The following is a 144,179-nucleotide window of genomic DNA, read 5'->3' as shown; positions in this document are numbered from 1 at the left end:
TACTCCTCCTTGCAGTTGAAAAGGAGCATTTTTCTTTTCCTCTAGAAACAAACAAACAAACAAACAAACAATTTCTGTGGTTTAACAGAAATGGAATGAGTTTAACCCAATTGCCCACACTTTGGGTGATAGGGAGGTGCTATTGTCTGCGGACAATGATTCTCATGCAAATGAAACAACAGCTAAACAAGAATCCTCCCTATCTCTGTTTGGGCCAATTTTCTTAACGTTTCAGCAGAGCTTAATCTGTTGGCAGAAGTGTTTAGGCCCATTAACAGCTAAAGTCACAGAGTCCACAACTCACCCTGCTGACAGTAAACACGGAATTTGAGGAATGGCCTTTAAACAATGGCTAAGCCACAAACCATTTTGTCATCAAATGCTGTGAAAGGCATATAGGCTGATGATTTTCTTCCTTGGGTTACAGCGATTTGAAAGCCTGGCTTCCCTCCCCCGAGTGCCCAGCACCCTCCAGGCTTGAGTTACAGCTGTTTTATTTGCCTTTCCAGCCCTGTGTTGCAGGTGTGCTGCCCACGAATTACTCATTCCAGGGCTTCATTTTATTTATTTGTGTTGACTTGGAGGCCAGGGCCACCCTGTGCTCACTGCCAAAACGCAGGACAACACCACGCTCTGTCCTGCAGGCAGATTCCTGGATTTAATTGTTTTTGGGGAATCCTGTGCCCAGACCCTTGCCTAAAAAATCCTCCATTGCTGAAGAGCTTTAAGATCCCTTCCAATTCAAACCATTCTGTGACTCCATTGCAGTGGAAAAGATAAAATTTATCAAGGGGGAGAGAAATATATGGTAATTTTCAGATAATGAATTGCTAAATAAGACCCACAAGGCTTGAATCCTGGCAGCTGGGATGAGGATGAGGATGAGGATGAGGATGAGGATGGGGATGGGGATGAGGATGAGGATGCATGTTTCCCAGTGAGAAGCCCTGCTGGACAGTGCTGAAGGAAGTCACTTTGAGCCCCAGTGCCTGCATGGCACCTGGGTTTATCCCCTTTCCCTGGGGAAAGAAGCACCAAGGGATGGCAGATGGCTGCAACCCAAAAGACATTCCCCAAACTTCCCTGGAGCTGTTTGGAGAGTTCACCTCTGGAAACTCAGGATGACAACCCCATCTCCCTCCCAGGCATTTTTTTGGTTTCTTCCCAGGACAAACCAAAGAACAGAGAAGGGAAGAGGAATGAGGAGCAGGTTAGGTATGGAATTCTCCAGCTGCACACCCAGTTATCCTATGCTTTGATTTGTTCAGGCTGCATTCAAACTCTGTTGCATCCACCACTGCCGTGAAGAATCCCCATCAGTGTTACCAGGGAATGAGAGAGAAGAAAGGGGGAAAAATGATGGAGTTGGGGAGAGTTGGCTGTGTCTGGAAAATGCAGTGTTAGGCACCAGCATGGAGATCTCCTCATTATTCCACAGCTCTGGAATATTCACGTTTTCCTCCTCCACCTCTGACATTCATTGCCATTTAGGGCAGGTGAAAACATGAGGTTATTTTGGTACGGTGACTTCTGAGCAACACTTTGTCAATTCCTTGCCCCAACCTTGGTATAGATTGGTCCAAAGCAACAAAACCACATTTTTTTTTCCCCAGTTAATTAGTTCTGCAGCAGACAAGATTCTGGGGCTTGTTGGAATAGAAATGAAATGAAATGAAATGAAATGAAATGAAATGAAATGAAATGAAATGAAATGAAATGAAATGAAATGAAAAAATTAGTAATATAAAATCCACATATTTAAAGAAAAAAGTAAAAATAAAAAAAGCTTGTGGCCAAATTTTTCTGTTCTTTCAATCTTTTTAAATAATTACTACAGTGCTTCATGGAAATTTTTTAAAATGAAAAGGTATCAGTCAGTCGATTAAGCTATGTTATTCGTTAATGCCAGAGTTGTTTCATTTATATCTTTAGATCACCACAGTTACAGTGACATTGTTGCCAACTGCTAATTAAGTGTGGGAGGAAAGGTTTGTGAGGCTTTTTTTTTTACAGATGGCAATTGGGAACTACTCTGGTGCTGCCAGTACCAAGCTATAGGGGTGAGACCAGAAATTGATATTTCCGTGGATCCTTTTGAGCGAGGTGGTTCCAAACACCCTCACCTGTGTGAGGAGGAGGCTGCTGGGTGTGGTGTTGGCTGGTGGCACAAAAACTCATCCCAGCTCCTGCTGTGGTGGCCCCATCCCACCTCTGAGCCCCTCATCTGAGCATTTCGCTCCAGCTCCAGCTATCCCCTGACTCCACGCTCAAGCTGATGTGAACAGATGGAGAGGCTGGGAATGAATTATATGAATGAGAGTTGGAAGCACAAGGAGAGAATGAAAACTAAGAGTTTAGCACGGAGCAGACACCTTTATCAGCAGCACCAGGACCACAGGGATGTGTTTTCCCAGAGGAGTGTGACAGCAGCACTCCACAAAGTTCACTTTTTACTGGGCTGAAAGCTCTTTTCCCTGTTTTTAACGTACTACAGAGCCCCTATAATTCCCAAAATACCAACCAGAAATATTCCTTGGTAACAAAGTGGAGTTTATGCAGCAGGCAAGCCTTTCGATGTACAAGGCAGCATCAAAGAGGGGATCTAATGAAATTTTAAAAAGGAACAAGCCATAAAACTCAGATCAAAGACTCTGAATCGTTTTGCTTATTTCTGACAGACCTGAACATTTCTTGGGAGAGTTTCTTCTAAAAGAAATAAATAAACCACCCTCTTAAAGCCACAGCAGGACATTCCCCCATACATTTACATGAATACATACACACACTTACTTATGTATATAGCTAAAATGCCCACAGTAAATCAGTTTGCAGGATTGGATTCTGCAAGACTTTGCTCAGGATATCTGGATTTGGATGTGGGAGCCCAGAGTGCCAGGCTGAGCTGGCCAGAATGAGGAGGCACAGCTGTCTCATTTGGATTGGCAAGACATTTATAAGGTACTGATCTCAGGTACAGCAGCAATGTTGAATGAATCATGAAATTTGATTTATTAGACTTATCAGAGAGACAGACAAGGAAAATTTGACTTGTATTGAGCGTGCAAGGACATACCATCTAATTTGGAAGTTTTCACTCCCCTTTTAGGAAATTCAAAAGATGTCACAGATTTCCTTTTTTAGGGGAAGGTATAGATTGAAGCTGGATATTTTCTGGGAAAGTATTTCTTCTAGGTTTTATCAGAAGTGACAATGATCTCAGCTTAGTCCCTGCTAATCAGAATGTGCAATCAGACAGCACATCGTGTTTCTGCCTGCAGGTGAGGCCAGAATTAATACACCTGAGTGATCCAGGGGCCTTTGGTGGGCACCAGCACCCTCTGCCCTTGGCCAAGGTTCTCTGCTGCAAAGTGAGACAGAGATGGGCTCAAAACTCACCTTTTCATGCACAGGGTGGCATCCCAAAAATGGGGTTTCAGTTCTGGGGGGTGCTAGGATCTCCTTTTGAGTTACCTAAACCCAGACACTCAAACTTTGCAAACCCAAACTTTGCAAACCCAAACGTGAGCATGGCATGAATCGAGCACTGGAAGTTAATCAGCATCATTAAATCTGTCAGAGCAGCAGGTTATTAAAATTACCACCATTCACTCTTGGAAATGGGAACTAAAAATTATGCCCTGGCTTTCTGAGCCTGTTTGTCTTATTTTCCCACACTGCTCATGAATTACTCCAGTATATTACAATGTCCTCTATCCATCTTCATTAGCATTGTGAGCAAATTGTATTGGGCTGTAATGCAGCATTTTTTGGTTTTGGTTTTTTTTTTCTTTTTTTTTTTTTTTTGGTATTGTACAAACATACACGGTGTACAGAAAATGGGCAATTTAATATGAAAAGAATATTGTGCCTCAGAATTTTTATTTTCTAAACAGTCATTTCAGTTGGGAATTATTGCACGATTTGTGCATAATTTCTCATGGATAGTTATTTAAATATAAATAGGGAAAATATGTAAGTCCATATGGTGGCTATCTACCCTTTCTTGATGCCTCTCCATATTTTTAATAGTGCAATAAACAAAAGATAAAAACATCTCTAAGCCACACAGTAGTCAAAAGAAGATAATTGTGCCTCTATGTGTTTATTGTAATTTGAATGTGCTTCAATTAACTTTCCTCAATATTTCCCAGTTCTTTTAAAAGAAACTTAAATTGGTTTTTATTTTGTGAAATTTGTTTTCTGTGCAATAAGGAAAAAAAAAGAATACCACAATGCCTTTGTTTACCTCATTATGGATACATCCTATGCAGGAGTGGAGCTCAAACTCTTTATTCCCAACAACCTTTATTTTAGTTTTCCATTCTCACATGCTTCTTATCATACTTTAAGTAAAAATACCAAATTTCTAGTGCTCCCGAGGAAGAGGCAACTAATCATCACCCAATATATCACATATCAAAGTGTGGTAAAACATGAAAATGGCAGAAAAGCAAACTCTTGCACTTTTGCACTGCAGTCACTTTTAAAAGATGAGAATTTATTACCCTTTTCCTCCTCTAAATCATCAGGGCCACCAGAACAGAGAGAATATATCTGCAGTGCTTGTTGTAATTAACCTTGAGGCTTTTATTTAAACAAGGTCAAACATTTTAACAGCTTTATAAATCAAGGTTGGGTCCGCGTGGCTCTACAGCATCAGCCTAATGACAAAATGCACACTGAATACTTATTAAAGAGCATTTATTTACAGAAAAAAATGCCCTGTGGGCTTCAGGGGGACACACCCACAGGCAGAGCCGGCGCTGAGGATGGATATCCAAACCAAAGGCCCCAAGGTGATCTCTGGAATGCTGGAATGTGCTTTTTTTAGCTGCTTCCAAGGAGCCCAGCCCCAGGTATGGGCAAATTAGGTCATCTGCAAATGAAGTGCATTTTAAATGTGATTGCTAAATTACAGGAGGTAGATTGCAAACATCCCAATGTCTGCTGTTCCCATCCTTAATGTTGTCTGATTTTTATTTACTCTTTCTCCTGTGTCAGCCAGGTTTTACTGGAAGGAGGAGGGAGGAGGACATGTGAGTTGGGTAAGATGAACTACTGTCTCATAGTGAACATTAATCAGTCTCTAAAATTAACACCTTTGGATTCCTCCAGCCATTCTGGGTTATCTCCTCCTTATTAATAAAAAGCTGACATTATGAGTAATTTTTTTCAGCATGGGGAACATCAATATTTCTGTTTCACACTGTAAATAAACAGCAGCTTTCAAGTCACCCCCATTCATAATTTCACATTCTGTTCAGTGTCCATATGAAGAATAACACAAGTCACAGTGCCTGACATAGTTCCTTTACCTGGTGCTCCTCTCCACTGGCATACCTTACCAAAAATCCTCTCTGAAATCAAGGAGGTCCACAAGGACAACAGATGGCCACCTGTATGTGTGTGACCCTCCTGGTGCCTTGTGAAGGCTGGCCTAGAACAGAGGCTGGAGAGAGTTAAAGAATAAAGTAGGGATTTATTAAAAGGGCTCAATGGATCCACCTTGGGCAGCACAAGAATCCAGCCAGGGCTGCACCCAAGATGAACCAAAATGGTCCCAAAATGCACGAGCGCTCAGAGGGTCTCTCACTTTGATCAGTTCTGCTCCATTTGCATACTGGAGTTCATTGTCCCATTCCAGCTCCAGCCCATCAGTCCCATCCTGCTTGTTTTTCTCTCTCCAGCCCACGGTGTTTGTGCTCCTGGGCTGAGATTTGGATCATTTGTCCTTGGTGCCCAGCTGGAGAAGGAATTGTTTTGTCTCCCTGCTCTGTGCAGAGAGCTCACCATCCCCTGATATAAAGCCCAGACCCACACACTGAAGCAGCACAGAATCTGAAAATAGAAAAGCTCAAACCTGAGGCATCACTCCCAGCTGTAAAATATCCAGCATCATTTCCTTAAATGGCTCAGGTAATTTCTCTTCAAATATTTCTTGGCTGTGAAATGTTCTTTCTTAGCCTCATGCTGTATGAATTACCCTGACCACACTCCATGCTCGCTCTCCTGAATTTCACATCTGGTTGGCCACAACCACCTTCCACTATGAGCTCTGAGTACCTGAAAACATTGGTGCTGCTGCAGCTGGGACCTCCTCCTGAACATAAACCTAAACCTCATCCCTGTCACCTGGCCACAGACTATTCTGTCACACAAGCACAGGATGGTTTGGGTTGGAAGGGACCTTAAAGATCTCATTCCAATCCCCAGCCAAAATCACATCCCACTAATCATATCACGGGATATGATTATCTGCAGGTGCTTTTATTGACAGCTCTGGGAGTCGGGGTACAAACCTAAATCTGGCTCTGACATGGCTTTCAAGCTGAACATATTTTATATTCTATCGTTATATAACTCACATATTAATTATTAAACTTACATTGTTCTATTGTATACATTGACATGAGTTTCTCATGCTCTTTCTTAGGTCACTGACCAGAGTTTCTCATGATTGTTCTTATGATTAAACAGTAATTATATTTAATTACTAAACAATCATCACATCTAACAATTATATCATTTATCATGTACTAGCTACATAGTGTAGTTCTAGCAAGTACTAGTTCTCCATGTGCTTAAGGTATTTATTTTTCCAGGGCCTACTAAGCTTATTTTCCTGTTAACCCTAAATCCCCATGATTTTAAAACCCTTTTACTATCACCACCAGCAGTGGGGACTGCACTAGGTGAAGAGAGTAACACTTCAGCATTTGCATTCACCATTTTAATTGACTTCTCCTTTCATTTGCTCCCCTCCTTTGCCCTCCAATACTGAGCAGGAAAATTATTTTCCCCCAGGAAAATAAAACAAAACCAAAACCCAACAAACAACAGTTGTGCTAAATAAGATTTTGATGCGTGGGTGTTGAAGTATCCGCGTGAAGCAAATTTCTACCCTCTTCTCATCAAAAAGGGAATGGGACCATGTGAGTGATGTGACCAATTATTGCCGAGCACCCCAGAGCAGCTTCTGAATATTCAGTCCAATTGCTCGTTTGGTGGAACAATTGGTTTGAACAGTCTGAAAAGGCAATGATGTCAAATGTGCGGCGTGATTAAACGCGGCGAAATTACCAGCCGTTCAGCTGAAAAAGAAGCTCTGTTTCCTTCCCAGGGCAATTCTTCTCTCGAGTTTTGCTCTGATGGAAGCAGGGAACACCCGGATCTGTCAGGAGCAAAGGTACAGCTGAGTTTTGGGGACAGCGTGTGGGTTCTTTGCTTGTTTTTTCTACCTCTGTCGAGGTCAGGATTGAAGGTGCTTGAGATGGCGTTTCATGTTCAGACTCAGGTGTTTATTATTTTTTATCTGTGAAACACCCTCACAGCCATGAGTTCTGCAGTCTTTCATTAGCAAGGCACAAAATGGCCAACTACCTCTTGTTACAAGGTCTTTTAAAACTAAACTGTCCAATGAAGAAATTACACAAATTCTTTTCCATTTTAACCTAAAAAACTGATCTCTCAAAGCCCACAGTGCAGACTTTTCTGTCCAATTACAAAACATCACCCAAATCCATGGAGAAGAAGGAAGAAGAAGATGAACAACTTGCCTTCACCCACAGAATCACAGAATCACAGAATAATGAGGTTGGAAAAGACCTCTAAGATCATCAAATCCAACCTATGCCCTAACACCACAACGAGACTGTAGCACCAAGTGCCAAGCCCAGTCTTTTTTTAAACATATCCAGAGATGGTGATTCCAGCACTTCCCTGGGAAGACAATTCCAGTATTTTATTATTCTTTCAGTGAAAAATTTTTTCCTAATATCCAACCTAAACCTTCCCTGACATAGCTTGAGATTGTGTCCTCTTGTTCTGCCAGTTGCTGCCTAGTGGAAGACTTCTATCTTGCTTCATATTTATTTCTATACTCTAAAACCCCAAACTCTAAGGTTTTCACCATGTGATATTACACACTTCTGACCAACTACACACCCGTAATCCCAGTGCTATTAATCAATTTTTGAAGTCTTCTTCACAGCCTCAGGTCAAATGCAGCGCTCTCTTGTGAGTTTGTGCCTTTCAGCACAGAAAGTTTAAAATTCTCAGCATCCAGGATTCCAACACAGCATGGCCCAGGATGCTCATGGGAGCTTTGCTAAGGGTGCACCAAACCAAAAACCTCCTCTTCACCCTCATCTTCCTGCAGAACCACACCTCAACCCCAGCTGGAGCAAGGCAGAGATGGATTTTACAAGCACACCCCAATGCAAATGTGATTCCAATCAAAGATTTTTAGGGCCACGTCTCTGTGAGTTGAATTGTCCGGAGAGCCAGCAAAGGCTACGCATGTTCCATCAATACCACCCACATCTGGGAGTTTCCTGTACAGGCAGAGAACACCCCAAATCCTCAGTCCTGCTGTTTGCTTCATGCCCGTTTCTGTCATCACTGAAAATGGCTTATAATTATTTATAAATAGATCATTAATCGTGCCATACTATTTTAAAAATGCTTATACAACATATCATACTTCACTTCTGTGGCTGACTCATACACATCCAAGCATTTTTTGTGGCAGCACACAGCAGTGTGCTGGCAGAAGGGAGCTGGGAGCATCCGTGCGGAGGAAAAAGGTAATGCATCCTGCAGGATCACATCTTCTGCTGAGCCTTGTCAGGGCCACAGGAGCACTGCCCAGCTCCAGCTGCCCACGTCTGGACCCACCTCTGGCATCAATTTCTCTCTTCCGGGTGATTCACATAATTGTAAAAAAAAAAAAAAAAAAAAAAAAAAAAAAAAAAAAAAAAATTCATCTGAACAAGCTTCTGCCACACATTTTGTGAATGTGCAAAAGGCTTCTTGATGCAAAAGGCCAAAATGATTACACGGCCTTTATAAAATCCTCCCTGAAACTAGAGAACTTTTTATTTTCCATCCTTTCTTCTTGTTTCCTACCCAGAGATCTGAGCTAATTTTCCTTATCCATAGGCTCCCCCATGCCCTCAAAAAAAAAAAAAAAGGAGGTGGGGGGGAGAGACTGTATTCACTAATTATACATCCTGAAAAGAATTTGGTTCAGTGTAAGATGATCCTAGTGATATGCTAATCCTTTTTTCTGCTTGGTGCAGCCTGAAGCCTGTGTCTAACATTTTTTTCAACTGTATGACAATAAAAGTTGTGGCAACAAAAGGAATAAATGGGCAGCTAAAGAAGGTATAGCTGAAACACATGGCAGACCAGTTCTCTCCTCTCCTTCTGGCTGCTCTTTTGTAGGCTCTGGTTTGGTATCCTCAAGTCAATAGCCGAAAGCCAGCCACCTTAGCAACTTAGTATGACACCCAAGCCCTCTCTCTTTACATTCATGAATAGTCAGCAAGCAGCAGACAAAATAGAACTAATCTTTTTTGACAGAATTGTTCAATTTTAGAGGAAAGGCTTTTGAGGCACCTTCCATACATTTGCAGAATATGAGGCAACAATGGCCACCACCACATTTTTGACAAAAGGACGACCAGGGGTGTGAGCGCGCACACGCACCACGGCCGTCAACACAGAATATTGCAGCCAAGTTCACGCCACTGCAGGATGTGCCCATTGTTAGGGGGAAGGCTGGCAGGCAAGGAAATAAATAAATGATATATTTTTAAAATACCCTCCATTGTTTTGTTGCTGATTATTAAACGTACACATCCCGATAATGCGTGATTAGGGTTATTTGTCTTGATTAGCCCAAGTTAAGAGAGCTGATTAATATCCACTCTATAATTTCCTGTCATAGGCTGATAACTTCATCCTTTTTTTTTTTTTCCTCTTTGGACCAATGAATCTTATAGCAAAACGCATTCAATCCTGCAGGATCTCGCCTGCATTTAAAAGCTGGTTTTGCCATATCGAAATCCTGTAGCACAGCAGCCACTCACAAGTCCAGTGTGTGTGGGGAAGGGCATTCCTGCTTTTCCCTTCTCTTCCTTCCATTTAATACAAGCATATTTCTATCTCCAAAGACAGAAAGAAGGGAAGAGATTATGATGATGATGATGATAATAATAATAATAATAATAACAATAATAATAATAATAATAACAATAGTAGTAGTAGTAGTAGTAGTAAATGCACCCAGTCGTCTATGGGCAAAACCAGAAGTTAGCAATGTGGTCCATGCAGCTGCAACACTGCATTTAAAATTCAGTTTACTCCTAGGAAGAGGGCTAATCCTGCCCCTGTAATTCCCTACAGCCAAAATGTACCCCCCTCCCTGAGTGACAGTGCAATGCAAAGACACTCGCACGCTTATCTTCCCCAACCAGATGGCCGACTTGGATCAATGCACACACGCCACGATCAATGGGAGCGATAAAGAATTAGGAAAACAGTGGTACATGCTCCCAGAAAGCTTGTACACTGCATAATTATTTTATGATTCTACACATGGCTACATGTGATACTGGAGTCAAGAAGGAAAAGGATAATTAGGGAGCCAGAAAGCGCCCGTACTGCACTACACACTTTGTCAGTCAGCACTTCCCACTCGGCTCAACTCACCGCCCTTATCTCCTCTCCTGCCCCCTTGCAAACGAATTTAGGGAATATGTAAAATATTAGGGGGAGGCGGCTTCTGGGTTACCGGGACGGGATACGGGAGATTATCGTGTCCTGTGATACGGCAGCAAAAAGTTTTTTGTGCGAGGGGTGGGGCGAGCATCACCCGGGGGTGGCATCCTGGGGCAGCCCGAACCCTTCCAGGGCTTTGTTGGGAGAGGGACACATCCACACCCGGTCAGTAAAATACAGCTGCACGGTTACCCTGTGGGTTTGGGGGTTTTTTCCCCCCTCCTTCCCTCCCAGGAGCGATTTCGTGATTGGTTCCTTGTATCCAGCCCGTTTTGGCACCGCGCTGAAGGGAAGAGAAGGGGAGGGGGCAGGAACGAGCTGATGGAACGACACGGAATAAATATCAAAGCTGGATGGTCACGGACCACGAATCTGGATGGCAAAGAGCACATGGCCGAGATGGGGGAGCAGAACAATGCCAGGCGGAGCGCTGCCCTGGGCGGCGAGGCAGCGCTCTGGGCGCTTCCCAAAAAACACATCGTCACCGCCCGACGCCACCGAGCCACCGCCACCTCCTCGTCCTGCCGGCCCCGCTGCGACACCACCCTCTGATCGCTGCTGGGGGACGTGTGGCATCTTCTCCCTGCGAGTGCCACACGGGCAGGACCCTCCTGCTGCTGGCACCTGCGCTCCTGGCATGGGGGGACAGGGGTAGGAAATTCCCCAAATGGATTGTGGAGGGCTCACCAACCAACCAGCCAAGGAGCAGGGGTGTGACAGAGAGCTGGTGTCGGAATCTAAGGTAATGATGATTCTGAGATTGTAAAAGTCTCTGTCTCTCAGCCCCCTGCCAAAGCAGAAGCCATAATTGGTCTGTGCTGGTTTCCAGGTTGTTTATTCTGTTTATCTCTCACATGTTCTGCTGCCCTGCCCAGCTCTGTCCTGCAGGGCAGCGTGTGGGGCTCTGCCCTCAGTGGGATGTGACAAACATTCAATACCAGAAACTCCCTGGGCTGGATTTACAAGAACGTGCCAATATCTGTCACCTACGTTGGACAGTGTGTCCCCAGCCTGAACCAACAGAAAAATGCCAACACCACAGTGAGACATGGAGGGCATGAAGAAGGAGAAAAAGGACAAGGCACACCAAATTTCCTCCATCTTGTCCCCTTTGGACCCCTAATCTAGAATCCTAAAATTTTACTTTTGCACCCCTGCCACACTTAACTATTACTTATATCAAACACTCAGAGCTGGTAATTCATACTGTAAGATTGCAAACTCTTTTCCATGGACAGAGATCACAGCCAGTGTCTCTGGGGGCTCTGTCCAGGGGGGTTCCTGACCCCTGCCAGGGTCCCAGACCTTCCAGGGCAGCCAGAGGGAAGCCCTGGATTCCCAGAAGCTGGAGTTCTGGATGGAATGGGGGAGTCACCAGTGTCCCTTCTGCAGCTGCCTTTCCTGCAGAGTGTCACCTTTGGAGACCATGGTCCTGAGATACCTGCCCGGGTATCTCAGGGATGTGGCAGAGAGGCTCACCCTGCATCTCCTTACCCAGTCCAGCACAAACCAGGGCCAAACATCACTTCTGACTAAATAAATGGGCACTGTGGTGGTGGCATGTTTGGAAATGTTCATTTTAAACACAAGGCTTTAAAATTGGGGTCTCTCCTGTTGACATTTGGCGTAAGTCAAGACCAAAGCCCAGAGGTCCTAACATGGAGTAAAACATCTCTGATGTGCACTCCAAAAGCATGTCCAAGTCACCCCAAAAAGCATCTGCACTTTACTCATCCCCTTACCCAAAATGCAGCAGGTTCATGAGTAGAAGCCACCACTGTGGATCTGTCTGTGAAGCTGGACAGGTGATCAGGGACACCCCATGTGCAACAGGTCACTCACAGAGCTGGTGACTGCAGCTCCAGCCACAAACACTTCTGCTGGTGGCATCTGTGAGGAGAGGGATGAAGCTGACACTTAGATATTCCTAATCAAGGTGCACTCACTCAAGGGACTACTTTGGTTGGGATTTAAAAATCCTGGAGGATTTATAGTCCTGGGCAACTGTGCATGGGATTCCACCTGTTATAACCAGCCTGCTTTGATGGGTATTGACCTTCACTGGTGTCACTGTCACAGCAGCATTGTTCCACCTGAGCAAGTGTGCATTGACCAAAATCTTGGACACAAAATCTCTGGAAGAGGTGGACAGTATGTAAGTCAAGTGCCTGTTTCAACCTCTTAATCAAAATGTGTCTATGAAAAAAATCCAATATTTTGGACAGGAAATTTTTGTTGATACTTCTGTTTCCTTTGATACTTCACAGCTATGTATGGAAAACACCTATAATATTTCCTCCTTTTAAAATAGCCATTTTTGGGTAAAAGTTCCATTAAAGACTTATCTCAAATTGAATATTTATCTTTGAAATTTTTTTTTAAATCTCATTTTCAGTTCTCAAAGTTCTTCCCCTTTTTTTTATGGCCAAATAATGATAGGCGCTTCAGGTAGAGAAGGGAATTGTTTCCAAAATTCCTCATGAGAAATAATTGCCTCCACTAATCATTGTTCCCACAAAGAAAAGGTTCTTTAGTGACACAGGTTCTGCCTTTGGAGTTGGCATCATACTGGGAAACAGCATAATTAGAAACGGAGAGATGTAATAACTCTCCAGGCTGGAACTGATCTGTGTGAGATCAGTTTTGCCTCGCTTGGAGATGGACTATCCATTTCTGGAGTGCAGTTTAATTACTTCTGTGGTAGCAGGTGGTAAATTCTGCATCTCCCCTCAATGGCAAAGCTCCTCTTCTCCTCAGCCCAGTTCCTGCACCTTTGCTAGGCCCATCCTCTGTTTGGTATTTTCCTGCTGTAGCAGCTTTGATGGACAAATCCCAACCTTTCTTGGGGCAAGAGAAGACCTGGAGCCACAGCTGCAGCCAAAAAAGCACATTGCCACTTAGAACACTCAGAAAGGATTTTTTCCAATCTTTTGTGTTTTAGTCAGTCCTTCTAACACAGAATTAAATAACCTGACTGATGCCTTAAATTTTGGCAGCTGCTTTGGTTCCCTTAGGACAGGCAGGGATGGCTAGAAGATATGGGACACCTTGGCCATGTCTGCTGTTTCTTGGTCAAGCTGCTGCCAGAAGTTTTAAATATCACACAAATATCAAGGTTTTGTCTCTAGAATGGCTGGATTATCATTCTTTTTAACACCCTTGTGTTTTTGTCCTCTGATGGGGCTGGTTCATGCCACTCATGGAGTAACTTGAAGTTCCCATGCCATGGTCCCTGCTCTGGATCACGACTGGAAGTGCAAATGACCGTCCTGAGAGAGGGTGTGAAAACCACCTGGGACCAGCCCAAAAGCAATCCCACCACAGAGCAGCTCAGGAACCCACCCCTGCTGTGGATCCCCCTGTGATGGGAGCACAGCCAGCTCCACGTCAAAAGTCCCCTGGCAAAGGAGCACTTCAGGGTGGCTGCTACAAAGAGTTTCATGCAAACCTGTTCCACAAAGTCTTGGAATCATAGAATCCCAGAATGGTTTGGCTTAGAAGGAAGCTTCAACACCACCTATTTTCAGTCCCCTGCCATGGCAGGGACACCTTCTACTATCCCAGGTTGCTCCAAACCCTGTCTAACTTGGCATGGAACAATTCCAGGGATGGAGCAGCCACAGCTTCTCTGGGTAACCTGTGCCAGGGCCTCAGCATCCTCACAGGGAAGAATTTCTTCTTAACATCACATGGAAATCTCCCCTCTGGCAGTTTAAAGTCCACCAAATAAAAGACAAATCACTTGAAAGAGAATAACTCTACAGACCAGTGCCCAGAACCCTGTTACAAAACGGGAGCTGAGGCACCTTTTGGTGCCTCTCACAGCAAGTGCAGGGTGAGACATCACATTTCTGTGGGTGATAACACACAACATTGATGCTGTTCCTAACAAGTTACAGGAATTGCTGAAATAAAAGAAAAGTATCATTTACTTCTTAACTTTTGAGAGGAAATCAGACTTAAATTGTCCCAGAAGCAAGTAGGCTGGCAGAGAAGCAAGCAACATTTTTTTGTGTCTTTTCTATATGTTGGGGTTGGTTTTGTTTTGGTTTGGTTTTTTGTCTCTCTGAAAGCTATGTATCAAATTTTCTCTCTCTCTTCCCTTATTTCCTGCTTAATTTTAGGTTTTGGTCTTGAACAGGATAGCTGTTACCAGAGAGCAGTGCCTTAGACTCATGGAGGCTCTCAGAAAATATTGGTGCCATCTTCCATAAAACATTTTAAACACATGCTATTTGTTTTTAGTCTCCCTTCTGGTTTTACACCCTACAAAGAGGACATTTAATATGTACAATAGAATTAATAGGCATGCAATGTAAGCAGGACTTACATTCAAAATACACTTCCACAAAACAAAGGAGCAGCTGTGAAAATGTAGAGTCTGCTGAAAATTTTCTACTTGGGTATCACATTTGCTAAAAGATTTACTCTGCAAAGTTTTATCTAATTTCCCATTCATTCAATTAAGGAGAGAGATAAATTCCCAGATCCCAAGAGATTAGAGGAAACTATGTTTAGCTCCCCCTTAGCCTTGCGATCAAGCCCACGTTCCGTTTCATGATTATCACTCCAAAGCTTGAGTTTACAGGCTCTGTGCTGCTGATAGAGGAACACCTCCATCTTCCACCAAATCCAGAGGGATTTGAATGTACTCAGGATGGCACATATCTCTCCAGATCAGGAGGATTCCAACCACATGGGACAAAATACCCCATTCAGGCTAGGGCAACTTAGTGAGGATTGAGTTTTGGGCAACCTGGTCTAGGGAAAGGCGTCCCTGCCCATGGCAGGGGGTTGGATCTTTGGAGCTAGATGGTCTTTAAAGTCCCTTCAAACCCAATCCATTTTAGGGTTTTACAGTTCTGAGTGTTATTTCAGCTTTTGTGGAAGGAATGGTCAAAGCTCATGGGTTGCCAGAGTCAAAGATTTCAGTACAAGAAGCAAACACCCACCAAAACGTCTCAGAAATGAATCACCTGCCAAAGCAGAGGAAAACAGATGAAGTTAAAAGTAATCACTGTTCTTCTGGTATCTGAGTCTCATATCCTTTATCAACTTGCCTAAGCAAAGACAGCAATATTTTTTTAAACAAAACTAGAAGCACTTACCAATATTTTGTTGAAAATCAGTCGAGAATTCTGCTTTTAATCTTTGGGGTAGTTATTTCCTGGAGTCAGCTACCTGTTTAAAGGGAAATATGGATCCTGTGGCTCTCAAATGGGTGGAAAAATATTACATGGAGACACTCATCCTGAAAACACTGAGCTCTGAGATTCCTGGTCATCTTATGCTTCAGGAGAAGGCACAGCTGAAGTGTTCCTATATCCCACCACTCAGTCAGTGGTTGGGAATTGTTTGCAGCACAAACAGAGAGCTGCTCTTGCCTTATTGAATTTATGACCAAATTATAACAATGATTCTGGTTGCAAGAGTCTTTCGTGCTATTTACACCTCCGATGCTTCTATGGGAAATGGGGGTGGGCAATTCCAGCATCCCACAGACCAAAGGGAACTTGAATTTCCTGCAGTCCTGGTAGGCAAGGTGTCCTCAGGTCCTTTTGTTCCAAACACTAATGAACAGCAGAAATGTAGAGCAGGAGCTCCTTTATGCATTCAAGGCAAAGCATTTGGCAGCAGGTTTGATGAGACCGTTACCTCTCACCTTGATCTGCATTGTCTCAGGAAGTTCTTCTTTTCATCCATTCGGTGTCCCTAAACTTCTGCTTGGATTGAAAATCCTTTGAGGATAAAAAAATCTTGTTGGTGAGGGATTTTTTTCCCTTTAAAAGCACAATAGATCCACAGACAGGCTGTAGCAACTGTGATATTTGTCTTCCTGCTGCTGCAACTACCACTGTAATTGGAATTGAACCTCTCTTGATACCTTGATGAAGAATTAATTGGTAAAAGTATCCTGAGGTATGGAGAAGTTTGCAGATTTGAGCCTCAGATAACAAAAATGCTTATTTGACAAGCACTACTGTAAAATGTTATCTCCTTCATCTTTCAAAGCAGGAATACTTCAGGACACTAAATAGTCTTTCTTGGATTTTGATGTCTGTTTGTAAAAAATGAAAAAAAAACAAGGCAAATGCTGGAAAAGACCAAAGATATTATTCTCAATGTTACCAGAAATTTCTGATTAAACATTTGCAAATACACTGCCTGGTTTTAATAAGCTTAAAAACATCAGCAGCAATTAATGGGTGAACCAGAATGATGCTGCATAGTCAAGCAAGGGTAATTGTGCTCATTATATTGCCAGAGATGCAGCGATAAAAAAGGAAAAACACTGTGTTTCCTGAAGTTCCTTCACAGTCTTTAGGTGGAATCAGCACTGAGCTCACAGGGAATAATCAGGCAAAGGGCTTCACACAGGAGCTGCTCACCAAACTGTGGTGCCTCACCAACACTACTGGATGTGAGTTTCTCTTTTTCCAAGGCTATTCCTGCTTTTTTTAGCCATTTTGCCTGAAATATCCCTCAAGAAGCAACACCAGCCTCTGGTCATTCTGCATTGTGGAGGGCAAATGTTGGGGGGCAGCAGGGGGTATGGATATGTCTGCAAATTGCTTTTTGGAGGCAAAAGATCCCTGAGTTTACTAGGAAAGATGGATCTGGTGGAACCCCATTACTACAAAAAGTGAAAAAGCTAGTTTTTTTTTTCTATGGTGACATAATTATAGTCACCCAAGAATGTGAGAGAGGCAATGTCTGCAGGCAGAGGGTAAAAGCTCAGCTGACATAACTGGAAATAGGACAGACAAACCACTTTCACAACAAAAATAGTCATTGTTTTTCTAATCCAAAGCTGGGATTCTGAAGTTTGGCTTTCCCACTAGTGACTCTTCCCAAGATGGGACAAACTGGACCACCCTGAAAAATCGCAACTCCCTCTAGAACCAAAGGTCACCTGCACCCAGCCAGTGGTGGCTCTATAAAGGAATTGCTGGCTTTGTTTGGGCCTTGCTCTGCATATGAACAAGCACTTCACCCATTCCCCTCAGCCTGGCCTCTCATTTCCATAATTACCTGCATTTATTGCTTACTGTGAATATGATGCATTTAATTCCTCCATTTATCCAAAGGGGGCATGCAGCTGTAGGTGCTGTGCTGCACCTAGAGGCTTCTGTAATGGATTGGAGCTTTCTTAGCCAGTGTAACCAGGCACCAGCTCCCTCCAGGGATACACAACAGCCTCTTCCCCAAGCCAGCAAACTGTTGGTTATGGCAATATTGCTTAGTGATGTCTATTTTTAAAGAAATGCTGACATGTATGATGCCTGCACCCATATTTTCAACAAAGAAGCTTGAATTACAGCTCATATTTTACCAACTCCCAGTGCCGTGCCTTTTAAAGCTCTGTTTCTCAAAAACATTTTCTTTGCCTCAGAAAAAAAGAAAGTTGCTCCTTGTGTAAAACTGATTGTTTAAATTTATGGTGAGCCCTTTAGGTTTTTAAGCTTTGTGGGGAAATATTTTGCATGAGAGCCACACGTGCAAACATTTTTTTAATATTTCACGGAGGTCCAGAGAGGAGACAAAAAAGGGATTGCGACGAGGTTCAGCACCAAGCTCAATTCTGCATCTCAGCAATAATTCACCAGCATAATTCCCTCAAGGAATCACACCAGCTCAGTCTGGAGAAAAGACAGCTTGAGGAAAAGGCTGTGAGGCTTTAAGCACAGATTCCTGCTCTCAGAAGCCAGGAGGCAGCAGCTAAACTCAGCTCCACCGGGGTGATGCTTGCCCAGCTCGGGGACCACACACGCGCCTGGCGACTCTCGGGGGGTGAAACGTGTCCAGCTCCGGCCGGGTCAGTCAGAGCTCTCTGACTCTTTGAGGTTTTGGCTCAAAGGTGCAGCCCTGTGAAAGCCTCGGGGAGACAATCCTGCCCCACGTTGGCTGTCCTGATGAAGTTGCCCCTTTGGGAGGACATCGACCCAATTTGCACAGACCCTCGTCATTAGCATAGACCCCGTTTCAAGAGAGGTCTTTGAACACCAGTTGCCTCCAAATTCCATTACCTCTCTCCCTGCTGGGTTTTGTGCTTTAAGTATCAGGCAGGGGCTGGGAGAAGAAAAGAAAAAGAAAAAAAAACAGTAAGTGAAATCCTAAGCCCAAATAATTAGACATGTTGTGGTTAGTTCTCTAAACTCTTACTTATTGCTTTTTCTCCGTTTGACAGAATATAATCTGCTTTTTTTTATTTTTAAACTTGACACACAGGTCAGTTAATCCAGAGGTTCCTAAGTATGAATGAGGCAGATAGAGAGAGGCAAACACCAACTTTTTATGTGTTTGTCACAGCACTTCATCTTTGTTTGCAGCCTCATATGAGGTACAAGCAAATTTCAGAGCCATCCTTGCTTGCAGGTACTCTGAGAAAACTTCAGCTGGAGAGGGAAAAACAAGCAGGATGTCTTTGCTGTCTGGCAGATAAGCTTAAGGGTAACAATAATATCTCATCCTTTGAGAGGCAGGCTTGGGGTTGCAGGATAATTTTAAGAGGAAAACTGCTCGTAGAAAAATGCTGTGTGGACAGAGGAGCGTTTTAGCTCTACACTGAAAAGGTAGCAGACATTTTTTTTTCATCTGGAGGTGGAGATCCAGCCCTGGCCTGGCATGGGGGGCACTCATTGCTTTTGAAAATTAGATTGTGAGTGCAGGACAGCTGAGGGAATCCAGCTGAGGGAATTTGTTTCTTTCTGTTCAGAACCAAGTATTTAAACTTGTTGTCTAGAAAATAGAAGGGGAAAAGGTTATTTCTGCTAAATATCCAACACCTTGGTGCACTCCACCATCATTACTCTCCACAAGTGAGGGTACCAGCATTCAATGCCTGTAAAAACCTATTTGAAAAAAGGACATAGCAGCCAAAGCCAAGAAGGGCTCCTCACATGGATTAAAGTTCTGCTGCTATGGGATCTTTGGTTTAAATTCACTTTGATCAGGCCACAGCATGACCTACAACATGTGAACTCACTCTGGGGCTGCAAAAGCAGAGCTGTTGGCAATCCATTCCTTTTATTTCAGTGCAGTTGGCTGCATTGGTTGGGTTTTCTTCAGAAAGAGAATTCTTACTTGGAGTGATTTGGGTACAAAAGAAAGTGAGATTGAAACATAAACATGGAGTAGAAAGGAGTGAGGTGTGTGGTGCTTTTTTCTTCTTTCAGAGAAGTTTTATCCTCTGCAGGGCCAGGAGTTGGACTCGATCCTGGTGTCCATCCCAGCTCAGGACATTCTGTGATTTCTCACTCCAATTACACAGGGCTCCATGATTCAGAGGAGCAAAATCCTCAAGGATAGACCTTAGAGGTCCTTGAATGTTATTTTTTTCATGTTTTACAGGCTTTTTAGATTTTGTCAACAAAGAATAGACTACAAATTGGATTTTAAATTCTCTGAAAAGCCACTTGAAGGACAGCTGGGACAATGCAAGGTGACATTACCTGATGGCATTTCTTACTAGCTGCAGTTTTCCAAAAGCTGATGGCTTTCCACTCAGTTCCCTCACAGTGCTGCAGTTTTCCTGCAAAATGAAAAAATACTGCAGGGACAAGGTGAGGTCACCACTGGAGGAGACAGGACAGAGTCTGTGAGCTGGAAGGAAGCAGCAGAGGATATTACTGGCACATGCTGCTGTGGATTACTGTCAGGGCAGACTGAGCTGAATTGACACCTCCAACAAAACAAGAGACATTGCTACAGCTACAGAGTCTTTGAAATCCCTTCCTGTGAGCAGCAGCATCACCTCTGCCTCGCTCAGATTCGGCTCCAATGAGCTCTTCTCCCTCGGTGAGGCTGCCCTGATGTGAGGGATGCAGCTCTGCGTGGTGGCAAATGGGCAGGGCTGCGTGTTACCTGAGCTGCTGGCACTCCGAGTGATGCTGCCTAATCAGGTTATCTCTGGGTTTCACAGAGATGCTGAAAGAGGCCGGAGAGGAGCGGATCCGTGGGAGTCTCCACCACCGAAGGATTTGGAAGCGCGGCTTTCTTTAGTCCGCTTTAGGATTTTGTCCCGCAGCCCTGACTCCTGTTTGCCACAAGCAGGCAAGCCCACATGGTCTCCAGGATCAAAAGCAGGTGATGGGGCTGTCAGCTGGTGTTTGGCTCAATCCAGAACCTGCTCAGGAGCAGGAGCTCAGCCCATGGGAGGCACTAAGCTGGGACTGAGCTCCTACCAGGTGAGAGGTTCCCTTCATGTCCGTGGGATGGAAATGGCACAGGCTGGATTAAGATAACTTTGGGGAACAGGGAGGAAAGAGGGATTTTTTTACATCATCCAGAACTTCTCAGGTGCATCTGCACTGCTCCCTGGGAACAAAGACCACCTGTGGGCTAGTGAATAAAAGTTATTTTGTTCCCAAAAACCACAGATATGAAAAGCAGCTCTGCTAATTCAGTGCAACTTGAATTAAAGCTACTGCAACAATGCTGTGTGGAGCCTGCTCTCTTTAGTGTTTTGACAGCCATTTTGCACACACCTTATGGCCATGGTTCCTCAGGGTGAAAAATCACCCCCCAGGCTTTCTTTTGGTGAGACCTGCGAGCCCGGGTGGGGATCAGAATATAATTCTGCAGATTATTTAGAAATGTCATCCTTCTCAGGGTGCTCAGGTGCATCTTTTCATGTCATTATCAGTATCCACAAAATGCTATCTGCTTTGAAAAGCATTGCCTACCTTAAAATAATAGAGTTTCACCCAGGAATATGTAGATTTCAATAGTTCTCATCAACAAACTGTGAGCTTGCTAATAAGCACAAGAAACATGATGGATGAGAAACACGAGAAAACTCCAGCAACTAAAAGTTGTGAGGATTCATCTTTTCGAATAGGGATTGATGTTTGCAATTCCCATGAGTATTACCAGGATATAAATCCCAGCACATCAAGAAGGGAATATAACCCCTGGTGGTTTGGAATTAAAGGCATTCAGAGAGGTGCAGAGTCTCATCTTAAGACACAGAGTCACAGTGTGCATCTAAATCCCTGTACACTGGGATGTGGATGTGTTGGGATCACAGTAATAGCAGTGATGATGCAGCTTGTTTGGGGCTTTTGAAACAGGCTGGCACAGAAAACGTCTTCCTAAATTAGAGATTTAAAATTGCAGGTGGCTGCTGCTTTCAGTTTTCATCCACCCTGTAACCCTGGAGATGGTTTCACTAATACAGCACTTCCCAAATGTTTAGACCCCAGGTGTGCAACAGTGTTCTTATTGATGAGATTTAAATTCTATTTTTTTTTTCCAGTACTCCTAATGATGGGAACAAAGATAACTACATCGGGTCATATCTTCCATTATCACACAATCTTTCTTTCTTCCTTGCATTATTGGTGATGGGTTTAATTTGTTTTACAACGAATTTGCTGAGGTTGTACATATATTTGTGCACAGGGTATGTCCTTACCTTGAACCAGGATAGCAGCTTGTCTATCCACTCATGTGTGAACACTGTCTCCATGTGCACACTTGCACCTGCAGTCATTATGTTATCAGTGAGTATTAAACTGTATTGTTAATTTGTTTTTTGGGGGGTTTTTTTGTTTCTTTGTTTTTTTTGTTTTTGTTTTTGTTTTTTTTTTTTTTGTGTGTATCTACATAGAATCATGGAGTTATAAAATTACTCAGGTTGGAAAAGCCCTCTAAGATCACCAAGTCCAAAACTTCCCCCAAGGCCACCACTAAATCATATCTCCAAGTCCAACATCTACAATTATTTTAAATACTTCGTAAGTGAATGCTTTTTTTTTAATTTTGAAGAATTATGAAGATTCAGTGAGCTGTGCAAATTTTCCTTTAAGTTTTGCTCAGGTCTACAATCTCTTAAAGGTTTTGAGGTGAGAATCTCAGGATGGAGTGCTGTGTCCTGTGCTATCCAAAAGTCATCTGAGACTCACACAACATTTGCCTCTACTTTAAAACATCTGAAGTCTACAGACAAATAAATACAGTGTGAATTAAATGTAGATTTATTGTCCACAGTGTGCTATGCAACAAGCAGCAAAACAGAGAGTTCCCTCCTAAAAGGACTGCAGGATGGCAGACCAAAGCACAGCCCCCTGAAAATGGAATAAATCCATCCCTAATCACTACCAGAGCCCTGAGTTTGCAGGAGATATTTCCCTTATCAAGACCTGTAGCTGGAGTCACTGATATGGGTAATTTCCCAGCTGTTTGCTTGCCAGGGAAAGGGGTCACCTCGGGGGGAAACCATCTCCTGGAGGATGGAGAGCTGTGACCCAACAACAAAATAAATGTAGGGAAAGGTCTGCCTATACAGCAAAATGTTACAGCTATTAAAATTCCAGAAAATGCCAGGGAGCTGGATTCACAGGACTCATCCAGCTGCACATCCCTGTGTCTTACATGACATCCCTCCACCTGGACCAGCTGCAGCCTGTGCCTTTATAAAAACAGCCCCAAAGTGTGTTCAGGAGGAGAATGAGACTAGAAAAAGGCACTATCACTATTCAGGTTTGCTGAAATCAACACATGCCATATTCTAGACAATAAAATGTAAGCTTTGATTTATATATTGATGATATATACTTTGATTTTTCTTCCTGTTTCTGAATGAGTTGCTCTCCGAGTTATTCCTCTGTCATTTTTACTGACAAGGAAAAGCCTGAATTTGCATTGTCCTTAAATAAGAACCTGCTGGGCAAAAATTTCCTGTGCAACCCTTGAAACACTGCAGAGTAAATTCACATTTTGGTATTTTGCTTTTTTTTCCCCCAAGTACTGACAGGAAACTTGGCCTTGGGAGTCTCACTCAGCCACTGCTTTCAGAGAAGCACTGCTGGGTGACATCTGTCATCAGCCACTGCTGAGCTCAAATATTCACTTCCTAGCAGCAAGACATACTTTAAACAGACAAACAAAACAAAGAAAAAGCCTCCAAAGTATTCTCCAATAGCAGTTTGAAGCAGAGGTGAATTTGGAATAATTTGATTTATTTTTTTTCAGCCACTCCTTCATCAAAAAAATTCCCATCAAGAGCCACGTGAGCTGAGCTCTGCACAGATTAGTTGGAATTGCAATGTGAAAAATGTCAGGCAGCAATTCTGGTCTAATTGTGGTTTGCAGCACTTGTCCAGACAGAGGATTTTAGATGGTACTTTAATCTAAAGAAAACACTTGATAGAAACATGGATTTTGACACCTAAAGAGAGATGTATAAAGAAACAACACCTTCAAAACTCAGCCACAGAAATTCTAGAAATAAGGTAAATATTTTTTATGGTGAAAGTGATTAACTCCAGTGACAGAAATTAAGCAAACTGGGGAACTGTCTAGCTCCAAATCTCCAAATCAGGAATGGATATTTTAACATCACAGAATGGTGAACTTCATACTGATTTTAGAATTTTAGATTAACAGGAAGATCCAGTTTGGGATGAAGAGTTTGTCAACCTAAGGACCACCCAGACTTCAAATGATGAATGAAACCAAAGGGGTGCACAGGGCCATTGCCTCATGAGATGGAGCAGTTTGTTCCACAGCTCTAAAGCTGGGGTCAAAGATTGTTTAAGGACTAGGACTTGTTTTAGGCTGAGCCTGAAGCTCTTGGGAAGCTCACTATGCTGGAAGGACAGATAATATGTTAGGTAATAAAGGCTTCAGCATTTTCTGTTGAACCTGGTAGCCCCATAAATACATCTGTTTAAACATTAAAAACTGGTCCTCAAAACACTTCTAAATAAATAAAGCCATGCAAGCATTTCCATCACAGCTTCCTCTTGCATGTGTTCTAAATGCAACAAAAAAAACCCCAAAACCACACAAAAAGCAAGCAAACAAAAGAGGGGGGGGAAGGGAAAAAGGGAAGACTACCTTCCCCTGTTTGGATCCTATTGCATCCCCAAAAGTGAAGTAAAAAACCTGATTAGAAGGCAACAAAATATTTCCCACAGAGGACAAAGACCCATGTGTATTTTAGAAATGGTACAAACCTGCTGCAAGTGTTGACATGAGTGTGTTAGGTTGAGGTTTAGAACATCATTATTTGCTCTTATTTACCAAATGTCTTACCCACCATATTATCTGCGTTTTCAGATGTGTACTGCTTTTGATTTTTAATTGGTCTTATTTACCAAATGTCTTACTCATTAGACTATCTTCTTTTTCAGATGTGGCCCTGCTTTGAATTCACTGCGAGGAGAACCAACACATCAAACCAGTGACACACGAGGCTTTCTCAGCATCCTGGTGCCTCTGAGAGTGTCCAGCACCTCGTTTTGTCACTCTGCTGGCTTCACAACTGGAGTTTTGTCCCTTTCCTGCTCTGTGATTCCCTGCTCTGCTCCCAGATCATTTATCTGGCAGATAAATGAGGCATTGACCATGATGGGGCTGAGCCAGAGACTCTGTTTCCTCCACACTCTGCTGTCGTGTCTTTCTGAATGATCACCCTTTTAAAACAATAACTTTATCACCCAAAACTGTTTGTGACACTGCTCTGCTTTTCTTTTCTCACCTGTGGCAAACTGGTGTCATTCACCAGATTTCTGAGGCATGGAGCCCACAGCAGAGCAGCAGAAGCCCCTGGGGATGTTTAAGTCACTCAGTGCTAAATAAATGTTGGAATCTGAGGTATTGATGATTCTGAGATCGTAGAAAGTCTCTGTCTTTCTGCCCCGCTGCCAAAGCAGAAGCCATAATTGGTCTGTGCTGGTTTCCAGGTTGTTTATTCTGTTTATCTCTCACATGTTCTGCTGCCCTGCCCAGCTCTGTCCTGCAGGGCAGCGTGTGGGGCTCTGCCCTCAGTGGGATGTGACAAACATTAAATACCATAAACTCCCTGGGCTGCATTTACAATAACGTGCCAATACCTGTCACCTACGTTGGACAGTGTGTCCCCAGCCTGAACCAACAGAAAAATGCCAACACCACAGTGAGACATGGAGGGCATGAAGAAGGAGAAAAAGGACAAGACACACCCAATTTCCTCCATCTTGTCCCCTTTGGACCCCTAATCTAGAATCCTAAAATTTTACTTTTGCACCCCTGCCACACTTAATTATTACTGATATCAAACACTCAGAGCTGGTAACTCATCCTGTAAGATTGAAAACTCTTTTCCATGGACAGGGATCACAGCCAGTGTCTCTGGGGACTCTGTCCAGGGGGGTTCCTGACCCCTGCCAGGGTCCCAGACCTGCCAGGGCAGCCAGAGGGAAGCTCTGGATTCCCAGAAAAAAATCCCCAATCTCCTGCTGGAGGAGATGCTCACTTCTCTGGGGCTTTTTGTGGTGATGATAAAATACGGTCCAAACAACCCAGAGAAGATGAGGGAGCCCATCAGTGGCTGGAGTGTCAGGGGCTGTCTCTGGAGCTGGAAACCCTCAGCATCTCCTCAGGAATCCCTGGTGGTGTTCCCAAGCAATTCCCATCCCGTTGGGTAGAGCCTCTCCCAGGCACTCACCAGGCTGGAACTCCACAGTGTGGGCAGCAGTGAGGGGCAAAATCTCACTGCTTGTGGGATAATTCTCATTTAATCTCAGCTTTCTGAGTGTTCTTCACCTTTCATGATTTGAATTTGCAATTAAAGGCAATAGGTGGGCACAAAAATGGCAGTTAACCATGAAGTAAGTTGGAGGTTGAATTTTTTGTTTCCTTGGAAAATAAAATTAATTTTTCACTGACTAAAACCCAGCTGTTTGCACTGACTGCTTAAGATCCCTCTAACATTTAACCTAAAAACCATCTCCAAGTGATAGGTTGCGCTAGACGTTCTGGTAGCTGAAATTCCAGTCCACAAAGAATGAAGTTTTATGGAAAGAATGTGATTTCCTAAAAGAATCCCAGTGCAGTCTTAAGGAAATTAAAAAAAAAACCAAAAACTATAGCAATTTAAAAATTCATGGAAATTATCAATAATTAAAATTCTATAACTATTATATTGTTCAGAGTTTTTTTCATTATATTTGTTTAGATCTCAATGCTCTACAAGCCTCTCCATAGTTCTATATCTCTGAAACTAGCAAACTGGTATTAGCAAAATATTTATTATTAATTTTAACATTACATATTATATATTATTAAACAATAATATTAAATAAATATAATATTTTATTTAATACCAAATGATTAATATTACTAAGATACTAATTTTAAAGTATTATTGAAAACATTATTTTTAATATCCACAAGTAAATCTAGTAATGTTTAATAAACATTAGTAATTCTTTAGCAAAAATGAGTAAATTTTAATATTATTAAATAAAGCGTAATAATTTTTAATATTATTTTAAAAAACACTCTGCTGCCCTATGCAAACCAATATTACCAACAGCACAGAAGAAAATCAGTGGCGGCAAATATTAATATTTTATGTTTTACAATAATTCAAATTATCCGCTTTTACCAAAAAACTTGCTTAATTTACAGCCTGAAACAAGCTGAATTTTACCACATTTTGCCCTCATGTTGTTTCATCTCATAAAAACATCCTTAGCTCATGAGGAGCACCATCATGGAAACTGATGGCTTGAGATGCAAACTTTGTCCCACAGCTCTGGCCCACGACTGCACCAGCCAGGGAAAATCCCGAGGGAAAAACTTCCTGACAATGAGCAAGAAAGGAGCAGCATCCCAGGGAGGGACTCACACTCGAGGCTGACAACTTGGCCTGAGATTAAAAAGCAGAGAGGGAATTTTTAATGAGCTGGAATGCTCTGGAAGATGCGCCTGGTGCAAGCACCAAGATATTGCAATAAGGAATGCAAAGTTGGTGGAGTCCAAATACTCTTGAAGTTCTAATGAAGGGGAAAAATTGAGTGATGTTGTCGTGTTCCTTCATTCCATTTCTTAATTTTGATTATGTCTTGGGCAAACTTAAGAAGAAAAGCTTTGGTTGAGCTTCTGTGTGCCTCCTGAACTTTTTTCCTGGAAGAATGGTTTCTGCTCATTTATCCTCTCCAACCCCTCTTGCCTTGACACCATAGGATCCCAGAATGGTTTGGGCTGGGAGGGATCTTAGAGCCCACCCCATTCCACCCCCTGCCATGGGCAGGGACACATTCCACTATCCCAGGGTGCTCCAAGCCCATGAGCCTGGCCTCCAGCACCACCAGAGCTGTATCAATTCCCCTCAAAATTTAAAACCTTAATGCCCTCTATCAGTTTGGAACCCTCTGTTTCTCCATCACCTGGAAAGTTTGGGCTGAATTCATAGAATCATGGAGTCATAGAATATCCTGCATCTCCAGTGCAGGGCCTGACCTCAGATCCCATCCCCATAATTCCACAAAATGTGACTTAAGCAGGTGCCTGGTACAAAAAGGAGAAGAACAAGGACTGTGTTTCCCTCAGCAGATTCAGAAATTGCACCTTAAAGGGTCACAGCTCTGCTGGACTTTTTTCCCATTAATTTGCCTTTCCTTACCAGGAACTTGCAACAGGATATCCTGCACCTATAGAACCACTTGCTGTAGTCCTTCACCCAAAGGCAGGAAGATGACAACTTTTTAAAGTCAGAAAATCAGAAGGAGCCTGCAGCAGAACCAATGAAAAATTCCCTGCCTTGGCATCCAGAGTCCTCATCCATCCCTGCCAAATCAGACCCCACACATCCATCTCATTTAAAGGGCATGCCTCAAATCACATTTTAATCTTACTTTTCTAAAAATCCAGCTCAGAGCAGAAGCTGAAGGTGTTTTGTAGAGTTGAAGACTGAGGGTGTTATAACAAAAGCACCAGGACCTGACACCTCAGAGAGGACAGCACTGACCTGCCCAAGAGCTCTACGTAGATTATAAAGGTTTCGTGTGGACATTTGACCATGAAGATGCTTGACTTTTTTTCCCACTACCAGCTCCTTCCCTAAGCCTTAGCATTTATTGAACTCTCTTTTCTTACAAGGAAAGAAAAAGAAAAAGAGGGAAAATTGTACAAAAAAATAAATCCTGCTTTTGTTCTGGATAAAACTAGGTCAGCGTTTTCCATCCCCACTGTCAGTTTTCTGCAGTGTGTTTCAAACAAAGCATCATCATTTCAGCAAAAGGTATTTATAAAGTGAGCTTTGACAAAACAATTGTATTTTTTTTTCCAGAAGGGCTTTGGCATCTGTCACTGCCAGGAAAGATTTAAGATCTAGGTAGAATTTTCATCTCTCGGAATAACTTGGCCTATATTGGCTAGAACTAATAGATCTGATGTTTTAAAACCTCTTCTGCAGCAAAGCACTGTAAATTGCAGCTGTTCAGAAATTTCCTTCCTTCATGGAAAATTTACAGCAGGAAAAGTATAAATGTTTCCAGGGTTTATTTTCACCTGGCACCCCCACAACCCCCCTAGTTCTTTTGACTCAGAGACAAGAATATAGTACCACAAGGAAGCTGGAAGATGCCAAAAATAGTTCCCCATGGGACAAGGAGGATGCCAAGAACACAGACTACTGTGGACAGGGGGCATGACAGAGGTTTTGCTCAAATAAATGAGAGACAATTTTCAGCAGAAACAGGGAAAAAGACAAATTTTTTCAGTTCTTCCTGATTTTCAACCAACTGGTAAATCCAGACCCTCTTCCACCCACATTTCAGTACAATTAGTCACAGGGAAAAAAGAAAAGAAGAAAAAGTGACACTTGGAATTTATAAATAAAGAGAAAAATATCTGTAATTTTCTTGCCATCTTTTTCAACCTGCATATAACCAGGGCCAGTTAAGGCTTATCATGCACACACAGAGTATTCACTCCAGGGCATTTATTCCATTGTGAGGTAACCCATGCAAAGGCAATGTCTTCACTTACCCCACTCTTCCTTCTTCATTAGGAATTTGCTGTGACTCCAGGAGTCTCAGAGCTCCTCACCTGTTCAACAAAAGAGGATTTGGAAGTATAAGGTGCAGCCGGGGCATGTGCTTGGCATCAGTTCTCCAGTCAGATCATCCCTTAAAAACAAATATATGAGAGAACCATCCCCTTTTGATACATAGCACAAGGACAGAAGATCTTCATCAGGGACAGAGAGAACAAAAAATGGACTGAGAGGCCCAGAGCTCACTTAGAGCCTGATGTCTCATCAATAAAACTGGGATCCAGGACTCAACAGCAAGGTGGGAAGCACTGGGAAGCAAGGATGTGCACAAGGGACAAGCACAGGAAAAACAGGAGAGGGATAGAAGATCTCGGGGCTGAAGTCAAGGGGTTTATCTGAGGAACCATCAGTGAGGGCATCACCATCAGGCCTCGTTTGCGCTGAGGTTCTTGGACTGAGTCAGAGGAGATGGAGAGAGAGAGGACACACAGAGGGAATTTCAGGACATCCCCCAGTTCTGGAGACCAGGCTGGAGCCAAGTCAGAACCATAAAGTAGTTAATCCCAAAAACTTCCAGTGATCTGTCCTAAGCCAAGGCTGCCATTCCTGCAGCCCTCTAACAGCTCAGCACTGCTCACAGGAGCCATGGCACATCCAGCAGAAGAGAGAGGTAGCCAGAAAATCAATATTATGTCAAATCCCAAAGTCCACCTGAGTCTGATTCACCTGAAAAACACAGTTCCCATGTCTTCAAACACAGCCAAATTCTTTACAGGAAAAAAAGTCTTTGCTTCCCTGGGTGTTGTGAACAAGTAAATAAGTCTAACAAAATCCAAACACAATTTGGCAGGATGTAACACTTGTTGGAGATAATCCTACCTGCTGAAATTTCCTTTCAACCTCAGTGAAGACTCTGGTAGATGCTAAGTACAATCAGGACAGATACCAATTCTCTCCCACTGCAAAGCAGAGTGAACAGACTTCAAAATATTTTTCTTTCATGTTACATCAGCAAAGGAGAAGTTCTAGAAATAGTTACCTTGGGCTTTTTCTCCTGAAAAGTTACCTGGATGATTTTGGCTGTGGTAGGTTCCCCAGAGTAATAACATCACTGTTAGTAATCTAACATATACATAACCCTAAGAGCATTAAATTCAATATTCTAGGTTACATTGTGTGGTCCTTGGGGTGTCCTCTGCAGGGCCAGGAGTTGGACTCAATGATCTTTGTGTGTCCCTTCCAGCTCAGGATATTCTATGAATGATTCTATAAATTCAGCCCAAACTTTTCAAATGGTGGAGAAACAGAGGGTTCCAAAGCAGGGGGATTGCAGATCCCCACAGCAGGAGCTGGTCTGATTTCTTCTGAATCCATGGTGGGTTAGGAAGTACCACAGGCAAAGCTGTTGTTGATATTTCTTGCCAGTTAAAATCCCCTTGCTACAACTTCTGCCTTAACACCCAGCTTGAAAATGGCTCTCAGGTGTTACAGGATGGGGATGAGAGTTGTGGTCATCTGAAGATGCAAACAGAGAGTCCCAAGACCCCACAAAACATTTTCTGGAAATGCCCATTGTGTTATATGAAGTGTTTATTCAACTTCAATTAAAGGTCTGATCGTGCACTAATTGCAAATTTTGTTGCAAGCCAGCGTGAGTTCCCTGATGATTAAAGGACTGATAGTTCTGTTATTAATTATCATTTCTAGCATGGAAGGCTACAGTGTGATTCCCTCTGCAGAGGTAGGTGCCATCCATACGCTCCTGAAGAAGCATCCCTGGCCTTGGAAAACTTAGAAATCTAAACAGACAGTGCAGACAAAAGAACTACCATTATCTTCCTTTTCCAGATGGGGAACTGAGGCACAGAGAGATTAAGTGACTTGCCAACATCTGTGGAAGAATGGAGGATTAAACCTTGATCTCCTGAGCCCAAGTCTGGTGTTCAGTCACCGGACCAGCCTTCCTGCTCCTGCTAATGTGTTATTGCTCTCATCTGCTCAGGGGTTTTTTCCACCCACTCCTACCTAATCCCTTTTCAAGGTAGCCCTTGAGGGACTGTTAACTATGTGGGTCAGGGCTGGATGCAGCCATGCCAGAGAGGGACACGCTCTTTTTGTCCTGTGGGCACCACTGGCCCAGCTGGCAGGTGCCATTGCTGGGTGGCATCAGAGGAGCAAAGACTTACAAAGTCATTTCTACTTCCAGGCAGGAAAACCTGCCATGAAATCGCCGGGCAGCTGGGAAAGAGGAAGCTGATTGCCATGCATCTGCAGTTCCCATCCTAACGAAGCCAAAAGCATGTTCATGTAGGAGGAAGGGTTGTGAGACAAGAAGAAAAACGTCTTGAAAGATGAATATTTGGATCTCTGGGCTCTATCAGCATTTATTTCTTGGGCTGCAATACCACCTGCAGGCCCCAGACCAGGGCTGGACGCTGCAGAGAAATGAGAGTTTTACAACTAAAAGGGGGCAGGTCCCAGCCCTCAGGCTCCATGGGAGCCTTCCTGATGGATGGGGAGGGCTGGGATGATGCCCTGCACACCCCACTGGACACACACCCCCCAAGCTGCATTGTCCAAACCGATCCCCTCAAAAAATCCCCTGCACGGAGGAGGCCTGCGAGGAAAATCAGCCTGAAAACAATCTTTTGAGGCAAAAGGCTGCAGGTGCTCCTGAATAACCAGGTAACAAGGCTGTTTGCCTGTTTGCCACAGGTCAAGGCTTTGGGAGAGGGGCTGCCCCACTCCCCCAGCCCGTGTCACCGCCAGGACCTGTCCTCAATGCCTGTCACCCCGATTGCGGTGGGCCAGAGATCACAGGCGGGATCTGCTCAGACGGCGTCGGAGCAAGGGTAATCCAGTTATTTTTAGAGAAGTTTTTCCACTCGGAGATCATACACACTGCAGATCACAGAAACACATGCAAGCATGAAATTTTCATTTTTAAGAATTCTTTTCCCGCGGCTTCCCCTGTAAAGTGGCAGTGAATGGGAAAAGCTACAATCATGACAAGACAATTACAGAGGGTTTTTTTGCTAAGCATGAAACTTAGGGGTAAAAAAAAAAAATGTTTAGGGAAAGGGAGAAGGATGAAAAAGCAACTCACAAGAAAAGTCGTTTTTGTCCACTTGTCTCGTTTCACTGAAGCAGAACTAGACAACATGTCATGCAAGTGATTTTAAAATAAAAATTGTCTTTAAAGCACCTGAGGAAAATAAGCAAATGTTTGAGTTTGAACTGCTTTTCCTGGATTGGCTCTTTTAGTGACACAGTGTGTATGCAAATGGAGAAACAGCCAGCACCATCCTATATGCTGCAAAACACACACACTCTTGTGCTTTTAGCATGAAAGGACTGGGAGACATACATTAGGATTTGTGGGATTATAGTGAGAAAGCAGGAGTGATAACTTTGATGTTCTTCCTTTTTTTTTAAAAAAAAAAGGGTGAAAAGACAGAAAACTGCGATTTTTTTTTCTCTTCTTGGCAAAGCCCCCCAGGAAAGAGCTAGCATGGAAAATGGATCCCCTCTCATCTTCCGGAGAGGCAATTCCTCCCCTTCCAGCCTGGGTTCACCGCCATGGCTGTGCAGGGGAGCTCAGACGCTGCGTGTCTGAGCCCTGCTTAGCCTGTGGATAAACACAGAGGTTTGGCTTCTACAATGGACAGCCACGGAAAACTTCTTAAGGAGCAAATATTCCCTGCAAAACAAATAACAATCCTGCATCCAGAAACGCTAAGAGAGAACCAATTTTGTGCTGGTGAGAAATGTGCGAACGCCGCCACAGCGATGGTCACAGAGCTGGGAATTTTACTCTGGGGGAGGTTCCTAACTTAAAGGTTCTCATTAAACCAAGCCCCTTCTTGGTTGTAGGCATCTTCTGATGCAGCCACAGCTGCTGAAAGGTTTCCACAGCTGCCCTATTCATCACTGCAGTGTCCCAGTGGCTTTAAGTAAGGAACAGAGATCCTGGTGAAAAAACAACTCTTTGACTCACAGCAGAAGGAATCAAGACGTTTAGAAATCGGTCCAAAACTTTTCAGCTGTCCTTACTCAAGAGGCAGGTGGTTAAGCACAGATCACCTAGGAGGAAAATGTCATAAAGCTGAAAGTCTAAGAGGGTTTACCTTGACTGTAGGGTTGCAGCATCTCTGGGTGTCTCATCGCTCCATCAGGCAACGCTCAGCTCCACTCAAAGGTGGGAGTGACACGCTCATCTCCTCCAGGTCTAGAGACAACACAACAAAATAATTTGTCAAATTGTCAAAACTCAACAGACAGGGTAGAGGAGCAGACTGGGGAAATTTGGATAGACTGTGCCTTCACCCAGTCCTAATCTCACCACTGGAGGCTGTAAACATGATGGGTAAAGTGACAGTCTGGCTACAAATCTGTCTGGCAGCTTCATTAGACATCTTTCGCCTGACTGATTAAACTGCATTTAAGACCCACTTTCATTTTTTCTAGTCTTTTGTTTAAATTAAAAGGTCATGTTTTCGAGCGAGTGATCCGCTGCCCTCTCCAGTCTCCTGCCACAATACAGTTACATTACTACGAGTGTTGCACAAAGCACTCTGAATAAGATCCACAGACACCAACAAATGTCGCAGCCAGCAGAGGCTACAGAAAGGGGTTTTTGTCTGTTCGTTATGTGCCACAGCAGGGAAACGAGCCTGAAAAGTCCCCCAGCCTCCAACTTGGACTATTTCTGCTGTGCACTGGAGGGCTTGCAAAAAGCACTTGCTACTTTTGCAGATTTATTCAAGCAGCAAACCAGGTTCGCCCGGTGCGTCTCGCTCCACCTCGGTTTTGCTGCTGCTTTGCCACTCGTGAACTGAAAGAGATTTTTTTTTTTTGATGGTTAGACAAAAAAAAAAAAAAAAAAAGAAAAAAAAAAAAGACCCAGGACCTGGGATTTGGGGTCTAATGCTGCCAAGTGCTGAGTGCCATCTGTTCCCACTGGCTCCAGAGCTCCCAGGATGGGGCCCCGGCACGGCGGAGCCTGACGGAGCAGGGCAGCACTCCAGAAGATGTAACTCGGCATCTTGGGAGCGCTCCCAGTTTACACCTCGGAGTGTCTGGCCCGCAGACAGACCACACTTAACCTGCCACCCCGCAGCCAAGTGCTTGCCTCAGCTCCCAGAAAGCAGCACTCCAAACTGGGAGAGATGTCCTGGCTGTGCTTGAGATTTTGGTGTGCTTTGTTTCTCACTAAGTAACTCCCTTATTAGCAGTGTTGGTCTCTTCTCGCAAGTAACAAGTGATAAGATGAGAGGAAACAGCCTCAAGTTGTGCCAGGGGAGGCTTAGATCAGATATTAGGAAAAAATTCTTCATCTAAAATGTTGTCAAGCACTGGCACAGGAGCAAGGGATTTAAAAGCCATGAGGATGTGACACTTGGGGACACAGGTTAGTGGTGGCTTTGGCCACTTTTGGCTTCGGTTGGACTCGATGATGTCAAATTCCTTTTCCAAACTGAAGGATTCTCTGATTATCTGTGCTGGGAGGTGATGGTGCACTGAGCGCTGCACTTCCTGATGGCACGCTGATGTCAGTCCCCCAACCTCACTTGCATCTTCCCAAAGGTTTTTGCTGGATAGAGAGAGCACAGAGATGGATTGGAGGTCAAGGCTTGGAGCAGTCAGTCCTGAGAAGAGCAAGGGCTGAGTTGTCTGCTCCTCTCAGGTGAAAAGCAGAAATCAAGGGAGTTGAACAAAAGGACTAAAAACAAGACACTGTGTCACTGTCCCCAAGGAGTCCTTGCTTCCTGCTGAGAAGTTTAACTACAGCATGAAGGGGTCAGCTCGGTGCCTTGCACAAGGGCCCACTTTTCACCAAGGGGATGTAAAAGCTGACTAATTTTTACTACATAAAAAGAGCCTTTGACAAGTGCTCTGCTACAGAAGCCTGTACGCTGACCTCCTGTGACCTCCTGTATTCCCTAAACTGCAGTTCTCTTAATTGAGAACATTATAAATGTGACTTAATAAACTGAACTGGAGCTAGGATTACAATATCCAACATGTCTCATCCTGTGTCTGTTTTTATAAAGCACATTGCATCAGAACTGGGGTTGTACACAAAAATGTATTTAGTAGAGGGTTACTTCCCTTCTTTTTCAGGTCCAGTTAAATCCTCAATAACTACTGAGGTTTCTAGAAGTGGTGGTGACATCAGAATCTCCCAGAAACAGCTTTTCCATTGAATTGCAATGAGATTCAGTCTCTAACAAGCACAAGTACGTAGTGATACTGCAAAAACAACCCTGCTGTCTACTTATTGCCAGGATCAATAGCTGGTTAGGAAAAACATCTACATTATTACCCTAAAATCAGACTGCCTTTTCTGACCCACTGGCACAGAAGTTGTTGAGATCCTGCAGTGTAAGATTTGCTGTAGGACTACATTTCTCTAATTGATGTTCCCAAGATCCACATGCAGGTATTGACAGGAGAATAGACCCGTTAGCATCCAAGAGTAAATCCTTGACATTTCTGTCTCAAGCAGAAAGTCCAATTATTCTCCTTTTGCTCTGTTCCCCAGTCAGAAATTTGAAAGGCAGGAAAAAAATCCAGAATACAGAGTAAAATTTTCCAATTTGTGCAGATTGCTGTAAGAGTAGCAGTAAGAATATTTTGGATACCAACAGGGCAAAAGCAGCATTTAACATGGTTTCTGTAAGGCCTGAGGACATTTTGCTGTTGAGTGTTCATTTATAAAAAGTGAAATTAGGTAATTTTTCTTTCCCAAAACCTAAGAGAAATGGTTCTGAATGTCCCCTTTTCTTTCCTTCACACAAGCTGAGTTTTTTTTCACAACTAGCTGACTATGAATAGGCACAACAATTCCAGTAAGCCATCCATTTCCACTGCCAACAATTATATCAGTTATCCAGGCCCTTATGTGTCATTTAATACCTACTTTCATAAAGGAAGAGATGAAAAGAACAACTACAATACGATGCAGTTAATTATGGATATGTTTAGAAACAGTCTAATGAATAATAAACAACGTTTTATTTCCCCCGTCTATGACACAGTGGCAAATAATTAAGAATCAAAAGAATTCAAAGTATTAGGTAACAATCAGAAAACTTGTGCAAGATTTTTTTCTGCTCGAGTTTAATTGGTTCATTGTTCCCATGAACTATAAACCACGGGGTTGATAGCGGTGCTAAAGTTTGCCTCTATAAAGGAAGATTAACATATTCGGGAACTTTACCCTAATCCTTGTTTTGCGTTAACTCAAGCAGATTGGATTAGTAATTCTTACCTACCACCCACTAGAAGAAAACGGGTTTCTTTTCTCAGACAACTGCCTGCATTGTACCTCCGTGTGCATTATCTGCACTGAAAGCGTTCTGCAGAAAGAAATGATGTGAAGTGAAAGGGAAAAGGGTTTTACACTGCGATGGCAAGGAACAATCGCTGACGTGGCAGAGCCTGAACTCTGCTGAAAGGTTAGACCTGTTCCTGCCCAGCTCATGTGCTGCTATTTCAGGCAAAATGAGAATAAGCCTTCCCTGAACTTCTAATTCAGGAAAATAATGAAAACTAAGCAGAGTTGATTTACAGGATCTGATTTGGAAGATGTTGGGGTGAGCTTAGAGCAGCCCAGAGAGGGAGCAGAGCTGGTTTAGTGGTCAGGCTCTGCTGAGAGTGTCTGCTAAGGGTGGCATTGCAAACCCACTGAATTCCCAAATGCCCAGCTCAGCCAGGAGTGGGGGGCAGCTGCTGTGGGAATCATCCCATCCTGGTGGTCTTCTTGGACTTGTTCAATTTGGACCAACCACAAATACTACGATAGCCCTGGGCCCACAGAAATATCCCTCTGCAGAGTTAGATCTAGCAGGTCTTTCCCATCCTGCTGATATCCCATTTTCGCTGCTTAGAATCAAAGAATCACAGAGCAGTTTGGGTTGGAAGGAACCTTGAATTTCATTCAATTCTAACCCCTGCCACAGGCAGTGACACCTTCCACCATCCCAGGTTGCTCCAAGCCCTGTCCAGCCTGTCCTGGAATACTTCCAGGGATCCAGGGGCAGCCACAGCTTCTCTGGGCAACCTGTGCCAGGACGTCATCACCATCACAGGGAAGAATTTCTTCCCAGTAACCCACCTAATCCTGCCCTCTGCCAGTTTAATTGCATGAACAAAGTCCTGCTTGTTCTGAACTCAGTGCCACATTTTCACCTCAGGAAAAAAATTGCCATTACTTGTTCTATCTGCAGTTACTTTGCTCCCATTTCTTTCCTCTTTCAGAGGCTGCAGCCCAGACCCTCCTACTCCCTCTCCATATGCAAGAACTATTCCTTTGCTCCAACAGGAGCACAACAAGATCCCAGTGAGGGAGAAACTCTGACACGATGGCCAGCAGAAGGACTTGAAACCATACAGGTTTTTGTGAACCTTTTAAGTCCCAGGCATCTCCCAGATGCTTCACTGGGGAAAATAATCTTCTTAAAAATATGAACCCACTTAGCCATACTCTTTCCATTACTCATCAACAACTTATGCCATGAAATTTGAGCACTCATGGAATAAGCAGAATCAAACTCTTCACACAGTATTTATGAACAATATGATGCCCCAGGTGAACTCAGGAGCTGCATGGATCACATTCACACAATAAATGGACCAAAACATGAAGGACCATAGAAGAGCCCAATAAAAATGATGGTTCCTGTCTAAGCTTCATCCAAGCACTGAACTTTGAAACTCCCACAAAATGTGGCAGCAGCACTTTGAAGGAAATGCCAGGATATAGAGAGGCAGCTCTTTGCTTTCTTGTTGGTGCTGGTGGCTTCTGCACCTCACCAGAGCCAATGATCTTTCCATAACCATGGCCAAAAAATCAATTAATATTTGGGTTGTTTCTTTCTTTTTTTATATTAAGCTGTGATTGTAACTTGGAAGGGCTTAAAAGCGTTCAGTTGTCAAGGCAATAGGAAGTAAAGGGTTAACAAATATATGTGCTCTAAACATTGGAAAATATTTAGCACAAGCTCAGCTACGGAGATTAGCTTTGTGTTAAACTACAGGGAACAACAACAGGAATTTTTGGGGCAAAAAACAATTCTACCTGTTAGCTGTATGCCAAGGAGACAACCTGGATAAAACACAGCCCATTTTAACTTGGATTTCTGATTGGACTTCAGTAGTTATCAAAAAACCTCATTGACTTGGTAGTTGTCAATAAAACCCATTTACTCCTGCTCATTACCAGACAGGGATATTAATTAACTCTGCAGCTAGGAATGAGAGAGAGCTCCTTGAAGAAATTCCAGGTATTTCCCCATCCTTCCAGCCCAGTGTTTGGGGACAGCAAGAAAACCCCAGGGTGCCCCAAGGGTCCCACAGAATTTGAGACACTCCAGTGCATTTCCCAGGGGAAGTTTGGGGGTTTTCATATCCATGAACCACCTTTGAGCTTTGCACTGCTACCTCTTGAAAGTTTTTTCTTCCTGAGAAAAAGGAATATTGCTTCTGCCGCATCAATGAATGAAAAATGAGGAGTGGATCAATAAATTACTCAGATGCTTTGTAGTGTCTGCTTGTGAGAGCTGCTGGTAGGAATTTTTCACCCTCTTCCTTTCTCATGGTTTTCCACCAAGCTGTGCCAAACACACTGCATATTGCTTACTGTTTGGGATTTTATGAAGGGAAAAAAAAAAATAAATAGAGCTTCCAAGTACTAATTTCAAACTGTTGTAGTGAACTCTCCCTTTTTTTATTACATAATAGAGCCTTTTGTCCTCAGTTTTCCATCTGTTTGGTAAGCATTTTTCACTTGAAGACTCAATTAGGACAAAAAACCCCACACAATCATTCAATTCAAAAATTAATTTGGAGATCAAGGGACTGACTTAGGCCTATACCAGTGACTAAAAGCGATTCAGGCTTTGTCACATGATCCAAGAGAACTGAGCAACAACAGTTTAGCTGCTTTAATCCTGCTTAATTTGAGTGCAAAGAAATTCACATGTGCTACTAAGAACATTTTGGGAGTACACTGTGTCCATTTTTCTGGGTCCCCACGTCCAAAGACTTTGTTTCATTGAGAGCTCATGACATCCTTGATTAGCAACCCCTGTGCAGACAAATGAAAAGCACACGAATTTGCAGAGATGGAGAGAAAACTACTCAGAAAATATCCTGCTGAGGAAGAGGTGGTTTCAAACAACACATTTTACAAGCAGGAGTAACAGCAAAACCAGCACCTTTTAGGGGTTTTGGAAAGGGATGCAGGTCCCAGGGGCTGTTCAAAAAACATATACCATCAGTAATCCAAAGAGTATATTAAAAGAAATAATAAAAATATTTCAGGACTTTGAAATACGTATCTTACTAGTTTTATAACTTTGTGTGTTCTGCACGGGTTATTAGCAGAGAAATGCTGCTCTTTCACCACCTGGCACGAGTGTGTGACCCCCAGGGCCAAGCCACGGGGTGTCAGCCCACCAGAAGCTTGGCTACAGCCTATTCTAGCAGGGACAGCCAAGGAAACTTTCATTAGAGGGAGGAAAACTTCCAAAAATCCCATCCGGCAAACACGCGCGTGCACACGTCCCGCTCCCTCTTTAATGCCTCGTGTGCGTCTGCTGGGTTTGGAAGAACTTAATTAAAGCTAGTTGTGAAATTTCCAAGGGAAAAAAAAGAAAAAAAAAACAACCCTAATCCCTTACAGTAAATGTGCTGTGATTGTTCTGTTCACCATTCCTCTCCCCCCTGGCCTGATCTCACGATGAGACAACAAAATCTGAGAGATCAAAATGCTGAAATGAGCTGTGCTTGCTTCTCATCCTCCCTTCAATAAGTGGAAGGGCTTGAACTGCTTCATCCAAGTCTTCCCTGAGAGAAACCTTCTTCCAGTGCCTTAAGATGCTCCAAGAGAGCTGGAGAGAGGCTTTGGACCAAGGGCATGGAGTGATGGGACAGTGGGGAATGACTTCCCACTGCTGGAGGCTGGGGTAGGAAGTGATTTTGGGAAAAAATATGAGGGTGGGGAGGGGCTGGCACAGGTTGCCCAAAGAAGCTGTGGCTGCCCCATCCCTGGAAGTGTTCTAGGCCAGGTTGGATGGGGCTTGGAGTAACTTGGGATAGTGGAAGGCGTCTCTACCCATGGCAGGGGGGTTGGAACTGGGTGGTCTTTCAGGTGTCTTCCAACACAGGCCATTAAATGATTCTACAAAAACCTCCCTAAGAATCATAAAATCATTTAGGTTGGAAAGGGCCTCTGAGATCACTGAGTCCAACCATTAACTATGTCCAAGCAGCTATTCTTCCCAGGAACAGGATGGCAGAGGACAACTTCTGGTAATGGACTTGCTTTACTGTCTTGACTGAAAGAGAAATGCAACACAAAGGTATAAAATCTTTTCTTCATCCCTTTTAATCCCTACATGTCTGGTGAGTTCCTTGAAGTTGTGTGGAGTGTGTTGTAGCCTCCTGTTTAACACAAAGAGGACAAAACTGTTTTGTCTTCAGTTGAAAAAATAAGTGTTGTGGAGAAAGAGGATGAAAGTGGGGCGAGAAACCCAGAGAAAATTTCTGAGCAGGAGCCTGCAAGGCAGGACACAATCTTGGAGCTCTGAGCTCCAAGGCAAAATCACTCCTTTCCTGTGCCCTGCCGGTACCTGGACTCTCCAAACCTGTCTTTTCAGGTCTGTGATTTGTCTGGCTGTGAAGATCCTGATTTTCCATCAAATCTGCAGGTTCAGATGGAATCTCACTTCCAGCTGTCACAGAGCAAGCACCATAGAATCATAGAATGCTTTGGGTTGGAAAGGACCTTAAAAATCATAGAGTTCTAACTGCTTTCCATGGGCAGGGATAGCTGAGATAGAGTGTGGAGAAGCCTGAAGGGCCTCTTTGCCTTGGTTCACAGCTACATCAGCACCTGTGGCATTTTGGGACCAAGTGCCCTGTCACAGCCTGGACAGAAATCAGCTCGTTTGAACCACAGCCTTCCAAAACGCTGGAAGGTCAATTAAAAACACAACCAGAGAGGGGCCACGAGGACAACGATCCCACGGCTCTGGTCTGGGTAGGAAACCCAAATGGTTCAGCATCAAAGGGAGAGGGAATAACAAGCAAGGCTTGCCCTCCTCCCCTTCCCTGTGCGTGTGTTTTATCCAGTCGGAGCGGCGGTGCTGGCGCGGCGCCAGGGATCTCTCCGCTAGATCCGAGCCGAGCTGATTAAGAAATGCAACCAAAGTAATTAATGATGGGGGAGGACTCAACCGATGGCAGAGCTGGGATCTGACTCGTTCTCTGCCATGGTTAACCCCAGAAAGAGTCAATTAGAGCAGGACTTCCCAACCTTTTGCCACAGATGCTCTCACTTTCAATTAAAATGGCTCGCCAGGAGCCCCGAGCTGCACGTTGGAGCCAGCAGGCTGCCCTGAGCATCAACCTCCCCAGGCCTTTGTAGTTTCTGACCATATTCCTCTGCCATGCCGGTTTTCAATTTGTAAAAATATTTGTCTGTATTTCACCCAGGCTTTCAGACAGGTTTCAGCCCTCTCTGCACTCTGTTCAACATCCTGGACAAAGTTCCGGCCTCTCCAGTACCAGCAATGCCACTCGCTCTGAATTTCAGCACAGGACATGGCTCTGCCTGTGGAGAGGTCATGCTGTTGGTAAAGTCCACATATGTTAATGCTGGGTCAATATTCTGGGCCACTGTAGGGCTGTGGAATTCAGTTCTGGCTGGATGGCTGCAGGTTTGCCCAGGTTTGGAGGTGTTGAAGCTGATTTCAGCCTCCTGGATTCATTATCAGTTTGGTTCAGCTGTTGTGGCTAAATTCAGTAACAGCTCTAGCCATTTTCCCTCAATATAGAGCAAAGGAATGAGCTAGGAAATCTAGGCTGAAAACCCAATTTATCTGCTCTGTCTTGCATCCTTTGTGTCAAAACAATCACATGAGAGAATTGGCGAGGAATCTTTAAAATTTTTTCAATATAATATGCTTTTCTCTTTGTTTTTGTCTTGAAAGAACTCTGTGTAACAGAACAAAACTCAGTTCACCCCAGCAACTCCAAAAAACTCAGAAGCTTCAGACTTCTCTGACTGGCTTTAAAGAAGACTCTATTCTTTAACAAGAAGGAATTGTTTTTATTTAGCTTTAGTTTATGATCACATAGAAAGACCACACTATACTGAGCACCAGCATCATAGTGGAGAGGTAATATCTTAAAATTTATCCTCCTTTTTGGTCCAAATATATACACCCTAAACCCCCAAAGTGATGAATATTTGCCCTGTCAGTGGAGACACACACAGATTTAGTATCTTTCCTCACACCTTTTAACATAAAATCAAGGTTCATTTCCATGACAGTCTTTTATGATCTGCATCTCAACTGGAGAAGACATTTTCCAGCCCAGAGGGCAGAGGCTTTGCTTTATATTGTCAAAAGTAGCAAGTTCAAATCCTGTGGTGAGGGTCACATTTTTTATAATAAACCCTTCGTACCCTGTATTATCTCCTTGTTAAATGGCTCACTACATTAATTATCATTATCATCCAATATATTTTGCACTGAATGAAAATATGTCACCAATGGTTTTGGTTGAATAAGCAAAACATAATATACCATTTTATGGGTAATTTTCACGAAATTTTGCATGCATCCAGATCTTGTGAGGTAGGGAACACACTTTGTTTGAACTTTATAGCCTTCTCATTCAGTTTTCATTAATAGTTTTCCCTTTAGTTCTCAATAGGTTTCTCTAGCATTGAGGGAACAATATCAGAGGCCTCCTGTAGCTAATTTAATATCTGTAAATTCCCATGGCTGATAAGCAGCAACTGCGCAGACGAATAGAAAAATAAAATGGTGAATGTTGGAGCAAAAAAAAAACCCACCAATGAAAGTGGAGACTGCAAGATGCTATGAAGTGATAATCATTGCAAAAAGTTCAGCTTTGTCAGGTAAAATCAGTAGCAGAACAGTGATTAGTATTTGTCCTCTAAAAGTAAATTTGTATGTTCCTTTCAAAAATCATTCTCTTAGTATGTAGAAATGCTCTCTCATGGAGTTTTTCCACCAGACCCTCTTCTGAGCTGTGCTCAAACACATTCCCAACTCTCTAAGGGAAGAGATAGATGGACCAAGAGATCATTTTCTACCACACCTTTCCCTCTCCCAAAGCAAGGCTCTGGCCCACACTCATAACTCTACTCCTCTCCTCAACACAACCAAAAAAAACCCAAAGCCACTTCGCCCCTTTCAGTCCTCCTGCCTTGCATTCCACGACCTAGTTCTTGCAGAACCTTTGCATCCCTCTCAGAATTTTGTATGATACAGCAGCTCCCCCACTTCCCCTCCCCTGCCACAGCCTGAAATCCAGCCCTGTGAAGATGCTCCTGCCCCTGTGCTGCTTCTCCTCCCCCTTCTGCATTTCTAACAGCACAGTCTGGGGTTGTGCTGGGGTAAAGTGATGCCCAACCCAGCTGCTGGGGATGAGCAGCAACCAGAGCAGCCCCATTGTGGGAAATGCATTTGTAGAAATTTATAAAAGTTTAATAGAAGGTTTACATCGTGTGTATTTGCATACAAACTGTATAATTTTTATAAAAAAGATTAGACACTTTAGAGAACTAGAACTATGAAAGATGTATTGTAGTAAGACTTATGAGGGGAAATTTTAGATGATCAGTTTTAAAACGTTTACAACATAAAGCTGATAAGCCATGAAACACTTATAGTGTATTACAATTTAAAAATAGTTAGCTTCTAATTGTGGTAGTGTGAATTATAACATCTGCATTGTCTCACCCTTCACATGAGACTAAAAATAAAATGAAAGTTTTTAAAACACCTCTCAGCTACCCCATCTCTGAGTCAGAAAAGGACAGAGTCCAACACCCCCTACCACAGCTCATCTCCCACTGTGTCCTCCCTCATGGCTGCAGGCAGTGCACAGCCCTGCCCTGCACTCTCACATGAATCCCACAGGTTTGGTGCCCACTTCACAAGCTGAACACACCATCCTGGATGTGGATTTTTGGAACTGTCCCATGCAGAACCAGGAGCTGAACTCAGAGATCCTTACAGGTCCCATCTGTGATTCTAAGACACTCAACAAAACCCAGAGAAACCAAATAACTTTGCAGTGCCTGATGCCACTGCCTTTCCACAGAAACTCTAGCAATAACTTTATCAGATGTATTAATTGCAGTTCCACAGCAAACAAATCTTCCAGCAGCAGGCCAGGCAAAGGACACTCACAGGTCTATCAACTGAAGATGTGTTTTTAAACCCTTGCCTGCACAACACAACTTGTTCTCATGAACAGTTTGCAGCCATCAAGCACGAGAAAAACTGCACTGAGATTGAGGACTGTGGGATTCAGATTCAGTCAAAGAGAGAAACGGAGAGTTTCTAGCCAGGCAGAAGCCTGGGAAAGAGTTGGAAAAGAATGTAAATAATTCTTTATCTCTCTTGTTTTTCACATTGTTTATAGTTAAGTTCTATCACTGTGCATCAAGCACTTTGCAGCAATGGTGGTGGGTTGTTTGCACTTCAGGTCCAATGGAGTTGGTGCTCATGAAGCTCTGTATAAAAGAGCAGGGTATTTTGAATAAAGCAGAATTTTACTTTCAACAGCCTTCTGATCTGGTCAAGTCTCTTCATTCCCATCCTGCCTCGACAGTGACAGAGGATGGCCTAATGTGGTTCAAGCCTGGGGAAGAACCACCAACCTTGCAGGAATTAAATCTTGCCTCGACAGCGAACTGTAGCTGGTCTGTAGAGAAATGCAGGCTGAAGTGAGCAGTGAGGGTGTGACTTTCCTCTCCCTGGACCAGTCTTGGTTCTACAAGCCAAACCATCTCGTCCAGACAGGGCTGGTGCCTCACACCAGGCCACCGGAAAGACAGGACCTGCAGGAGGAAATAAATTCCTCCGAAAGCACAGGACCAACCATGGTGCTGGCCACCAGGACATAACAACAAGCAAATTCTTTTCCAATCCTGCAAATACCCAAAGCCCTGGCACCCGCAGACCTCACATCTCTAATTAAAAATGGCCATGAGCACTTCAATAAACAACGCAATCCATCATGTTCAGGACATAATAAAGGGACACGGAGTGGAAAAGAAGCTTTGCCCTGTCCTGTGTGCTGTACTGTATGTGTTTCACCACAGGGAAGCATGTGCTAATTTCTTACCTCTCTGCTGACTGCACTGTCCTTTTGCATAGTTGCTGCTAAACTGCATGAAAGGTATTTCTAATCTCGTGACGGTGACTGAAAAGGGTTGAAGGACACAAATTAAGTCTCATAGCAATAGAGCAGCTCAAGAATGGAAGGTCAGCCAGTTGACTCTTCCCAGAATCCCCTGAACAATGCAATTATTCATGAAGGAAATTTCAAATTATTTTCATTAGACTTCTGTTTTACCAATCTAACCAAAGTGATTAATTAGGGATTAAAATATTTACTCTGCACATGCTGCCTTGGCACGGCACTAGAATATTTAAGCATTGTGCTAAAAGGGTCAGCTGTCTCCAGCACTGTTTGGAATTCATTCTCTACTTTCTGTGTAAAAGGGCATTGACTCTCATGTCTATACCACACTTAGGATCCCATCAGGGACATGGAGAGAGAAGGGAGACCCTGTTCCTGCCCTTGGAGCTGCCCCAAGCTCCCCAGCTTCTTTGCTGGGCTACTTCAGCACAGAAGCAGAGAAGAGCAACAGCAGTGACTACAGCAAGCCCTGCAGAGCATTCAAGGGTCCACTCCTATTCCACAGGACCAGAAAAGAGGGAGATGCTTGTGAGAACCTGGAAGAACCAGCTGGAAAAGAGAACATTGTGATAGAAGACACAAGAATAGAAGAACTGGACTCAGATTTTGGTCCAGTTGTGGAAATCCTGTATGAGCCTGGCTGGTTTCTCATTCCCCTAAAAAAAGGGAACGTGGAGTTACCCCAAGTGGCAAATGCTTTCACTGCATATGAAGTTTAGAACATTTGGCATCCCCCTGTGAAACAGTGAGCTGGGAATGCCACTCTATTCACTTCCCAGTGCCAAACCAGCAATCCCAGATCAGAGCCTGAGTCAAATCCAGTTCCTGCTGACCTCCAGAGGCTCCTGGAATCCATTTGCAATTCATCCCTCAGCCCTGTTTCTCCTACTGAATCCAAAACAATGGGATGAGTAACAAGGAAAGATTCAGGAAAGGGTGAACAAGGGAGATGGGAATAATGATGCTCCAGGCTCCACCAGACCCACCAGATCCACAGGGATGGTTGGATTTGGTCAGCACCGAGGGCTCGAGGGGCTCTGCTGGTGGATAACCTACAAACCCCACCCAAGAGCTTCTGCAGGGTGGTTGAAATGCACAGAGCTGGAGACTGCTGCCACTGCAACCTCACCAAGATGAAAAAGATGTATAACAGGATTTGCATTCCTTTCCAGACTGACTGCTGCAAGCAAACATTTCAGCACTTATTTGTTACCAATATTATTAGGAGTCTCAACCCATTTCCTGGCTGGGGCATGTTTCCTCGAGGGGACTGAAGTCACCTGTCACTTTCTTTCTCATGTTACTTAATCGTTTTAGTCCAAGCAGCAAGCTGCCAATCATATTTAATATTTAGTCACCTTGAATGCATTGCTACTGATTAAATAGACTGCTATTTCAGTAAACAACTCGTGAGAGAATACTTACAGCTTCATTATAATTATTCCACCAGATATTAGAACATTATTCATATGTAAGTCCAAAGAATATTTAGGTCTTCTCCTATTTAGTTCACAAACAACATTTTAATTGCTGCCATATTAGCAGAGCTATCAGTGCTAATTGGATAATACCCCTTCAAAGATTTTTCTTTTAGCAACCTCTTTTGCTTGCATGCTTTTAAAATGCCTCTGTTTTTTGGCTCACTGATGATTACCCACAAAGAAATTTACCCTTATGAGTCTATCAGACAGACACCTATATATATTTTTTTTTCTTTTGGGTTGGGGAGGAATCTGTTGCTTGCATACATTGAAAACAAGGGGCTCCTGCATGAGGGATGACAGGACGAAGCCTGTACTGCAAAGCATGATGAAAAATCCAAATCTTCTGAGATCATCCATAGACCTATCCATAGTGAATCCCGTATTCCCCTAGGGCTTGGAGGATCATTTTAGAACATCCCTGAAAAGTTCATTAAGAGGATCCTAGAATCATGAAATTCTTTGGATTGGAAGGAACCTCAAAGCCCACCCAATTCCACCCCCTGCCATGGGCAGGGACACCTTCCACCATCCCAGGTTGCTCCAAGCCCTGTCCAGCCTGGCCTTGGACACTGCCAGGGATCCAGGGGCAGCCACAGCTGCTCTGGGCACCCTGTGCCTCCCCACCCTCACACCCAAGAATTTATTCCTAATTAAAGACATACAAGTAAACTTACTTTAAAGGCATACAAGTAAACTTACTGTTAAGAAGTAAATTTACAGTTAATAGCCTTAAAAGGAGGGGTCTTGATCCCAGCAGAAAGCATCTTACGGGGTCCACACTTGGAGAAGTGTTGGAAATTATGCAAACTGAGGCTGGGCAGCAGGTTTTGACAAATTCTATGGTTAATGAAAGTCTTTGCACACTGATGGCAGATTTTATGAGTGAGCCTTGCTGGGAAAGGAAAGGTAAAGGAGAATGTCCAGGAAAATAAACATGTTCTGTGTCACTACCATCTAGGCAGGACCTTCAGGCCTTGCTTCTAGAAGGAAAGTTTTGTTCAGGAAGCCGGATAGGGCCGTTTATCAAAGGAGCAGATAATGCACGTGTTTGTTTCGCTTCAGTGAGAGAAAATGAGAAATTGTTACTTAAGGTTGACCCAAACACATCTCCTTGATTCTTCCCACTCCATTCACCTCCTCTCCTTCCTCCCTCACAGTTTTTTCAGTTTGACCACTGAACTGAAAAATTAATTATTCTTACAGCTCTATTAAAGGATAACTTATGCCAGGCTGCTTGCAGCCTAAATGATGTACATTAAATATCTCTATTTCTTACTTGTTTTTCCCTTTCTTTTAACATTTATCTCTTGTTTTGAAAGTTTCAGAATTCCCAAGTACTCATGGGGTGTGGTGGATTGCTCATTAGGCAAATATATGTTAAAATAAAATAAAATATCGACCCTATAAAAATATGATGATGATGATAATGATGATGATGATGATGATGATGATGATGATGATGATAATAATAATAATAATAATAATAATAATAATAATAATAATGAGTTTGAAGCAGAAAGATAAAATTAAAGAATCAATTCCTAATCAGAATGTTGTGTTACACACAAAATCATTAGGCACACACAGCCTTAAGTGTGCACAGTAATGGTTGTCTGTGTAGGACAGAGTTAAATGGGATATTGTTGGGATACTGGGAAGAAATTCTTTCCTGTGAGGGCAGTGAGGGCCTGGCACAGAGTTCCCAGAGCAGCTGTGGCTGCCCCTGGATCCCTGGAAGTGTCCAAGGCCAGGCTGGACAGGGCTTGGAGCAACCTGGGATGGTGGAAGGTGTCCCTGCCCATGGCAGGGGTGGAACTGGGTGGTCTTTAAGGTCCTTTCCAACCCAAACCATTCTTTGATTTTATGATTCTCTTTACAGCTCTGTCAGATCTTCCTGGTTTCTCAGGAAAACTCAACAACCTCAGGACCTTCTGGTGCAAATTGTTCTTCTGGAAGGGCAGGGAGCACATGGCTTGAGAAACAAAGCGAGGTGATCAACAGAAGCATGCAACTAGAAAAAAACACAGCTCTTTCATTTTTTTGTCTCTCTCCATCCTCTGGAGGACATCTGGCCTGTGGTCACTTTCTGCTTTAGTCAGATACTTCAGTTTTCCAGCAGAAGAACTTAAAGAGAGAGAAATATGGAATTTTAGCCTGGAAGAGGAATCCCAAATGCTTCTCATGGCCACAAAGCCATGAATGGATCTGTCCACTCCTAAACTAGAGACTAAACATCCAGCTGTGAACCAGCAAATTGGAAGGGTTCACTGCAGATGCTAAACCTAGGCTGAAACAGCTGGAAGTGGACATGGATCCATTTTTGGATTCACCTGGGAAGGAACTTCCAGAAGAAATTAGAAATTATGTATCTGCTGGATGCAGCTGTGGTTATTCCCATTGCAAGGCATGGAATGCACTTGGAAGGGTCCACAGTGAGCAGCCCCAGCAACATCCTGCAAGCCTCAGAGAGACAGAGTGGTTCAAGAATCCTCTCAGCCACTCATTGCTTCTCTCAGCCAGGCAAACACTGGCCAGAGGTTCAAAACACACAAAATCAAAATATCAGCTGAGTAAGGCTATTTCAGAGCGTAGGACACACTCAGTGATCTTAAACTTTCTCAGAAGTTCTCACTTTTTTCATGTCCTTTCATTTCAGCCTACAGAAACATTAACTTTGCAGTGCAGCTAAGAAAGCTGGCAGGAACAAACATTAAAATATCCAGAAACTCTTAAACTGCAGAGTTAGAGTTTTTTATTGTTGTTTTATAACTTTGCTTTAATCAACTTTTTATCCACTGACTCTCTTGCAAGTGCCAACCAATATAATTAGCACTATCTAAATTAGTTATCACTCAAAATTGCTTCCTTCTTGGAAAAAAATAAAACAGTTTTATTTTTAAATCATAGGTGTTGCCATAGGCTGTACCAGAGCTATATGCATGGACACATTTTAAGTAGATAATATTTTTAATCCTAATTAAAAAAAAATATTCATCCCCTCCATAAAATGTTGAGATTTGTGAATGACTTTATTTTAATTTTTGATAGAAACACGGTAAAAATCATCTGATTTTCATTCATACACGTAGTGTGCACCTTCCACTGAAGAATTATATTATTATTACATAAACTCAACACAAATTTTCGTTGTGGGTTTTTTTCCCCATTTCATTGCACACTCGACAGAGAGCAGAGCCAACATTTCCTAAAGGTGCCTGTCCCAGGAGCTGTTATTGACCCACTGCCATCAGCAGCAGGACTTTGCCTTCTGCAGCCTCCAAACCCCATCAATACCTATTGATTTCAAGGTGAATTGCAAGTACATCAGTGCATCTGATAAAGCACCGGGCTGCTCTCAGCAGCACCAGCCGAGAGTGGAGATGCTAAGATACCAAATCTCCCAAATGTGGCTCTGGATCCAGGACCTGCCCAGGGAGCTGAGTGGTGCTGGGCACCCCAGATGAGCCACTTCAAAGGGACCAAAGTGATTAGTTCAAAGAAACACACAAGATCATTATCTAGCTTTGGAAGTGTCGTTCTTGATGGAAATTTTTAGTCACCCAAGTTTGGACACACTCCCTGGAGATTTCATACAACTCAGGGACATGGGTTGGAGGTGGGCTTGGCAGTGCTGGGTTGAAGGCTGGACTTGCTGATCTTAAAAGTATTTTCCAACAAAATCATTTCATGATTGTGTGGTTCTGCATCCTCCCACCACTCAGACCACTGGGAGGCCCACAGTCCCAACACGGCTGCCAGCTCTGCTCTGAGTGGATTGCAGGAAAAGACTTTTCCTTTTGATCCCAAATAGTCTAAACTCACCCTTCTTCAGCAGCAGGGAGCAGTTCAGGGAAGAGTTTAGAGCTTCCATTTCTCTGAGGAAGGATCTCCTGGTGCCTGGGGGATGTTTGTCTTGGCATTCACAGAATCACAGAATCACAGAATCATGAGGTTGGAAGAGACCTCTAAGATCATCAAGTCCAACCTATGCCCTAACACCACAACGAGACTGTAGCACCAAGTGCCAAGTCCAGTCTTTTTTTAAACACATCCAGAGATGGTGATTCCACCACCTCCCTAGGAAGACAATTCCAGTATTTTATTATTCTTTCAGTGGAAATTTTTTTCCTAATATCCAATCTAAACCTTCCCTGACGTAGCTTGAGACTTCCTAGTTGTCATTCTCTTAGGGAAGAATTTCCATACACCCACCCACCTGCACTGCCCCTGATATTTATCCCTTGCTTTGGGAAATGAGGACGGAATGGGGATGCTGGAGAACAGCCTGAACTCTGAGAAGGGACTCCTTCCAACAGAGAAGAGGAGCAGGATGAGGCACAGGATGAGGAGCAGTGGGGGACACCTGAGCAAGAGGGCTGTGGGCACATGGCTGGAAGTGCTGAGCTGCAGTGCCTCACCTGGTGAAGCTCTAGGCTTACAAAAAAACCACTTAAATTTTGTTTATTGGGCATTCCAATTATCTCTCACTGCAGTAACAGCATCCATCACAAACTGCCCTTTCCACATATTCATCCTCCAGCCCCTCTCCCTCCCTCTCTCTCCCTCCCTCAGTTTCATGCCGCAGGAGTGGGGGGGTGGGAGGTGCAACAGGAATCAAAGCCACCTTATCATTTCAATGTATCACTTGAAATTGGGTAAAGAGAAAGCTGAATCATTTCCCCACAACCTGAGGGCAGTGCTATCTTTCATCTTGACTTGTTCTGCTATTTACAAAAAAACTGCATAATTACCAGAGCAAATGCCACGTCACAGTCTGCACCTGCTATGGGCAAGATAGAGAACATTTTTCTGAAAGTAATAATTAAATAAACCCATCCATCAGTCAGCTACATCTAGTTTTGTGGCTTCTGTGTGCTTTAAAAGGAGCAAACAATGCATTTGTGCAATGAGCCTTCTCTTCACATTTTAATGGCAATTATTTCATGTAAACTAGCTTTTGTAAGAAGTAGGAAACAGATGGACATGGTCAGAAAAAAACCCAGGCAAATACACCCACTGGAAAATCAAAAAGATAAAAATGCAAAGTCACTGCGTGTGTAGTTGTGTGTGTGCTGTGAAATGGTTCTTTTTAGCCTCAGCATCTGAATATTCCCAATGGAAATGTCATTATAAAAGACAACAGGTTGTTTCAGCAGAACTGATCAAAGACTGTGATTGCTGTTCCAGGCACGGCCCCACAATGGGACTGACAATCCTGAGCTAAGGAATTATCATTTCCCAGAAGATGGAAATGCCATCCAGGAATGTGAGAATCCAGAGCTTCCCTCTGGCTGCCCTGGCAGGTCTGGGACCCTGGCAGGGGTCAGGAACCCCCTGGACAGAGCCCCCAGAGACACTGGCTGTGATCTCTGTCCATGGAAAAGAGTTTTCAATCTTACAGTATGAATTACCAGCTCTGAGGGTTTGATATAAGTAATAATTAAGTGTGACACGGGTGCAAAAGTAAAATTTTAGGATTCTAGATGAGGGGTTCAAAGGGGACAAGATGGAGGAAATTGGGTGTGCCTTGTCCTTTTTCTCCTTCTTCATGCCCTCCATGTCTCACTGTGGTGTTGGCATTTTTCTGTTGGTTCAGGCTGGGGACACACTGTCCAACGTAGGTGACAGATATTGGCACGTTCTTGTAAATCCAGCCCAGGGAGTTTCTGGTATTTAATGTTTGTAACATCCCACTGAGGGCAGAGCCCCACACGCTGCCCTGCAGGACAGAGCTGGGCAGGGCAGCAGAACATGTTAGAGATAAACAGAATAAACAACCTGGAAACCAGCACAGACCAATTATGGCTTCTGCTTTGGCAGGGGGCAGAAAAGATCTTGGGATTATCAATACCAGAGATTCTGACACAGGAAGAGATGGAGATGTTTGAAATCCTGGGAAGCAGAGAGAGGGTTATGAGGAGAGCACTGACAACATGGAAACATCTTCTCATCAACCCTTCATTTCCCCTCTGAGCTGTGCCACTGATGCTGCTGCCAGGTGTGCCAAGCATGGCACACCTCCAGCCTGCTTTAAACAGCAATTCGAGGCTTCCTCTGGGGCTGCAGCACTTTCCAGATGCAAAAATTCATCCTAGCCCAAGCCAAGGGGTGATTTGGGTGCTGGACCTTCACAATGACAAGACAGATGTTTAATGCTTGGGCTCAGACATCTAAACATACCCACATCTGTCCACATGCTTCTTTCTCCATCTCCTCATGATGTATTTTCCTCTCTTCCTGTGGTGCACATTCCCTTTACACAGCAGTTTGACTGAGAAGGGGAATGAGCTCCTGGATTTGTCCTGTGTGACCACTGGAGAGAGCTGTACCTCACTGCTTCGTCTCTGCCAAGGGACAATTTTAACAATATTAAGCCATTCCACATCAATTTTTTGGGAAGTTCCATGCAAGGTAGGATTATGAGGATTAAAGGGGTGGAGGGCTCTGCTCTCCGTTAAGGATTTGCTGACAAAGAATCTGTTGGCAATTAATAGATTAACAAATCTTTTTGTAAATGTCTCACAAATTCCTGAGGAGTCGAGCAAGGCAGTGATCCCAGTTCACAAGCCCACAGAGCACTCTGTGATATTTAAGGCTCTGATTTGCAACTCTTCTTTTTTTCACAACTTTCAGTGCTCAGAATTCTACTGCAGTGGCCCAGCCCCTGCCCAGTGTGTTTAAACCACTTGCCAATGTTGTCCTTCACTACCTCCAGAGACCTTGCAGAAGCAGTTCTTGGACAACTTTGGAAAGCTTTGCTTTGGACCAAGCAAAACAAGCAAACCCTGACTTCAAAATGTTGATTTTTATTGCCAATTAAGCCTTCAGAAAGTACTGAAGATTCAATTCTTGAAGCACACTGTAGCTAAGGAGCATGTTTGGAAAGACACCACAACCGAAATGGGAAGGCAACAGAAATGGATCAAGAAAATTCCAACAGATTGCTCCTATAGGGAAACAGGAGGAAAAACAGCTCCCAGGAAAAACCCTTCATAATCACCTCTTCAGACAGCAAGGAGGTAACTTCTAGGAAGAATTTATTTCCCTCCCTTTTCAGTATCCCAGATATTCAGGAACTCTTCCTGAGATCTGCAGTTGCTACTTAAAGAGGAATTTATTGATGTCCCTAAGAGAGAACGCTTTAATTCACAAAATATTATTCATCAAAACGTTACAAAAATGGCAGTTTTATTCTGATCCTAATCTATAAAGCTTTTTGTCTATCTTTAAAGCTATGGTTATCTTGAAGTGCTTAGTCTCATATTCATTGCTTTTATAATTGGACAACATAGAACAATGGGAGATTTACTAGTTTATTAAGAACCAAAATGAATGTAATCCAATATCACCCTTTGTTGAAAGCCACCTACAAAAGAATTGCATGAGGATGTGAAATGAATAATCTTTCTTGGTTTTCTCCTCTTGAAATCACTATAGTGCCTTTCCAGAGCATAATAAATGGCAGGATGCTATGGAAAATTACTACAAGTCTTACCAGGTAAACAAGTCCAGGAGATTTTGGGGAACTGGTGCAGCTCATTTCTAACAAAGATTTTTCACAGAGGAATAATTTTTTATTTGAAATCATCCTAATTGTCCAGAATTAGAAAAGAAAGCCTTAGGATCAATAATCTGGTATTTGTGCTGCACACAACAATGCAGCCATTCAACCCAAACTTTTTTATTTTGCCTTTTCCTTACCCATAAAGATGGGCTTATGCATGGAGCAATGTTTCTAAGGTGGGAAAATAAAAATTGTTCCAGAAAAGGTAGGGCAATAAATAGCATTCAATATATAATAATAAACTAGCACCAGGAAATAAACCTGAAATAATTAGCTCACAAGATATAAGTCCCCCTCTGCATTATTAGTCTCTTAAAGAGGAGCTGAAGGATCAGTGCTGGGCAGGAGTAAAATCTTCAAGGATGAGAGCAATGAAAAAATGGGAGCAGTTCCTCTCCATGATGTGTCACAGTTTGAACCAAGTAGTCAAAGAGACAAAGTGATTTTGATGCCTCCTTGCAACAGACAGAACTAATTTTTCATGTTCTAAATTCTTTCTAGGTCGGATTGAAGCTGAAATACATTGAAAACAAAATCACAAATCCCATTTTGGATGAAAATTGGCTTTGACTGTGCAGTGAGCTCAGAAAGTGTCTGCTACCATCTTGGTCTCCTGAAGTCTGCTTTAAATCAGAAGACCAATTTTTTATTTCAGCTCAGCTGAGTTCGCCTCTATCACTGCTCAGCTACACCATTATTACACAAAATGCTTTTGTAAAGGAAGAAAATGGCACTATGCCTAATTGACCCTCAGAGAAACTGAGGCACGCAGACAAAACTTTACTTTCTCCTTGCAGGCTGGAGCTGGAGACCAGCTCAGTGCAGAGCAGCAGGAATCTTTGCTGCCTGATGCCAGGAGGGGTCTGTGCCCTGCACCAAGAGGTCACCAGGGGCTCAGGCCCATCCTGGGGCTGGGTTTCTATCACACCCATGGTGTGTCCATGGTGTGGATACTCAGGTTCCTCAGGAATCAGTCCTGAAGCAGCACTTGACTCCACTGAGTCTCTTTGGATTCCTCAATAACTCAGTTTATTATGAGAAACTTTCATCTTCAGTAATCTGCCTTTTCCTGATCACCATCCTGCCAGCTCTACCAACCCCAACCTTCCTCTGTAATTTCTGGGCTTTGTTGTAATAAAAGCAAAAAATGCACTCAGCTCCTTGGAGCAGACCTTCAGAGAGATGTCCAAACCTTCAGGAAGGGAACCACAAGGCAGAGGTGCAATAAGTTAATTCTTAAATTTTCCTTTATTTAAAGTGGTGTTTGTGGTAGGTGTTATTTCTACCTCTCTTTCCTGCTTGTGGTTTTCCCATCTCCTGGGTGAACAAACAGGTCCATGAGAAAAATGGGAGAATTCTCTTCTGCTTGACAGGATCCAACTCCCCACCTCCAGGAGGGCTCTGGGCTGATGCATCTCCAGGGAGCTGGGAAAAATAGATGGGAAAATCTCTCTCACACAGATCACACTAAGATCCTTTCTCAAGTTCAACTTTACCCATTGGCTTCAAGAATAAATACATGTTATTGTTGATTCCTCTGCTTTCCTGCAGCTCATGGCAGGGCAGGATGTCAATTGTCTCTTTGCTCAGGACTTGTGTGCTCCTCTGATTTTCCCCATAGATGCTTCCTTATAAAGAGAAAAAAAAAAAAAAAGGTAATGAATAAATTGAAAAAAAAAAAAAAAAAAGCTTGTAGACTCAAAAGAAAGAATCCACCTATTATAAAATAAAATCTCTTTTAGTAGCTATTAGAATGCATTAAAAATACTCACAGGACTCTCCCCTCCAGTTATGTTGCAAAAGCCATGCAAATAATAATTGTGGCTAAGTGCAGTACAGTGACAGTCAATATTGTACTTCCCAAGCTAGCACTCATTATTCTTTATGGAAATCATGCATTTTGTGAAAGATCAAAAGATTTACATATCATATGGAGTGCTTCAGGGAGTGACTTGCTGTGCACTTTAAATGCACAATGTTCCACAGCCATTTAAATACAGATTCCATTTCCCTCTTCTGTGTGATATTAAATTTGAAAAAGGAGGAAGACAGAGACAGAATTGACTTGGGTACCTTTGTTCACATCATGAAATACAATTTTAATTTGGTTCCAATATAGAAGTTTAATATTTTTATGGGATGATATTAAATAATCTGCTAGGCTCAGCATTGGCCTTTTTTCAGGAAAGAGATGAAAGAATTTTTTTTTTTTTTTTTTTTTGAGAGCACTGTAGGAAAAATCATCTGCTCTTCCATGCCCTGGAGAAGGGGACAGACTTTGACTGCTTGACCTCCCTCCACCACCAACTCCCCTGCAACCTTGCACTGTTGGTCTGGTCTGCACTGGAAGGGGCTGCCCAGGCTGGAGTCACAACCCCTGGAGGTGTTCAAGGACGTGTCACCCAAGGCCATGGTTTATTTGGCAAGGTGGTGATCAGCCAAAGGCTGGACTTGATGATCTTGGAGGTCTTTTCCGACCTAAATGAGTCTGTGACTCTTCCCTGGGTGTTTCCCCTCTGAAGGTGAGATGGGACTGACACAGCTGCATTGCTGGGAGTCCACCAAGGCTGGGACCAATCCTAAAAGCAGATGGTTCAGAATGGTCAGCAGGGCTGAGCGTCATTTTTGGGTGGCATCTAAGAGGACAACAGCCTGGGTCATTGTCCTGGCTTGTAAGATAAGCATGTATTCTATTTGCCATGGGCTGGAGGTGTGGCAGGTATCTTCTGCTAAGTTGGGCAGTTTTCTTATCTCTTCCAAGAGCAATGTCTCCCTCTGGGGAGAATCTTCTGTTAATGGCCATGGAGTGACTCACTGCATGACTGGTAAAGTTCCATCATCCCATGGTGAGATGCTCCACCCAGAGGGAGGAGCCAAGCAGCCCTACCTGCATAAAATCAGCATTTTTTGGGACATCAGAACATCCTCTTTGCTAAATTCCCAGAGGAGCAGCTTCTTCTCTGCTGGATCCCCAGAGGAAGACCAGGCCCATCTGCTCCATCACCAGACCTTCAGAGAAAACTCCACCCTTCTCCAGATCCCTGCTCCAACAGCATTTCATCTGCCGCTCCAGGAGGAGCAGCCACCATTTAACAGGACTATTCTCAGCACCCTGACTCCCCAGGGTGTCAGGTTTCTGACCCCAGCACTAGTTTTGTTTGTACTAATTATATATTTTTTTATTTAGTTTTTTCCTAGTAAAGAACTGTTATTCCCATTCCCATATCTTTGCCTGAGAGCCTTTTAATTTTGAAATGATGGCAATTTGGAGGGAGGGGGTTTACCTTTTCCATTTCATGGGAGGCTCTTGCCTTCCTTCACAGACTCCTGTCTTTTCACACCAAAACAGTCATTCTGGGTCTAAGCAGCAGCATTGGGAGGAGTTGGGCACCACCCAAAAAGAGATCTACACTGGTGAGAGTGAGGAAAATTGTCCCTCTGCCTCCTCTGAAGGAAGAAAATAAATGTTTCCGCACAAGCAATTAGTCCTTTATTTCTGAGCAAGAAGGAAAGTATTGCATGAATAGTAAGTCTACCCCCTTTGTTTGCTTCTGCTACATCCTGCTTTATTTTCTGAACGGAGCAAATGGAAAACCTCTTTAATGAAGCATAAAACTATGTGGTGATTAAGGTTTATTCTGTCTAAATATTGACTCAGATAACATTTTTTCAGGACGAACAGACCATAACCCATGACTCTGGCAACAAAGTCAGGAAGATTAACAAGAAAGATGCATTTTCTGAATGAGAAAATTGTCATTCTCATTGACAATTTTTGTCCAAAGAGAAGTTTGACATGGCCAAGACAACAGGCAAAGTCTTCTATGATTATTTGTGAGATCCAGCCACAGGGGTTTAAAGAGGCTGTAGCTTTCAGCTTCCACTGGATATTTGAAAGTTCAGGGGAAAATATCTCTGTCCTTCCCTAAATGGTTAGCACAGAGACAAGAGCAGAATGGCAGGAATTTCTGGAAAATTCTAGAAGTGAGATCTTCTCCCATTATCTTGGAGGAAAGATTGCCCAAGTTGTCTTGCAAGCCCTGTTGAAGTACAACCACTGGCTCTTGGACCTTCACCTGCAGGTAAAATTAGAGTAAGTCAAGCATACATATAAAAATCCTGGCCTAAACAATTCAGGAGAAAAACAGGGGGGTTGGGTCTGGAAAGCAAATTCTGTAATTAGAGCAGAGAGTGTTTGGAAAATTAGCTCAAAAGGGAAAGATAAATTGTCCTGGGCATAGCCAGTCTTGTGCCAATTTGAATGGTGTGATATTTTCTCTTTCTTTCAAAAAGCACAGATTTGTGTTTCTGTAATAAATTAGTTTTGTTCTCAAGAAAGGTCCTGTTCTGAGGGAGAAGGTATGAAGGGTTTTTTAGTTTAGACATTGTTATATGCATTACAGTCAGTTCAGAGAACCGAGTTCAAACAGGATCCCATTTTGTAGGGTAAAAAATCAAACCAAACCAAACCAAACCAAAAAAAAAAAACAAAAAAAACCCAACAAAACCAAGGGAAAAAAACCCACAAAAAAACCCTCACCACAAAAAACCAACCAACCAAAAAAACCCACAAGAGTGAATCTCTGCCCCAGAAGGGTAGGCACACAAGAGGGTTAGGATTCTATAATTCTGTTTGTTGGGATTTCAGACCTTTCCATCTCTGTCTGCAACTGGCAAAGCAATGATACCTCCCAGAGAAATACCACCTCCAGGGCTAATCAACTTCTATGTCTTGGAAATATTCATAAATAAACAGAAGAAGATGAATTGTTTCCCACAAATACTTAACAGATAAACCTTCCTGGGAAGGAAAAAAGCTCCCTGAGAAAGGTATTATCTCCTTGGTCCAGGGGAGTTTTTGATCATTCTTAGGATTTGGGAATTAAAAGAAATCATGACAATAGATGATGGTGTCAAATAGAAAAGCAAGTAAACAGTTGCAGCTGAACAGGCACAGCAGTGTTCTGTAATTCCAGAGTCTGGGATATCACCAGGGCAAGGTGAGGAGTTGGGAGAGTTAACAGGAATTATTTGAGCAAGAATTTAATTCTTTGAGATTTAGCTTTCAAAACTCTTTAAAAGGTAAAATTAACTTTGGGCATATCCCTAGGTTTCACTGTGGACAAGGGGAAGGATTTGCACTGGGGTGTTTCTTCAGGGTTTTGGCAGTACAGATGGTCTTAAAAGAAAATAAGGAGGAACTGGGAGGTCCTGGACTCTCTGGGCACTTCAGGAGGAAGATTACCTAAGACAGATTCTCATTAGTCTATAACTCCACCTTCTCTCCATTCCTTTTTCCTTCAGATAGTGCTTTTTCATGTTATCATGGAATCATATAGACTGGGAAAAACCAAGATCATTGAGTCCAGCCATTCCCCCAGCACTGCCAAGCCCATGATTAACCCATGTCCCCAAGTGCCACATCTATAGCTACAACATATTTGGAATATTTCCCTGTAGAATTCTGCCATTGCATTTCCACCTTTGCCACCTGTCCAGCTCACCTAAACTTTCAAATTTCCCCTCTGTTCCCATTGTAAACTTCCCCAAGCTGAGCTCTGCAGCTCCAAGGATATTTAGATGGACAGGCAGAAGTGTCCAGGTTAGCTAAGTGTTTGTAAAAGATAAAATTATTATTTTCTGGGAAAAACCCACAACTACAACAACAGGGGAGACACAAAATAATAACCCAGCAGGTCTCACAAGCCAATTGCCAAAACCCTTTACAGCAGTGCTTTGTCTTCCCACCAGCTGCAGATCCCAGCCCTTATTTTGGGCCCTGCACTGCAAAACTGGGCTTTCCTTTACATGAGAAGGAACCAGGAATAAAAGAAGCATGGAAATGCAAAGGCTGAAATTAAAGTGGGAGAGCAGGGGGAGCGTGGCAGTGGCGGTGTTAATGCTGAAGTATTCCCTGGGAGCGTGAGCTGGCAAATGTAGTGGACACCCAGATATTTGAAAGGCAGCCAAATAATTTGGCACATCTCTAACTGGCACAAAGCAGTCTTAGCAGAGCTTCCTACTGCTGCTGGCACTTTTACAGCTGTCTTTCTTCATCTTGCTCTTCCCACTGCAACAGCTACTCAACAGGTGTTTCCACAGGCACAGTGTGTTTGGCAGCTGTAGCCCTTCAATATTATCGCTGGAATACATTTTTCTCCCTCTCAACAGCATCTCCTGGGTCTGTTGCCCAGAGGCCGGCATGGCAACGGGGACAGCTGACCAACTGGATTTGGGAAAAAGGGGTCTGTGTGCTTTGGGCAGCCAGATGTAGGAGTCAGCAGAGCAGTTGGAGAACATCAAGGCTTGGCATGGCTCTGGAAAGCTGGAGCGATGCTTGGCTGAGGTTTATCTGGAACCCAGATTCTGCTCACCTGGGTCTTCACTGCTTTTTTTCTCTTGTTGCCCAGGATATCCTGGTCCCACAGCCATTAACAGAACATATTCTTAGTTATTTTCTGTTGATTCAACAGGCATGGAAAACGTGATTTCTTTGTTCGCTGTTGCTTGCTTGGAATGCAAGGCGCTTTCATATTCTGTGATTTTCTTCATTGCAAACAAATTTCTCTAACCTTTGGGTTTCCTGTCTTTAATTTTTCATAAGGATTGAGTGTTTGCTCAAATTATGATGGATTTTCTTGTCTGACCCTATTCACTCTACAATCCAAAGTGCTTAGAGCAGAAGACAGGAGAACACAAATCCTAGAGGAAACCTGGGAGCTGTGAGACTTTCAGACACAGAAAGTACCCAGAGCAATTAAAAAGTGAGACATTTTGTAGTAGAGTTCATGAGGGCACTAAAATTTAAAAATTACCTTTTTTCTTCCTTTTTTTAGCTTGCCTGTGGAGCTTTTTGGCCTTTTGTCACCTTTTTGGTTTTCATTTCATACACACCAAGGCAGATTTGGTTCCTTCAGCAATGCAATCCACAGTTTGCTGGATGCTGTCTTCTTCCCACTGCACATTTTCCCTGTCCACAAAAACTTGCAGCTGAGAAACTTCCAGAGCAAGAGAAACATGATGTTTAACAGCCCCCAAACAAGTTTCTCTCCATGGATTTATCTGCTTTTTGAACTTGAGTGAATTTTGAGCATCCACCAAGTACTTCAGCCAGGATTTCAGCCCCTTCACATTTCTGGATGCAAATAACCAGTTCTTCTTTATTTTGCATCCATGACCAAACAGTTTTGCTTGCTGTCCCTAAGTCTTTTATTGGAAAACAGGTGTGAAAATTAGTTTCTGTCCTTCCCTGCTTCTCCAGCATCTGTGGTTTCTCAGGTCTGACTTTATGGGTAAGTCCTCCACCCATCCTCCCTTTTCCATGAAGTGCTTGACGTGGACATTTAAAATATATGTATGGAAATGTGCCAGTGGATCTTAACTATCTTTGCTCCCCACAACATCTCACCTTGGATTCAGTCCAGAGGAGGTCATGAAGGTGATTAAAGGGATGGAATCCACTCCTGTAAGGAAAGGCTGAGGGAGTTGGTGCTGTCCAGCTTGGAGAAGGCTCTGAGGAGACCACAGAGCTCCTTCCAGTGCTTGAAGGGGCTCCAGGAGAGCTGAACAGGGACTTTGAACAAGGGAATGCAGTGACAGGACAAGGAGGAATGGCTGCACACTCAGAGAGACCACATTTATGTTAGATATTAGAAAAAATTCTTGGCTGTGAGGGTGGTGAGACCCTGGCACAGGGTGCCCAGAGAAGCTGTGGCTGCCCCTGGATCCCTGGAAGTGTTCCAAACCAGGTTGGATGAGGCTTGGAACAACCTGGGACAGTGGAAGGTGTCTCTGCTCTGCAGGGGCTTGGAATGAGATGGTCTCTAAGTTCCTTTCCAACCCAAACCATTCTGGGGTTCCATGACCTCTCTGCAGAGCCAGAGTTATATTTCCAGCCCTATTTTGTCTACGTTTATGTTGGATGTATAGACACAAACTTGCTAGCTACAGGTAGGGTCCTTGAAGAGCCCAGGTCTCAAGGTATCTGTGAACAGAATAAAAGTTGTTAAATCTCTGTCCAGAGCACCACGAGTTCTCACTTCCCCATCAGGGCCGGGAGGCCGCCAGGCTGTTAAAGCCCTGCTCCTACTCTCCCCAATGTTGCCATTAATATGTAAAAGCTTAAGCTTGCTAAAGGGATTATTTCCCATCCTATCTGATTGTAAACTGGCATTTCAATGATTACATGTATCTTTTTGTCATTTCCTCGTAAAACATCTTATTCTTGAACAGCATAATTGGCCTCTTGCTAATGTTTAATGAATGATTAAATCAGCATAAATGCAACATACAGCTCGACATGGAAAGCATGTTTACAACCTCCAGAGCCACAAAAATGTATTTTTTGCAATATAGGTTTTAAACCCTTGTAGTTTCCTAATTATGAACTTTCTGATATATTTCACCTTAAATACCTGGGAAAGAAAATGTGAATTTGTGAGCTTAGAAGCAATTCAGTCACTTATCATTTTGTTTGAAATTCATAACCTGTGTATTACCAACACCTCTGTGGTTTTCATTTAAGTATATTATATAATCTTCCCAAATTAAAAGCCAATTAAAGTCACGTAATTGCAGAGCTCAGGCAGGTAAGTCCTTGTGGAGATGGCTAAGCAAGGACAGCTCCTTGCACTGGCACATCCCAGAGAGACTCCAGGTTTTGCACAGGTAAAGGAGCAAAAAATGTTTATCTGAGTTTAAAGAGAAATGGAAAGCTATTTCTTCAAAGGAGGGAAAAATATGGGAGGATACAAATCCAGCTTGCTGAAATATGAGGTTGAGAGGCATTTAAGACAAATGGGAATCCTGTGGAAACTCGATTATGATCTCAGGGTCACAGATGTGAGATTAATTTAAGAAAGTCCACTTTAATAAAGGTCCCTTAGCTGACAAAAAACAGACCCATAAAACTGGGATCTGTTTTACCAGGGTGACTACAGCACTCCAGTATCCTGTAGGAGTGGAAAAGCCAAGTGAAATCCTAAGGTTTATCCATCCAGATGTAGCCAGTGGAGCTGGGGGAGTATCACTGATCCTCTCCAGGGTCACTGGCTGAGCAGGGTGCCTCACTCAGGAAAGATCCTTCCATTTCAACAAGTACAGAGAAGCCAGGGAGATGGGAATTCCAATCTTCCAGGAGAAGATGCAAAAACTCTCGGCTTTCCCTGTAGAAATATGGCAGGGAAGTGAGCACAACAAAGGAAAGAAGCCTGCTTAGACAGAAAACTGGCATTAGCACAAGAATATATCAGAACAAGCCAAATAGTTTGAGGGTGGAAGTTACAGCTCCCAAGCACTGAGGTGCTGAAGCAGCTCTTTGACAGATGCTGCAGGGCCAAGGAAATGCATGGGTTTAGAGTGATGCTGGGGGTCTGTTTTGCCTTCAAAGCTGCTATCTACATTGTTCAGCAAAAAAGTTTGTCTGCAAGAGCAGGAAGCAAAAAGACACGGTGAGGCAGCATCCTTGAGGTGTGCAGGGCACGTGCCAGGCTGCTGGCTGGCCAGCTCTCCTGGGATTCAGCTGAAAAATGGAATTGTTAAGGTGAGAAAAGACCTCCAAGGTCACCAAGTCCAACCATTCCCTCAGTTCTGCCAAGACCACTCCTAAACCATGTCCCCAGGTGCTGCTGTCTGGAGATTTCCTGGGCTCCCTCTGCACCTCTACTGAAGAAGTATCCTTTTTGATTCTGGAGAGGAGAAGAAATAGGGGTTTTATCCAACCAGACCAGTGTGATCCCCACACAAAAGGCTTTTCTTTCAGCTCTCCAGCAGCTGTAGCCATTCCTCATGTGCTTTTATGGCAAAACTCCATAAAAGTCAGGACTTTCTGCCCACTGCACAACGTGTGGCCATGTCCATAAAGCCCAGCTGAGAGGAATTCTCCCTGCAGCCTCCTTTACCATGGAACCCTCCCATATCTTGCTGCCTCCATCCACTTCTGGACTGCAGCATACAAGGTAGTTAAAAAAAAAAAAGATAATTGGGTGGTCTATTGTGGTAACAAATGCAAACAAAGTGGAAAAAAAAATTTAAAACTAATTAAAATGGCAAGCCAATGTCTTATAAGAGAATTTCAGCATTAAAAACAACAACAAAAAAAAAGATGGAGAATCAACATTCCATTTTCTGAGGTGTTCCTGTAACACTTCACAAGTGTCACAGCAGCCTTACCAACAGCATGATCCAACTGGTATCTCAACACTTCAGCCAGCTACAACTGCACCACAGACTAAATCTACTAAATCTGAGTTTGGCAAACATTTTCCTGGTCTCATCATTTGGTTTATAAAGCCACTGAGGGATTTTAAAGGCACCACAGGCAGGTGCACTTTTAGCTGGCATCCCAGTTTGGATTAATGGAAGGCCCTACCCACCAGCATGAGCAAGTGTTACAGCTTCCAGCAAAACCAGCCCAGATTTATTCATTAACACATGAGGAAGAAAAGGCAGGAACTGAAACCAGCACAGATTCACCCATTAAAAAGAATAAAAAGCCCAATCAGGTAATGCAAGAGCACAATACTTTAACCAAAATGCAAGGAAAAATTAATCATCAAAACCTTTGGAAATTTCTGGCCAAGCTGTCTGATGTTGTCATGACAAGACCACAGCCTGAAAGTGACCTCGGGCAGTTTTTTTAAATGGTGAACAAAAACACAGTGTCAGAGAATGACTTCAAAAAGCCTTTTTCCCTGCATTGCCATCCCTGACTCTGCAGCACTGGCTGCTGTGGCTGCTTTGCTTTGCAAATCTTCTGAGATACTGAAATGTCCAAGAAAGATGTTCCTGTGAGAATACCAGGTGGAGAATTCAAGCTGAATGTCAGAATAACCAACTTTCCAAGCTAAACTGATGCAACATATCTTATTTGCTTTTTATGTCAACACAAGCTATTCTTGTATTATAGGAAAATAATGGAAATAAAACCAAAACATAATGCAGTGTCAAGCTCCTTCAAGCATCCCCTGATCTGTCACTAAGGGAATCCTCACCAGCCATGTTTGAGGGCTTCACATGAACCATAACAGTGTCTAAAGCTGCTCTGTTTGCTCTCTCTGACACAGCCCAGTGGTTTCAGTCAACACAGATACCTGGAGACCGCCGACTTCAAACATTGTTTATTGAGCAAACAACCACCCTACAGCTCAGAAGGCAAAAGGAGGGGGGAGAAAAAGATGGGGAGCTCTCCCTGTGAATGTGAGTCAGGAGGGACACGAGCCAGCCAAGGATATTGAAGAATACAGCAAATATTCTATTGCCAAAACCATCTGTCTGACAAAATAGACAAGGATAAAATACCAAAACCTAGAGCCATGTGTGGACTGGGATGTCTGAGTTAAAATTCCTGCCAAGAAGGTGCTTAATTCTCAAGATGGTAAAATTCTCTGGATGCTCCAGTTTCCACCTGAAAAGTCTTTACAGCACCTGAGTTTCAGCTGCTGGGCACTCACATGGCCACCCAGGTCCTGCAGAGCACCGGTGGGATTCTGCATGGAATCTTCTAGAGAGGAAAAAGGAAGCATCTACTCAATCAAAAATAAAAGGGAAAGGACACACTAGTGGCTAAAATACAGACTTCTCACATGTCCTGTACCAAACCTGATCTTCCCTGTGTAAAATTATTCAGGGCCAGAGGGAAAACAGGAGACTTCTGAGTGCTGCCAACTTCTTGGTCTTAAACCACTGTGGTTTAGTTTCAAAACAATTCACATTCAATCACATCACTCCTGGGGCAGGACACTGTGTTGTAAAGCCAAACAAATGAAACAGAGATAGGCTAACAGATCACTCAAACTTATTTTGTCCATTTTGGAATGTTTTCCAAGGGTTTCCATGTCCATGGGCTTTTGACACGACTTACCTGGAGAGGTGCATGGTATGGAAATACCCTCCTTCTCCGGAAATGTCAGCCAATCTTCTTCTGTTCCCAAGAAACCAGCAGAGCCTGGCAAAGGGACTGGAAATGGAGTGAAAATCATACTTGTGGGACATTACTGTGAAAGAGGAGATGTGCAGGGAAGCAGGGATGGCACAGGGCAGAATGGGAGCATGGAACATACAAAACCCATGAAGAAAAGCACTGAAACCTTTCTGGGTTTCCCCAGATGATGGTGGCTAAAGGCTGTGCAACTGGGGCACCTTCTGCAGTGCACATTAGAAGGGGAAAAAATGCAGAGAAAAACCCAAGTAGGCAATGGGTTGTGAGAGGGAACATATATTCTCCATCCATTTGTAGGGAGAAGTCTCCCTCATCCCAGCTCATCCCAGCTCATCCCAGCATCCCAGATTCCTTCCTTAAAAGAAGCCTGGGCACTGCTTCTTCTCAGTCTCAGTGTTGTCACAGTTGTCACCACTGCCAAGCAAGCTCTGGTTGCTCTGTGCCACCCTGTGCCCCTCTTTCCAGGGAAGATATTCTCTGCTTCCTTCTCGGGGCAGGAGAACTGGCATCTCAGAGCCCTCGCAGATGGGTGACCAAACCCACAGCTGGCACTGCAGCTTGCATTTAGACAATTAAACACCCTGCCAGCAGCCACGCTTCTTGGAAGGGATTGTGCTGTAAATATTTCACTGCCTGCTGCCCACGGCCACTAAACACTGACAAATGCTCCTGTAACAAAGGCTTGAGTTCTGGACCTCCAACCTCTTGAGTCCCAAACTTCAGCCTTGCTCCTGTAACTCATCCTCACCCTGGAAAAGTTGTTTTAGTGGGATTAGGTCAACACAGCTGCACCTGCTTCCTGCAGTTCTTTTTATTCTGTCTGCTTTCTTTTTTAATTCTCGGCGTTTTATTGTTTTTGGAGAGTTTAATTTAAGAAAAACGCTTGATTTCTGGTTTTCTGGGGTTTGGTTTGGTTTCTTTTTCAAGTCAACAAAACCCCCCACAATCCTTTACCTCCAGTGAAAGGAAAACTTTCCCTGCCAGAATTAAGTGGAGGTGGCAGAAATGAGGATATTTGAACAAAGAAAGCAGGAGTGATCACTACCCCATCGCTGGAGCACACAGGGAAAGGAAAGAGAGAAATGGAACAGCAGCAGTGAAAAATATGCACGTGTATTCAGCCCCTTTGTCAGAAAACCTTGTGCTGCAGCATTTCAATTAACAAAGTAGGATGGTTTACCTGATAAAATGCTCCCTGTGTGAGTGTAATTACATATTTATGCCCCACAGAGATTTTTTAATTTCTCTTCAGTTTGTTTGCCTTGAAAGTATTTGTCACTGGAAATGTTCTTGATGTGTAATTTTAAGGCAGAGTTGGCCAAATGTGTAGTTTGTTTTCATTTTAGATTTACTTCACTGAAGAAGGATTGGAAGATAATGTATATTTTCAGTGCAAAGGGAAAAAAAATCAATAAGGAAGGTGATACATGAATCAGCTGCAGAAAAAAATGCACTCGAGAGCTGCTTCAGAAATTTAAGTCTTTTTTCCTTTCTCTTTCTCTTGCTTTAAATATATTCTCAGGTGCTTGAAACAGCTTATTGTTCTTGTTCTGCTCCTTTCATTTTGTCCTTGCTCCCCAAATACATCTCTTATGTTTCCAGAGAGGCTGCAATGAACAGGCAGCTTTTTAGTCATTGTTTTCCTATTATTTGAGCCCTTCCTGAGTAATCCCTGCCCTGGAGTCTCAGTGCTGGGCACCTACCTACCTCCAGCAAGACCTTACAGATGTGCTGGAGCCCAGAGGTGCACTCAGTAGGTTTTGAGTTGTCCTTGTCCTTACTTGTGCAAGTGCTGGGTCAGGGCTTGGCAGAGCACAACTCCTGTCAACGCATTGTCACACCTCAGTTCAGCCACAGAAATCACAGGAAAGACTTTGGAGAGCTGCTTGGATGCTCAGGGAAGAGCAGAACTCCAGCTCCCATCAAAACCCACCCTGCTGTTACTGGGTTTGTTGGGTTTTTTTTCCTTATTCCCTCCAAAGTTCCTCAGGAAGGACAGGAAAGAATCTGAAGGTCAAAGCCACACCAGTTTTGGCTGGGGGACAGCACAACAGCAGGTCACTGCTGGCTGGGGAGGTCAGTGTGTCTCAGAGAGATTATTGCAGAGGTTTCCTCAAGCCACACAGAGCTTCAGCCAAGGCTTGAGAAGCCACCACAGCATAAACCACATTATGAGGATTATTCCCAGTGTAATCTTGCAGGAAAGGAAGAATTTTGAGCAGTGTCAGGAGACAAATCCACGACCTTTCCCAAAGACCAGGTATGCTGATGGCACAGGGAGGATTCTGATGGGGCAAGCTGAGCTTCTGTCTCTGTGAGTGACAAAAACCCAGATCCATCTCTGAGACCTGACAGCAATTCCTGACACTGCCATGGCTGAATCCATCTCACAGGCCTGGCAGAGAGAAATGAGCCCTGGAGCTGGCTCTGCTCCTTCCTCTCCAACAGATCCCAAGGGTCAGGAGCAGCATCTGTTCTGTCTCTTCCAGGATGCAGAAGGGGAGCTCGTGTCTTCCTGCTCCCAGGTTGTGTGAGAGCTCCAGGAAAGGGGCTCAGAGATGGGATTTGACCCCAGTGCCTGCCAGACAGTGACACTTCCCTGCCACAGCCAGGATTGTCTTCTCTCCCCCCAGCTGTCCCAGTGCCCCAAAGAAAAGCTCTGAGATGAAAGACAAAAGGAGCTGGCAAAGGCCCAGTGTGTGCTCGTGGAAAATTATGTTGGGGATGAGGAAAATGTGCAAAGGAAATACCCAAAACTCTTAACCCTCCAACGTGTCATCAGCAAGACAACAGTGCTGTGCTATATCTCCTCTGAACTGAGATTTTCTTTTCCCCCTCCCCACACTTTGGTTACCCAAGAAATGCAAACTTCCCTTCAGGTGAAAATCTGGAGCTGCCACCACTGTGCTCTCACCGTGTTTGGTGCCTGAACCACTTGAGGGTGATTGCCAAAAGCCAAAAAACCTGATATGGGTTAATGTGGAGCAGGAAGAGCATTCTGCTGCTGCACAGGGTTCCTGCACACCTTTAAATCTGGTGCTACCTTGCAGAGCATCATGCCAGTTTCTTCTTCAGGGACAGGACAAGAGGTATCATAGATGCAGGTGAACCCAATGGGAAGAAATGACAATATCTGACTCAGTTCAGAAGGCTGAATGATTTCTTTATTATAACTGTGCTCTAACACAACTCATGACCCTCTCACTAGAGCCCAGCCCCAGGCGGGTTGGATTGGCCTTCAGGCTCAAACAATCCTCACCAGAATCCAACCAACACTCACTCCAGGTCAACAATTCTCCAAACACATTCCACGTGGGAAAAACAAGGAGCAGAAATAGAAATTGTTTTCTCTTTAATTTCTCTCTGTGCATCTCTATGAAAAATCCTGAGAGGGAGAGAAATGTGCTTGCCACAAAGAGGAAACAGCTTCATATTGCACCAGGGGAGGTTTAGGTTGGCATAACTAAAAAATATCTTCACGGAAAAAGGTTTTCAAGCACTGGAAAAGGCTGCACAAGGCAGTGGTGGGGTCACCACCCCTGCAGGGATTTAAATGATGTGTGGATGTGGCACTTGGGGATGTGGGTTAGTGCTGGTGTGGCAGTGATGGAAGAAAGTTTGGACTCAATGATCTTTTCTGACCAAAATTATTCTGTGATTCCCATCGCAGACAGCAGCCCTCTATCCAAGTAGAGTGTGAAAATGAGACAAGCAGCTCTCAGGTGCACAAAGCCATGCCTGACCACCCAGCCAAAGAAAGAAGGGAGCTGCACATTGGCTTGAGCTTTCCCCATCTTTTAAATGGGAAATCTCACAATCTTCATAGAGCTCCAGGGTTTTGCAAAAGTCTTCCTAAACAAGAAATGCTGCCATATGGTCACCAACATCCTCAGTTAACCACTGCAAGTCCAGCTGTTAAGCAGTAGACAGAGTTTTGAAAAGGGCATGGAGTCACAGGACAATGGGGAATGGCTTCAAACTGACAGAAGGCAGGGTTAGATTAGAAATTAGGAAGAAATTCCTTACTCTGAGGATGGTGAGATAGCAGAACAAGTTACACAGAGAAGCAGTGGCTGCCCCATCCCTGGCAGTGTTCAAAACCAGGTTGGATGAGGCTTGGAGCACCCTGGTCTCGTGGAAGGTGTTCCTGCCCTTGGCAGAGGGGATGGAATTGGATGGTCTGGAAGGTCCCTTCCAACCCAAAGCATTCTGTGATTCTTTGATTCCATGTTCCAGCTTCCACAGGCAGCGTTTGGCTCTGGCCCAGCTGGAGTGCAGCTCCCCTGGCAGGCAGCATCCCAGGGCTGCCAGCCAGACCAGTGCCACTTGGCAGTCCTACTCTGCAGTTTCTGGAGAAAAGTTATCAAGCACTGCTGGCCAGGCTGCCAAAACAGCCCTGCAGCCCAAACCTGGCCCAGCCCCATCCTGCAGCACTGCTCTGTGGGGAAGCATTGCTATCCCCCACTCTGGGGACCCCTGCTCCTCAAACTTCCAAAGGCATCAGGTGCACACACCTGGTGGGATTGTTTATGTGAGATAAACTATAGTTTGTGTGACAGTGGGGTTGTTTATGTGAGAAGGCTTTGACAATCAGCCTGTAGGGACAGAAGAGATGTCAGTCCACTGATTGATCATCTCCTGAGGTCCCTTCTGGCCCTGTGTCTCTCTGATTGCTCAGCACTCCTGCTGTCAGGATGAGTTTCTGGTGCTCTTCTCCAGCAGCTAGACTGAGGTCAGGCACCAGTTGGTTGTTGATACCAATTAATTCTGGTTTGAATGGCCCAAATGACCTGCTCCCGTAGTGGGCTAAGATTACCAGTACCAACAACAACAAATAACAACTGAAACAAATAAATAAATCAAGCCTCATTGCCTCTTAAAATGTGTTATCTGTCTCAGTACCCCTGTAAGACTCACTACCCTCTCTAATCTCATATTCCAGTGATATCTCACTTATATTACCCTGGCATAGACACCCCACCACATGTCCCTCTCAGAAGTCAAGGGCTGCTCATATTCCAGCTCCAATTCTGGCATATTTTATTTCTTCACCTCATTTTCTCTCTGGCTTCCTGTCCTTATTTAGGATAAATTTGGGAGGACATTTCCTTATCCCCTCTTTTACCCCTTAGCCAAAAATGCTCTATGAGGGGCCACATCCTGCCTGGGAGTGTTTGAATGCATGAAAAACTCCTGAAGGAAATTGGTTTCTCTGAGAGGTTTGCACAGAATCCCACATATCATCTCAGGAATATCTGCTTTTTTAAGCTATATGGTAATGCACGCTGTGCATCTGAGATTAGAATAAGGCCCTGAGGAATAAAGCACTCCTCTCCCTTTACAGCTGACAATGCAGAGCTGATTTTTATGAACTAATTTCCAAGGGATTCAGCTCCATTGTTTAACACAGCCGTGGTTTCAAGGGAAATTTCCAAAGATGGTTTGACTTAGAGCATTGCCACTTTCCTCTCTGGGGTGCAAGATTTCACTGGATGATATTGATCTGTGGCCTGGGTGCCCAGAGTGGTGCTGGGCATTCCAAGACAAGCTGGGGGAATCTCCAGATTTCCAACAAACAGCCCCAAAAATCTTGAGGAAGATGCACAATGACAAGAGGATGCTCTTGGGAGCCCCAAGAAGATTGTTCAGTTCCTGTGGCCTCTTGGGGCTTTGTAACAGATCATATTCACCACCTCCCACCTTCTTCCTTTTCATTATTAAACACTTCAATGCAATTCTTGTCTTCACTCATAGCAGGGAGATTTAAAAATGAACACATAATGGAACAACACCCTGAGAGACTGAAAAAATAAAATAATGGAATTTTTTGGGGTAAACTTACAGGGCCTGAAGAATTGGCCATTCCTGTAGGAACAGTTTTCACCTCTCCTCAAAGTAAAATTTATATATATCTATATATCTCTATCTAGATACAGACATCTTGTTTCCAGCCCAATCCTTCTAAATAAGCATTGCTTTAAACCACAGCACTGACATCCTTACCCAAAACACCTTTTTAAGAGCAGAGCAAATGGGGCAAAAATAAGGCAAAGGAACGAACCTGTTCCAAATGGACACATCAGCAGCACAGAGGGAAGCTGGACTGGAATCCCCAGCCAGGTGGGCTTGGGCTGTACACATGTCCAGTGTGTTTGCACAGGGTCTGCCTCTCCTGGCTGCTCCTGCCCAGCCTCTGCTCTGCCACAATCACAGCAGCAGCAATGAATTAAGTTCTGCCTGCAGTGGATGTGGCTATTTCATTTTGGCAGCACGAATGTTGCTAAGTGAAAGCACGTCTTGCTGAACTGCCTTGCTCATGGGAACCATTTAATCATTATAGAGCAATTATAGAGGTCTTTATTCAGTTGTTCCTTAAGTCCTCATTCAGGCAAACCTATTTCAATGGGAACTGTGCCTGAAAGGGACTCATCAAAACCTGACCAGGAAATGGCCAGTAAGAGTGACCGATTTCCAAGAGAGAAAAACTCATGCATTACATCCATAATGGGTAACTTCTTATGAATACACCTATTGAAGTGTGTTATATTCATTAAACTCCATTTGGAGAGGAAGGGTAACCTTCCAGTTAACACAGTTTCTAAGGGCTGGTGAGAGCTGGGTTCTGTCCCTGCCTTTGACACCGGTGCCCCTAGGAGCATGGTCACACCACTCTGTAATTTTACCTTAAATTCAGCAAAATAGGTACTGAGCTGGGACAGCAGTAACCATCAGTTTAACTGTATTCTTGGACTGCAGCCCCTGGATTCTCTTTTGCAAAACAGAAAAAGGAGCAGAAAATTTCTCCTATTTTTTTTTTTTTTCTGTTCACAGTTTGAGGCAGGGTAGGGCTTTAATTCTGTGTACACCCAGTGCCTCGCACAGAACGTCTTTGAAGGGGGCTGTGCTGATCACAGAGCAATAATACTAATTGTTATCAATACAAGCTAAGAATGCTGTGCTTTTGTGGCAAATGTCCACTAGGAACTTGACTGAGACCATCAACATTCCATTTGGGAGTTAAGCCCCATTTGAACTTGTCTCCCAAAGCGAGAGTTTACAAACACAATTTAGTCCCTATTTGAGCAAGCTCTTTGAAGATGTTAAGTACTAAATTGTGTATCTCTATGTACGAGAGACAGAGACAGAATGTGTAATTTCTTTCTGCATTCAGGGAACACAAGATTTCCTTTTTTCCCCTCTTTTTGGAAGGAAGTTTACTGCTGAGACCATTAGAGAAAATGCAAATGTGCAGCCGGTTTGTTAAGGCTCCAGGAGAGAAAGCACAGGCAGTTGCTACCACGAGTATTTCTAGGAAAATGGGAAATCTTTGTCTTTAAGTCTATTTATTCAGCCAAGGAAAGTTTGCACAGCCTGTGGAGCATGGTTCTGGAGGAAATTAAATTTCAGCTGCACCTTCATATCACTCCTACACCTGCCAGTTCTTCAGACCAGCTCGCCACGTCCTGCACCGACGTCACAGATGAGCTGTTGTGCAACCACCAGGATTTTTCTCTTATCCAAGAAAGAGGCAACAACCCCACTCCTGCACACCACAGATTGCCTGTTGCAGCAAAACCACAGGCAGGAGACATGAGGAATTTTTGAGGCTGATTCAAGAAAAATAAAATTACCTTGTACGTCTTTATGGGTTAGTGTAGAAGGATCCAAGCTGGATGCAGCCTAAGCCAGGTTTGGTGCATTTCTCATTAGAGCTTATTAACTTGGACACAGCCAAAAGAGGACTTGAGACTGGAAAATGGGAATAAGAGACAGAAAAGGGAGAAACATTTGCAGACATTGACCTTGGAAATAGAAGAAATGAACAGAGCCAGAGGCTGTTTGTGCACAACACACCTTTCACGAAAGACAAACTGTGGTCAAACATCAATTTAAGGCAATGCAAAATGTTTTGATAATTCTTTGCAAACTAAATGTTTCAGTGCTTCAGTTTGAAACTAATGCTTCAATTCAAAAACATGCTTGAAGTTTAATAAAAGAAAATTAACTATATGAGTTTAAAAAAGAGAGATATATTTCATCTGCCCTGTGAGCATGGGTACATCTAAGCTGATCATTCAGGGTTCTCTCTCAAGCCACTGAAGATCCAGCCAGGAAACTCAGTGGAGCACAGGATGCAATTCACTTTTTATTACAGTAACTATTGAAATCTGTTGAATCAATCAAGTGGTGCCCTAAAATCCCCTTTGCTCCCCACCATGGCACAGGTGGCTGGCCCAGGTGTAAATGTCTGCACAGACACTGTGCTCACTCACTGCCTGTGAGCAGCTGGGGTTAATCTGCCCCAGACCTCTCTGACATGGAGAACCACAGAGCCATTAAGGCTGGAAAAACCCTCTAAGATCGAGTCCAACCATTTGTCCAGCTCTGCCAAACCACCACTAAACCATGGCCACTAAGCCACATCCACTCATCTTTTGAACACTGTGAGGGATGGCGACTCCAACACTACCCTGGGCAGCTGGTGACAGAGCTGGGCATTCATCTCAGAGAAGAAATTTTTCCCTGATATCCACTTTAAACCTGTCCTGGTGCAACTTGAGGCCATTCCCTCTCCTCCTCTCCCTGTTCCCTGGAGCAGAGCCCGATCTCCCCGGCTGTCCCCTCCTGTCAGGAGCTGTGCAGAGCCACAAGGTCCCCCCCTGAGCCTCCTTTTCTCCAGGCTGAGCCCCTTCCCAGTTCCCCCAGCCTCTCCTGGTGCTCCAGCCCCTTCCCCATCTCCATTCCCTTCCCTGGACACACTCCAGCCCCTCTGCCTTTTTTGTGGTGAGAAGAACCTCATTCTTCCACTCTGCAATTTCCCACTTCAAATCAAAGATCTCTCCCTGTCCAATGACCTTCCAAGTGAGAAAAGGGGATGTATGTGGAAATCCCTGGCACAAATCTGTAGGATCCTAAAGAACTGTGTTGTGTTTATTCTCAAGGTAAGAAATCTACATTTTGCTTTGGTTGGATTTTTACAGCTCATGTGCACACACACACTCAGCACTGTGGGGGAAAAAAACATAAAGAAAAGGAAAGCTATCTTCAGTAGAGTGATAACTTATCTTTCCAGTGATATTTTTCCCCCCTATCTGCATTTAAAATGAGTCAGATTTGGATGGAGGAACAACTCTTGCTACTTCATTTGCTTCAGAAGCACTGCATGTGCTTCTGCACAGGTTCTGTGGATGTGCACTGTGGATGCATTAAGGACTTTGTTGTTGTTTCTGAGGTTTGAATGGATAAAAAGGATAAATGTAGTAGGCTCATACAAAAAAGTGCATTGGGATTAGAACAAAAAAAACAAAAACATGGCTAAGAACTTCCTTAATTAACTCATCTCAAGAAGAGCCATTCCTTCAAACACCACACAGAATTAAGACATAGTCAGGTTTCTCAGAGAGCAAAGTTGCAGACAGATGCCAGGGGGAACCAACAAATATTTCTAGCACGTTACCAACCTCACCTAATCTGTTTAATTGTGTTTGTAAATTCATGAGGCACCCAACTGTTTACCCAAATACCTCACTTCTGTGGAGCAGGTCCTAAATTACAACGTGTGGGGTACATTACCTCAAGTGCCAGACTTTGTTAAAGATCAGTCCCTTTCCTTATTAACATCCACTCCTGCAGAGATGGAACCTTCTGTTCAGAGGCATCTCATCCTCACAGATCCCAGTGGTAAACTCTGTGTTTGGTAAAATCATCCTTTGTAGCAATTATATTTATTAAGCAAAGGAAACCAAACCTTGTTTTTTCATTATCCTGCAGCAAACAGCCTCATTCTGTTAGATATAACCAAAGGAAGAAATGGATATCTAGAATTACACAGAAATGTTGGTTTGAAGAAGGGAGAGAGGCAAGAAAAATTATATTTATACTTGGGAATCCTCTTCCATTTCTTCTCTGCTGAGGACCTACTAACACACACTTCCTAGGTGTGTCTTTGTAGGATGGAAATGAGTTTGTTTGAAATTTCAGACAAGGATGATTTATTTGATTAATCATATCCATCACAGGCTTCCTCACAGATAAGGCTCAGAGAGGAATAAAATTCCTTGAACTCCATCTTGCTTCCAAGCTCTCCTGATCTCACAAGACACAAACTCCAAAAGAAGAGTCCCAAAGCAAACAAACCTGAGTGTTAATATTTCACCACAAAATACACTCTCACTTTGGAAAATAACATCCTCCTATAGAGAAGGGCTAAGATACATTGAATTGATATGGAAACCATTGGTTTTCCCATGTTTTTTTTTTTTTTCCACTGAGAAAAACCACAACATGGCTGTTACTTACACAGGGATGTTCTGGTTTGTTTTTTTTTTTTCTGCAATAAAATTTCATCTATGCCACCTCCAGCAAGTTATCTCTGGCAGCTGGAAAATGCTAATGAAATCTTCTCAGTAGTACTTTACAGCTAATTAATCACTCTCCTAAGACATGTCTAATGGAGGAACACAACTCGGAGTGTGATATATCACATCATCAACATCACCCCAACAAAATTGCATAATTTAATTAATTTTTTGGGTTATAAACACAAGTATTTGGTCACTGTCAAAGCACCACACAGGAAAGGCAATCCCAATTGTGTATTTACAGTCCAGCATAATAAACCAGAAATATTTTCTGAGCACTTTGGTCACTCTGGAGGGACTTGAGAGAGATTATACACTTTACTGCTTGAGCCCCACAGGACGTTCTTGATAGGATGCAGGCTTTAGAAGGGGGCTGATGTCTTGGTGTGCAAGACTGGATATCTGTTTTTTCCATCTGATTAATGTAAGGAATCCACACCCACCCCATCCATCTATGGAGTCTCTCCCTCCAGTTCAGTGATAACCACAGAAATGCTAAACAGAACAAACAAGGATTTACCCTAAAGTAATCTGCAGGTGCCACATCAGCCAATCTTCCCTTCAGATACACACACAGGAAAGATAACACACAACATTTAGCAATCCATTTTTCTGTTCTGTTTCATTACCACCTCAATGGAATATAAATATATGTGTATATATATGTATATATATATATGTGTATATATATATACATATATATATGCATATAAATATATGTGTATATATATATACACATACACACACACACACACACACACACACACATATATATATATAAAATAAATATATATATATATATATATATAGTGTGTGTGTGTGCATGGAATGGAGTAGGAGAGGGAAGAGTGAAGACACAGGAAAATATAACATTTAAATCCATATAGCCAAGCTTATTTCTGCATAATCAAAGAGGCAAGTAAAGCCAAGAATTTGCAGAAATTCCAAGCTCAAGTCGAACCTGGAGCTTGTTTTCCTTTCCCAAAACATCTTTTGACTTCGGGGCATTGTAGTCCCCCACCTTCTATGTGTCCTCAAAAAAATAAAATTGAACTGTGTAATGGGAACAGGTGCCAGCAATAAAGCCTGGAAACTCTATTTGTCCTCCCAAGAAATTGTCTTCTCACTACATAAGTACAGCCTGGTGCTGTCGATAAATGCAAACAGCATTTTGATAAAGATAAATTATAAAGCAGCCCTTTGGTCTTCTAAAGAGATGGGGTGGTGTGGACAGCTGTTTGGCTGCTGGAGCTACATTTAATGAGATTTGTGCACAAAATTGTTTGCATGTTGGAGGGATGCATTTCACAATGGCACCGAAAACAATTGGGTGTTGTGGGATAAGTACCTTTTACAGTATATCAAGGTCAAACCTTTTACTTGATGTACTTAACTAACCATGTAAAATATTACATCAGCAAGCCTATGAGGCACTTAGAGATATATTCATATTTGCATAATGTCCTCTGTAAGTTAGTCTGCGGTCCTTAAGGGTGTTTAGAATAACTGCATGCAAGAATATACTTAATCCAATCTCATTTTAGCTTTTGCTCTTTTAAGATTTCAAAATTAATAAATCCTCCTGATACTCCAAATTACCATGAGCTTTTATAAGCATAACTTTGTAACTTTAACCCATTTATGAACATACCCTACAGGCATATGTACTAATGAATAAGAAATAACATTAGAAGTTTAAAGATGGTCTCTTTATGAAGTAATGTAAGAAAATCCTGTTAGCTGGATCAAGTACAAAAGTGTGATTTCTTAAAAATAGAAAATCCTTCACAAAATTACTTGTAATTACAATAACCAAAGGATAAAAAGTAAGAATAGTTTAAGCATTGTGCATTATTTAACTTGGTACATGAAATATGTTTTATGTATATGTATGAAGCATGCAAATAGAAATCTGATCTAAAGTGTGCTTCCATGGCTACAGGATTTCTATTTATTTATTTATTTTCTATTGTGCTTGATTGCTGTCAAGAACACTGACAGATAAAGGATTTCAAATTACCTTGAACACTTGGTGCTTGCTCCAGTGAATCAAGCTCTTCTTCTGTTTGCCCAGACATCTGGAGGAGGTGGGGAAAACCTTCCTGGCCAAAGGTTCTTCCAGGATCCCCAAAGTCCTCCAGAACCCACAAGCTCAACACCTACTTTGAAGAATTAAAATGATGTTGATGATGAAAACTCATCACAATTAATGGGTCAATAATTGAAATTTCTCCTTATTCTTGCTGTGGGATTGAAGCAGCCTTTGCTGCCTGCCCACATCAGGAGTCACTACAACCCATGGGGTGAAATGTCCTGGTGATCAAACCCTGCAAGTAGGGCAAGAGAAAGGACTGAATCCCAGGCACTGCTGCTGATGGCTCATGGGAACAAAAAAGGCCATGTGGGAACCACGTGGAATTAGGAAAATTTCATTTTGCCTACCACATATTTAATACAGGCAGAAAAAGTTACAAATCATCTCTTGCTTGCCCCCACCCCTTCCTATTTGGAGTTAAACATCAAGTGGCCAAATTATAGAGTCCTCTCCTCTTTTATGTTATGATTTATTATAGTAATCCATTTTGTTCTGTTCCCAGATCAGCCAAAGGGGTTTTTCTTGTATAAAGAGTGTGGATCATCAGAGCTGCTTTCAGTCAGTGGAGATGATACTTAGGACTGAACAGCTGGCCCTGAGAGCCCAGTATTCCCATCAGATCAACTCCTGATTTCCTGAGAGTGGCATTTCAGGATATCAGGAGTGTGTTGCTTTCAGAGGGAGGACAGGTAAAGTCCCAGGTGTCACAGGAGTCACCCTGTGGTTGTCAGGAAGCTGAAGAGTATTGACAGGTCTCACAACAACAAAGCCCATTTCGGTCATCACACACTGACCTTGGCAAGTTTTTTCCCTGCTCAGTGGAGCAAGGAGAAGATGGATTTAAAGCAATGACAAGCAAGATGCTGCCAGGTGGGTGCTCTGGAGATGCTCCACTGCTCTTCCACTGGATGTCACTCTGACATTGAGGCCAGCTCTGGACTCTGCACAGACCAAAGTGGCTTTGTTCAGGGAATAATGCACGAGCTGGTGGAGAGCAAAGCTAAGTGACTCCTTATTAAAGCAGCCTCAGATAGCCAACAGCTCTTTGAGAAGTGGGATGGTGCTTTGTCCCAGGGATTGATGGGGCAGGGCGGCACATAAACAATAATTCCCCAGCCTGAACAAAACAAGGCTGGGAGGGGATAGATCTGCTGTGAGTAAATCTGGAGCTTTAATGCCTACAGGGAGAAATTACTGATGCCAAAGGACAGTAATGCACATGAGCATAAGAGAACCTTGATCTTATTTAGACTGGGAATTAGAGGGAGGTTTCAATGTGTAAGATCACAGAGGGCATGGAGCTGCCTGGATAAGTGGACTAGCAGGACAGCGCTCCCTCTTCCCAAGAAAACAAACCTCAGCCAGGATTAAAATGAACCTTGATCTGTTTAAGAATGGCATTTCACCACTGTGTGGGTCACAAGGTGACCTGAAGCTCTCACCCAGGAGCTCTCATCAATTCTTCAGTAATCAGCAGCACCTTTGAGGCTGCCCAGCTCTGCCACACACTAAGGAAAGGGATTTTGTCAGGAGTACAGGCCCCAGCTGAGAATGAGTGGAGATATTTCTGCCTCCTGGTGCTCTCCTGCTTCCCTCACACCTGCTGTGTCACAGTCACAACATGAGGGGACAGTTAAACAGGACTGAGAGCTGTCCTGGGCTGGGCAGGGTTCACAGCACCATACAAATCAATAATTAGGTTTAGTCACCTAGACCATCTCTCTGCTCTCCTAGTCTGAATTATAGCCTAAATTATCATCACCAAATGTCTTCTCCTGCACTTCACAACCAGCCTACACCAGAACAGGATGCCAAAAGAAATGGCATGAGACAGGCCAGAGTTTGGCTAAGACAGTGTAGCTCACCTAAACCAGAGGTAACAATTCAGGTAGCTCAGATCCCCATGACAATGACACTTGTACAAGGGAACAAATCAAAAAGAATACTCTTAAGTCTCCCAACAACCAATAAATCAATGAATTCTCTTCCTCCTATATGTGACCATGGGTTCTGGTGGATCATTAAATCAAGATCAGGCATCTTCAGACTGCCACCACTAACCAAAGTGGAACACAGGAACAGCCAAATAAAGTGAGCATAATAAATCCAGAATGCAAATGCTGAGTGGGACTGAAGAAAGGCCAGTTAGGCATTTCTGGGGTGGCCACTCCACAGGCATTTGTCCTCGTGAACAACCAGAAGATAAACTAATAAAATCAAACATGAAAATTTAGAGTTCCATGAGAACTGAGAACTACCAGCATGGCCTTGACAAAGAGAAAAAAGGGCAAGTTCTAACAGCAAACAAAAATTTCTAGTGGTTGCAGGAATGTCCAGGAATAAAACTACTTTGCAATAGAATTATTATTATTATTATTATTATTATTATTATTATTATTATTATTGGCTGTTAAGCACTGGAATGGACTGGCCAAGGGGGTGGTGGAGTCACCACCCCAGAGGTGTCCAAGGAATGACTGGATGTGGCACTCAGTGCTCTGGGCTGGTTTCCAAGGTGGAGACTGGGGCCAAAGTTTGGGCTGGATGATCTTGGAGGTCTTTCCCAACTCGAATGTTTCTGTCATTCTGTGATTATCCTCTAAATCCAACAATATGAAGTGCTGTCCACAGGATATAAGTATTTGTGAGTGCAAAATAATAATTTTATGTATACAGTCCAATGTACAGAGAAAACATGTCATTGAAACTCAGCCATGTCACAAGTCTGAAGTTTCTTTACCACTGCATTATTGAAATTACCAAGGAACGAAGAGTCTGACATTCCTAAATTTCTTAAAGGATGAATAATTTAATTTAATTCCCACGCTGAATAACAGATTTACTTGTAAATGCTCAGACTTTCATTCTGCACTCAGAGTAAGCACCCTGGCTTTAGGGAAGAAAAAACGTATTTCCTTTTATATGCAAAAGTAAGTTTGATACAAACCTTCAGCTGTAAATCTCAATTCCCCTCATTTACTGGGCCATCACTGATGTTTCCACAACAGCAGAAGTCAGAGATTTGAGAGTTTTGAAAGGGTTTAGAGACACAAGTCCCATTAGATTCATGGGAGACATTCCTGTAAATCTTCCAGGCAGCTCTAAAAAATTTTAGTCCAAATTCCTTCCCCATCCTTTTGCATATTTTAAAGAAACAAGACACAGCCCTAGAGAGCAGCAGCTAGTAAAGAGGAAACTCCATTTTCATCATGGTTAGCGAGGTAAAACAAGAGAATTGTCTTTGCATGGTGAAAAAGTATAATGAAATTTTAATAAAAGTTTAATAAAAGGCACTGGAAAGTGCCAAAATGTTTGTCCTGAAGCTGTAGAACTCACACAAAGCATCGAGTGAGGCTGCAATGCCAAATAGGACAAGGCCAGAGAGGAAAAAGCTTCTGAAAGGTTGCAAGTTCCTTGTGAACATAACAAGATTTAAGAAACTGAAGAAAGGAAGGAAATTTTATCCCATTTCAATTAACAGGGAAGGCTGGATGGAAACGTTTACTCACAGAGAGCACTATTCTCCTTTAGGGGACAGAAAGTTTGATAAAAATGCAGTACCCTGGTGCTGGTGGTGATGGACATCCACAGAAGGTGCATTTTGGGGGTGATGAGGAGCTCTGTGACCCTGCAGAGCCCCGGGGCTCCGAGGCAGAGCCGCCCCTTCTGCAGGGACAGCAGAGACAGAAACCAGCTCAGCTCTGACACAAAACATCTTTTAACTCAATTGCTGTTTACAAACACAGCCCCGCTCCTGTCTGGGCAAGCAGAGCCCAGTTACTGTCAAAGTGGGTCATGAAATGGAAAAGGGTGGAAAAGGAAGAAGGAAAAAAAAAACCCAAAAACGCACCAGAAAGATTTGCCCACCATTCCTCCTTTTCCAAGCTCTGCTCATCCAGTCCCACCCAGAGACACAGCAGGGATTGGCCTCCCAGGAGGAGCAGGCAACATAAAATTTGGAATGTGCTCTCTCCTACACCCATCACGGCCAGACATTTGAATATTGGATTTAGTGTTGTGCTTCCACAGATACAAAATTAGGCCGACAGAAGTCTGGATTCCAGCCCTTGCTCCATCCTGGTGACTCGTGGAGAGCTGGTAGCCAAAAGCATTTGGAACGGTTGTCTCTCTCCAGATGCTGCCATTCATTTCTGTGGGAACAAGACCACTTACATTTAATTACAGTTTCTGCTCAAATTAACAGGACAGAAATGACAGCAAAAAAAAAAAAAAAAAAAAAAGAAAACACAAAAAAAAACCCACCAAAAAACAAACCCAAAACAAACAAACTCGCCCCAAAAAATTCTCTGGCCTAACTGGGAAACTTGCTGTCATGGCTTGGGAAACAGTTGATCCTTTCAACCAATGGCTTTTAAGTTATTTTAAGTTCATGTGTTCTGACTAGTCAGTTTGTCTCATTGCTAAAGCATCAGCAAAAGGGAGAGAAAAGGGAGTTTTATCACAGAGATCCCCTGCTCATGAAAGATTTCTTAAATGGCCATGGAGTCAACTGTGGAATTGGGACCATTGTGGCATAAAACACTGTTTTCATTACTAAACCAATTGCCAATTGCACGTTACAGTATTTGCTGTGGAATAGAAGTTATACAAAGTCACATTTTCCTTGGAGCTGCACAAGGTTTGGAATCTATGTGTGGATTTTTATACATGAACACCTCTGTCTTTCCCTTCCTCGTGGAAATCAGGACTAATTTCACCCGAGGGTAATAAAGTCTGCAGTTTCCAGATGACAGTCAGGCCACCCATGTCCCACCCCTTTCTTTGCATTCCATTTATCATCAGGATCATATCAGTTGGCCACTGGATGCAGAATATTTCTGCCCTTCAAAGCCCACAGCAGCTGGATTATGTCATCAACACAGAATCAGAAAGTACCCTGGGCTGGAAGGGACCTACAAGGATCATCAAGTCCAACTCCACAGGACACAGGACACTCCAAGAACCCCTCCAAAATGTGCTGACTCCCATCACAGGGGTTGAGTAACTTGCTCTGACTGGCCCAGTCACAAAAATGTTGGAAATAGAGGGGAAAGCTGTGAGATTCCTTCCCTTAGTGGCTTCAGTCCCATGGATCTCTGTGTCCTTCTGGTGAATCAACAGCCAATTCAGGTTCCCTCACTGCCAAACAGCTCATGAAAATCATTCTGTGCTATTCATCATTATTGATTTATTTTCCTGGTCCAACCTTGGGTAGTTGCTCTCTCTCAGGTCTCCATCAATAAATAAGTGGTAGATGAAACAACTCACACCATTCCAAAAGAAGGGGTTAAATCAACAGAGTTACAGCTCACAAAATCAATGGAAAGTTCTGCTTCTTTTTAAAAATCTTCCTCTTTTGTAGCTGACTTTCAACAGACCAGCTCCTAAATTTTCCAAATTATTTCTGCCACCAGTTTCACAGCTGGACACAATTTTAAAGTTTTGATAGACAGGCCCAGCTCCTGACTTGTCCCAAGGGGCAAAGTAAAATCACAGAAACTATCAGACATTTGTTTTGCATGTGCCAGCTGACTATAGAGCAAGAATTTACAGACTGCAGTGCACAAAAATTTGACTTTTCCTTCTATTTCAGCACTTAAGACATACCAGACAAAGTAAAAATCCTTATCTAGAAATATGGACTTCACCTCCCACTGGACAGACCTTAAAATATATTTCAAGTCTGAAGTGAATAAAAGAACAGTAGGAAAGGTTATACAATGTGGATCTAGACCAATTTCATAGGAAAAATAGGAATTACCTTTAACTGCAGCTTTTCTCACCTGTCCAGCCTTTCCTCAAGAGAAAATAAAAGCTCTCCATTTTCTCCCAGTTTCATTTTATGTGCTTTTTAAACAAATAAGCATGGTTCTTGTTCCTTAGAATTAAACTCACACTGGTATTTCTAAGAAACCAATACCTATGAACCAAACTTAAGAAAAAAAGTATTTTTTTATCTTCAAGCTTCTAAAGATTCAAAGTTATTTTGTAAGGGACTAATTAAATGTTGACCTTTTGCTGGTATTAAAATCACAGAAGATCTGTAACATGTATTCGTATAGCACAGGAACAGGCAACAATCAATTTGAAATCAGATTGCGCCATCTTAGTCTTTTCCAGAAAATATTGTTTTTCTAGCCAAATATTAGGGATAATGTCAGTTGGTTCCAAGGAGAGATTCCTGGAATAACAGCCACTAAGTTCATGGATTCAAAGCTTTATCTAGTAGAAACATGAGAGAGAACACACAGCAGAGCAGATTTTTCACTCGAGACTCATTCCAAGAGTTGCAAAGCTACAACAATTTCCAAAATGTAGGACAGAATTCCTTAGGTTATTGCCTTACACACATGTCCACACAGCCAACAATTAAAAATTCACAAGAACATCTTGTCAGATGCCTCAGCATTGGGTTTGCTTCCCAGTCTGAGCCTAATCTTACCCTGAGCATTCCTTTTCTCAGGAGGGAGCAAGACTCGCAGTTAAGATGGGACTGCAAAGTCACAAGAGTTCAAATCCTGATTCTGTTTCTGAGTTTTGGAGAATTTGTTTAATCCCTCCAAGTTGTAGCTTTCCCTGTGCAGAATGGGGATAATATAATTTGCTTTTAGTTGTCTGCTCAGTCTATGCAAATCCCAAGTTATTTAGGAAACATCTTCTCATCATATATTTAACTTTTTGCTTTGTGGAGCAGGACTTCCAATGCCATTGGAGCCCTTACGCAGTAATAGTGAAAGCTGGTGAATTCGTGCCAAAGGAGATCATGGTGTGTCCATCTTTTCAAGCCAGGTTAGTCAAAAAACCCTCCAGAATGTTTCAAAGAAAAATGCTCCTGTCTTGCAGTACACAGTTCAGCTATGTTATTTCTTCCCAGCAGGATTCATCAGTTAAGAGCTGCTGCTTCTCTCACCCTGGCACAAAGCTCCTGGGTCTGAAGGGATTTAATCTCTGATATAAAGCTTGAGCACCAGAAAGGCATCCCTGAGGAGGGGGAGACAGTTTTGTGGCTCCTACCGTGACGAAAGCTGAACTGTATTGCAACCAAACATTGATGGGCCTGATGAAGAGACTTCAGGATGGCACTCTCTGGCAAAAATCAGCCAGGGTGTCAGGAGAGGTGATCACAGTAGATCCTGTTGTCTGACAAAAATTTGGCCAATCACTGTGGAAAGTTCTTAGCTCAGACTCATGAGCAAGCAGTGATTTCTTATTGCACCAACACACAGAATCCCAGAATGGTTTTGTGTGGAAGGGACCTTAAAGACCACCCAGTTCCATCCCTGCCATGGGCAGGGACACCTTCCACTATCCCAGGTTGCTCCAAGCTCTGTCCCACCTGGCCTGGAGCACTTCCAGGGATCCAGGGGCAGCCACAGCTTCTCTGAGCAGCCTGTGCCACCTCCCCACCCTCACAGGTCATGCCAGGAGCAGCCTTTAGGAAGCCTCTGCAAAATTCTGAGGAGCAAATACCACCCCAAACATTGCAGGCCATTTGGGGAAATTTTTTTGCATGGGATAAAAAGGGATGTGGTGTTCAGAAGAATACAGCCTGCAAATTGTTCACCCTGCTCCTCTAAGCCTCCTAAATGATCTGGAGGTGTCCCAGTTAAGCAGAACTGCAATCCCTAATAAGTGGCACTCATTGCCACTAAGCAGCATTGGACTTACATGATTTCCCTTGTAGATGTCTGGATTAAGTGGTTTTGCCAGCTAAGCACCTCCTTTTTCTGATTCAGCAGCGCCTACTGAATCATACGCGTTTTACCACTTTATGTATCTCAAATGGCATGAAAACTGGCTGGTTTTGTGAAAATGAAAATACAGTTTATCGTTGTACAAGTTTTCAATGCACGTGTGTTGCCCTAATTTTTAAAAGTGTTAAGTTTTCTTTTATGGTTCTTCTGAAAGTTTTAAAGTTGTCATAAAATTATTTAGCCTTCTGATAATGTTTACATGTTTGAGAGTCAGAGTTCCCACACAATTTCATGTATAAATAGAAGAGTTTACACATTTCTCTGTGGGTGGAGAAAAATGATTGATTAATCTTTAGGCCAGTATGGTTGGAGAGGTGGTAATTCCATAGTCACCTTTGGAATACCAAATGTTTGAATAAAACTGGGTCTTTTTTCTCTTTTGAACTTACCAAGCTTCTGTGTATACTCATTTTGTGTCTAATAACAACACACGTGAGCTCCTGGGGCACATGGAATACATTTCACCCCATCCATCCACCCATCCATCCATCCATCCATCCATCCATCCATCCATCCATCCATCGTGAATATAGAGCAGCCTCACCGTGCACTTAACCTGGTCTGATAACATTCCTCTGAGGAATTGCGTGCTGAGTCTCGGTGTAATGTCAGGGCACAAAAGGAAAGGAGAAAGAAATAAACAAGTCAACCCCAAATCCAGGCACCTTGAAGCAGAGCTCTGAGAAAACCGTCTGTCTCAATGGAAAATCCGAAGGCTGGTACATTTTGGCGGCCTTCAGAGCGAGCAATGCCCCTTTCATTGGGCACTCAAAGCTCTAGAGTCACATCTGTTTGTGCTGGCGTGAGATTGGCACGCTGCTCCCGAGGATGAAAGCCGGAGCGGTGGTGCCAACCTGCTGGGAAAAGCACGGCTTTCAGGATTTTTCCCTTTCTTTCCTTTTGCTGCAAGGATTCTCATGCGGTGCCAAGGCGGCGCGAGAGGCGAGCGCCACAAGTTTTCTTTGCAGGATGAGGGGAATGGTTGGAAAGGAGGAGGAGGAGGAGGAGGAGAAGGAGGGGGTGAGGAATGTGGTGGGGGAGAAAGGCATCGTGTGATGCCTCAGGTTTTAGCTTTTTTATTTTTCACATTCTGTGCTGCTTTAGTGTGTGGGTCTGGGCTTCATATCAGGGGATGGTGAGGTCTCTGCACAGAGCAGGGAAGACAAAATAATTCCTGCTCCAAATTATTCAAATCTCAGGCCCAAGAGCAGAAACAACATGGGTTGAAGAGAGAAAAACAAGCAGGATGGGACTGCATGGGCTAAAGCTGGAATTAGACAATTAACCCCAATATGCAAATGGAGCAGAACTTATAAAAGTGAAAGACCCTGTTGACTGGTCATGAATTTTTTTGGGACCATTTTGGGTTGTGCTGCCCAAGGTGGATCCATTGAGGCCTCTTAATAAATCACTACTTTATTCTTTAACTTAGTCTAGTCTCTGTTCTAATCAGGATTCATAAGGCATCAGTGTCAGAAAGCTGAACCTGTCACAGAGTTCTTTCCTTTTGGATGATGACAAAATGGTTGGCAAATATCTGGACCATGGAAGGCCACAGAAGTTTTGCCATTAACTTCTGCAGAGGCAGCTCCCATGCCTGCATGCCACGTGCCCCCCAGCTTTGGGTGGGAATAGGCCTGATTTAATCTTTAAAAATTTCTCCCTTTTCAGGTAAGGCAGATGAAGATTCTCCTCTCCAGATTGCCTGGGGAAGAGAAGGCTCAGGGGTGACCTTACTGCAGCCTTGCCCTTCTTGAAGGGGGAGAGGGACTTTGGACAAGGGCATGGAGTGACAGAAGAAGGGGAAAGGCTTCAAACTGCCAGAGGGCAGGGATGGATGGGATATTGGGAAGGAATTCTTCCCTGTGAGGGTGGGCAGGCCCTGGCACAGGCTGCCCAGAGAAGCTGTGGCTGTCCCTGGATCCCTGGAAGTGTCCAAGACCAGGTTGGATGGGGCTTGGAGCAACCTGGGATAGTGGAAGGTCCACGCCCATGGCAGAGAGTAGGAACTTGATGGACTTTAAGGTCCCTTTCCAACCTAAACCATTCTGGGATTCTGGGAATTCAAGGATCCAGAGTCCCTGGGATTTTCTGACAGTTTGGGTTGGACAGGGCTCTGAGCATCCCGGGATAGCGGAAGATGTCCCTGCCCTGGGCAGAGGGTTGGAACTTGATGGACTTTAGGTCCCTCCTAACACAATTGGTTAGGTCCCTTCTAACCCAATTTAGGCACTGATGAATCAGGGTTGCAAAGCCGAGCTTGCAGGCCCTTGATGCCAGGAGACTCCCCTAGTTCATGGTGAGTGCCTTGGAGCCTTTATCAGTGGACAGGGAGAGTTGGAGGCCTCTCAGGGTGGCTGAGGAATCTTTTGGAGCTCAGGTTTAAAACAGCAACACTGTTAGCAGTGGGAGGTGACAGAAGAACTCCCTAAAATCATCAAATCCAGCTGTTCCCACAGCACTGCCAAGGCCACCACTAACCCATGTCCCCAAGTGCCACATCTACAAAGCTTCTAAGTCCCTCCAGGGATGGCGATCCACCACTGCCCTGGGCAGCTTGCCCAGGGCTGGACAACTCTTTTGGTGAAGAATTTTCCTACTCTCCAAACCAAACCTTCCCTGGCACAGCCCGAGGCATTTCCTCTCCTCCTGTCCCTGTTCCCTGGAGCAGAGCCCAACCCCCTGGCTGTCCCCTCCTGCCAGGAGCTGTGCAGAGCCACAAGGTCCCCCCTGAGCCTCCTTTGCTCCAGCTCCCTTAGCAGCTCCTGGTGCTCTAACCCCTTCCCCAGCTCCACTGTCCCATTTGCACTTCATTTTCAGGCCACTTTGGATTAATGGGAATTCATGGCATGGCCCACAATTTGAGTCCTAAAATAGGGTTCATCCAGGAATACGTGTGAGACCCAGGTCTCAGCTATGACTCCCTGAACATCAAGTGGAAAGCAGGGCCAGGAAAACATTACTGCACCTTGGGACAGCAGGAAAATAGCACATGACTCACAAGGCCAGAACTCAGGGAGGTTTTCAGTGCCTTCATAAAGGAAGATTAAAAAAAAGCAAAGGAAAAATAATTCGGAGTTGCAGCAGGACTGAGATTACAGCTAACCTCATTCTCGTGCCTTGTAAAATATCTGAGAATAATTAAATCTGTTTCTTTTCTTTAATTAGCCTTGTGTCTCATTAGAGCAGTTCACTGCCATGTCTTTATTTACTTAATTTATATCTCCTCCACACCTTTGCCTTCCCTCCTTCACCTAATCTTAACATCTGTCTTTTCCTTCCCTTAAAGCTCTTTATTTTAGTGCTTTGATGTTATATTGGCTTCCCCTTGACATGTTTTGTTTAAAAGAAAAACAAAGACAGAAAATCTATACACAAAACAGAAGTCAACTACATCTTGACAAATCAAGCTTTTAAAAAGTCAGAAAAAGCAGATTTAGAGATGAAAGCTCATTCTTAACCCAGCTTCCTTCTTCAGAGACCTTAATATGATCTCTTTATGTAACTGTTTGCCAATTAATTCAAAATATAATGCAAGCTGCAATTTTGCTTAGAGACACGCATTCATTAGGGTTGAGGAAAGTATATAGTTTTCAGGCTTTGATTGATTTTTTTAAATCTCATTGAGACGTACAGAACAAGACATCTTTTAATGACATCAATTGTCCAAACAGCCACGGTTTACATCTACAAATTCACAAGAAACAGATGGTTTGCACATGGGAGGAAAACAGAGTTATCCTAGAAGAATGGTAGCAGTGTTTAATCTGAGAGTGATGACAAGTCCTGCTCAAGTTCTGACCTACATTTGGAGAAAATAGCAGTTCACTATCACAGAGCCTGCTTCTCCCAACACACAGAGATCAGATTCCTGAACATGGAGGATCATGACCTGTAAAAGCTGCTCTGGACACATCCTCTGGAAGATGCCCTGGCACTGCACCTATGGCACGAGGAGGTGTGGCTGTACAGGCAGGCAAATCCCTAAAACCAGCCCAAAGTTTGGGGTTTTTTTCTCCCCGCCACCAATTCAGCTTGATAAATAAACACCTTGAGGAGACAGTGGCTGCAGGGACAGGGGTTTCACAGCTTTCCTGATTTCACACCTAAACAGTGCTGCTACCCCAGTGCTGTCCATGTGATCCTTGCTGCCATTCTCTGGGATACAAGGAGAGATAATAAAAAGCTATAAGTTGTGGAATATGACACTGAGGTTCACTGGCATGTGCTCCAGGTACCCAAAGTACTCATTAAACAGGAAAGGGTTTAACTGAGCTCAACAGATTTAATTGTCAAGGATTCCTGAGTGGAATCAGAAGTCCAAATCTCAATACTTTTCAGATCTCTCCACTCCTGACTTACTGAGAGTGATTTGCAGACCCTGCCCTGCTTTGCCTCCAGCTGCAGCACTGATACAGAACAATGGTGCTGCAGCATTCAGCTGCAGATGCAGCCCAAGATCTCATAAAAAATGGAGTCCCTGCCTAGAAAAAAATTGCAGACATCTAAGTCCTGGTATAAACCAAAGTATTCCCTGCATTTTTCACATGTAAGTGAACTGAAACATCAAAACTCCTACCCAGACATTTTGGGCACACCAAGTCCATTAGTGTATAGAAAACTGAAGGTAAAATAGATGCCTTTTTGAGCTTTATCACCCACAGGATTTGTTTGGACACCACACCAGCTCAGCAGGCATAAAAACAACCTTCAGACCCTAGCATGGCTCTGAAATTCGTGACAAATTATGCTAGAAAGGTACAGTGATGCCTCTTGTGACAGAGCTCTCTGAGTGTGGCAGGATTCAAACTCCTTGTGCCACCAGATCTCAGGGGACACGAGCCAGGTGGGAAAAGAAAATCTGAGCAGCAGATGGGTGAAAGAAGTGGATTAACCCTGAGAGAGGGGTGCAAAGCAAACAAAAAGAAGGAAAAGGAAAGCACATGGCTGTTGGGTGAGAGGTTCAACAGCTGGCTTGTGAGGTAGGAGAGCAGCACGGGGCAGCAGCAGAGTATCAAGAGTATCAGACATCAGATTATAATTTCAGGATGCAGGAGCCTGCTCTGAGCTTCCCACTCAATGCAGAAAAGTATTAGGGAGGTGATCTTAGCATAGGAATAATTGGATACCAGAAAACAACCTGTTTCATCACAGAGTGCCCTGTGCTGGCCCAAATCTGATGCTGTTAGGGGCTCTGTGAAAATAAAAGAAATTTAAAAATCAGCAAAAACAATAAAAAGATGACAATATAGATGGGTTCCTCAAGGGTCCCAGACAATCAGGATCCCATCCCTGTCCTCTTTGCTTAGACAAAACCACTGGAGGGAGGAATTTGCTCTGTGACAGAGCGTGCTGGAAGCATGCCCAGGCCCACCACGGCTCCATCCCAGTGGTTCAGCGTGGAGCCCCCAGTGCTATTCACAAGCAAGAGAGTGAATTCTATAGCTCCCTGCTTCCCCCTGCCCTGCTGGCAGCCAAATTCTTACACTGGCCTATGCAAATCCAGCCCAACCCCGCTGCTCCCCACTCCTTAGCCCTGTGCAATATTTTATTGAGCTATTGCTTCTCCAGGACAGTGCACTGGGTCTGGACTCTTGAGAGAGGGTCACGAGTTGTGTTAGAGATGGTAGAATCAGTAGGTTTTGTGGTTTTAGTATTTTGCTTTATATAGTATATGAATGTATTTTAGCATAATTATAATAAAGAAATCATTCAGCCTTCTGAACTGAGTCAGACATCATCATCTCCTCCCATCAGGTTTGCCTGCATTTACAACAGGGGTCGATTCTTTGCTTCTCACTAGAAGAAGGATGCTGAGGGGATGTAGTGTGTCCAGAGAAGGGAGTGGAGCTGGGGGAGGGACTGGAGCTGTGGGGGCTCAGTCTGGAGAAAAGAAGGCTCAGGGGGAACCTTCTGGCTCTGCACAATTCCCTGACAGGAGAGGACAGCCAGAAGTGAGTTCTGGGCTCTGCTCTCAGGGAACAGGGACAGGACAAGGTGAATTAGCTTCAAGTTGCACCAGAGGAGGTTTAAATTCGATGGTAAGAAAAATTTCTTCACCAAAAGAGTTGTCCAGCCCTGGACAGGCTGCCCAGGGCAGTGATGGGGTCCCCATCCCTGGAGGGACTTAAAAACTTTGTAGATGTGGCACTTGGGGACATGGGTTAGTGGTGGCTTGGCAGTGCTGGGTTAACAGTTGGGTTCAATGATCTCAAAGGCCTTTTCCAATCTAAATGAATAAATTATTCCCATGGCATCAGACTCTTCTGGGATCCTCTGTCAACTCCAGGAGCTGGCAAGTGTGGCCAAAGCCATGGCAGAGCTGTGCCTGCCAAGGCAGTTCACTGGCCCAGCAACATTTTCTTTTCTCCCACATGACAAAATAAAAGCAGGAGAGAATTATTTGTCAGCTCAATCCCTGTGTTAATCTAGTTGCAAGTATAATGTGATTTCCCTCCTGCCCCAGTAGTAGGTATTGCAACACCTTACATATGGATCATTTTAATCTAATATAATCTGGCTGGCTAGAAAGAAGGTTTGCCTCCACCACAGCTGCTTTTGATTAATGCTAAACATACATGCAAAGCTTCAATCTGCAAGAGTGTGCATCTTAGTTGCTCTGCAATTGGTATATCAACAGTAAACCCTAGAAAATGCAGAAGATGCTGCAAAGCTTTACATGCTTAAGTTATATCCAGCCTTTTTTTCCCCCAGATGTTTCCTCTCTTTGCCATTTCTAATGTATCATGATTTATTACTACTTTTCTTTAAGCAAAATTGATTTAAAAGCTGCTGATCACAGGAGATAGGAAGTGTCAGCTCACCTTTACAATAAACAAACCCTGGGCAAATGCTCATTAACTGTTTTGTCTTCATTTTACATTCACTTGCTGCAAACTTCAGCAAGAGGAGAAGCATTTCTGCTGGAGCTGAGATCAAGCACATATGTTATAATAAAAACACAAAGCCAATAAACGAGTGGGTTTTTTATCACTATTAAATACAAACATGTATTCTTATTTTATTATAATTATCAAACTAGGATTAATATAATCTTGTATATTGCTTCCCTTCACGGTGAATTAAATTATGTAAAAAGTCTCCCACCAGTATTCTTACCCAGCAAGAAACATTTTAATTGTAAATTTGCCTTTTGGAGTCTTTAAATGACACACACACATGCATTAAAAAAGGCCACGACTGTGGAAGCTGTGTATGCACTAATCTGTAAATAGACTCCCAGTCCAGGACTCATCTCTGAAATGTGGCATCAATTGCACAGGCTCCCATTTAGTTTGAGTTGAATAAAGCCATACTAGATACGCAAATAACATCAAACTTGCCGGATTAGAAAGGGGCACCTCATACTCTAAATCATGATTGTCAATCATCACCCAGGATTAAGGGATATAGTTTAAAAACCTAAAAGCAAGCACTTCCTTTTAACTTCTGCCTACTGTGCGTTTTGGATTATCGCCCAGAAGCAGCATTACTTGAAACAAGGCTGCCTCCCTTCTGCCAGCTCCGGGAAGTGCATCCCTGCCATCTCCTCACCTCTGCTTGGGGGAAAAAACCTCTCAGCAAAGCATGCAATTTAGATTTGAGATCTACTGCTGACTGTGATTATATTTATAACTCGCTTTTCACAGAAGAATGGGGGGTTATTTTTGGCTTAATAAGTGCTTTCTGAACACAGTCCCCATTCTTACCACAAAGATGTAAGGCAGTTAAAAACCAGAGCAGCTGCTCTGTTCTTCCACAGAGCTGGCAGCCTCCCTGAACCACAGACTTCCTGGTGAAGGGTTTTGAGGGAATTACCTGGAATGCCTTTCATTGTGCTGCTCAAAGCAGAGCAGCATCCCTTGGATAACTCACCTGGCCTGCTGCACACCGGACAGTCACACTCAGCCTTCCAGCTCTGTCCCCCACCTCTCCCTCCATCACTTTTCCCACCTTCTCCTGGTTGAGCTACAAGTTGTGCAAAGTGAGAGCTGTCACTTGGGAAGTCCCTCCGTGGCTGTCAGAAAAGACCATGGGGTAGGGAGGTTTGGTCAGCAAACATCAACACTGAGTGTGCATGTCAGCTCAGTGAGCTGAGCTCAGGGCTGGGACATAAACCAGGAATAATTTGTGGGAATAGTTGCTGCTGTTTGGGCCCCGACTCATAACTGATTATCTGATTTTCCAGCTTTGTGGTTTTCCTTATCTGATGTAAATTCAGGTCGTTTTTTGGGCTTTTGGTTGTTTCTGCCCAACAAGTGTGCTGCCAAACTGATGTACTTGGGCGTGCAGGTTCTGTTGGAGAGCTGGATATGGATGGAGCAGAGAGGGAACCTGCCTGCACAAACAAGGACCTGTTTGCTCTGTGTGAAGGCATTTCCAGCCAGCATTCCGTGTTTCCATTCCTTTGGCTGCTACCAGAGACAACACACATCCCCTCCTGTTCCATAAAAACAGGATTAAGTCATCTTGCACAGCTAATTGAAGCCTTTTTCACAACCAGTATTTTTGGAACACCTTTATAACTCAGATGGTCACCAAAACCTAGGGACAAGGGTCATACTCTCACTGATGTAAATTCACAGCTGCACTGACTCCAACTTCATTTCCAAAATATAAAGGAGTCAAAGATCTTGCCCATGAGGTGCAGTTTATGGCTGCAAACTAATTAAAGAAAATACACACTGGTTCTTTAAGCAAGAAGGGGAAAAAACTCATCTAAGGCTAATCTTATCAACATATAACCTTTTAATCAGATTATTGAAACAACATGTTAATTTATGAAAAGTTCAGCATTCTATTAAATTGCAAACAACCAAGTGAATTGCAACCCAACAGGCTGCTTCATTGAATTCATACAGCCACTCCTGGCAAAGGCATTCCAAATTTGAACTTAATTAATATTCCTACTCCTGGTTTCCATAGTTTCTTTTTAAACATGAGTACCAGCCGAAACTGGCAGTAACTTTACCCATATTCTCAATAATAACCCCCCTCTGGCTGTCAATATGTATGAAAGGAAAAATTTTTTGCATACCCCAAACAGCCTGTCATTTTCCTGTCTTTTGTCAAAAATATCTTGGCAACTTTTTTCCCCTCTTTTTTTTTTTTTTTTTTGCTTACACAGCTTAAGATGCTTAACTGTTTCTCTGCTTGGGTTGTGAGTGAGGCACCTTTCCTCCTCGGAGTATTGACCTCAAATGACAGCCACATTGCAAAAAAAACCACCCCAGATTTCACAGAGGTATTGGGGGTGAAATCTTTCCTTGGAGAATCAAAAATGTAAGTGCTAAAATGCTTGGGGAAGCATTTAGCATTTTCCATCCTTGCTTAGGAACTTAAAAAATTCCTTGTCTCCATCATGAGAATGATGGAATGAGAACTTATTACTCTAAATGTGATTTAAAGCTATTTTTCTATTCCTATACAAACTGAATATCAGAAACACAGACCAGGAAAGCCTCACCCACCATGTGGACCAAAAGCAGGAGAGAAGCACTGCACTGAATCCCACCTGGGCATGGTAAAGGAATAAAGTGACATTCCCAGCTGTTGCCTTGCTTCCACAGGAATCTTTCCAGAGGATAAAGCCCCTCTGCAGCTCCACAACACCTCCCTGCATGATGTGCTCCCCAAAATCATCTTCCACTGTTCACCAAAAGAACCCCTCGTTCATGGTATGCTTTGACTTTTAGGGAGTATTCTTTGTATTTTGTGTTGGTACAAGAGGAACATAAGCATCATTTGGGAGGGTACCCAGAGAGCAGAGGGCTCCCGTGAAGAATTTCAGCAAAAATCTGCATAGCAAATCCACCCTGAGCTCCGTGCTGCTGCAGGACACCGTAATAAACATTAATCCCTCAAGCTTTGGGACCAGTGACTTCACTTTTATGCCTTTGGACTTCTGCACAGGAATAACCCTGGATTACTTTCCATGGGGAGCTCAGTGTCTCTGTTTCATCTGGCCAAGCAAACCCCAGGTGTCTCAGACAGTGTCTGACTGAACCTCTCTTAGAAGCAGAGTTGTCCAGGTGAGATGTCAGTGACAGCAGACAGAAAGCGACCTCACAATTCCCTAAATTAGGGACTAAACCTAAAGCTGTTTCCTAAACTGAAACCAGTAGGTGAGATCAGGATCTTGCCATGGCTGTGTCCAAACTGATTCTTCTCTCTAGTTTACTAGGAGGGTGCTGAGCCCATGGCACTGGCTGCTCAGGGAGGTTGTGGCTGCCCCAGCCCTGGAGGAGCTCCGGGCCAGGTTGGATGGGGTTTGGAGTAATCTGGGATAGTGGAAGGTGTCCCTGCCCATGGCAGGGGCTTGGAATGAGATGGCCTTCAAGGTCCCTTCCAACCCATTCAAGGTTTCCATTAATTTCTCAAGTTGGCACATCAGTTCCATTTTAACCAAAAGTGCCCAAGGCATTTTTTTTTAACCAAAAAGAAAAACCAATCCAATAAATGTTATGCAAAAAGTTCAATGCAAAGATCAGAAATACAAATCAGTGCATCACCAAAGGCTGGCTGCAGAGTGAGCTCAGCAGCAGTTTGTTGTTTATCCCATCTGTTAACCAGCTGAAATGTGTGAACTGGTGTCCAGTAAGAACATATGTTGATGTACAGGAGATGTGCCAGATGCTGTGTGTCTCACAAGGATCCACAGCACACACAGCCACTCACCCACCTGTGGGACAGCACAGAGGGTGCTCCAGAGGGATTTCAAGGAGTTCAGCATCACAGAGTCTTTTAGGGTGGCAAAGACCTCTCAGATCACCGAGCAGAGGGAGGAACCTGTTGGGCATCATTTCCCAGGAAAGCAGGCTTGGTTCACTCCAGTGTCAAATACAACAAAAGTAATTAACACCTTCCCTGACAAAACAAGGTTTAGATGCACACAGCCAGTAAATCGGGTTCTGCACCTCTTCTGGGGCTCTTGAATGTAGTGTTCTTTATGACCTGAATTCACTGTGTTTAAAAGAGGGGGTGGGAGGACCAGGTGACTTCCTCAGGTGCCTTTCAATCTGAATTATCCCATGTCTATCCTACATCTGGGAAGTCAAGCAGCTAAGTACAGCCTGCAAAGGCTACACTAAAAAAAAAAAACAAGTTAGCAAAGATAACTCACAGATTCTAAACTGACACAGTGAGTGTACATCACACCCTTGACAGGTACAGGAGCAGACAGTGATGCCAAAACCCAACTAATCAAACACTGAATACAACAAGGCAACCTTGGGCTGGTTGTGACACCTATTTCATTCCATCAGGGCTGATGTCAACCACAATTTCCAGGATTCTGCAGGATAAGAAGCCTGCCTTCAGGGTACCACAGCACAGAAAGGTGATGTCTCATGCTGTCACATTCCAAATTCTGCTGTTACATTGAGTTCTGTCATCGAGGCTCTGCTAGCTGTTGCCTCCTGTGTTGCCAGACGGGGAAACTCAAAGCCACCTGTGAATCAGGAGGGGACAAGATGACAAGCAACTGTGTGACTGGTGAAGATCCTATTCTTGGAATAGTTCCTGCCTACCCTGCCAAAAATGCCTTGGCTGAGGAGTGTGTGGTGGCTTGGGAGGAGGGATGAAAAGGGGAGAGGGAGCGCTGCTGAGGATCAGAACTGCCTCCAGGTAAGGTAGACCCAAGGCAGAGCTGAAAGGGAATGGCAGGTCAGATGGAAGCACCCTGGAAGAGATGGGCATCCAGGAGGATGTCCAGCCAAATCCAGGATTTTCTTCAGAAGGAGATAATTTCTCCTTGATGTTGGTGCTGGCCTTCATCTTTAGAGACTCTCAACTCAGGAATTGTTTAAAAAAAAATAAACAAGTGATCCTTTGATGGGGCAAAAAGATGTTTTGTGGCTCACTGTTCACAACACAGAGAAGGGCAAATAGGCTGGCTGGAAATAACCTTCCATGCTGCACAGGGGAAAAAAACAATCTCTTAATTCTTCAGCTGCACTGGGAAGGGTAACAGACATTATTTCTGTTATGGCCTGATAAGCCTTAGCTAGAAATGGATGCTGGAAAACAAAAGGGTGAAAGCAGTGAGGACATGTGAGGGCAGGTCATAAGCAGAGCCCTGCAGGAAAGCAGGCAGACATGAGGTGCACCCCAACACGCTGCCTGAGCAGCTCGGAAATACCAAAAACCCTGAGAAATCACTCAGACCCTGCACTGCAAAAACTCCACCTATGAAGGGAAGTTCATTGTGGAAAAAGAACCAGGCTGGAGACTTGCAAGGAGAACAGGGGCTCCCAGAAGCCAGGGATGGAACAGATGGGTGGCATCTGTAGATTGTCCAGGCTGCAGCACCAGCACCACGAGCAAATGGTCAGACAGCAGCTGCCACTCAGGCAGGCAGGGAGAGGGGCTGGCTCTGCTCTGCCAAGGACCAGCAGGTGTGCAAGGAGAGAGGTGCCAAGCAGAAGGGAACCAAGCTAGAAGAAAACTCATTTTTGTTTGAAGTTAGCCAGTGTCAGATTAAAGAAATCAAAGACTTGTTTAGAGTAAAGCAAGGAGAAATAAAGGAAGCGTTTTTCAGATTTCAGTCCAAGCCTTTTGTCCAGTTTAACCTCTTTTCTCTTACTCCTCCATTTGCTTGTTTTCTTCATCAGTCACAACAGAATGGCTCCTCCAGAAGAGGCTCATCCCTTGGCTTTGTGATCACCAAAGAGACCAAGATCAAAGCAATTCAGGCAGCAGTTTTCATGCCTGCATCCCCTGACGTGCTCCTTCCCACAGCACTGCCATGGGAGATAAACCCCTGAGCAGTGCCACGGCAGCCAGAGGGGCTGTGCAGCTTTCCTAGAGACAATTCCTGCACACAGAAAGGAAGCATTTGCCCGCTGTCAAATTCTCTGCTCTCCAGCCTTAGCAGGGAAGCAAAGTTCTCCTGAGGTTCTTCCTGTTAACAGGGAAGATGCAATCCAATGAGCCACACAAGCAGAATTCATTTCAGATGGTTTTCAAGGGTCAAATTAACAAGCAGCCATGGCTTTCTTGGCCTCTACCAAGTAGGTAAGGTTATTTTACTCATTAGGCATCTCATTTTAGCTGGTTTAAACACGTGGCTTGCGTCCCTTCAGAAGTGATGAAGCAACTGAGACTCTTCTAGGAGCCAAATCATCTGTCCCACTTTAGTTCCATGCCAGGATGAATCAGACTTGGAAACAGATCCCTTCTCTCTTAGTCCATGATATAGAGAGCCTGCACAATGAGCCCAGTGCCCATTTAAACTCACAGAATGGGAATTTGGTGATCAGTCCCCCATGATGTTACCATGCCTGGGGAGCTGCTCCACTTTTCCTTCTTTTGGCTCCAGTTCTGTCTTGTGTGGCACTGCAGAGTAGCTGTGTTGTCTTCTACAATCTTGTTCCATCACAGAACTGGCTCTGTTCCATTCCCCCTTGGAATCCACATGGTTCAACATCCAAAAAATAACTACCCTCTGAATTAAAACAAAAACTTTTAAAATGTTATGTCACTCTCCCACAGCTTCCTCAGCACATCTTTCTGGGTCTGTTTTGTACGGGGAATGCTCAAGAAGGAGAGATGTTCCTTGTCTTTTTTGGCATGAAGCAATTTTCTGGCACTGACAATTAAAAGCAAGTACACTCCAACTCAAAGCTGGAGACAAGTGTAAGAGCATGTGTGACAGCACAATTGACACTCATGCCATTAAAAAAAAAAAAATCAAGCTGACAGACTGTTAAGAATTTCTAAGAGCAGACATTTCCTGAGCCTGATTAGGACCTTACTAAATCCTGGAAATAAAACCCAAGGATGAACTCTCTTCTTTAGCTGATATTACTGTTGATTTCTGCCCTTGCCATGTGATGGAACACTCGGCACTACCATTGAATCTTTATTTCCTGCCTTCTCTTTTCCAGCTTGGCCCTTCACATTGCTAAATGTGCCATTTTTCCATTAAACAAAGCAGAAAACTGCCCACCTTCCTGTTCCTCACCTCACATGGTGGGTCTGAATGGAGAACACCACCACGGAGAGAATTACACATTGTACAGAGAATGGCTCTGGCTTTCTCAACAGAAACAAGCCCTGTTTTGGATCACACCACTGCTGCACAAGGAATTGCCCCTCCAGTGGCCTGATCTGAGGGGCCCTTCTGGAATTCTGTCCTAGAGGGAAGCTGACAGCTCTTTCTTGCCCTCCCCCTCCTCCCTTCACACAACCAGCAGCATTATTTTTACAGGATTGCTGTTTGTGAAGACCAAATAAAGCCATTTCCTTTAAAGCAAAACCTTCACAGTGTAAAGGCTTCAAAGAGAGCTTTGCCCATCATTGCAGGACTACTACAACCTTGAACATATGTGTACCTGAAGTCACTTTAACCTATTTTTCAATTTGTAGAAAAGAGGAGTCTTTTTTGCTAACAAAACCACCACCTTAGCACCCCTCGCATCAAAAAATTAAGTGTTATTAGCTAAAGACACTCTACTGTCTGCTCTGAGTTATACACCAGTCATGGTAGGTTTTAATTTGATTAGTGATTGGGCTAAAAGCAGCTAAATAAAAAATTATAATGCCCAAGAGCCACTTAGACTTGTTCAGACTCTTTAAATACCAAATCCCTTCAGCAACATAACATTATCTTTATAGACAAAACTGAGTTTAAAAGTACAAATCTAATTGATCTCAAGTGCATTGGAATTACTATATTTAGGCATTGGATTATGTACTACAGAAAGCCTCATGCTATGCAGGCAACAAAACTAATTGTGGGAAGACAAAGGTATGTGTCTAACGTGCTTATGGACTTCTAAAAATTCATATTTCCACTGAAGCTGGCAAAATTACAGCTGCTCACACCAGCAGTGAATTTGGCACTGTGCCCTATATGTTGAACAAACATAAGCCAGCTATTTCTGGTCTCCTTCAGAAGGCCTGGACTTCAAGCTCTGCCTCAAAATTACTATTTGGCCATTACTATAAGGCTTTCACTGTTGCAGGAAGAAAAAAGTAAATAAAAAATCAGCAAGTTGACTCTCAACAGCTAAGCAAGACTTTTCTTCTCTTTGGTCTCAACTGGGGGCTCAGTTCACGCAGACATTGATGGCAGATGCTCTGACACTGAAGAAAGATGTCTTTCCACATTTAAAGAAGCTTTTCAAATGTAAGATGCTATTTCAGAATAAAGGAGTTGCCTAGACAAGAGGAAGGAGCAATCCCTCCCCACAGTCACTTCTGAGATTGATATATATATATCAGCAAATATACAGAAAAACATACAAAAAAAAGGTACACACATGGAGAGATTCACTCATTCACTAGCCCAGTTGAACTTGTGTCTGGCTGGTCAGGAACATTCTTTTAAAGTCTTCAGATGGATGCAGGGATTCTGGCTGCTTTGAACTGCTGCTGCTTGCAATTTAGTTGCCTCCCTACAGACAGATTTTCCCAGGAGGCAAAAAAGCAGCAAAATCCATTTTTTCCCCCCTAAATACAACCCCAGATCTGCATGTCAGAGCAAAACAATTGTCAAGAAACACTGGCAGGCAACGTGATCCAAGATTACAGAATTGTTTGAGTTGGAAGGGACTTTAAATATCATCTCATTTCACCCCCTGCCATGGGCAGGGACAATTTCCACTATCCCAGGCTGCTCCAAGCCCCATCTAACCTGGCCTTGGGCACTTCCAGGGATCCAGGGGCAGCCACAGTTGCTCTGGGCAGCCTCTGCCACTGTCTCCCCAGCCTCACAGGGGTGAATTTCTTCCTAATATTGAACCTAACCCTGCCCTCTGACAGTTTAAGATATTCCTCTAAAACTTAGTGGCTCATCACTGTGCAGCATTTCCTGCTTATTCCAGAATGTCTCCTCTTGACCCTTCTTTATAAAAGGAGATGCATTCACTGGTTAAACAGACTAACTTTACCCTCAGAGGCTTCCAGAGATGTATTAAGAAGGGAGAACAACAAGCAACATAGCAGAAGACAAAACAGGTCTTAAAAATAGAAAAAAAATCAAAACACCTACCTAAGCTTCATATAATTCAGAAAAATCCACAGAAGAAATCCTATCACAAGGGGCTGGGCTGGGTCTTGGAGATCTTATTTCAATTTTTTCCCTAACAGGCTGGAGGGAGAAGGAAAGAATTCAGCAAAGAAATTCCATGGAAGAGCAAGAATCTTTCTAAGTTGAAAGGTGTTTTGCTTTGTTTTTTTTTAATGAGAAACTAAAACCACACATGCTGGGAAACAAAGTTAAGTTAAATCTAGCCCAGCTTTACACATTTTAACAATTCACTCTGCTGTCTGTAGAACACAGCAATATAAATATTGCTATCTCTGTTAAAATGAATTATTGACAATTTTAATACATGTTGCACAGTACATATTAATATAGAAAAATACATGTTATCAGCAGTGCAATGTTGACCATGTACTAATCCATTCCACCTGCTCAAATATTAGTGCAAATAATTATATATTTGTAATGCATCATTGCTGTCTAGTTTGAATCTCTGCCTCCAGAATAAATGTCTCTTCTCTGAAGTTGTTTGCTATTATGAGTAAAATGTTATATATTCATACTCAAATTGACTTTGGGTGGATAAGTAAAATGAGCAACCTTCAAAAATCCACTTGCTTAAGACTTAGCAAGTCATTTTAATGAATTGTTTACAGTAAAATGAATGTTATAAAAATGTTTCAAATGCAAGCTCGTGCTCACTGGCTTCTCCACAATGCTGAAACATCAGTTAAATATCAGTGGAAGGTTCACAATGACCCTCTGCAACCCAGGTGAACCTGAACTGTTTATCCTGACACCTGGAGCTTGGAATTGGTTCTGGACACATCTTCTCTCCACTTTGCTTTTTTAGAAGCAAAGAGGGGTTCTTGATGAGGCTGAACCCCTGACAGAGCAACAGCAGTGATGGCCACCTGGAAAAGCCACTGCACATCCAAGATGCTGCCAGGGCTCCTTTGTGCCAGGACAAACCCTTGGGATGGGGCTGAGAACAGATCAGCTGGGGCTCAGGTGAATCCATTCCAAGGGAAGTGTGGTGCAAACAGCCTCCTTTGGGGAGGAGAAACAGCCCCAAAATTTACAGAGCCCCACTGTGCACACAAAGGGGGCAAATGAAAAGGGCCAACACCTCTTAGTTGTTCTCTCCTCTGTCCTTGCTAAACCCAGGTCTGAAAACAAATAAACACAACGTGAGGGGCTTGCAGCAGCACTTCTAGAAGAAAAATTTTAAAATATCAACTTTCAAAAATGCTGCACATGGGAAGATCAGCAGAACAAGGCAGCACTGATGGCTGTGGCTCTCTTCAGATGGTCACACGTGATCTAAAATTACATCAGTGGGTGGAACAAGTCTGACCCCACAGGGAGATTGGATATTAGGAAAAGGTTTTTCACTGAAGGGATGGCTGAGAATATGGGGGCTGGCCCTGACAGCAGGGATGAGGACAGGTAAGGACATGGCAAGTGTGGGAACTGCCACAGCCTGTGGCTCAGCCATATTCCATATTCCTCAGCTCCAAGGTCTCCTCACTCCACAGAGGAAAAACAGCAGTGCAGATGAGCAGGATTTGGGACTGCTACAAACAAGCCTCAGATTTAGTTTCATCCCATATCAGGATGAACTGAAGTGACAAATAAATCAGTTACTAAGAAAATTTCAATCAAGCATGAAAACAAGTAATTTTGATTTAAGTTGATCTTAAAGATACTCTTCACAAGTGGCTCGACTTTGCATTTCATGTTACTTTCCTGGCACATTAACTAAAGATAAAAGCTGAGATACCTGAGTCTTCCCCCCATGGCTGGCCCCTTACATGAAGTTTCAATCTAATGTATAGGTCAAGGGAAAAGAGATGGAAAGAGAGACCTGCAGAGATGAGAAAATTTGGGGAAGGTAGAGAGATGAAGGGGAAGGGAGTTACACTTCTCCCACCAGGCTCCACGTGGATGAAGAAGCACCAGATAACATGTAAAGGTCTCCAAGAAGCCACACTGCAAATTTAAAGATATTTCCTTCTCTAGCAAAGTGGAACAGAGGGGAAGGGATAGTTCAGTCCTGAGATCTGAAAGGAAAACAGGGCCCAGGGACATAAAGCTAACAGAATAAAAGTAGAAACCAAGGTTTCCACTCACACTGAGGGCTGTGTTGACACAGGGCTGTGCCCCACACAAGACAAAAGACGACAGGCAAACACAGCTGCTTCCCCACTGCAAGATAAGCAGAAGATGTGGTAGAGAAATCTCCTACCACCAAAAGAAATTAGAATGGAGGAGAATAAAAGATAAACAAAACACTGAATGTAACTGGGCAGGAGATCTGCCTCCCTCCCCTTCTTAACACAGGTGTGGAAATACCAGGAAAGGAAAAAAAAGAACAAAAAGCCTACAACATGCCAGCCTTGATGTAGAAGCAAAACAGAAATCTGTCTCCATTTACAGCTACCATAGAGGAGGTGGTGGGGAGGAAATAATGCCCAGAAGCCAAAATCCAGCAAAACATGAGGATAAGAAAGTGCTCCTACCTTTCTGTCGTCCTCTAGAAGAGAGCTGGTGGCTGGCTTGTCCTCCCTGCTGCTCCTGGGACAAGGACAAAGGGTAAGGACTACTACCTGCATTTAGACAAGCAATTGTTTAGCTATCTGCTTCTTTTGTACAGAAAAAAAAATAATAGCCTCAAACTTTGAGTGGCTCAACTCAAGTGCTAATCTGAATTAAGACAGTTATTGCCATGAAAAGCCAATCCAGAGAGCCACCTCCTGCTGTGGAGTTTGTCATGATATCCAGAACTGAGAATGTTTACATCCATGGACATACTGGACTGAGGAACCTGGAACTTTGTGTTTTGAAGGACAGGACAAGGTGTACCCAGCCCAGAGAGGGACTTAAGGGGCCTCACCCTCCCCAAGGCACCTTGCAAGACACAAAATCTCCCACAGAAACAGAGCAGTCAATTCAGGCAACACTCCATCACACCCCCAACGAATTTAAATGACTTTGTGAAGAGGAAAATAAAACCAAACCCAACCCAAGACCTCTCACCACAGTCAGGACAGCCTGAATTTCCCTCTGTCTACACTTGCCACCCTCAAACCCAGCAGTCACTCACCTTCCTCCAGCTCACTGTGGTCTTCAAAGAGAGTCAGCTCTGGCCAATTCCTCCCTCCAGAGGTTGCACTTGCTGATGCACTTCCACTCCTTGCAGATTCCCCCCGTCCTTCACAGCAGACACGCTGGGTTTGGATTCTCCTCCTGCTGAATCCACCTCTCCAGATGAATGAGGAGCTCCACAGCCAAGGATTTTAGCCAGCTCCCCTCCTCTGGAGGCTGATTTCATTGCAGGGTGGGACACAGCTGTGGAAATTCAATGCCAATCCTGCTTTTTCTCCCAGGTTGATGTGTGTGTCAGGTTTCCATCATTCATATTTTAACCTCCTCCTTCATGGGCTTCCTCATTTAAAACTGCTCCTTCTCCATATCCTTTTTTAGTTCATGTTCTTCTTCATTTCTTACCCTCTGTTTCTCTAGCTTATATTTCCTAAAACTGTTGTTCCCTCCCCCCTCCTTTTTTTCTTTTTTGCATTATTTGTGAAGGATTGTTACAGAATTCCTTCCTGCCCTCTGTGCACACACAAACAGAACAAAATAGCAAGTGACCTTGATAAATTATAGGACTTGAAAAAAACCCACAGCTTCTTTTCCAGCCTACAACAGTTTACTGCAAAGCCATTTTCACCAATTGTAGACAACATAATTACACACACACACACTCTCCCCCTCCCAGGTTTGGCTGCCAGCCTGATAAATAAATGCCCATGTTGTAGGAGGGAACATTAGACAGGCAATACTTTAACTCATTATATGAACATTAAAAGGCATATTTGTATTTTAGATACTATTTTATTGCATTCATAAGCCACTGGAAATATTTTTCTAAATTATATGCTATAAGGGCTCTAAACTTACAAATGTGTGAAAATTATAGTTCCCCCACCCCATCCCAACCCAACTTGTATTATAAAATAAACTTACTGACAATGCAGCCTTCTCCAGAAATACAAACTTTCAGTGTGTGCATGGGGAGGTTTTTTTAAAGGAAGGAGAAAGCTCACACCAGTGCTAAATTTGGTCAGTAAAATTACTTTTATTCTTTTTTTTTTTTTAAATAGAAGGGCTTATACAATTGAGTATAAATATCTTTGAGGAACATGGAAATGAAATGAAAAAAGTATTTGGAAGGAATTCTTTTTATTGAGGAAGAGTTTACACATCTAAGTGTTCACCTACTTTTTGCTGCCTCCTGTTAACAGGCATAATGGAAATATTGCACTGAGCATATGCATGGAAAACACAGCTAATAAAGCAAGGAATATGGTAAATACATTTCATACAACCTTAAAAAAATTCAAACAGTCATACAACAAATTCTGAAGCACTTTTGTGATCTGCAATCTCAAGATGATGTTCACTGTTCTGAAGTGTTAGCAAATTGACACTTTTTTTTTTTTTAAATAGAAAGATTTTGTATTGGTTCATAAAACCACAGCCTTAAAATTGTTGGCTTTCAGTTGCAGAGGTAACAGAGAGGTATCATCTGAATGCACATCAGAGCTTTTGGAACAAAAATGGCAGCAGCACAAGCAGGTGCCTCCTGCAGTGTCCAAACCCCTCTGTGGCTTTGCCATGGCCAAGGAACAGAGCAGAGCAGCCAGACTCCCTGGATGCTGAGAGCCAGGCTGGCAACCATTCCCTTCTTTACTGACAGAATGCTCCCCTAAATCCAAAACGAAGCAGGAGAACCCCAGCTAAGCAAGAGAAGTTCCAACAAGTCTTGTCAATATTGACCCCACCTGGGAATTCATTACAGAAGAGGAAAATACAATTCTTTGACCAACCCATAAAGTGGATAGAAATGCTGCTCTGGAGATGGGAGACAATGTAGTTTCCATAATGTGCTGAGCCCACAGTAGAAGGAACATGTTAGAAAGGATTTACTCCACTGCAGTTCCAACCTGGTTTCCACAAGAGCCCATTCTGAAAAAAAAGGTCTATTTACAACAATTTCCAGCTGCTTGTGGAAAAGCCACCCCAGAGGTTTCAAACACTACTGCTGCTTCAGTTCACTGTGTGCACACTGTGGGTCCGTGTCAGGAGCTCCTGAATAAACTCTGGAGCACAACAGACAAAGAGTAGCCTCTGTCCAACATCAGTTTGATCAGTGGAAGGGCAGCTTTCACACACTTCAACATTTTATATTGCTCAGGCACTGAGGATCAATTCTCTTCAGCACAAGAATTTGCCACTCTAGGTTTTTGCTGGAGCCATTCCTGCCACACAGCAAAAACTGGGCTACATTTTATCCTTTCACTTCGTTAGAATTTGAATTTATTTACATACAAAATAAGACAGGAAAAAAGTTCTTTTATAGTAACCCAACAATGGGCACCTTCACTTGTAATAAGGATGCCTTAGGCAAGGCAGCTGCATTTACTTCAGGAGCATATATAAAATTCAGTGTGCTGGTATCAAACAGAAACAATAATGTCAGATCATACAATGCCAGTACATTCCAGTGGGCCCTTGACTATTAGGTAAAAAAAACCACCAAAAAACCAAAGCCAAAGAACCAAAAATAAAAAAAATCCAAAACTTTTTACCACTTTAATTCTGTTTAGAATCCTACACAATGAATAAATTACGTCTTTCTGGGATAGTGTTTTACTCCTACATCTCAAAGAAATTCCAAGCTAATTAATTAGAGCAAGAAATTACATTGAGCAGGATAATGTTTTAAATGAAAGAAATGACTTAGAAACACCAATCAAAGATAATTTGATTATGATTAGCTGTGCTGAAGTCTAAGTCATTAAAATTGATGAAGAATGTTTTTACACTGGTCTATTCTATGTAATCCATTACCTACGCTATGCTCTGTAGTTCAAGTCTAACAAATGGTATCTGATAATTCAATATTGAAGACTAAAATACTTTCAATGCACCATTTGCTCTCCTACACCAACATGTTTCCAATTAAAAAAAAAAAAATTCAGTAGCAAGTAGATTTGTGAAATTCTTTCACTGGGAGAACTTGAGCTAACATGAAACATCATCCAGATTTTTACCTGCTCGCCTTCTACATGGCCAGGTTTAAATATGGCTGCTGCTTTATCCTGAACACTTACTGTCCCACAAAAGTTACACCCATGGTTGGTTGGTAAAAAATAATTCCCTGTGCTTTCTAAATTAACTGAGGCTGCCCAAAGGTGCAAGGTTTCCTGCCATGCTCTCAGCTGAAGTGGCGAGCCAGACGAGCAGACCTGTAGTCGACACGCAGCTGGACAAAGGAGTGAAGGATGTTCTTGTCCAGGTTAGCAAGTTGCTCTCCTGAGCAAACCTGCTTCAAATTGTCTGGGGCTACAACCAGAAGGTTGCAAAGTGCATGCAGGGTATCAAAGAGCTGTAAGACCAGCGCAATCTGTGGGCAAGAGAAAACAAAGAAAAAAAAAACCAGAAATAATTAGAGTTGCTTGAAGTCTTAGAACAGAATATCCATCTACATCTTCAAAACTCTTCCTCCTGAGAGAGGATTTACAACCATCAGTCCCTCCTCATGGACAGGCTCACCTTGAAGTCTTTGGCACACTTCCTGTACTCAGCCACATCACAGATGGCCAGCATTCCTCCCATGCAGCTGTAGGAATATTGCTGTAGGTGTTCATAGATGAGGCGATGGAAACGGACCCCGAGCTCCATCAAAACCGTGTCCACATTCTTGCCATCCATGGAATTCCTGATCTTTTCCACCTGTTTCCTAACATACCCACACACTTTAACACAAGCCTGGATTAAAAAATAAAAAGAAGTAAGTAAGAATTAGGTAATTTAATTTCTTCCACATCATAAGCTGAATATCAGTTACTAACTCAGATTAATCTCAATGATGTGTTGTAAAAGTTTATTCTCCAATTAATAATTTTCCACATTTCTTTTTATTTGCCACACAAAGATGCAAAAATGCAAGTAGAAAGATGGATGCAAGAAAATATTCAAATAAGTTATAGCTCCTATCAGTTCAGAATAGAACATTTCAATGTGGATTTTTAATTTAGTGACTCACCAAAGGGGTGTGTGATTAAAAACCTCTTGTGAGACACAATCATAAATCCAAATTAACAGCCATACAGGGATTTTCACCCTTCCCACAGAGTACCACACCCTCTGTCCTACTGCTGCACTTTTCCCATTCCCACCTGGCTGCAGGCATTCAGGGAATGCCTTTACTTCTTCCCACTGAGTTTGTTCCCTCCTCCTCCCTGCCTCTTTCCCTAATGTGAGCCATCCCAGCAGCCCCTAGGCTGGCATTCAGACACACTCACTGGAGAGACAACATTGTGCAGCAAAATGTTCATGCTGTACCTGTGATGCTTTGCCATGTTCCTGCCATTCTGAGAGGAAAAAGCACCCAGCAACTGGAGAGTACCTGATAATTGATTTTCTGAAACTGATAGCTTACAGCTAATTATCAGCTAAAAGCCTTGTTCCAAATTTGGGGCTCTTGGGAGGGGGAAGAATGAGCCAGTTCCTCCAGCACTCACTGATTTGTGTCTGACACTAGATAAAAACTACTCATGTTCCTTTTCAGCTTGAGAAAGTAGTCCACAACAGAGTTTGGAGGTGCTTGGTGCAAGATGGAAGTAAATTAAGTATTTATACATGTTGTCTAATGGGAGTTTGGTAAGGAGCATCTTGTACCTGGAAACACTCATGAGCTGGGACTTTGGTTACTTACATTTGTATATTGAATCAAAACATTGTTTTCATCTTCTGGTTTGAAATCTGTCTTCCTTTGCTCTGCAGCCAAGATATGCTTCATCTGTCCAATCATACAATTCAGTGTCCTTTAAAGTTACAAATACAGATTGGGTTTTGAAGGGAACTTTTTCATTTTGTTGACTTTTATATTTATATATACTGACACGATTCTGGACAAAACTAAGCAGCATAAAGCAATGAGGAAAAAAAAAAAACAGCATCTAACATTTTTCTATAGAAAAGATTTTATTGAAGCAGTTATAAAAAGGAGCATCAGCCAAAAACAACCCCTAAAAACTCTTTCCTCCAAGTTCAGTGTCTTGGAGCAGAAGATGCAGCCTGCTGCTTTTAAAGGGGACACATCAATTGTGAGGTAATCCATTCAAATGCAGCTCTTCAGAGACATTGGATAGCATCCTTCAGCACAGAGAGAATCCAAAGGAAGCATTCCAAAGAATTTAGCAGAATTAGATCACACTGCATATTAGTCAGAAGCAAGCCCCAGAAAACACTTGGAAAATGAAGGAAGGGTGAGGGGGGAGAAGAAACTTCTTCCTCTGCCAGAGCTTGGTATTTCTCTTGCTCCAAGAAATCTAATGGAGCTTTACAGCATCAATTATTTCTCCTTTATAGGATTTATCTGTTCAGAACATTATCTAAGGTCAAGGCTCTGCTTTCCTTCGAGTCCAAAGCAAAGGTCAAACAGCAAAGCAGGCTACAGAGGCTGCAAACCCCTCCCAGTAGCCACCTTGGCCAGGAACATCCCCCTGGCTCTCTTCTCTTCCCCTCCCTTCTCCTTCACCCCCCTCATTCCCCCAACCTTCCCAAAGAAAACTGTCAAGGACATTCCAGGCCTTGAAGGATTCAAGCTGGGGTGAGGTGGAGAAGAATATATGTATCCAGAGAAAGGAAAAAACTCCTTTTATTCCTATGCGCAGAGCTCAGGCTTGTATTTCAGATTTATTTTGTTCCAAGTCCACATACCAACAGAAATTTAAAGAAATAGTATCTTGCATTCTCCTCAATTTCCATTTGGAATAAATACTCCCAGAAGGCTGTTTACACGAAATACATTCTGAGAGAAAACCAGTTGAACTAATTCTTTTGGCTAATAAATCACTTCTACTGAGGTAGACAATTGCTGTGAAAGGTTTTCAAGAAGCTGCACTTGGACTTTTCCAGATTAGATAAAGCTGAAGCCATGAATGTTTCAAAAATTTGCTTTATTATTTAAACTTATTCCTTTAAGCAGGACAATCAATTCTCAACATCATCAGTGGCACCACAAAGCAGCATGAAACAGCCTCACAAAAACATTTTACATGTAATGTTCATCTCAAAACTAATCTCTTTTTTATGTGCTGAAACACAATTTTTTTTTTAATTCCTCATCCAAATCTTTGATTGTACTGTCTTCTGACAAGAACTTATTCTCTTATTCTTTAAGAGATTAATTATTTAACACAAACAGATACAAACCATTGCAATACTGATGACTGACCTGTATCTGTCTAGATCTAAGCTTATGGCCTCAGTGCTTAAAGTGCTTCCAACTTCATGTTTAAACCTCTAAGGTCATCTGCAGCAGGAGCAGCTAAAAATCTCAATTGCCACCTTACATCCCCTATTTCCACCTTCTTCTTGCACTTGCAGAAAATAATACACCAAATCAGAAGTAGGACATCACACAACAGCTCCATTTCCTAATATTAAGCTCGTTGCATTTATTATTTTCCTCTGCTGCAAAACAGCTGTGATTTTAATTTACAATTTTTATAGCTATCCCCTAATTTTTATTCTGAGAAATAGAAAAAAGATTAAATGAGTCACAACCTCAAAGCAAGTCAATGTCAGAATCAAAATTATTCCAGGTCTCCAGACTTCCACGACTCGGTCTAATCCATAGCACTGCACAGATTCCAGCAAATCATTTAACCTATTTTTGTCAAACCTTGCTCCTAATGGAAATCCTGCAAGTGCTTAACCTATTTCAATCATCATTTCTCCCTCTTTCAAAGTAGAAAAACACCGGTTTGAGACAATAAGGTAACAGTGAATTATTGCACTCTTTCAACATAAGCAAAATCCTTTAACATCCTTCCAGAAGCGTTTTATGGGTCAGAAATCTGCCATGGAAAACATGACCTTCTAACCACACAAAATCTAAATTTCCTATGCACAATAATGGATCTTTATCTGTTAAAAAAAATTAAAATAATCAATTTTGAGTTGAGGAATAATTCATTCTTAAAAGGCCAATTAACATATATCACAAAGGTGTGGTTTAAAAGATTAAGAGAAACTTTTAATCTCTACTTGCCTATCAATGCCCATATCCAGCTTCACTTCCATTTGTTCTATGATATCCTTTTTCTTCTGAAGGCATTCAGATAATTTAGGAGAAGAACTGCAACAGTATAGAAGATGTGTGACAGTATTAAAACATCAAAACTAATTTGTTTGATGGGTTTGGTTCTTCCAACAGGATCTAGTGAAGATTTCCCACCCCAGCAGGAAAATGGCACAGCCACAAACCCCCTTGAGTCCCACCTGGAATGCAGCAGTAAAATCTCCAAGGAGCAACATGTCTTTCCTTCCTATCAGTATTCCTGGAGCTCACCCTCTCCCATTTGTTTCCAAAGAAACCAAGTTCCCTTCTTCCTCCTCCCACAATATCAAGTTGAACTACCCCAAGCATAAACTCTTCTTAATAGAGATGAGAAATGAAAAAAAATTGCTTTCTTCACCAAAAAAAAAAAAAAGACCAGAGCAAATGTTAATCAAAAGAAAGGTACCTGATCAATGGCATCAGATGATCATTGAACTGCTTGTCAAATAAATGGAAAATAGTATTGGCCTGGTGGACAACATCCAAGAAATAAAGATTTGCATTCTTTGAATCAGAAGAGGGAATGCCTGAAGCAAAGGAGGTTTCATTAGAATTGTAACAATATGCATTTCTTATAATTAGCATGATAGCTTTTTAAATATGCAGATTTTTTCCATGAATGCTTAAAGCACAGGCTTAGAGTTTCAAAAATTTACCACGGTGCCATATATAGAGTTCTACTCGTAGCTATTTGGTAACAAGCATAAACACAGAAATACCTAACTGGTAATATTTCTGATGGCAAAACAGAGCAGTCAATCTAAAAACTCCTCCAGAATGTGTGTTTGATGCTGTCTTATGAGACAGACAGGTTCTCACTGTCAAGATTTTAACTTTAAGCAAGCAGTTTTCTTATTTCCTGTCACTCGAAGCACACAAATATACAAACAAGCACGGAATTCCTATCAACATTAAGATTTAATACAAAAATATTCTCATGTTATGACACAGAATACAGAGGTAGGGAATGCTGATGTCCCAGCTGCTTCTGTGATAAAAATGTTTCTAAAGACAGAAGCACGTTTCCATCTGTGCATCAATTCCCCAAATGAAAGTTACACTTTAGAAGCTATTAAATGTCAACCCCCAAACACACAAAACAGATTTAATTTAACCAACACATCCTGAACAAGGCCAATCAATAAGGCACAGCAAAGATCATCTGCACAGAAAGGCCAAGGAGATGAAATGCTCAGGAAATGCTGTACTCACCAGCAAGGCCAGTTTCTAATGCATAATCGATGTGTTCGGTACATAAGAACTCTACAAGCATAGAAAAAATTCTGAAAGCATTCTTGGGTAAGTCAGAGGGATCAGAGAGCTTTAAAGAAAAAGAAAAAAAAAATGTCCTAAAGGTCAGTTCTACATAGATTTGAAAGTTTATTGGATATTGCATAGGGGATAAGCTTAAAATGTAACAAGTATTCCAGAATATTTGGAATTTTACTGAAAATGAAAAGTATCCATACAGAGAATTATTCAGGAACAGCCTATAGTATCAATAAACTCTTCAGCATTTATAGTAAACTGAACCTGCCACAGGATGCTACAATAAGTAAAAGCATTAACAGTTTCTAATAATAACTATAAGAGTAATAATAAAAGGAGATATTAATTAATAGCCCTTACAACAGTTTCCAGATGCAGTCTCAGGAACTGCCTAACCTGCATGCCACTGGATGCTGGGAAAATGCATACAGAAGAGATTACTCTATGCATACCCTGTATTTTTATTCTTTTAACACCCTCCTGGCACTGGCCACAGTGAGAAGCAGGACACTGGGTTAGCTGGAGCTCCAGTTTGTCTTCTTTTAGCACTGGAGCAAAAATAATGCAGCTGAACCTGGGCTACATTTAGCACAGTTCAGCTGGAGTCAGTGGAGCATGAACACTTTTATTAAGTGCAGCAATGCCCACATTTACACTCAGCATCTGGACTTTGATGAGCTGTAAGCAACATGGGATTTTGGACAGCAACCTGTCAGTAAATCCCTTTTCTAAAGAAAAATGTGACAGGGCTTTTGTACCTAGGAAAAACAGCTTTGGTTCCTAAGGAATTAGGTGAAGACTTTTATAAAGCTTCAAGGAAGAAAGATTACTACTGCAGCTGCAGGTCATTTACACAACACTCACAAATATTTCTGCTGTATTTCCCCCCAAAAAACTCAAAAACCCAACAGCAGAGACCCCCAAACACTGAAATGTTTCAATATATGGCTACATCAAAACTACCAAGTTATTTTTCCTAAAGCAGTCACAGCTGGCAGAACCCTGCACACATCTGCTGTGTGACATAAATACCACAATTAGTTAGCCAGGGACTATCTTATCTTTTGCACAGTGAGCTGCTTTGACCACAAACCCCTAAATTCTAAAACTCTAATTCTGGAAATCTCCTTACATGCCAGATCCATTGGAGTTTCCACTCAAATACAATTCTTCTAAAATAATTTATATTAAATCTGATCTCAACAGAAACAAAAGGTTGTGCACATGTGGAAAAAAACAGTTTATATCATGAATTTCACAACTTCTTCTAGTAACTATGACATTGCGAAAAATAATGATCTACCTGCTTGCCTTACAGTCACTGATTCTCACCCTGAGGGAGGTGGTGACCCCAAGGGTGGGCAGGTAACAGTTCTGTGTCTGCACCCTGTTCTGTCTTTGGTCCCACTCAGTTTATAAAATATTAAAACATCTAAATATCTGAAGTTTTTTCTGCCCCAAGCTCACCAAGAATGTTAAAGGAATTAAAATTTCCTAGAAATCAGTGAGTTTAGCTAATTTAAAAAATCACTTTTAAGTCCGCAATTGAATTTCAATGGTTTTCATTTACACCAGTACCAGACAAGTATGATTGATGACAGTAAAACCAGCAATTTAATCAGAAGTAAAATACCTTTTTAATGTTATACTGAAGCATTTAAAGAACTGTAGAGGGTTACCAAGCATTTTATTGGTGACTATTCACTAATGTAAGAAGAAATTACACTTGAGGCAGGAAAACAACTGTTGAACTATTCAGCATATTTTTAAAGCAAGAAAAGAAAACCACACTAATGGTTTCTCAGGTTTTGGGTCTAATTTAGTAAGAAAAGCAATGCAGCCAGTAGGTTTAACCATCCCACTTCTTCCAAAAAGAGCCAGAATTAATCCTCACAAATTACAACTAGATCCATATGGAAAAACTAACCCTCAGCCTCCACTGTGGTTCCATTTCCATGAAAAACACAAGAGACAACGTGAAATGTCCTTTCTTTTCCTATCACACCTCAACCAGAAACTTAAGCTCAAGACTTAATCTCCCACACAAAATTATACCACTAAGGGAGGTCACGGGAAGCAAACTTACCCTGTGACATCTTTCAAAAGCTTGCTTGGTTTCTTGCAAAAGGTTAACCACCACTTCTTGTGACAGGAAAGTTTCCCCATGTGTGTCAATGCTTGGCCCCAGGGGTAAGTTTGTTCGTTGCCTTAGTCTCTCTTTGAGGTCTTGAATACTGGAACAAAGACAGACCCCAAGAAGATTTCACCAGGTGGAAATTTTGGCACTCAAACTCAACAACAATTTAGGATCTTTTACTTGTTAACTCAAAAAACAGGACCCAAGACACGGATTAGGATGTGCAAGCATTAAGACAAGTCTTGCAAGCTTTAAAAACAAAAAATTGGCAGTAAATGCAAAACTACCACCTCTGATTCCATGGTCAACTGTGTTCTGGAATGGCACGTTCACACACGGGAGCAGCTATTCCCCTTGCAGGAGGATTGATTTCACTGGAATCCTACAGCACTTCTGCTCTGTGGACAGGTTCAGCCTCCATCCACTCTGTCACACTGCACTTTCCAAACACTAATGAGAGCTTCCTATCTCATCCACACCCACAAAGCCTCTCATCCTCATCCATTATCTCAGCAGTTCTTTATTTAGTCAAGCATGCTTCAACACATTTCCATGCATAAAACAACCCATACAGTTACGCACTACAATAAATTTAATTTTCCCCAAGAAAATTAAATTTTCATCTTTGCTTTTAATTACTTCATTGCTGCTTTTTCCATATCATTCCTCATTCCTGACACACTGAACTCAGCAGCTCTTTGAAAAGTGCAGTAGCTTTAGCACCTCTGCTTCGCAAAAGTTTTAATATTTCCTATCCCACTTCTCACTACTCCTTCATTAGTTTTTCTACCCTGAGGATAATGAAGTCTTGTTTTACCTTTCTCTAAGTCCATTGCATCTTCTGGGCTCACTAAGAGCTTTCTCACTGACATTGCTATGGTCTTTTCCCCTTCCTAGGTCTTGGGAGGGGACCACAAGACCTGGGCAGGTGAAAAAAAATGTATGCTTTTAGATACACACATATACATGCTTTAGGTACCTTAGTTTTGCTTCAGTCCTTTTGTGGATCTGGATCCTAAGTTGAAACATAGGTTTAACTGGTATTTTTCATTTCCAGTATGTACAAATACCATGCACTGAGTACATTTCACATGTACTGAGAGCAACACACTTTTGAGCAGAACATAAAGTGAAAGCAAATTATAAAAAGCTGTAGGTCTTTGGCAGTTTATCACTGTGCATCTGACATGGCAAGTACAGCCTTTCTCCCCTCACCACCTCCCTTCCACTTCAGAATTATCAAACTTCCCAAAAGGAACTTACCCTCCAGTGCCAATGGACCTCTTCTGGTGGTTTTTGGAATCATAATAGCGCTGCAGAATCATAGCACTCCTACTTTTCAAATAGCCAATTTCCACCTCAATGTAATTCTCCAAGTAGGAAATGAAAATGGCCTTGATAAGCTTAGACAAGAAAGTCTGCTTATCAGTACCCAAGTTAAATTCCATCAATTTGCTTGACAGATTAGTGGTTCTTTATGCAAAAGAAACAAAGAAGGGAAGGGGAGGAAAAGGTTGAATGTGGATGAATTACAGCATTACACGTTTGTAAAGTACACAGCACAACAGAACCCTGATGGTGATTAAGACTTGGAGCAGTTTCACATTTAAGTAAAGAATTTCACATAATTCATGTTTAATTACACACAGCACCACTGCAATCAAGTTGCCAGTGAGATGGGGAGGACTGGCTTTTGCAGTTTTAAAATTACTCCTGAAGATCACAATAATACCCATTGAAAACAATAATGGCCATTTTAAATTTGCCTCAGGAAACCCATCATTGTAAAGGTTAATAGACATAAAAAAAAAATCAGCTTTTATGAGAAGTTTACATTTTTGGCTTCTTTTTCTTGACAATGAATCTGTTTATTTTCCAATAGCTTCAATCCAATTATTTCATCATTGATATATAAATACCTTGTATATAGATCATAGAGGTTTTTAAGATACTGTTCTGCATCTGATTTCCTGTGTTCTTCCAGCTGGTCCTTCACATAACTCTGCAAAATTTGATACATCTGTTAGAAGATCAACTGACAACCACAGGTCACTACTTCCTACATTATATGGAATTTCCTGCAAAGTGTAGATCTTACTTAAAGGAAATTCATCTCTCCCTTACATCTCTGATTTACACTTCCTGCATTTTCCACACAGGGTGTTAAACACACTTCTAGAAGAAAGTGATTTAATAATACAAAATATTACTGTATGAAGCAAAGACAAAAGACAGATGGCTTTGAAAATATGTCTGACAAACTAACACAAAATCCCCTCACTTTAAGAATCAAAAGCACCAGAGGCCTCAGAGCCTTTCTGCAGTTGACAAGGAAAAGGAGATGGTTACATATTTGCTTGTCATAATACACACACAAAGCAGATACAAGCCTACAGCCTTCTTATCACTGAATATTTGGACAAAAATATAATTTACCATAAAATACCAATTCAAAACTGACACACAAAATTGGGGTTGAAACACAAGCTCCATCTCTACATTATGAGAACAACATCCCCAGGGAAACTGCTTTTTGCAAGGAAAGTCATGCTGTTGACTTTAAGAACTTAAGTGGGTGTATTTGCAGGATGAAAAACTTAGTATTTTCAATTATTCTAGATTTTCATAAATATTGCATTAGATGCAAGACAGTATTCACAACATAAATTATTTCCACTTATTCAATGCTAACCTCACATATCACACCAAATCCAAGAATGAGCAAATCGAAGATATGAAATATGGAAGTTCTTTTCCTGACATATTCTTGGTAGGGGGCATAGAGAAGGAATCAAACTTGAGTATGACATCTCATGAATTACCCAACAAACACAGCAATTCCCTAATAATTTTACATATTGAGTTTGAGTATTTGCTCTGTATTCAGAGCACAAGGAGATTTATTTTATATGGGCTTGATTATCTGTCCTAATTGTTACAGAGCAATGAGTTGATCCTATACCCTTATACAAAGATTATAAATACTGCAAATTAATTGCTATCACTAGATAAAATATTTTTTTATTAAGAGGCTCCTCAATGAACTTCAATGTGTTAAAATTTGAAATACCTGAAGTTTAACTTCAAAGATATTTTGAATGAGTTTGGCTAGCACGGTCTCTGGATTGCTAAAGATTTCTCCAACTTGCTTATTCACTCTCTGGCAGAGAATGGCTGCATCTTCAAAGACATCATTCCTCAGGAATGCACCCTAGCATTGAGAAGCACATTTTAGAATATATTTACAACAGCCTATAGGACTAAATAAATCAATAATGCAATGTGAATAAAGAAATTATGTAAAACAAACTGCATTACCTCTTGACACTGTTTTATGTACACATCAACACAGTGGGAATAGCCCTGTGGAAGGAGCAAAACAACTTAGTGTTAGACCAGGCTGTTCATGCTTTCAGTACAAAACAAAATCTAGAAAATACAAAGCTTGTGAAAGAGTTAATTAAAAAAAAAAAAAACAAAAAACAAACAGAATTCATTTAAAGCACAGACTTTTCCAAACCCATTTTTGTTACATATCTAACATAACTCCACTCTACATGGATTTATACCTCAAGTTTCAGCATTCTTTCTCAAGCATAGAAGTCAGGTCACACCCATGCAAGAAGAGATTATTTTAGAAAGTTCTCCACTGATGCTGCCCCAAATCTCTCTCATCTGCCTCTTATTCCCTTGCACTTGATTTCAGATTGAACACCTCAGTCCAGAAGTGACACACTATCTGACGTGAGGCTTGTGCCCACACAAATACATTCAATCAAAACAGGCACTTACTGTGCCGTGGGTCGGTTTTATTCACATATTTAAATTAAGCCCCTCAGCTTTTACCTTAAAGTGAAGCAAAACTGCTGCTACTTCTCTCATTCTGGAGATTTCTCCTCTGCGCTGAGCACTGGTAAACTCTTGAATTAACTGGCACTCTAAATCGTGGTACTTACCTGGAGAGGAAAGGGGATAACAACAAAAACCCATCAGGCTACGTAATTCAGGCAAAAACTGTAATACTGACAGTATCGCTTATTTCTTTAATAATCTTTAACAATTCAAATACAGCAATATGGATTGAACTGGATAGATAACTTACTTGCTATCTTTGATTTTACTTCAGAAAACCTGTTAACAACAAAAAAAAAATAGCATGATTAAATTCAAATCCACATCACATGAGAAATCACAGGCATCCTGGATCATGAACAGCAGGCACTCTGCTTAAAAATGAAAACATGCAGCACAAAGATGACAGAAAAGTTCCCCCCCGCTTTATATCCCTAAAAACCTACAAGCATCTAATTCAAATCTAGCATTAAGTCAGCAAAGCAAAATTATCCCATTAAAAGTCTGTTAAGCAGTTTAGGATGTGTATGTAAAGATGATCCTACAACATGAGTGCGTGAACACAAATTTGAGAATAAAGAGAAATAAGCACACAATCCAGCTCAAAAGCTCCATGAATCCTGAAGCACAGCACCAAAAGGGGAGACAAGGGAAGCATCAGAAAAATCATAGCTGTGTGAAGATTTACTTTCTTAAAAAGATGTTCAGATAGATTTTTACCTGTCAAAAGGCAGTTCCTGTGCAATCAAATGCAGTTTCTGAATAATATCAGCTGCCTCTTTAATCTGGCGAGAAGAAAACATGACAGAGTTGTTAAAGAAGCTCTGATTTTGGGCTGTTCCTTCCTCCCCCTGCACTGTCCAATTTTCATACACAAAGTTCCTATCCCTAAAGCTGGTTGAGTTGACATACCCGTGGAAGAGATCAACCCCTCCAAGTTCCCAGATGTACTTTTAAGATGCTTAAGGTATTTTTCTTTAACATAAAGTAATATAGGTCAAAATATGATGAAAAGTCACATTACATGTTCCCATTGGAAATGTCTGTGGATGTCTGTGTGAGCTGTCTGGACAAACAGCTCATACCAAAAAAAAAGCCATGACTGTGCTTGGTATGGAGATGGAAGAAAGGGGAAAAAGGGGATCAAAGCAGAGCACGCTCCCAAAGGAGAAATGTAAGATGTATTAGAAATTATAAACTCTGAGGTCCAAAGTAAAAATCAAGATGGAAATCAGGTAATTACAAAGCTAAAAAATAAGAACAGGTGCATGAATACAAAAGTTAATAAATAGGTTAACACAGCATGCAAATCTGTCCTCTGCTCTGGGCAGCAGAACCTTTTATCAATTATTCTTCCACCATCAATCAGCACAGGACATGCATCTAAGTGGTGCTTAATGACTGCTTCTTTAGGTTGAATAAAATGATGGAAACCACAAATTTCAAAGTGTGGGGAAGGCAGCTGCTTGCAACTGAACTTGAGTGGATTTAAGCAGTGTTGACTGGGCCAAACCTGACACAGCTGGAGCATATCTGATGAGGAGAAGCTAAGGGGGCTCAGCCTGGAGAAAAGAAGGCTCAGGAGGGACCTTCTCACTCTCCAAAACTTCCTGACAGGAGAGGGCAGCCAGGGGGATTTGGCTCTGCTCCCAGAGAACAGGGACAGTACAAGAGGAAACAGCATCAAGTTGTCCCATGGGAGGGTTAGATTCTAAGTTTTCCCATGGGAGGATTTAGGAAAAAATTCTTAATGGAAGGGGTTGTCACTGGCACAGCTGCCCAAGGCAGTGGTCGAGTCCCCATCCCTGGAGGGATTTCAAAGCCATGTGGATGTGGCACTTGGGGACATGGCTTAGCGATGGCCGTGGCAGTGCTGGAGGAAAGGCTGGGCTTGAGGGTCTCAGAGCTCTTTTGCAACATGAATTATTTGATGACTAAAAGCTTTGTAAGCTGTCACAATAGTGAACATGCAGAATTTGCAGTTTATCTTGTTCTTCCAATTAGTGATGATCCAGGGAACTGAAGTGAGAGGGAAGGAAGTAATGAAATCCTATTCTGCCACCACTTAGAGCAGGCTGGATTAAAACTTTTCAAGAATAGAAGCAGACACACAGGTAAGAATAGAGAGCACAGGCATCACACCAAGCTGGTTGTTCAGCAAAAATAGGGGCACTCAAAGTGTATCCATTCTGACTATTAAGAGCAGCTTATGTTTTGAACTGTCAGCTTACAATAGCCTCTTAAGGCAGAAGCTGCTACACTCCTCAAATAAATCCAATGAAAGAGCAGTTATTTCTATTAGCTTGCAGCAACATTAATACCTAACAACTGGGGTCTATACAATTGTCCATATATTAGCAGTTATTCACCAAAGCTACAAAATCAAAACAAAAAAAAAAAAAACAAACCCAAAATACAACCAAGAAATCCCACAAACACATCATTTTCTTTGTTTCCTCTTCACACAATAGCTGTTAACTAACTTAGATTTTATTGAACTCAGGACTTTTTCTATGCACAAGAGAAGCCATGACAAATCAATTCTCCACAGTTTCTGCTTGAACCCGGACATCTTTAATTTTTAATTGAATCAGGCTTCTGTAAACCATTAAAACCAAAATAAATATTGATTTTGTAAAATACAACTTAAGGGCTATAATGTATCTGGGAAAAAACAACTGAAAAATAATGGAGAAATAATGGCAAGGGAGAATTTTAACACAAAACATGCACAAGTGAAAAGGCATAATGAAATTAAGTACAGAACATAAACAGATAAATGGACATGAGAATAACAGTAAACCTATTAAGCAGGACAAGGTTATTGCATGATAAACCAAATGAGCTGCTGATCATTTTGATAGTTTAATTGTGTTGGAGTGATTTGCTCACTTCAAGTATGTTCAGTGCAGGAGAAAGCTTGGTTAGCTAGCAGCACAAGGATTATAAGGATTCAGAGGGTGAAGACACAATGCACAGAAAGGGACAAACCAGCAAGGAAAACTTTCACAGAGGTAAGTCAGAAATTGCTCAGTATGGCTGGGAGAAAGTGGGAAGCAACAAATAGAGAGTAGAGAAAGAAAGGAATCCAACAGATGTTAAGAACAGACACTACTGAGAAAAGTATCAATTAGAGCATAACTGTACTATATTCTTTTTGGTGCCTCTCCTTTCCCAGTGTCCCCTCAATGTCTCAAAGAAAAGTCCACACTTTTGAGGGCTGGCAGAGCACAAAAAAAATCATAACATCCTCTAAAACATTATCTAAACCCCCCATCAGTTTGAAGATCAGAAGACACTGGCAAAGCACTAAGGGTTCACACTTAAGAATATTTGTTACCATCTCATACTTTAGAAGTATTTTTAGTACAAAGATGCATTAAGATGTAACAGCTCCTGTCTGGGCAGGCTCTTTTACAAACACTTCAACTTATTGTTGAAACCAGGAGGCAAAAAGTTCAAGAATCCGCCTGGCTGAAATTAGCCTCAGTAAGATAACTTGTATCCAGAAATTCTTGCTTGTGTTCCCACACCCTCCTGCTGCAGACTGGCACAACACTCAAGGCCTTTACATTTGTCTTCCTCCAGATTTGATGAGTATCTTATTATTCTTTGGGGTGTACAGAGATTCATTTGTTTACAAATTTCCCAGACTCACCCTATTTATCTACCAAATTTTTCTGGTTCTCCAACAGGATGAATCATGAAACTTTAATTTACAAATTAAAGTAGAAGTTGAATTCTTTGAGCCTCTTGAGCAGACAACACATCATTCTCTAACTTATGTTTTGTTATTCACCATGCTGCCACTAAATATTTGTAAAATGAATGTTTTATTACTCCTAAGGAAAAAAAAGAAAAGAAAAAATTTATGCAGCTCTGGGAAAGGCATTCCATAGAAGAACTTTCCTTATGCTGAAACCTGTTTCCCTTGGAAATCAGGGAAGTTTTTCTCTGCTCTCTCTTGAATTAGGGCAAGCTATCAACTAGTAATTACCATATATCCACAGACTATGAATCAAAAGGCACTGTGCAAGTGACTCCTTGGGAATACAACTATATAAAATGATTAGCTTTTCATTTCCCTGAGAGACACCTCCAGCTCAGTGGGAGGGGTGACTATTAACCTGTTCTCAGGTCTTCCATGAGATGCATTTCAAGCACATCTTTTTGCTGAATGTACAAATCAAGTGTTTGCTGTTTCCACATATTATATTTTTTTTCCTGACTACAACCATACCACTGCACAGAATTTAAGGAGAGAAGGAAGATTCTTCAGGATACATCACATAAAAAAAACCCAAACCAACAAACCCAAACCAACAACTTTACTTAAACTGCATTGGAAAATCCAATGTGTCCTTTTGCTTAGAGCTGGATTATTTTCCTGCAGTTTATTTCTGTTTGTCACACCACTCAGATTGTATTTGCTTCATAAACGTACTCTTGAAGCACAAGAAAAACAAAATGCTTGAACATTTCTTTGAAGTTTTCCTGCCTGGTTCCTCTAAATTCCAAGGGTGGAGACATAACCACAGGACTATACAAAGCCCAAAGGCATGCTGTGACAAAAAGGTATCCAAGGCCAGTGGACTGACCCAACAGAGCAAAGTTGCACAAAGAAGTTGCATTCAGAAACGTTCTGCTTTACAGGATGGATCTGAGGCAAGGGGTTCAAAGGAAAGAGGCAGATATTGTATTGCACTCCAAAGTTGCCCTCCCAGCGTTTCCCAAATCTCCGATAATTTCATAAAATGAAAAATGCCAACATTGCCACATTAAGCATCACTGAATACAAATGCTTTATCAGCAATCTGCAGCCCAGTGTTGTTAATTTACATTTCAGAACAATGAAACTTTAACAAGTCAGTCACTGAGTGGTTTGAAGTCTGACCATGGTAAGTCATGGTAGCAGCTTGTAATTAGGGCTGTCCCGCTTATTGCTTTGAACTGCTTTCATCCCGCTGACAGCTCTTACCTTTTCAGAGTTTGTAAAAACATCAGACTTCAGCTCTCCATCCAGAAACTCATTAAAGTATTTCATCAGCTTCTGAGCCTCCACAGCCCGTTGCCGTGGCGTGTTTACCCCCTCCAGCTGGTCGCCAAGGTGACAGACCTTAGTTGCTACATAGCTGATGTGCTCATCCAGTTCTTGGAAATGTTGGAAGGCAACCTGGAGAACACAGACATTAAACTCATGATTTCCATTTCACATACTTCAGGAAACACAAGATTTCCTTCAGGCAGAAGCCCAGCGAATTCAGGTGCTGCATCTCAGAAGTTCTAATTAATTAATCACACACAACTCAAAGTTTAGTCTTCCTTTAAATTATTGTGAAGACTCCCCACTTTTTTTTTTTTTTTCTTAATGGAACATGCAGATAAGCCTCCTTTGACAGGAGAAATTATCATCAAACCCTCTTTATTCTTATCTCAAACAGCAACACCCTGTACCAAGAAAAGTTAAAGGGGCACAGGATGCTTTGAAAACTTGCACGGGTTCCCACTGACTCTACCCTTTGGATTTACCTGGTTGCTTTTCTGCAGCTCTTGTACTTTCTTGGCAAATTCCTTTGCTTCCTTCTGGCACTGTTGTTCTAGTTTCTCCACCTTCCTCTGAATCCTTTCATCCATTACCTGTAATTCTTGGATATGATTTACAAATTCTTCCAATAATCTGATTTAGAATAAAATACAGGAAAACAGACTTTAGTTTGAAAGAGACGGTCTTCTGAGGAGTTTAAAACACCTCAAAAAAAAAGTAACTTGCATACAAGGCTGATCAAACCATGTTCAACTTAGACATGTTTCTATATTTTAGATTTAAATAAATAAATTTAAATGTTATTTAAATATTTTAGAAAATAATACTATTATTATATATAACATTCAATATTTTAGAAAAAATCTGTTTCTAAAATTCTGTTCTAAAACTACATCACCCTGGTTGTGTACCACTCTATGACAACACAAAAACTCTGAGCATGGAGGGCCAAAGAAGAGAAGAACACCAAAATATCAATCACTCAAGAACATGGCTCTGCCACAGATACAGAATTCCCTTCATCCCCATGTTCCCTAAATAAGTCTAATATGGAAAAAGAAAGCTTAGGCCATTACATTGTAAGGGATACAACAGAAAAATATTCTCTATTCTACATGTTACTGTAAAGTTAGAAATCAGCATTACAATGAGTAATTATTAATAGGTAACTGAGACAGCCATAATTTCATGTTGTTCTGACTTCACTTCTTCCTATACCCATTTTAGAGGGTTTTTCTGCCCTTTCCCATCATAACTTTTCTTTCAGACTCACATTTTACTCCTCCCAATCACAGTACATCTGAATGCATTCTTGAATTCCCTCTGTCCTTTTCATTCTGTTCTCAACATCTCTCTTCCTCATTCCTGGTTTTGTTCATTCTGTCCCATTTCAGTCATATTTTCAGCTCTTATTTTCTAAATATCCCAGTCACTGGTCAAGTAAAGGATTACTCCCAGATCCTCCACAGCCATAAAACTCATGCTAAAAATGGAAAACATCTGAAACATTTCAGAACTTTGCTGTCCAGGTTTAATGTCAGAAGAGGCTTTTAGCCCAGTCAGTTACTTGAGAGCTTTTCTTTTTCTTAAAGAAAACTGGACTGAGGCAGAAGCTGGTGACTCCTCTCCTTCACTCCCTGCTTGCCAGAAGCCCAAGAGCAAGGACACTGCAGCAGGTTTCACAGAAAACCACAAGGAACACATCTAAGTTTACAGAAGTATATGGAATATCAAATTTAAACAACAAAGCATTCTTTCAAACAAAAGCCTAGAGACATTCAGGCAGTCTCTATTAATTTTAACAAACTGATTCAGGCTGGGGTTTGTGTTTTAAACAGGTCTTGTGTCAACTCTGCACTTATTCAGCAGCAATGCTCAGTATATTGAGAAAGGAAAGAAGCAGAAGAGGCAGCTGCTGGTCAGGTTTACAGATGAGAAATAAAGACTCCAATGCCCTTTCTAGCAAACAAAAGCAGCATCTTCCAAAATAGAAAAGAAAAAAATAGGTACAAAAATATCTGTTTCTTTTTTAAGATTAATTTTGGCTCCCTGCCCAATACTAGAAGATGCCACAAGAAAAATATTTACTGTTGCAGGTTTTGCTTGCTTGTCCTGAAAAATATGGAAGTGCCTTCCAGAAGTTCACACAAGCAAACCAGAAGAAATACAGAAAATCTGTAAAATTAAGTAGGAATTTGTGCAAATCATGAACCACCCTAATGTATATACTGGGCAGAAGCACAGGGAAAGAGCTCCAGGGAATAATGCTGTGTATTTCCAGGCTTCTTCCTGCTTCAGTCACACATAAAGCTCTGCATAGGATACAGGCCTCAGACTGAATGTCAAGAGTTCAGCATCTTGCTAGAAATTCAAAAACATCCTTTCTCTTCTCAGACACCTCCAAAGAGCCAGAGTGTTCCAGAATAAATGTCCTTTGACTGTGTCAGGTTCATTTGCTGACATTTTAGTAAGTCAGATTATTTTATCATAAGATCTTGTCCCCAGAGCTGCCTCTCTTGCTGTTCTACCTTTTTGTGCCTTTTATTTGCAAACTACTGTGTCTTAAAACAAGGCAGGTCAGGAAACTAAAGTAAGAAAATCATTAAACTAACTCATTAACTATCATAGCAGTGAAGCCTCATATTATGCTTGAATCTAGCAACTGTCTGACAAGCACAATATCAATTTTCCTTCATTCAAAAGGTCTCAATCACAAAGTGACTTTTTCAGTACTCTTTACTGAAAAATTAGTTCTGAATAATTGACTCATGGTCACAAATGTTAGCAATTCTCCCACATGGAAACCCCCTTGGACACACAGCACCACTGCACACAGGCTTGTGTGGAATAAATCTGTGGAATAAAACAGTACAATTAGAGATACATCCACTTTGACCATTGTGCAATTTGATGATTTTTTACCTTTTGGGATCGAAAGCTTCTCCACCTCTGGAACCTCCCCCAGGTGTTCTCCATGCCAGGCGTTCAATGTATTCATCTGCCACAAAAGGCTCCTGGCCACAGAGGAAAAAACCTTTACAATGTGTCACAGCAGGCTGTTCCTTCAGCAGGTGCTCACACCTCATTTTGAAAGTGTTTAGAAGCTTTACTATAATCAAAAGTACAGTGTTGGCAATTACTCCATCACCTTTTGGGCTTACATATTTATTGCTGAGAACACTGCTTTTAATATGATGAGTTGGAACATCAGGTTTAGATATTATCAGAGAGTTTGCAAAGAATGTGCTGCAGGTCTGTGAAGAGCTGGCTCTAAATAACATTATTTGCAGCTGAGTTTGTGGCTTTTCATTCCAAAGTGCTTGAGCTCTGCAGCTGATTTGAGAGGTTACACCACCCTAGCCAGCCATCAGCTGCACAGCAAAACACATCAGAGAATTCATCTGCCTACAAAAATTACGTGGCAAAATAAGGGGCTTTTACAGTTGTTCAACTCTCTGTCACACCACGGCACCACACACAGAACTGACCAAAAATCCCAGCCCAAAAAACCCAGCATGAGATGGCACTGAATGCAACCCCACTGCATTTTGTTTCTGCATTTATCTGCAGAAACGGAGCAGATAAAAATGAGGAAAAGAGGCATAAAAACAGAGGATGAATTTGATTTCCACATGCAGAAAAAACAGGGTATGAGTGATACTAGAACTCAAGGTTACACAAGTTTCTTCCATAATATTTGCTGGTTCTTCCATAAAAATACCACTCAAGGGTAAAGAATTAAGATTATTTCTCCACCCAGCAACATTTTCTGAAGGCAGAGGCCTCATTTAAAAACTCAAGACGTCCTATTTTAGCTGGCCTAATAATCACACCAGCTCAAACATTTTATCACATAATTAATACCAAATTATTCTAAACAGAGTCCAATTTCTATCATTAATAAAAATAGTATTTATCACTTCAGCAGCAGTGATTAGGTGCTAACATCAGCACTGGTAAGACCAGGAAGGAAAATATCCCCACAACCACTAGGATTTTATAGAAAGCTTTTGAATCATAAGAAACAACAGTTCTAGAAGTGTGAAACAACCCAAAGCATAGTTGGGAGTGGCTCTGGTGAATAGGAGTATTTGATGAAACAACTGAATATGCCACCACTGATTTTGATAAAACTGGTTGAAAAAAATGAAAATAGTAAAAAATAAAGAGATCTAAACAGGTATTACATTGGTAACTGTATCAATATCTCTGAATCTTTGTCACAAGGAATAAGGAGGGGAAAAACAGTGTTACAGAGTTAGTCTTGAAAGTAAAACCAAGAGTTGAAAAGCAAATATTGCCTGTTCAAGGTCTGTTTCCTCAGAAACAAATTATGCCCTATCCAGTCAGGCCCAGCCACTAACCAGGAAGATAAAAGCTTTTTAAATATACTTTGTCACACGCTGAATCCTGATAGACATGGCAGAAATGTTATCACTCAGTAACTCCTCATGCAGACTGACTCAAGTAACTACGTTGTGCTCAGCCTCCTTGGCTACACTTCAGAAATAACTGGCTGATACCACATAAAAACAATTTCCCTCCAAGTCACTCATCTCTTTAACCAAGTCCTTCCTGATACACAAGGTGAAGTTTCCTTTACAAGAATCCTCTTCATCAAAAGCCACAATGCCACGTTTCATGCCAAGTGTAAATTCCCTCCTTATGCCATCTTGAGATCTAAAAGTTTGGAACACTTTTGTAATTTAATTACAGGTAAAATGAGTCATTCAGTGCAGTAACATTCCATTCAGGGGAGGCCTCCAGCTTCCCAATTACCTCAGGGCTCTTTGCAGGACTTCTCCTTTATATGAAAATCCCCAATTTTTCCTCTGAAGATCCTGTAATTTAGCTGAGGTACCACTCTGGTTACAAGGATGCTAAAGCCAAGTATGGAAGAACCCTGAATAAAGGGTTTACTGACACTCTGTGTGTGCAGATAACATTTTCTACATTTCTCCCTTTCCCAGATGTTCATACTAAAAGATAATTCACCCAAACACATATAATGGCTTTGAATATTTTTTCATGTTTGTAAAACAACACTCATAAAGTTTTTCTGCAAGCCTCTTCCCCTAAGGAAATCTGATGTAGATGCCTCAGAACCCAAAAAAATATTATAATGCAAATCTTTCTCCACCCCATCATGCCTCTATATACCTCTAAATATTCCTTGAGTTCATGTGTACACAAACCTGTACCTCCCTTCCTGGAAAATACCTGATTTTTCAAGAATACTTACACAGGAGACCTGTCCTTCAGTTTTTAAATCATATAAATAGTGTTTTATATTATTTAAGAAATATTAACTGCAGTGGCTATTATGTGCAGGATCAACAGAGAAATAAAATGAGCTTCCCTTTTCAATTTTCTACAGAGGGTGTGCTAGAAATAATCTACTTGATTTATATAGAATAAATGAAGTTCAACAGTATCTTTCTAAGACATGATTTTCCAGGTTCCACTGCAGATCCAAAACTTCTTACTTTAGTTTGTATCTTCCACACACGTTTGCTTTTTTAAATGCTATCTTGATAACAGGGTTCCTCATAGCTGACAGCCTAACTCCTATTTTAAGTCCCCTATCCTGGTCTGCAGAAATTGCTGAAAATCAGCTATTACAAATGTCATTTGCAAGTCCTTTGCCTGCTATCAGATGAGCCCCAACAGTCAATTTCTCCAGCTTTGAACTTCCCTCTGGCTCCAGAGGAATTAATGTGATCCCATCCATTCAGCCAATACTCCTGATTTAATAAGAGATATGCCTGAAGTGGGTCATAACCTGGTTTGATCTGGTGTTTACAAATGAAGCTACACTGGACACAGCCAGTTTAAAAACCAGTTTAGAAGCATCCACTGTTAAATTATGCTTTAAGTTATGTGAGGGAGAATTCAGTCCATGTTATGCCCATTTTCAACACAGATCCTGCTGCACAAGTTCCCATATCTGTACTGAAATATACTTAAAACACACACTCATGAAAATATGGTAATCAAATTCCATCCTCAGCAGACAGCTAAGGGCTACTCCCATAACAAGCAGATTTTTATGTTTTTATATAAGGCAAAAATTTCAAACTAACCAAGTAGGCAACATTAAATTAGCGGACATCAACAAAAACTCTCTTGCCTTTGGAGTGAAAGTGAACTGAAAGTGGGAGAGACAGAAATACTGGATTCCATGTTGGAAAGGCATAATTTCTAGCCCCAATCTCCAGGCAAAAGTCTCACCTAATTTGCAATTTTATCTTTATTGCTATTGCAAAATGGAAAAAGCTGTTGCACGACCCAAATCAGCCAAAACACAGTTTTCTTTCCATATTCAAATCACCTCACACTCAACACCCCACAAAGAATAGAATGGCACTGTCATCATGTTGAGAAATCAAGGGGCTCCTAGAGTGGTGTAGGGAGGGTACAAAACCTGGCATCCAGCCACAGGAACACAGTATTTTAGTCCTGCTATTTTTTAAAGCTATGCAAACCAAAAGATGTGAGTCATAACACTCGTGTGCCATCGCGATGATTCACAAACTCAAATGCACACAATGCATTTACATGAACCCCAGAGATGGGTTCTTCCAGAGAAAATGGAAGACCCTTTCCTGAAGGCTGGGCAATGTGAGTCCCAATAATAACCCACCAGAAAAACAACCAGTTCTTGAGTGACTTGGAGAGCAAATACAGGACACCTGGGGATGACACCATGACACAGGGGTGAAGAGGAAGTGGGGACACCACACTTTCTGTTTAACACAGGCCACATCACACGAGTTCATGGTCCAGGCCAGAAGCTGAAGCCACAGAATCACAGAAGGGTTTGGGTTGGAAGAGACCTCAAAGATCATCTTGTTCCAACCCCCTGCCATGGGCAGGGACACCTTCCACTGTCCAAACCCCATCCAACCTGGCCCTGAGCACTGCCAGGGACAGGGCAGCCACAGCTTCTCTGTGCCAGGGCCTCAACACCCTCACAGTCGAGAGTGGTATTATTCTAATATCCAACCTTTCAGCTTGAAGCCATTCCCCCTGTCCTGTCACTACACATTTCTGTAAGAATTCCCCCTCCATCCCTTTGGCAGGCTCCCTTCAGGAGGGAGACGATCCTCGTGCATCCCTTCCAACGTAGGGCATTCCGCAATCCCACGGGAAGAATCTGACAGACTCCTGCTATTCCCGTCCTGCTCCTGCGTGGCCTTGGCCGAGCTATTCCCCTTCCTCGCCTCGAGTAAAGGGAGGGCAAACTCTTTATTCCTTTATTCCGCTCCAGCCCCGCCGTTCCCACCGCGCCGGGGCCGGGCAAGGCAGCGCGGGGCCGGGCCCGGCGTGGCCGTGCGGCAGCGAGGCCCTGCAGCGGGGCCGGGAGGGCACCGCGCCCCGCGGGGCGGCACCGCGGCTCCCCAGCCCCGCGCACCGCCCGCCCTGCCCCGCCGACAGCCCGCCGCGTCCCCTCGGCGAGCCGGCCCCCCGCCCGCGGGGCCCGCACCCACCTCGAAGAGCTCGGCCGTGGTGGCCATGGCCGCAGGGAGGGAGGGAGGGAAAGGGAAAGAGAGGGAAGGAGGGCGGCGGCCCCTCAGCGCCCCGTGGCCGCCGCCGCCCCGCCGCTGCCGCCCATTGTGTCCCCCCGCCCCGGCAGCAGCAGCGGCGGCCGCGGCGCCGCCTCCGCCCGCCGGAAATGGCGCCGCGCCGGGCGGCCACGGCGCGGCCGCGGCTCCTCCCCGGCCGCCATCGGCACCGCCGGCATCGCCGCCACCATCGCCGCCACCGGCACCGCCACCGGCACCGCCACCGGCATGGCCCTGCGGGCGCTGTGGCTCCTCAGGCGCGACCCCGCGGCCGGCGGCGCCGTGCTCTTCTCCAGGTAGCGACGGTACCGCGGGCACGGCGAGCTGGGCAGTCCGAGGGTCGGGCTGGGGAGTCCCGGTCTGGAAGGGATCCAGGTGCTCTGAGGGATCCGAGTGCCCTGGAGGGAAGGGTGTTCTTGAGGGGAGCGGATGCTCTGGGGGTCCGGGTGCTCTGGAGGGAGCCGGGCGCTCTGGGGAGAGCAGATGCCCTCAGGGGGCGCGGATGTTCCTGAGGGGGGTCTGGAAGCTCTGAAGAAAATCCTGATATCCTGGGGGGATCGGGTGTTCTGGGGGTCTGGAAGCCCTGAAGAAAATCCTGATATCCTGGGGGGATCGGGTGTTCTGGGGGTCTGGAAGTCCTGAAGAAAATCCTGATGTCCCGGGGGGATCGGGTGTTCTGGGGGTCTGGATGTTCTGAAGGAAATCCCGGTGCCCTGCGGGTTTAGGGTGCTCTGGATGCCCTGAAGGAAATCCTGGTGTCCTGCGGGGATCAGATGCTCTGGGGGTCTGGATGTCTTGAAGGAAATCTTGGTGCCCGGGGGGATTGGGTGCTATGGGGGTCTGGATGCCCTGAAGGAAATCCTGATATCCTGGGGGGATCGGGTGCTCTGGGGCTCTGCAGAAAATTCTGGTGTCCTGGAGGGATTGAGTGTTCTGGGGGTCTGGAGGAAATCCTGGTGCCCGAGGGGATTGGGTGCTCTGGGGGTCTGGATGCCCTGAAGGAAATCCTGGTGTCCTGCGGGGATCAGATGCTCTGGGGGTCTGGATGTCTTGAAGGAAATCCTGGTGTCCTGGGGGGATCGGATGCTCTGGGGCTCTGCAGAAAATTCTGGTGTCCTGGGGGGATTGGGTGCTCTGGGGGTCTGGGTGTCCTGGGGGGACACTGCTGCCCTGTGGGTCTAGGATGCTGCCCCCAAAACGGATGCAAAAACCACCAAAACCATCTGATACTGAATAAATTCCTCGTCTCGTGCCAGCGCCGCTGGATGCTGTGCATTTCTGACTCCAATTTTAGAAAGTTCAGAATCAGAGTCACATAATGTGCTTTTAACTAAATATGGGAGCTTTTTCACAGCTTCTGCATTTTGCACGAGTTTCCTTGCTCCGTTCCTCTTTCTTTTTTGTCACTGTAAACATTTTGCCCAGCTCTTCTCCTTCCTAACATGGTAAAGGACAAGGCAGTGATTGTGAAATACTGTCAGATTAACAAAATGGGCAAAACAGATATATAAGCATATATTGCTTATATTTTTTGCTTGTATTTTACTTATATTGCTTGTATTTTACTTATATTTTTTTCATGTTGCTCTGTAGCTGTAGGTAAAATAGAGTACTTTCAGACAGAAATTCAGCTTTCTGTTTGATGCTAATTTGTGCATATAAACACTTTTTTAAAAAGTTATTGGGGGATTTTTAAGTTATTGAATACTAAAGAGTTCTCCAAAGGAACAGTTTTTATACAGAATTCTTGCAGATATAAAGGAAGACTTTTGGCTTAGCGGGTTATTGTTATTGGGCTGGCAAGATTTGTTACCCTTTTTGTTACTCTTCTTCTGTGACTTCAGAGAAAGCCAGATAATGAGAAGAAAAATAACTGGGGCTAGGGAAAGTTTGTGGGAAAAAAAAAAAAAAAAAAGACCTGGATAAAGTGACCTACAGTCCTAGTCTGAATTTAGTAAAAGCAAAGAGAGAACTTAGGAGTAAAAATAAAAAAAACAACTATCTTCCATCTTCAGGTGCAGACAGATCTCTCCATTGGACACTCCTCTGATTGTTTTAGGATTAGTATTATGGTCCTTGTATTACCTACAGGACTAGAGATGAGGCCTCCCCTCTACAAACACAGATAAAGAGAAAGCCTTGTCCCCAAAACCTCGGAGAGTGTAATCACCACGGAGCAGGGGGGGCTGCTGACAGGGGTGTCTGAAGTGACTTGTCACACAGTGAGCGGCAGAGACAAGGAGTAGCACTCCTTTGAAAAGGGCAAACTATCCTCGATGCTTCAAGTGATTTCCAGACTTAGATCTTTCAAGTTCCCAGAGGAAATAATAGGGCTGTGGAAGCCCCAAGTTTATCCTCCTAACTGACCTTAAATTCAACAAAGCACGCAGACAATATAAAGAATGCCCGGATCACATGGAAACTGTTGGTTTCAGGACTTAGGCACTCAGCTGGAGATACGTGAGCCCTGATCTTTGACCTCAGGGAAGACATCGGGGACATCAAAGCATTCCCCCTCTTTTTTTTTTTTTTTTTAGCTGATCATAACTTAATTCAGGCAACAAGGATGGTCTCCCTCTTGAGTCACCGAAGTTCATTCATCCTTGGAAACTTTTGTCTTTTTTCTTTTTTTAAGTTTGCATCACTTTCTAGAAGGGAATACTGAAAAACGGGGATTTGAAGGGCTAACTAATGATCTAATGACTTCAGTGGGAGGAGGAGGCTGCTGTGGTGTGGGGACAGCTTCAGCAAATGCAGCAGAGAGACTGGGACTTGACTAAGACAAAACCAGACTGAAATATCTCCTCTTCCCTTGTTTTGGAAACGTTGGCCAAAAAGAAGAGCTGCTCACCAAGGTTACACATAACCTCTTATCAACACCCTGGCTCTGCAAAGCCTCATAAATTTTACAGCTGTAAACCCACTTGGTTTCTTTGCTCTTCACAATAAAATGTGGGACCACAGGGAGGTGTTTTGCTGTCATCTGTATCCTGTTTACGAATTTTGTCGCTGTGGCTTTGCCCTGTCTATGTTTAGACAAAAATAAAAAAAACAACCCCAAAAGCCCTTGATGCCTGATTAGGAATGAAAGAAAAAAAAATCACAGTCACTGAAAATAAGCCTGAGGAAGTGTAGTTGCCTCCAGCTACTCAGTTAAGAGAAAATGATGTAGAGCACTTAGAGGCAAGAGGATAAGATCCATGGAAGTGCTCAGGAGCAGGAGGGAAGTGCTGCAGATGGAGGTCATAGATAAAACAAAGTCCCACGTTGCTGGAATTGCAAGTTCCATGGCAGTTTGGAAAGCAGGCTGTCAATGTGTCCTAAAAAAGACGGTATAAAAGGGACAGCAAATGAGAGCCTTTATATATCTGTGCAGTTTTTTTCTTCCATGTTGGCATGCAAGCCTGGGTCTGGGTGCAAACAAACATCTGAGAACATCTGCTTCAAGATGATCCGTAAAGTGATTTAATTTTGTGTGTGTGACCTGTGAGGGGCACTTTGAGGGTCTGTGGATAACTACTGAGGGAATCCACAAAACAGAATGTAGGAAAGCCAGGCTGTCAGCAAACTTCATGTAAGAGACACTCAGGGGAGTCTGCAGTTCCAAACCAGGGCACAACCAGTGCAGTCATGGAAGTAATATTTTTTTATTTTCTCAGCTATTTATTAAAAGTCAACTCCTTAGTTCCTCCTTAGGCTACCTTGAAAAGAAATTCATCCCACTCCCCTTTAAACAACAATACTGCAGGACATAAAAATCCCAGATATAGTTTTAAACAGTTAATATGATATTCCTCAAATATTATCTCTAGAAATTTGAAATTAAATATATGTATTGGTACAACATAGCAATTCTAAGTTGTACAAAACCTCTGTCCATGACATTATTGTTACATCTTAAATACTTGATAAAATGAAATTATGAAAAAGTCATAAAAGCTTTAAGTCACATATATTGTATGTGCAGTGTGGAGTTATTATTATTGTTATAGCAGCAAAGCTGTAGCACTATCTACATATAGTAGACTCTATATCTAGGCAAAAAGCTGTTGTAGTTGCATTTTGTTACATAGAACATCAATTTTCTTAAATATCTGAGAACTTGTCTTCAGTGTGATGTCACCTCTTAGAAATATTTTGAAGTTCTGCACTGGTGGGAGTCATACAAAAATCCTGTACCCTTGTGTGACAGCATAGATGGACATATTCACACTTAGTTTAAAAAGTAGGTATTTATTCATGAGAATGTATTTACTTGCTGGAAAGAATCCTAACTACTCATGGAATGGTTTTATTGACAGCGAGTCATGTTCCGATCCCACCACTGCTTCTATCAGGTTGCTGCAGGCTTCCACATACACGAGCTTATTTGTAGGCCCGGTGGGTTTTGAGGAGTTGTTTGAACAATGAAGAGAAACCCAATATCAGTACTCCCAAGATATTTATCATGCTTTTGCAGCCAGAAGAGGGCTTGGGTGCTTGTGTCCCTGGACGCTGTGGTTTGGGGTGATGTTTTGGGTGGCACTGAGCCTCTCCGATCCCCTCCCCGCAGGCGCTACCCCACGGTCGAGCTGCGTGCCGAGACCTTCAGCAGCTCCACGCACGTCCCCATCCCCTCGCACAGCGCCTTAAGGCCCTGCTCTTGGAGCTGAGGCTGGTGGACGAGCACGTTTTCGTGGAGCAGCGGGACACCTGCACCAGGATCAACCACGTCCACCGCCGCCGGGGAGCTCTGGCCCGTGCTGGCCTTCTGCAAGAGCGGCCTCATCTACGGCTGCGTCCCGCTGGTGGAGGGGACCCTGGAGCCACGGCCACCCCTCCTCACTGTCAGCGGGCTCTCACAGGGATTGGCTCTGCTGTGGGCATCATGCACTACGTCTCTCCCAGCCGGAAAAACGAGGCTGAGCTGAGCAGCAAGGTCAGGCAGCTCCGAAATCTGCTGATCCAGGCCTGTCCCCTGGGCGCCCCCTAAACACCAACATCCGCAGCCTGAGCAGCTCCTTCAAGGACATCCAGGAGATGCCTGCAGATAAGGAGCAGCCAACCTGGAGATCCCTGGAGATCCAGCACCTACAAGGGCAAACCTCAGGTTCATGTCAGGCATCACTGAGAAGGTCAAGTGTATGCAGTATGAGTGGAGGGATGTGGTGGATACGTGGCAAGTTTATGGAGCTGTGAACTGGAAGGTGAGAGATGTTTGATATGTGCAAAGTAGTTTTTGTGCAAAGTAAATACTTATTTGATGTGCAATTATATACTGAGTTGAAAATTTTCCCGATTTTTGTTGTCTGACTTACATTCAGGAGTTATTGGTACCTTTGACTGCTTGGCCACATTGCCCTTACTTTAAATGAACTACTGAAATGCCTGAATTAGACAAAATATCTCCAGGCTGAGATGTCTAAATGTCTTCTACAAGTGTCCTTCCATGAGCATTTTAATTATTTTTCCTGCCAAATGGAAATTTATTCTTCTGTTCTTTCTTATTCTACTACAACAACATTTTGATCCCACAAATGCTGGTATTTCATGACATAAGAACAGTTGATAAAGAACCTAGTGAAAGAAACTGGTTGTATAATTATTTTGGATGGTTTGTATGTGACAGTGGTTTTCATTGTAGAAGCCCAGAATGGTTTGGCTTGGAAGGGACCTTAAAGATCATCACATTCCAACTCCCTGCCATGGGCAGGGACACCTTCCACTTGCTCCAAACCCTGTCTAACCAGGCCTTGAACACTTCTAGAGATGGGCTTCCCTGGGCATTGTTTAATATTGAAATACCTCATTGTTTAATATTGCAAACTGGGGACTATTGACTAAATACATCCATCATAATTATGAAATATATTCAAATTTGTAACTATAATTTGTACTGTCATTCATTCTTGTTTTGAATAATGCTTAGGAAGCACACAATATTATCTTGGCATACTGTATTTGTAACTGCCAGTGTTTTACAAAGAGAGAGCCCTGCTAATAAAGTGGTAATTTAATTATTTGCATGCAGTGGGAATCTCATCTCCAAAGGAGGCCGACCTAAATGCTGCACTTCCAAAGCCTGGGTCATTTCCCACCTGCCATGCTGGTAGGGACTGTGTGGGTGAGGAGCTTCCTGCTCTCAGAGGGACAATTCACAGGTTATTTTGCAGGGTGGGTGGATGGCCTTACACAAGAAGAAAGCCCAGGTGTGATCGTGGCCTGCTGGGGATGAGACAAGGGACACTCTGCTGTGACAGAGCTGGCATGGGACCACAGAGACCATCCAGAGCATGCTGGAATCCATTAAGTGGCTGTTGTAATTAATTAAATTGTCAGCAAGTGTGTGAGACTGATGTCTTAGTACTGGTGGTTGGTACTAATGATCAAAGACAACTGAAAATCGGTTGGGATTTTATTTCTTTTTAATGCTAAAAATGTGGTTTCTTTTTGAACATCTCACTGTGACTCGGTTCAGGTGTTTTAGAATAATGTCTTGACTCCCTTTTCCCCAGTGTGACACAGAGGGATCTGCACCAAACGTCACCCTCAGCCTGACCCTCCCAATGAACGTGCCCTGCTCCAAGACTTCGTGGTCCATCACTGTGTGAGCTCCGTGGACCCTGCCATGCTCATGTCCACCAGTGCTGAGCCTCTGCATGATTCTGTGCACAATGGACCTTACAAACTCCCTTTCATTCCTCCTTCAGATTCCTTCAACCTCTGTTACTACACTTCCCAGGTAACAGCACACTCCCAACTCGTGGTGTTTTCTAGTGTTCAAACAGAAATAAAAACACCTGTGTGGGCATCAGCCCACATGGACATGCTGGAGTGAGTTTGAGTCCAACATTGATAACAAAACATTATATTAAATGGTTTTTGTGTAATATATTGCCTGGAAAGCACTCGAGGACTTGAGTTGTCTGAATCACCTTCAGGAGTTACTGATATCTTTGCTTGGCAATGCTGCTCTTACTTTAAATCAGCCACTTAAAATGCTTGAATTAGGCAAATTATATCCAGGTTGAGATGTCAAGTGCATGCCCCCCAAGTCTGTTATCACAAGCAGCCTGAAGAGTTTAGCACAGTCTCTAATTAATATGTGTTTGGGGTCTTTTTTAAAGTACTTTAGCAATGAAAACAGCATATAACTGATCTTGTGATGATGGTGTTAATGTATCTTGAGAATGAATATAGTTTTTTCCAGGTTCCTGTTCCACCAATTTTGGGATGTTATCAACTCGTTGAAGAGGGATCACAGATAAAAATAAGTTAATTTAAAGCTCCATGAAAGCATAAAGAATTATTTTGAGTACTGTGAAGCTCATATACCTTTCTTCAACAGGTAAGAATAAAGAAAACCTAAATAAATTTCTACCATTTCTTCCATTTATCTTCCCAGAATGAACTTGTCAGGAGTCAGTATAACAGATTATGCTCCCTCAGGGTGCTACCAGTGAACACCAGCGTGGTGAAATGAGGCAGAATACAGAATTATATCAGAATATCTGGTGACATTCCAAACACTTATGTTGTTCATCCTGTTTGCCTGTTGTATCTTCTCACATGAAACTCTGCCAAAATCCCCCAGGTGGATTAAGCTGGGGATCACTTCCAACCCAACAGGGTTACCTGTTCCTTAAGACTGCTAATCCTAGCTACAGATCAGCTTATCAAAAATATAGTTATTTCAAATTAAAACGATAGTTTTCATCTAAGCCTCTCTGACAGCTGCCATGACCACGCTGCCACCTAATTATCATGAAAATTCAAAGATGTAATGATACAAAGTTGCTGATGCTGATCACAGTGTTAGTAAAACACTATCAGTGAACTGAAACATCAACAGCTCCTTCATGATTACTGGGCTGAGAGCACAGGGATTTCCTCCTGCTCTGTAATTTTTTCTCATAAATTAGCAGTGTGCTCAGATAGGTGTATGCACATAAATAATGTCTGTCAGCATTTCCTGGCTTTGTGTAACAAAACAGGCATTAACAAATGCTGAATGCTAGTAATTGCAGTGGTTTTATTTCTCCTCTCTCCCACCCAGGGGCCCCACTGCTCAGTTAGAGTACAAAGTTAGTTATGGCCAGCTGGATTTGTCCCGGGAGAAGAGCCTCCTGCTTTGGGTCATTGGTAAGGACCACCCCCCTGTGCCTGCCCTTCCTTCCCCAGCCCCTTCTCTGCAGCCTGGGCACAGCTGTGTGACATCTGTGTGACATAGATGCTGTCTCTGCCTTTAGGACAGAAGTTCCCCAAATCTTTGGAGGTTTCCCTGACTGGAAATGTGTCTTTTGGCACCGCAGGCAAAGAGCACCCAACTGATTATGTGTGCACTGGGAACACTGCTTATGTAAAAGTAAGTCACAGGCTCTGGGAAAAGAGGCCTTAGGAGCCACTTTTTTATTGTCTTCAATTGAAGATATATTGATTTAAAATCTCATATTCTCAGCATGGATTTTTGTTTACCTGCCTAAAGGATTTGACATCCTGTCACTTTGGAGTACCCTTGCACACGCAGAGTGTGTGACATAGACTGCCAGGATTTGTACAGCAAGGGTGACAATGTGCATCTGATTGTGTTTTCCCTCTCTTTTTGTAGCTGTATTTTAGGATCCCAGACTTTACACTTACTGGATGTTACATAGACCAGCATTCTGTTCAGATTTTCGTTCCAGGGAAGCCCAAAATTACTGCATGTGAGTTGCTAAAATTGAATTGCAGTTATGAACTATCAATGACTAAAATTACATTACTAAAGTTGGACTTTTGTACTCTGCTGTTGATTTGGAGTTTTTTTGTGATGTTTAAAGTATCCCTGGAGTAGGAACTGGCCTCTCCCTTTGAAATGAGATCTCTTACCAAGTCAGCCTTTCTCTGGGGCTCTCTCCCCTCTGCCCTGAGGTGGTTCCTATGCTCTCCATAATGGCAGAACTTTTTTGGGGGGACACAGGGAATGATTCTCTTTAATCTAGCCCCTTTTTTAGAACACCTTGGTCAGAGACATTTTGGGTGGGTTGGCAGTACCCAGATACAGAACTCAGCTCCTGCATGCAAGGTGACACTGCTGCTGTCAGTGTCATCACACCAGCACCTCTAGGTGGATCTCTGCACTGAACGTGTGAAGCAGAACCCAAATCTGCTTTTTGTTAACACATGAGCACTGCCAAGCCTGCACCAAAATAACTAAATAGCACACAGAAAGCACTCATTAAACCTGAGCAGCTCTGCCTAATGGAAGCACTTTTATTTGTAGCTGTCTCTCTGTTGCAACTTCTGCCAGTCATGGTAGCAGAACTCTATAAATGCCTTTTGAAAAGCATGGTCTACACTGTTAATTTTGTGATAGGTCACACTCAGCCCTAAATTGTAACACAGAAAAAGCAGCGTTTTTATGTTTTATATTGAGTGTGCAATTTATATTCATTGAAGAAAATCCAAGCCATCCACCTGCTTTTGACTTAACCTCTGTTTGAATTTTAAGCTCATGACTGATACATTAGTAAAGTAATTGAAGCTGAGACTTTAAATGTCTCATTATCAGAAATGATTTTCAAATAATAGTAAGAGTCTTACAGTTTAAAGAGGCCATTATACCTTTTCTGTAAACTGGTAAGGATGGATTAGTAGTCACTTAAACTTGGATGAAGGAATGTCTGATTGTGAGGCACCCTGTAATGCTTATTTTTCTTGCCTGTTTTTTCCCTTTAGCCTGGGAATTAATTTCTTCTGATTACTACATCTGGAATTCCAAAGCACCAGCACCTATGGTGTACAAACCCTTACTTGACTAATGTACTTGGGAATGATTTTTATATTTAAACAAAGCACAATGTTAATTAGATTTATGTCATGATACAGTAAAATAAATATTCTTCATCACTTTTGTTTTCTTCGTGTTCTTAAAAATTTCTGTTGGTGGAAAAGAAGAGGTCACTTGTCTTAAAAACGTGAGTTGGGCTTAAATTGTTGAGTTCTGGCTGACAGCCTGGAGAGGGCAATTTGAAATGTACTTACTGTGGCTGGTTTTACTTTCCCTTCTAACTGATACAAAATAAGTACCTGGTGTTACAGGTACAGACATTGAGATTCCCACTTACTTCACTGGTTTCCCATTGCAGGATGGGAAAGGTTTCAACATCCTATTCCTGTCCTAAAGTCACAAGAATCTCACCAAACTCTAGATTCAGAGAACAGTTCAAAGCAGAAGCTCTGTTATTTTTACAAGATGCGTACAGAATACACACCAGTCAATAACTACAAGGATTTTCAAGAGGAGGAGTATGGCATGAGCAGCACTTCTGAAAGTGGAGGCAATTTTACTGAAGGAATCTTTATTGCCTCTGCCAGCAGAAGTGGTGAGTTCCCTTGCACACATGCCTGTGAACTGCTTGCTCTGGAAGCAGAGGTGTGAACTGGGTTTTTCAGCTCACAGGACTGGTTCTGAGGAGGCAAAAACAGCAACATTTGCTGGAAGATCCAGAAACCTTCACTGAGCTGCTTTTCCTGGAAAAGCAAGTGGAAAAAGTCTCAATGTACAGATGCAAACCTGTCATTTTGAGATCTGCAGAAACACTGGGAATGGACCTTAGGAGAGTTATCAGGAAATGTGCAGATTCTGAAGGGCTGGTGAGGAGGTGCCAGAACCTGGAGAGCACAAAAGCAGGGGATGCTGATTCCTAACAGAGCTGCTCCTGCCCTGCCTTGTGTTTCACTGTGCTCTGTGGGGTAACTCAGATCAGGAACTGTGCAAGGAGGGAATTTTAAGCTATAATCTGAAAAATCTTTAGATTGATAGAGTAATCTGTTGGGTTGGTTAAATGTTCTAGAGGGTGGATTCGTTCCTGTGAGATGCTGTTGAGCTGAAAATGCTGTGCAAACTTAGAGAACAGAGCTGTGCCCTGTCTCACACAGGTGATGTGTCTGTTTTTTTAGCAGCAAAAGGTGAGTTTGTGATTCTACCCATGGCCCAGCCTGTCCCTGCTGGAGTTGTCCACATCTGGACACCACGGTGTGAGTGGGAAGAGGAGCTCTCTGCTGGAAGAGTTTGGAGCCTGTTCTGGACACCAGGCCACGGGCTTTGGCTTCCACCTGCCCATGAGAAAGGTGGTAGCTCTGTTCTGCACAGCAGCTCTCTGCAGGAATGGCTTTTCTTACTCAAACACTCCCTAGTAAATTCTGGGAAGCAATGGCACTGCCTAAATTCATGGTATCTTGGCACTTAATAGAAGAGGATTCTTCTAAATCCTGATCCTTTGCGTTTTCCTCTTGCCCGTGTCTCTGACTCTCTCATGGCATTCCTTTAGCTCTTTAATAAAATAAACAAGTTTTTAATAGAACAGTCTCTTTTAAAATGCGT

The 144,179-nt window shown here is 42.8% G+C and overlaps 2 protein-coding genes and 2 long non-coding RNA genes across 5 annotated transcripts; 1 reads left to right on the top strand and 3 right to left on the bottom strand.

The window, feature by feature from the left end:
• Positions 1-69,714: 69,714 nt before the first annotated feature.
• LOC146767433 (uncharacterized) lies at positions 69,715-75,178 on the bottom strand. The gene is made up of 2 exons (XR_014955848.1): positions 74,427-75,178; positions 69,715-74,321 (listed from the first exon to the last, which is right to left on the bottom strand). It is a non-coding gene; the product is annotated as an uncharacterized LOC146767433 (long non-coding RNA).
• A 7,863-nt stretch (positions 75,179-83,041) lies between these two features.
• On the bottom strand, positions 83,042-106,011 carry LOC146767432 (uncharacterized). Its single transcript, XR_014955846.1, has 4 exons — positions 105,877-106,011; positions 105,293-105,379; positions 102,777-102,875; positions 83,042-83,179 (listed from the first exon to the last, which is right to left on the bottom strand). It is a non-coding gene; the product is annotated as an uncharacterized LOC146767432 (long non-coding RNA).
• Positions 106,012-106,891: 880 nt separating this feature from the next.
• EXOC5 (exocyst complex component 5) lies at positions 106,892-132,901 on the bottom strand. Of its 2 annotated transcripts, XM_021534639.3 has the most exons (19): positions 132,761-132,901; positions 128,193-128,284; positions 125,756-125,903; positions 125,205-125,399; positions 120,947-121,011; positions 120,477-120,505; positions 120,221-120,330; positions 119,693-119,737; positions 119,445-119,585; positions 118,294-118,376; positions 117,638-117,847; positions 117,354-117,389; positions 116,324-116,471; positions 114,181-114,289; positions 113,375-113,495; positions 112,900-112,986; positions 110,557-110,665; positions 109,392-109,607; positions 106,892-109,242 (listed from the first exon to the last, which is right to left on the bottom strand). In XM_021534639.3, exons 1-19 carry the CDS (start codon positions 132,785-132,787, stop codon positions 109,054-109,056), a joined length of 2,160 nt encoding a protein of 719 aa, XP_021390314.1. In that variant the 5' UTR covers positions 132,788-132,901; the 3' UTR covers positions 106,892-109,053. The 2 variants fall into 2 exon arrangements, with proteins under 2 accessions (XP_021390314.1, XP_021390315.1); XM_021534640.4 differs by lacking the exon at positions 117,354-117,389.
• An 89-nt stretch (positions 132,902-132,990) lies between these two features.
• Positions 132,991-142,702, top strand: AP5M1 (adaptor related protein complex 5 subunit mu 1). The gene is given in 16 exon segments (XM_021534641.3): positions 132,991-133,131; positions 137,388-137,458; positions 137,461-137,545; positions 137,547-137,692; positions 137,695-137,796; positions 137,799-137,890; positions 137,892-137,933; positions 137,935-138,021; positions 139,330-139,390; positions 139,393-139,556; positions 140,025-140,086; positions 140,088-140,162; positions 140,871-140,956; positions 141,064-141,179; positions 141,423-141,519; positions 142,532-142,702. Coding segments are annotated over 16 exon segments (1,437 nt in total). The 5' UTR covers positions 132,991-133,063; the 3' UTR covers positions 142,615-142,702.
• Positions 142,703-144,179: the final 1,477 nt, after the last annotated feature.

This window comes from Lonchura striata, chromosome 5, assembly GCF_050655825.1.
Source record: "Lonchura striata isolate lonStrDom1 chromosome 5, ASM5065582v1, whole genome shotgun sequence".
NCBI classification, from domain to species: Eukaryota; Metazoa; Chordata; class Aves; order Passeriformes; family Estrildidae; genus Lonchura; species Lonchura striata.
Note: the sequence above shows the minus strand (reverse complement) of the source record. Positions and strands in the feature narration are given on the sequence as shown.

Bases quoted from the DNA above. Each gene is read 5' to 3' on its own strand.
- EXOC5 (XM_021534639.3), bottom strand. From the start codon at position 132,787: ATGGCCACCACGGCCGAGCTCTTCGAG. The intron at 128,285-132,760 runs GTGGGTGCGGGC...CTCTGTGGCCAG, and splicing joins CCACGGCCGAGCTCTTCGAG to GAGCCTTTTGTGGCAGATGA. The intron at 118,377-119,444 runs GTATTTCAAATT...CAAATTTTGCAG, and splicing joins TCTTTGAAGTTAAACTTCAG to AGTTATGTGAAGGACCAGCT.